This window comes from Tiliqua scincoides, chromosome 2 (assembly GCF_035046505.1).
Source record: "Tiliqua scincoides isolate rTilSci1 chromosome 2, rTilSci1.hap2, whole genome shotgun sequence".
NCBI lineage: Eukaryota > Metazoa > Chordata > Lepidosauria > Squamata > Scincidae > Tiliqua > Tiliqua scincoides.
Window position 1 is genome coordinate 58500717 of NC_089822.1, and position 144179 is coordinate 58644895.

At 43.6% G+C, this 144179-nt stretch overlaps 1 protein-coding gene and 1 pseudogene across 1 annotated transcript; one reads left to right on the forward strand and one right to left on the reverse strand.

The window, feature by feature from the left end:
* Positions 1 to 10980: 10980 nt before the first annotated feature.
* LOC136643469 (5S ribosomal RNA) lies at positions 10981 to 11098 on the reverse strand (annotated as a pseudogene).
* Positions 11099 to 27091: 15993 nt separating this feature from the next.
* Positions 27092 to 63760, forward strand: SPTLC1 (serine palmitoyltransferase long chain base subunit 1). The gene is made up of 15 exons (XM_066613968.1): positions 27092 to 27428; positions 33765 to 33872; positions 35836 to 35930; positions 39377 to 39470; positions 39931 to 40003; positions 44006 to 44138; positions 46705 to 46834; positions 47483 to 47572; positions 49994 to 50101; positions 51458 to 51553; positions 52430 to 52526; positions 54211 to 54265; positions 57348 to 57465; positions 60984 to 61057; positions 61939 to 63760. The coding sequence occupies exons 1-15, from the start codon at positions 27372 to 27374 to the stop codon at positions 62030 to 62032; spliced, it is 1422 nt and encodes a 473-aa protein (XP_066470065.1). The 5' UTR covers positions 27092 to 27371; the 3' UTR covers positions 62033 to 63760.
* The last annotated feature ends 80419 nt before the right edge of the window (positions 63761 to 144179 follow it).

Below are 144179 nucleotides of genomic sequence, written 5' to 3' on the forward strand. Positions count from 1 at the left end.
AATGACACAGACCTGCTCTAAATCAGAAAAGAAAAATGCTCTCAGGGCCCAGAAATGATCCCTTCTAGATTGCAGCCTATTTCTCATTAATGACACTATCAGCATGGAGCACTTCCCTTGCCTTTTAACAGGAAAAGAGTGAGGACGTTTCACAAGGAGGAAAGAATGACTTTGCTTTCCCATTGACAAATGTTTGATTTGCTGGGAGTCACCAACTTCCATCTCCTTTCATAATTTTTAATTCTGAGCCAAAATAAACTCAGCCATTTTTTTCTCCCCCGGAGGCCAAGTCAACAAGAAAGAGGAAGTGTTGGTGTTATGTTTTAACAGCGGTCAACGTTTAAGGATTTATGCTCATTATGCCTTGACTTTGGTAACTGTAACATTAATGGCTGGCTTCTGAAGTCAGAAATCTTCTGGGAAACATGAAGATGAGCATCTACTTTTGTTCTGGGTAGGGTGACCAAATTTTCTATGGGCAGATTGATGTTAGCGGGTAATATTAGTGCAGGCCTTGAAAAGCTTCACCTGCTGATTTCTCAACAAACTAATCTCGGAGGCACAACAGAGGCCTGGCAGGCATTAATCATTATCAGCTGGCAACAGCCCTGCTTTGATATATAGGAAAGAGAAACTGTTGAGAGCAGGTGGACGAAAAAGATGCCAGAATCCCAATGATTGTTGTGCCTATGGAGTTATTCTGAATTTACCAAGGATTTGATGCAACACCAGAATCTGTTATAATCCAGAAATCAGTGCTGAGCTATGGATTTTGGATCCAGTGTGCAAAAATGGCATGAAAACGATCTTATAAACTTGAACTGCTTCATATAAACTTTAATGGACACTTTCAAAATGATGGCACGTTTCAAAATGATAACGAATGAATGCACATTTGTGTTAATGATGAATAGTGACAGTGTTGCCAAGAAGCTTTTGTGAGAGACTGTAGTCCAGGCAGGGGCATCACTAGGACGGTGTGGGGGTGCGGGCCGCACCAGGTGACGCGCACGGGGGGGGATGCGCACTGGGGGGGTGACATCACGGTGGTTAGGCATAACCCCATCATATTATATACCATTGGATGCAGAATTTCGAGCGTAATGCAATGCAAAAACCCTGAGTGAAATATCCCCTTTCTATCAAAAGTTATGGCCAAAAAATTGGAGAACAAAAAGCAAGGATCCCTATGGAAAGTGAAAGTGAGCTGTATCACACAATTACACGTGAGTAGGTGAACGTGCCTTAGCCCGTTGGAAAGGGCAGGCTGAGAGGAATCCAACGACACCAGAATGGTCCTGATCCAATGAAGGCAGCCCTGAAAAACACCTGAGAAGGAAGTCCCTCCCTACAAGCAGATGAATGTATTGAGCCCTATGGAAAGCGAAACTAAACCTCATGGTCACGTTTACTTGCGAGTAAGCAAACGTGCCTTGGTTGGTGTAGATTCCACTCGCAATTGGTGTAGATTACTTACTCGCAAGTAAACGCAACCATGAGGCTTAGTTTTGCCCTACCAAGTGTAGAAGATCAGGTGGAGGAGAGTGCAAGGCTACCAGAATGGTCCTGATCCTATACACCTGGAGCTAAACAAGTGCTGCAGAAGGCAGCCTCCCCCCCACTAAAAAGGATCAAAATAGAGGCTTCAGCTGATAAGGTGAACTTTTTTGAGACTTGCAGAGCCAGGTGGATTCTGACAGTGATCTGGTTTAAACAGAAGTTCTTAAATTGAACTGGGCACTGGGTAGGGCTGAAAACCTTACTGGTTTGGAAGGGGCTGTTATTGCAGGCAGGTTACAGAGGAAATTCACTTGGTGGACCAGGGCTGGCTTATTTAATTATTTGTTTTACTTTAATTATTTATACTGATTTATTTTAATTTACCTGATGATTTTACTTCCACCATGACATCACTTCTCGTGAGTCTTGGACAGATTGTCATTCTAAAAAGTGGGTCCCAGTGCTAAAAGTTTGAGAACTGCTGCAATAAGGTGTTAGTAAGGAGGGGGTGTGACACCACTAGTGCCAAAATCACAGTTTGGAAGAATAATACCATCATGTTATAGTACATCAATCAATGCATAATTTTATGCAGAATGTGTTCTTTCTTTGTTCTATCAAAAGGTACAGCCAAAAAACCAGTGGGGGCGGAGTGATGGCACTACATTGGGGGGTGACATGCTGGCATCCCGCACCGGGTGACGCAAACCCTAGTGACGCCACTGAGTCCAGGGGTGTTAAACATAAGGCCCATGGGCCGAATGTAACCCCCAGAAGAAATTTATCCCTCCCATGATAATTGAGCTCACTCATATCTTGAAAATATGAACAAGATTTGCACATTTTCTCTTCTGTCATTTGTAACAAATGAGTTTCTATGGGAGAACAAAGTGCTTATTTCTGGCCAACATCTGCTTAATGATGTCATTTTCTACTTAATGATATCATTTCTGGCCTTCAGCAGGCACCATGAATGCTAACTTTGGTCCTCTGTATGAAAAGGGTTTGACACCCCTGCTATAATGAGTTGCTGAGGACATGTTTTGCATGCAGAAGGTCTAAGATGCAATCCCTGGTATCTCCGGAGAGGGTTGGAAAAGACCCTTATCTGAAACCCTGGAAAGCTGCAGACAACACTAAACTATATGAACCAATGGTCTGACTCTGTATATGGCATCCTCATATGAATGGCAAAAAAACTGTATCACAACTTGCTGATCTGTTCACCTAGTGGTGAAACAGAGTTTTCAGATAGTTTGTTCTTCAGGGGTGAAGAAAGGCAGATATTCAGAAATGTGGTGGTAGTGGTTGCCACTCATATTCACCACATTCTGGTGCACTCCAGTGTGGCAATGGATCTTGTGCTCATGTGAGTTCCTGAATGCATTGGCATTTCCAGCATTCTTTACTTGATCCACAAAACGAAGCTCTACTTCAGCGCACCATCATAGGTCAAAAACCCGTTTTATTTCAGCTCAGCAGTACTGCAGTGAATGATAGATGTTACATTTTTGTTAGGCTGTAAAAAGTCTAGCAATTTATTTTTTCAGCTGGAAGAAACCCTTTCTAAAACACTCAGAGTGGAATTCTTCTCTGTCTCATTAAGGTTCCTGCCAGACTTCTTGCACAACAGATTGTGATGAACTCAGTGTCAATAGAGGACAAAAGTAACACCGAGCTGAATGTGGAGTGTGAAGAACGGAACAGAGGACAGCAAAGTCATTGTGACAATATTTGCTGCTGCTATACAGTAGCTGAGAATTGCCATCTGCCCCAGCAGCTATTACACACACACTCTCTCTCTCTCTCTCTCTCTCTCTCTCTCTCTCTCTCTCTCTCTCTCTCTCTCTCTGTTTAGAATACAGTATTCTTTTAAAATGTTATGCTGTCATATTTTGTACTTCTACCAAATCAGGTCTACATATGCTGATTATGAAATAAATCCTATGATGTTCAATACAGCTTCTTCGCAGGTAAGTATGGATAGGATTTATGGCCTAGGACTGTAATACTCAACACACTTAAAATGTAATCCTATTTCCCCCCCCCCCCCCAAAAAAAAAACTGGCTCTTGTGCCAGCTCCAGACCATTGTGAACCTGTTGTAAAATTTGTTCATGACAATTCGGGAGGAGGCAAGGCCAGCGCATGGAGGAAGAGTGGCCTGGGAGGTGGATCAGGCCCGGGTGGGGGGTGAGACCAGCTATGGCAGTACAAGCTGGATCCTAACCCCCAGCCCAAGCAGTCTTACATGGGGTGCTTGGATCTGTGCCTGCAAAATCATGGGCGCAGATCTGAATAGGGCTACCTGGGATGCTTCTCATGGTAGCCCTCCATACTATGATTTCAGTGATTTTGGTCACTAATGGTGTACACATACCCCCTCCCCTGGGTGTCAACTTACTAACACCTTATTGCAGCAGCTCTCAAACTTTTAGCACTGGGACCCACTTTTTAGAACGACAATCTGTCCAAGACCCACCAGAAGTGATGTCATGGTGGAAGTGACATCATCAGGCAAATTAAAATAAATCAGTATAAATAATTAAAGTAAAACAAATAATTAAATAAGCAGAAGCCAGCCCTGGTCCACCAAGTGAATATCCTCTGTCGCCTGCCTGCAATAACACCTCCCCCTCCAAAATCAGTAAGGTTTTCAGCCCTACCCACTGTCCAGTTCAATTTAAGAATTTCTGTTTAAACCAGATCACTGCAGGATCCACCTGGCTTTGCAAGTCTCAAAAAAGTTCACCTGATCATCAGCTGGAGCCTCTGTTTTGATCCTTCTTAGTGGGGGGGGGGGAAAGTCTGCCTTCTGGAGTATTCGTTGAGCTCCAGTTCCATCAGATCAGGACCATTCTGGTGGCTTCACATTCCCCTTTGCCTGGCATGACCACCAGCCAAGGCACTTTTGCTTACTTATAAGTAAACACAGCTGTGAGGTTTAGTTTCGCTTTCCATAGGGCTCAGTACATTCATCTGCTTGGAGCAAGGGACTTCCTTCTCAGGTGTTTTTGGGGGCTGGCTTCATTGGATCAGGACCATTCTGGTGTTGTTGGATTCCTCTCAGCCTGCCCTTTCCGATGGACTAAGGCAAGGTCGTCTACTCATGGATAAATGCGCGATACGGCTCAGTTTCACTTTCCATAGGGCTTCATGCATTTTTTGTTCTCCAGTTTTTTGGTCCTAACTTTTGATAGAAAGGAGATATTTCACACTGGTTTTTTGCATTGCATTCGGCCGTAAATTCTGCATTCAACGGTATATAACATGATGGGGTTACACCTAACCACCGCGATTTTAGCATGTCACCCCCATTGCGCATCACCCCCCTGTGCGCATCAGCCAGTGCGGCCTGCACCCCCTAGCGACGCCACTGACTACACATCCTGGCTCTCATAATAGAGAGTTAAGAAAATAAGAGAGAAAAAGGCTCACTGAAGACAGACTTTTGAGTATACACATGCACAGGATTGCACTATAAGTCTCACATCTCCAGTGTCTCCGCAGATGCAAACAAAGAAATTTCCCAAGATTTGTGCAGTCACAGATTGCTCTTTTGAACTCAGTATCTGCTCTAATCATAATAGTTCTGAATTATCCATGGGAAGAAAAAAAAACCAACTTCTAGCTAGAACCTACATTATTTCCAAACCTCTGCACCTCCCCATCCCTATTAACTCATGTTAACTGGGCATAGAGGCACCTTTTGAACGGTGGCAATCTCATATCTTTGGAAAGCCACTGTCCATCCCAAACTAGTGTTCCTTTCAGTAGCTGTTGCTGGGGTCTCCTTTGTATTTTGTTTTAGTTTTTAAAGATTGTGAGCCCCTTTGGGAGAGGGAACCATCATTTTAATTTCCTATATTTGTAAACCACTTTGAAAACTTTTGTAGTGGTTGAAAAGCAGTATGTAAATATTCTATATAATCATCATAATACATCAGCCTATAAGGCTGATAAAACATGATACAGTCCCAACATAATCTTCTCTGTGGCATTGTGCAATAATAAACTAGCATCCCTTATTTCAAGCACATATGTGGTTTTTGGGTCAACCTTGTAGAAATTTTCTTTCCAGTGTTATGCACAAGCATTGATTTACTCCTGCTTTTGTTCCCCATAAAGCAAACTCCTGCAGCTCTTCTGGAAAATAGCTTCCATCATGCCACAAATACAAACCGCTGCGTAGCATTTGGAAAGATAAATAGCTGCAAATTTAATTTTCATTTTGAAATATATGTATTTAAAATGCCCAAGAGCATAAATAATAAGAACACTGCGGTATGACTCTAGGTTATATGTCCTTTGTGGGTGAGACATGTTGACTATAACACACTGAAGCAGAGAATGATTGCTTTGCATACTGAAAATTATTATTCCCTAGGGAAATGAATCCCATTTTCCTATAACTAAGGCAAGACTTATGACTTTCAAAAGATATATATGTTTCTAAGGGCCGGTTTGCACAATCAGCACATGGTAAGGTTTTTTGTGGGCTGTTCCACTTTGGGCTGCTGGTGGTGGAGGGCACTACATGCTCCAGTGCCTCAGAGTGCTCACACACTGAAAGGCAGCATAGGATGGGAAGCCAGGAAACAACTGGCAATTAACTGAATCAGTGGTTCCCAAACATTTTAGCGCCACGACCTACCTTGTAATCTGCAGCAGGTTGTGACACAATGCTCTCTATAGCACCACAGTGTTTTACTGGGAGTCTCCACCGGCCAATTCCAGGTCATGCCAGGACAGTGACTCACTCATTGGTCTCCACAGGCCCCAGAATGCCCTGTAGAAGTGACCAGAATTCTGGTTTGTGGACATCAGTGGATCGCAACCCACCGTTTTCTAAATTCTGAATGTGATTATTTCCTGCCTTGTGTTCTCACACATATATGCATATAAACACCATAGAAGTGGTCAGCAACAAAATTGAGACATTTTGCCTCTAGATCAGGGGTATCCAAACTTTTTGGTAGGAGGGCCACATCATCTCTCTGACACTGTCCTAGGGCCAGGAAAAAAAGAATTAATTTGCATTTCAAATTTGAATACATTTACATAAATGAATATATCAGAGATGGAACTTATATGAATGAATGAAGGCTCAATGCCAATGAAGGCTCTTGATAGCTCAGTGCCTATAAAAGGTCTTGCACAAAGCAAGGTTGGCCTTTCCTTCACTGCTGCTGCTGCATCACAGACATGAAACAGCAAGCAGTGGAGCAGCTTGCTCCACAGCTCACCCTTGTCCCACAGCTCACGCGGGAGGTCGAATAGTCGCTCTCATGCTGAGAGCAGTTGTGTCAAGCCAAAAGGGACTCCATCAAGTCTCTGGAGGGTCAGAGCAGCTTGCTCCACAGCTCACCCTTGTCCCACAGCTCACGCGGGAGGTCGAATAGTCGCTCTCAGGCTGAGAGCAGTTGTGTCAAGCCAAAATGGGCTCCATCAAGTCTCTGGAGGGTCGGATACTGGGGGCTCCCTGCCAGCTGGATTGGGAGTCTGAATGGCCCCTGGGCCGGGATTTGGGCAGCCCACTCTAGATGCCAGTCAGGCCTCCGGAGTTAGATCAGTGGCATAGAACAGAACAATGGGCCCCAAATATATTTGATTTTATATTTATCAAACATAAAATGGAATTGTGTATAACTGCAAACAATGTCCAAATCTATCACCCAACAAACAGAACCTTCTGGAATCAGTGCTGTGGCTCCCTGCCTTGATTGCCTCAAAACTGCTGAAGCTGTTTCCAGAAATTGGGGGCGGTTACACAACCCCTGATTTCCCTGAAGGGTTGAGTGCTAATGTTCCTGGCTGGAGAGTGCAAGTCAATAAAGGGAACTGTGAGCAACCCAGCACGGTCTAATGGTCTCATTGCACTCTAGGTCTCGCATTCCTGCAGAAGGAACATCTGCATGACTGAGACTTTTCTGTCCCACAACATCACCTGAGATTTTTGAAGTACGGATTTTATTTATTTTTAAATACACACCCCATATTTCTGTCCTCTAGAGATTTTTTTTAATGACGCTTGTGTAATAAAACAATAAAAAATAATTGTCTCCATTTAAAATGCATTTAAGTATTCATTTAAAAAGCAATTAAGAACAGATGAGTCTAAATTAACTGCCAGATGAAACACATTTCACTGGTTCCTAGTTCTTAAAAGCCTGGAAGAAAAGTCTTGATTTTCTAAAACTTTTTTTCTGAAAAGTGCAAATAGATTTTTACAGGCTTTTTTTTAGAGGACATTCCACAAGAGAAGAAGACACTCTGTTTTAAGCACAAGCTAGTTTTGCTACAGATGACTGTGATATGCCTGAAATAAATCATAATTTGTACAGTTGATTGTGTGAGTGGATGGTTTGGTTTGCCTCCTCCAGGGCAGGAGGTCTGGTCTAGAGGGTAGAGCCTCCATCTGCCTGAAGATAACATCCACTAGGTCGCCAGTTCGAGGCCACAGGCACTGTGCGACCTTGAAGCAGCTGACAAGCTGAAGCCAAGCTATTCCATCTGCTCTGAGCGTAGGAGGATGGAGGCCAGAATGTGAAGCCAGATCGGAATGAAACACCTGAATGTAGTGGTTCTTGAAAGAAAGAATCTTCTTTCAAATTGTAAAAATCCCTATTTAATAAGGGATTTAAATAAAGCCTGCCTATGTAAACCGCCTTGAATAAAGTCTTGAATAAAGACCAAGAAAGGCGGTATATAAATACCTGTTGTTGTTGTTGTTGTTATTAATATTGTTGTTGTTGTTGTTGTTGTTTGACCACTAGGGGGCTGGAAAGCTGAGTTTGGGTTGTGTATTACCACAGAAGGAAAAACAGGTGCCATTCTCTGGAGCAGGGGTCTCTGGAGCAGGGGTCCATTCTCTGGAGCAGGGGTCTTTAAAATCTAAAGAGCCGCATCAAATATCTGACACAGTGTCGAGGGCCAGAAAAAAAATTAAATATAAAATTTAAATAAATACATTAGAAATGGAACTTAGATGAATAAATAATTGGGCTCAGAAATGTCCAGGATTTCTCCCAGCACCAACACAGCCCAAGAAACTGTGTCCATTTAAGTACACACTTAAATGGACCCCCCCTTCCTCTACTTCACAAGCACAACTCTGGTTGTATTTGGTCAACTGGGTCAGAGGCTCTTAGGGGATCAGAGGCTGACCATGGGCTGGACAGAGGCTTGCCATGGGCCATATCTGGCCCCCGGGCCAGAGTTTAGAGACCTCTGCTCTGAAGAGTTAGAAGTCTCACCTCAGGGGAACTTGGGGTAAACACTGCCAATTCATTATTTCAGGAGACTGCAATCTTCAATAATAGAGGAGACATCAGTGGAAACTCAGATCTCAGCACCATCTTGAAGAGCTTTATCTTGAACCAACAGAAGAACTGCAAGATACCAGATTTAGGGGACACATTCGAGAACCAATCCCTAGCTTTGGACACTGAGTCTTAAGCATTTTCTATATTTGCTTTTCACGGAATCTTACTTTCAAGAAAATTAAGAGATGCTAGTTCGAAGTGCATATATATTATCTATTTATCTTTATTGCCCCCATTTACTGTTTTAGCTGAGCAGGGAATCATGAGGTGGGATCCACTGCCACTATGTTACTGAACTGATGCCATTTAATTGTGTTTTTTGAGAATCCCTCTGTGACTCCACTTGGTACTTGAGGTTAAATGTGTGTGTGACATGTGGGACGAAACATTCCTTCAGTAACTCAGACTGAGATCATGAGTGCTTTCAGGTTCAAAACCAGCAACTTGACATTTGCTTTGAAACTGTAGCATTGGTATAATACATCCCCCTATAGCTGCGGTTTTCAAACTCCCAGGGAGTTTGAAAGCTGCAGTAAGTTCTTGCAGGGGGAAGGCAGCAGCACGATCCCTAGGACTGTGCCACTCAGGGGGGCTGCAGGGGCTTGGGTACACTTACCAGAGCCTCTTGCAGCCTCCCGGGGACCGTCTGCAGAGCTCCCCAATGCTTCAAAAGTGAAAGTTGAGTGATCGCTTAACACACACCCCCCCTGCACGACTTGAAAATGGTTCCACTCCCACAGTTCAGGCAGTTGCAGCCTCATCCACAGCTTAGTCTGTAGGGGGTGCTGAGGGGATGTTCTGGTGGTGTTGGCCCAGGTCCCAGGTGGTGGCTGCCTAGCTAGATGGCCCTAATGGTAGGCTGGTTTGGGAGGCACTAGTCTAGGATGCCCCCAGGACTGAAGGGCTAATCCCTGGGAGGGCAGACTGCCTTCCCTGCCTGGCTGCCCCGGTGCTTGGAGGAACCTCAGCAGGTCCCAGCCCTGGGTTCTCCCAGGTTCAGTTCCCTCAACCCATGGTCGGGGTCCCTCGGACACCTTTCAGACCCGTTAAAGGTTGTGAAGAGACAGGGCTGCTGCCCCGGCTGGTCATCCCTCCTGTACTGCAGCTGACAAGAGAGGCACAACCTCTCCCGGTGGCTACCCAGCCGCTTATGAGGCCAGCAGTCGGGGAGGATGGCCCCACCCCTTCCACTTCCGGTGCATTCCCAAGATCTCATGAGATCTCAAGTTGACCTTCATTCCGGCTGGGCCGCACAGTGAGCAGCCACTCTTCTGTGTGGCTCTAGCTGTTTGCCCTAGTGGCATGGCTTGGCACGCTCGCTCAGGTATCCCTGGGTGGGCTAGCTGCATGCTGTCAGTCTGCTCCCCATGGCTGGCATTTGGGGGTCGGGCCTGCCGTGCACCTGCCTGTGCCATGCCTGCCCTGTTCTGGGGTGCCACAACCGCCGGTGGAGGAGCCCAGGTACGCCCCTCGTTGAGCAGGGTTCAGGTGCCCCACTACAGGTCTGCAGGCTGGATATGCCCCCCAGAAGGTCTTTATAAGCCCCTTGGGCGCTCCCAGCACTACCATCAGCTGCTCTCAGCAGCTGAACTCTGCTGATGTGTCACTGCTGAAAGGGCAGCCCACATGATAATTGGGCTCTCCCATATCTTGAAAATATGATTTGACTATTTTCTCTTCTAGCATTTGCAGGTAATAGTTTCTGAGAAAGAAAGTGCTTCTTTCTGGTCATGACTTGCTTAATGACATCTCTTCCTGCTTTACGACACCACTTCCAATCCGCAGCAGGCATCATGAATGCTATTGGGCCCGCTGTATGAAATGAGTGTGACACCCCTGAGCAAGAGCTAGTAGAAGGGGTCATTGCTTGGTAGTACAGCACATGCATTTCATTCAGAAAACCCTAGGTTCAGTCCTCAGTATCTTCAACTAGGGTTGTGAAATTCTGAAGAGCCACTGCCCATCACCATATGTAATACTGGGACAGATGGATTAACTGTCTGATTCAGGGCAAGGCAGTTTTCTAGAGTCCTATTGATTTCTGAAACAGTATATTTCTCAAAGGAAATGAGAATCAACATGTTAGTGTTTTATCAGTCACTCTCGAATGCAGTGATATGGTTGGCAACCTTCAGTCTCGAAAGACTATGGTATAAGCCTACAGCATCCAGTATTCCCAGGCGGTCTCCCATCCAAGTACTAACCAGGCCTGACCCTGCTTAGCTTCCAAGATCAGACGAGATTGGGCATGTGCAGGGTAACAGTTGCTGCATAATGCAGTGATAAAACCACGACAATGTTGGGGAGAACGGAAAACAGCTGTTGAACATGTACAGGTTCTCCTGTACAGACCAAACATCAGCATAGAGGGCAAGGTCTGCCTCTTTTTCTGTTTGATCTCATTGTGGGCAGCTTAGCCAAAACTGCTCAAAGCATCACTCATGATGAATCAATTTGGATTTCAAATTGTGTTTAATGGTGGAACATATGCGGCTTGCCCCATAATCCTCTAATATCACGCTGTGTAGCTCTGACTCATCAGCACAGCCTGAATGCAAGACTTTTTTTTTTTCCTTTTCCCTGCCAGCAACTTGATAATGTTTCATTTGCAAGTCATCGCTTTGGTAAAATAAAAATAGATTTAAAAATCTTTTCTAAAAGAAAGATTAAAAAATTCATTTACAATTTAGTGGAACACCATACAAGAAATGGTGATTTGTGCAAGAACACATCCTAACCCTGTTGATTAGGCTTTCACTGAATGCCCAGGACGTAACTTCACTACTAGCCGCCATGAGACAAGATTCAGTCTTGTCTCCCTTTAAGCAGTAATGTAGCCTAGACTCCTGCCAAATAAACATGTTTTATTTGGCTAGAGTCCCCCTTACCTAAGGAGGAAAGAGGCCCTCTCAGTTACCATACTACTAGCAGGGGGGAAAGAATGAATTTTTGTAACTCCTTTCTTAGGGAAAGCCAGAGGATACAATAAAGGTCCCAGGACCAAATCCTATCCAATTTTCCAGTGCCAGTGCAGCTGTGCCAATGGGGCATGCACTGCATCCTGTGGTGGGGAGGCAGTCACAGAGGCCTCCTCAAGGTATAGGAACATTTGTTCCCTTATCTCAGGGCTGCATTGTGGCTGCACCAGTGATGGAAAGTTGGACAGGATTGGGCCCCCAGTCTCCTATACATTGGGCAGTAACCGCACCCAACTTACTGAAAACCAGCAACAGCTGGGACTTACTAATCTCTCCATGGTTGCTCTGGATGTCTAGGTATTTAATAGCTTGACATGCTTACCCAGAAGAAAATCCTACTGGGTTCACTGAGGTGGCCTCTCAGGTAAGTGTGTATGGGCGTGCCACCCAAAATACAGCCATGTACATGTAAAAGGTCTTTATAAGGGAAAGAAAACTAGCAGACTAGCTATTTCTAAAAAAAAAATAAAAATCAATTTACCCTCATACTGACTGAACCTCTGAACTACATTCTGTTATTCTTAATAACTGTGTATGTATGCAGGTTTGCCAAATTAATCTTTCCTCAGTACCTGCAATGAAGCATGGAGTCTGGCTCCTATATATTACTTCTAAGAGTGGCCCTTATACAATGTCATGTGATGCTTGCTCCCCAATTCCCTTTGTGGTGAAAAGTTCCAGGGGCCAAGCTGACTGAATTCTGGTTTCTTTGGAGAAGAGCTCACTAGGGTTACAGTGTCTTTGAAATCCTTACTTTATTTACAAATGTATAGCGTTGTATGGGGGTAGATAGAGCATTTTTACAATCAGTACTAGGTTACATTAGTTCCTCAGAGAGCAGCCTGGTCTCCCAAGGTGTTTCAGCCCAAAGCCAAACTACACATGATGCAAAATGCATGATGTGGCCTGGAACTTTCTAGAGTTTTTCTTTAAATAATGCATAGGCATGTGCACAAAATTGGGAAAATTGTGAGGTGGGGGCAGAGTGACTTAACCCTTTATCCCTACTGTAGTTCTGATCCTAATTGTGGGGGCCCATCTGCACTATTTTAAAAGGGGGGGGGGACTTCAATTGAAACTGACAGGGACTCTTTCTATTTAAAATAGAGTACCCAGGGATTGGGACTGAAACTGTGACAGGGGTTAAGTACTAATCCCTCCATCTCCTTCTGTAGTTTTGTCCATCTTCACCACTCCCAATGCATTTATTTAAAGAAAAAATAACAATCTGGACTGTGTTACATGTTTAGTGTAATTTCTCATACACTTTAATTCATTGTGGCCTTACTTCATAGTCCACAACCAATCAAGACAAGCAGGTCTGTTCACATATTCATGTACATCACTTGCAGCACAATCCTATTGAGATTCTGGCATTGCAATGCAGAAGCACCAAAACAGCCTCTGCTGTCTCCATCACAGAAACGGAGACTGCTGGAGGTTTCCCTGAGGGAAGGGGCCATTTGTTCCCTTCTCCTTAGGTAAGCCCCAGCAGCCACCTTGGGGCTACTCAGGTTTGCACCAGCAAAATCTATAGAGCAAGTCTGAACAGCCCCATGATGGGAAATGAGGCCTGGGATGGGGGATAAGATATGGCAGTAGCCACTGCCTCAGTTCACACCCCTCTCTCAGGCCAAATCCACCCCTTCTCCCACTCTGTTACATCCCATCTTCGTTCCATTCTCCCTTGCCCCTCTGCTGGCCCAGAGCCTACCTGCTCTAGCTGGCGAGGGCCTGATTGCCACTGGCAGGCCAACAATGCTGCCTTGTGACATGTTTGTGACAGTGCACATGCTCGTTGGGCTGGCCTAGTTAGGATTGGGACGCCCATTTCTCTGCACTTGATGACGGCTGATGAATATGTGAACCGGCTCTACTGAAACACATGTTCAAGGTGCAGCATTATCCACCCACAGGTGCAGATCACCACTTCCCAGTGCAGTCATCATGGGATGCATACACAGGGTTGAACTAGCAGCAAACTAGCAGGGTTGAACTAGCAGCTGTCAAACTAGTTTACAAAGACAGCAAATAAAAATGGCCAAAGAACAAAAGTACTGCCATCAGTGTTCCATAATGTTTCTTACAAGGCTGCAATATGTGATTAATTTGTTTAAATGATTGCAGTACATTCAAAGTTTTAATTGATTAAAAAGATGCTTTCAATCAAAACAATGTTTCTAATCAGAGTTAAGGATGGCTTAAAGACAGGTGAATTTAAAGACTTCAGCGTTTGGCACTAGAGAAAAAAATTGTGGATAGGACATCGTAAGTCACCTGCAGGCAGAGCTTCTCCTTCCCTTTCCTTCCTCTCTCTCATATTCTCACTGGGATCAAAGGCCAGATTCAACATTTCTATTTGACCCCCAGTCTCAGTTTTTTCTAATCTGCACCTCAGCTTATTAAATGGTTTAACTGCACTTTGATTTCTTCCTTTGCCTCTAGTTGAACTGAACCCTCTGGGCTGGTCTTCTGTTCCTGACAGAAGATCTCTAGCCTGTTTGAAATGCTAATAGGACACTGAACAATGTGAACTGTAAGCAAAATGTGTATGAGAGCAAAATGAGCTGCATCTTTCCTTGATAGAGGCAAGGATAGAAGGGTAGCTTGGCCATCTCAGGCTGTTCTCATTCCTGTTTTTGTTAAAACAAAAAGCAAGAACTGTGACATTTACATCCGGAGGCATTGTACTTTCTGCAAGAATTGTATGAGTATCCAGTTAATCACAACAGCCAATCTAGCCAAACATCAGCATTAAAGCCTTTGCTTCTGAGGATATTTTTGTACCTTTAACATCTAGTTGGCACAACAATTTTGGGAGCTGTAGCTACCCATCTCAGCTGGCAGAACTGGCCTGGGAGATTTCATGACAAGCAGAAATTAAAAAAAAATGAAACTTTTATTAGATGGAGAGGCAGTGGTAGGATATATGTCACCAGTCATCCTCCTTCAGCCTAGCTGTTAAATGCACTAAAAGCAGAATCCTATGCATATCTACTCAGAAGTAAGTCACACTGTATTCAGTTGGGCTTACTTTCAGGAAAGTGTGTATAAAATTGCAGCCTAAGCCTTGATAGAAGGAAACTAGCAACTTTCACCCCATCATCTGGCAACTCCTGCTTTGAGGCCACTTCCAGAGTTCTAGTGGGAATGGTCATGTTCACATAACATTCTGAATATAGTGTTGGACTTCTCGGAAGGTGCTCTTTTCAAGAACAAAAGCTTAGCCCTTAATAACATTGGCTATAGGAGTTAATGAATGAATGATGGATAGTCTGAGTACAACCTAACTGACTTCCATGAATTTGGAAGATATTGCATAAAGCAGGGGTGTCCAAAGTTTTTGGCAGGAGGGCCACATCATCTCTCTGACACTGTTTCGGGGGCTGGGGGAAAATAATTAATTTACATTTAAAATTTGAATAAATTTACATAAGTTTACATAAATGACTATATTAAAGATAATCTTATATGAATGAATGAAGGTCTTGCAATAGCTCAAGGCCTATAAAAGACCTTGCACAAAGTAAGGCTGGCCTTTCCTTTACTGCCACTACTGCATCACAGATGTAAAACAACAAGCAGTGGACGGAGCCCTCATCCCACAGCTCACGCAAGAACTGTGAGAGGTGAAACAGTCACCCTCGTGCTGACAGCAGTTGTGCCGGGCCTGTGTGGGCTCCAGCAAATCTCCAGAGAGCCAGAGGCTCATTGGAGACTGGGGGGCTCCCTGAGGGCCATATTGAGAGACCTCGAGGGCTGCAAGTGGCCCCAGGGCCGGGGGTTGGGCACCCTGGCGTAAAGATAAACAATATCTTTATCAGATATGTGCACTTGAGACAGAACAAAAGGAATGACATTTCTAAATGTCAGGCATTTGCTCAATATCACTTGAATGCTATGTGTGATTGGGATGTCAGGCAGCAGTGGCGTAGCTAGAGGGGCTGTAAAGCACTAAGGGCGCAATCCTAACCCACTTTCCAGCACTGGCATAGCTGCGCTAGTGGGACATGTGCTGCATCCTGCAGTTGGGTGGCATTCATGGAGGCCTCCTCAAAGTAAGGGAATGCTTGTTCCCTTACCTCAGAGCTGCATTGCCCTTATGTCAGTGCTGGAAAATGGATTAGAATTGCAGCCTAAGTTTTTCAGGGAGTCTTACCATGGTATGCAAGAAGCCTCTCTCCTTCTGAGCCATTCTGGACAGTGGGTGCAAAACAGAGGCATGGCATGCCCCTCTGTTTTGCTCCCATAGCCCCAATGGCTCCAAGGGGGAGGGGCAGCTTGCATGCCATGGTGAGGTTCCCTGAAAAACTTAGTGCTTTGTACCCCCTCTAGCTATGCCTCTGCCAGGCAGAATGGTTAAGTAACCTTAAAATGACTGGATTTGCGATTATTGTCTCAGGTGTAGATAACCAACAGTAGTAAAAAGTTTTCGGTAGTAAGTTTTCTTACTAAGTCCATGATAAGTGAAAAAGCAAATAGAAGAAGTGACTTATTTGCTTGGATCTTGAAAAGTAGGATGTACTGACAGCCCTCCAAGTTTTGGAGGCTTCATAGTCTGCAAGTATTGTTGTTCCTAGTGCAGAACTGCTCTCTAGTGGAAAACATTCACTACTGCAATTATATTCCTGCTCAGTTGTGAGATACTGAAAACAGTGGTGTGTTTTGCCACCACAGAGTGAAATGATATCTTTTATTGGATTGATTTTCATGTTCATTCTAGGAGCTGCTGCTAGCTTTGTTGCTGATTTCTGGAATTGTGAATTGCACACCAAGGCTGGCATTTCTATGACTTTAAAGGAAGGTTAAGAGCCTAGTCAGAAGGATGCTGCAACCCTAAACACATTTACATGAGAGTAAGCCCCACTGAACATAGTGGAATGTACTTTCAAGTATATAGGACCATGCTGTTACTGCATTAATTGAGAAGCCTCTCTCAATTATTCCTTTATCATCTAATGAGTTTCCTTTAAAAAATATTATTTATATAGCGTTTTTATAGGTAATCACAAAAAAAAGCTCACAAAGCAGCTTACCCTGCTGAAAGAATGAAGGGTTTCCTGTCCCAAGGACTCACAAACAGACCAGGAAAAATTGCTATGCTGATATAGTGAGATAGACAAAAGATGTCTTGCAGCCCAATCCCGAGCTGACCAGCATGCAGGGCTGCAGTGGCACCAAAAATGGCTGCCGCTGCATCCAGTGCACCGCAGGCAGCCCCTGCCACAGCCTCTAGAGCAGGGGTCTCCAAACATTTTGGCCAGAGGGCTGCATCAAATATCTAGTGTGATGTGGAGGGCCGGGAAAAAAATTTAAATATAAAATTTAAATAAATAAATTAGAGATGGAACTTAGATGAGTGAATAAATGAACAAATGGGCTCATTTATTCAACTTCTCTGGCCCTCAGAACACCCTCCAGACACAATCAGAGCACAGTTCTGGTCATGTTCAGCTGAGTGTGCCAGAGGCTTTCAGGGGACAAGAGGTTGGCCGCGGGCCACAAAGAGGCTTGCTGTGAGCCGCATCTGGCCCCCGGGGCTGGGGTTTGGAGACCCCTGCTCTACAGAAGAGGACTTTGGTCCCCTTTCCCCAAGTAAATAGAGTAGCCCCATAATGGGGCTACTCAATTCTACGATGACCCAAGGGTAGGCGTAGAATTCAGAGCCTCTGTGTCAGGCAGACAGCCCGACTTGGAGGCTCTGGATCCAGTGGAGCAAAGCTCCACCAGTCCCACCTACCTCCTGCCCTGCTGTGCCCCAAGCACGCCTCCTCCCTGCCCTCTCCCCACCCTCCCTCCTAACCAACTTTCCAGCACAGGCATAGCTGTGCCAGTGGGGCATGTGCTGCATCCTTCAGTTGGGGGGCAGTCATGGAGGCCTCCTCAAGGTAAGGCAATGTTTGTTCCCTTGCCTTAGACTTGCATTGCCCTTATCTCGATGCTGGACAGTTGGTCAGAATTGTGGCCTTAGTGCTTTGCATCCCCTCTAGCTGCACCACTGAATTTTCATCATTTGTCTAAATGTCTTTGCATAACAGCATAAAGCCTGCTAAGAAAAGAACAATACTCTAATATTTAGCATTTGGTGAGATTTTTGTGAGAAATTCATCATATGCCTGGCAGTTAAATTTGGGTAGCTCCAACAGAAACTCCCTGTGGCCCCTGAATTTTTTCCCCATACCTCCCCTCTCCCAGGAGTATGGCCTACATTGAGAACCACTGCTTCCCACTTCCATAATACTATCTGAATGTAGTGAATGGATATCCCTTATTTATTTCTTAGCAGTGGTGTGGTAAATTTTGAAGTGCTGGAGCTTGTCTTGATGTTCTGCCATAGCCATGCCCCACTAAGATTAGACAGTAGAAATGTCTTGTGCTTTATTTAAAGATCTAGTTCTAGCTCATTGTCTCCTAAACTACTGGTGTTGGTTGAAATAGTTTAAAACAAATGTATAAAAGTAGAAAAAAAAGAATTGGAAAAAAATTCCCAATAAATATGAAGTTATACTAGAATGCTAATCTCTGCTTATTTACTCAGAAGTTTCACTGTGTTCAGTAGAACTTAAACCCAGGTGAATTTGCACAAGACTGTAGGACAGTGATTTTCAACCACTGTGCCAGGGCACATTGGTGTGCTGTGAATAGTCTGCAGGTGTGCCACAAGAGTTTGGGGGAGAGTGATTTATTAGCAAGGCCATAGTATCAGCTCTGTTCCTTGATTCTGGAAAATGAATGCAACAACCCTATTACAAACTGAAGTCTGGCAAATGTCAGATTTAAGAAGTTTATTAACATTATTGTGGGAATATAAAAAACAATGGTGTGCAAGAATGAATAACTGTAAGTCTATGACAAGGACTTTTCTAGTGATGAAGATAACGTCTTGTCTGTGCTAACCACAAGATTCTTGCCCTCCCTTTTTTCCAAAGGCAAGTGGAACAAACAGGATATTTCTTGGAGTTTACTGTAGGAAAAGGCTTCAGTCGATTAATCCTTCTGGTCTACTTTTGACCAACAGCTGACATAAACAAATGTGTGTGGCAAAACTTCTTTTCCAGTGCAAACATCTCACAGAAGCGGAACTGTAAAATGGGTAAATGTTCCATGCTGTTGGAGAATGCTGTGGGAAACATTACATGATCTTTGTGAAGAGATTGATTCATGTCTTTCTTTAGCTTTATATTTAAGGTACATTTTTGTTCATTACAGAGATTTCAAGGAGGTTGAAACTATATCGAAACCTGTAATACTAACATTTCCTGAAGCAAGTAGAGTGTGCTGGTCAAGCCACTGTCCTAATGGGAACAGTTTGCAAGCTGCTAGCTGCAGAGTAGTCCCATGAAGACAACAATCCTATGCACACTTTTCTGGAAAGAATAAAGAAGGAACATAACGGGGCTTACTTTTGAGAAGACATGCATAGGATTGTGCTGACATTCTATTAGGAAGTCTTGAAAGGGAGCAGGCTGTGAACTGTAACCTAAATGTTCTTTTTCTGTCCCAGTTCACCAAACAGTCCTTTTGTATATAGGCATGCCCTGGTGTCCTCGGAACCTCCTGTGGTTGTGAAATTGCAGATGCCAGGGAACACTGCCCGCCACCCTCCAGAGGTGAGAGAAGCATCTGCCCGCGGTTTCTGCTAGGCTCAGGATGAAGATTAGAACAACAAAAAATGCGGTTTTGGGATCATTCTGGTGGCCTTGCATTCCCCTTTGCCTGACCTTCGATAGGAGCCAAGGCATGTTTGCCCACCTACTACTGAACAAGCACATGGCGCTCCATTTCAGTTTCCATCGGTTCAATACATTTTCCGTAAAATGATCCATAAAACTGGAAGCAACGTTTTTAATGTCTTATAAAGGAGAGAAGCTCCCAGGAGTGTGTTTGGGGGCCTGCATTCATTGGATCAGGACCATTCTGAAGCACAGATGCCTACTCATGAGTAAATGCATGCTGTGGCTCAGTTTCACTTACCATAGGGCTCAATACATTTTCATTGTCAGCTATGAGCTTGTCAGTTTCAGGACCCACCAACAATCAGAGTGAGACCCACTGGTGCATCCTGACCCACAGTTTGGGAAACACTGTCATAGAACTAATGTTGTTTAGTTATGCAGATTAAAAAAAAAAAAAAGACGAAAGGAAGTGTCACTGGCATGCTGAAATTTTGGGTGGGTCTTGCTGAAATCCCCAGTGGATGTTTTTGAACTCCATACCAAGTCTGACCTAACACGTTCCACGTTCCTTACTCCTGGGGAGTTATTCCAAAAGCACTCCCATGGAAGAAAAAGGAGTGTCAGAAGAGGCTGCAGTCACACAAAAGCACCCTGTGTTGCTGTAATTTAGTGGTGCTAATTTAGCTCTAAGCACAGGACATGTCCCTTTATTGGGCAATGCACACTTTTGGATTCAAATCTGGAAGTTAGTGCTCAAGCATTGCTCAGGTTGGCTCCTGCATTACCCAAGACCAGAGAGAGGAAATTCACAATCTGTTGACTCAGTAGATTCTATTCTCTACACTGTGATGCTGTGGCTGGGAGAAGCAATCACCATGCATTTAAGCTCTTGCTGCTGCCTGGCCTACTTGAAAGATTCTGCCATCACCTTCACACATGTTTTGTCCATAAGTAGAAGGAACTTGTGTTTTCTTTCTACCTGAATCTGTAAACATGGCAATGCCCTTCTGAACCTAAGTAAACTGGGACTGGAAGGATTGACTACTTAGCATTTTCCCAAATGACAAATAGAGTTATTTAAACAGATTTTAAGGTTACCAAGGCTAGCCTGGCCTGGTGGTTTGAGCTCAAGTCTCTGGGATGGAATTCAAGTTTCTGCATATACTGGTGTTCCACCACTGTGCAAATATCTCCATGCTATCAAAAGTTATGGCCAAAAAAACCAGAAAACAAAAATGCAACTCTTTTATGTAACCAAAAATACATTTCCTTAATTCAAAAAGGACAAATGAGACTGGTTGTTCGAAGAGCCAATGAGATGTTGTTATGACACAGCGTGGAACCAATAAGGTATTAGTAAGGGACATCTCTAGTGACCAAAATCACTAAAATATTGGTTTGTGGGAATAATACCATCATGTTATATTCCCATTTGATGTGTAATTTATAGCAGAATGTAATGAAATAAACCACTTAGAATAGAGATATTTCAATCAAAAGGTATGTCCAAAAAAACCAGAGGGGATGGGGCAATGATACATTATTACAGTGGTACATTACATTTTTTGCCCCACCCCTGGCATGGGAGGAGATCCATTATGAGGCTGACGTGCTGGCATCCCGTACTGGCTGACACAAACCCCAGTGACGCTACTGGGGCTTACCCAAAATGTGAAGGCTAGTTTTCACACAATTTTTCTGAGATCCCAGGAAATTTCCAGCTTGCCTGTAGTGGCTCCCTGACCCCTTTTTGACCCCAGGCTCAGGTACGATGTGCCCCCTGTACTCCCCTCTCATGGACCCTTGTGGGATCAGAAATGTCAGATCCCAGGAAATTTCTGGGCCCCTTCCATTGGCTCCCAGACCCCCTTTTTGACCTTTTCTCTTCCCCTACTTATATGTGCTTAGCACAAAGCAGAATTGTGGGGGACAGGTTGTGTTACATCCCTAGCGGATCAGCAGCAATACTGCCACCTAGAGTATGGTAGAGTAGGTGCCCATGAAATTATGCAAAGAAAAACGTCCCATACAGCATTCACAATGAAATAACTGGAGAGGAAGACAGAAGACACATCTTCCCAGGAGCAAAAAAGCCACAGTTTGAATCAAATGTAATTGATTAAATATGACATAGGACATAAAGGTGCTATGTTAGGAAATGGAGTTTCCCATCAAAACAAGAGAATAAAATGCACATAAAATGTCATTGTCCCATGTTCCCTAATTTGGGATCAGGTCAGAAGCATTCCAAAACCTGAGGTTTCTGATGCAGAGACTGATAGTACTCCAAGACTGTCAACCACAGTGATCCTGGCCCCGATGCCACTTGGGGGTCACAACCGTGAGCAGCTGCCACTCCACCAACCAGACTGCTGCTCCACCCACCAGTCCCACCTGCTGCCTCCCTTCAGGAGGCCTTCTGAGGGCCAGAGAGGCTGTGCACATCCTCCCTGGCCCTTAGAAGGCTTTCTAACAGTATAAAAACGTCGCTTCCACTTTCTCTTAAGAAACCGGAAGTTGGGTTTTTTGGCCCTTGGAGGGCCTTGAAGACCTTCATTTGGGGAGACTGTGTGCAGCCTCTCTGGCCTGCCAAAGGCCTCTAAGAAGGAAGGCAGTGGGCAGGACCAGTGCGGAGGGGCAGCAGCCTGCCTGGTGGTGGCAGTGGGGCCAGGATCGACACTGCTGGAAACCAAGTATAAATTCTAAGAGGAACAGGAAAGGATGCATTTGCTTCTGCCCCAGCACTGCTACTTTCAAGCCAACGAGTGTGTGAAGTCTCTGAATATATATCATTTTTTTAAAATGAGAACCTCCCTTTCCAGATGGTTGCTTATATGACTAACAACTCCTGTAGGGCAAGAAAAGGAAGGGTGTTGCTATGCTGAAGCACCAGTCCTGTTTTTCTGCTTGTTTTTGCCCCTAGCCAGCAGTACTATTTCCACCCTCAGATACTTTGCTTTCCATCTGGTGTCATTATAAATGCCTGAAATTACACAGCATTTCATAAACTGCTGAATGTGTTCTGTGCATGAGAGTTGTTACGCTAGTGATTTATCACCATTGTGATATTAGTATTTTGCTCCCACACAAATGTTTCTCAAGGGAATGTTGTGCAGGTGGGTGGAGAGCATGAGAAAAGGCCACTCTTTCCAAATGATCAAGAGCCAGCAATGCTAGGTCTCAGCCATGCTGAAGGTTTTTGTTTTTTTAATTTAATTTTGCAACCCAAGGTGCAACAGCTTGTGCAAGGAAAATCAGTAACTGCCTCCAGACATGGGGAAAGTCAGCAGGATAATCATCACATTGCTTTGATTTAAATTAGGCTTACAGCCCAGTCCTAATCGGGCCTTACGCTGCTGGAACTAGTGTTCCACCGGCATAATGTCCTTTATGGTTGTCACAAAGTGCAACATTCCATTCAGCATGGCCTGGCCACTGCCACAAGCAGCGAGTGCCCAGGTGCATGTGCCAATAGACAGGGAAGGAGCCCCTTTGCCTGTCAGTCAGTGAGGGGGAACAGAAGGAAGGCAGGGAGGGGAAAGAATGGGGCAGGGAGGAAAGTGGATCGATTCCAGGAAGGGGGCAGTATCAGCAGAATACCGCTGCCAATATCCTAACTCCCTTTCCCAGTCCCAGTCCCAGTCTCAATTCATCTTCCTGGGCCCATTTGCACTTGTACCAGCCACAAAGCTGGCACAGGTCCAAGTAGACCCAGCAGGGTGACAAGGGGACAATGTTCCCTTACCTCAAAGGGGAATTCTTGGTCCAAAACTCCCCTACAGGATACATCGCAATGTGAGGAATTAAGTTGGATCGGCTATGAATTACATAAATAAATAAATAAAAACCTGGATATAAGAATCTGTACTTGGATGTAAACTCCACTTAGCGAAGTGGAATTCACTCCGTAGTAGTTGTGCTCAGGATTGCAGCCATAATCACAATAATAATAGCTATTTTTGAAAATTAATATTTGTATTTTTCAGTTTTCTAGGAAAAAAGTGTTGGGCCAAACAGTTCTAACTGGACCTAATACTAAGAGGGAGATGTGATGATTCCATATGCCTCTGTAGAGAGTTGAGCCGACCTTACTAGTCACTATGGAAAGGACGAACTGAATGAGCAATCACCTATTGCTTTTCTGGATGGAGCTGTGGAACTTGAGAAGCTAGTATTCTTTGTCAGTATTACTCCCACACAACATCCCTTCTGCATGAGACACAGCACAAGAGGTAAATTGAAATTAGCTTACAATACAACTGACACACCTTGTGCCCTTCCCTCCTTGGTGGAGCATCAACCTCACTGCAAAGTCTCTCACAATAGTACATGATTAGACAGTAAGGGTTCAATCCTATCCAACTTTTGGCACTGATGCATCTTTAACTGAGCTGTGAGGTAAGGGAATACATGTTCCCATATGTTGAGGAAGACTCCATGACTCTCCCCACCACCACAGCTTGCAGCACACACCCTGTTGGTATGGCTGCACCAATCCTGGAAAGTTCGATATGATTGGACCCTAAAGGCACAATCCTATCCTGCGCTGGAACAGGCAAGCCAGGAGGCTTGTGTTGTAACCAGCGTGAGATAGGGCTGCAAAGTTGCTCAGCAGAAGATAAGGGGAAACTCTTCTGCAGCCACTGCAGCCCCATGGATCTCTTCGGACTTGTGCCACCGCAGGAGGTGACACAAGTCTGAGGAGAGCGGAGCAACTTGAAGCCGAGCTCGACCAATGCAAGACTCACCCCACAAGCTGCCACAAAGGCTGGATTCAGCCTCCGTGTTCCAGCTCACCTCTGTGCGCTGGTGTGGCTTGCTCCCAAGGAAGGGCAAGTGTGCTTGTGACCCTCCTAGGCTGGCACATTGTGCCTGCCTAACTCATTGTTAGGATTGCGCTGCATGTTGTTGTTATTCCAAACAACATGAAACACAGTTGTATCAATTGCTCAATACACGTTAACAAGTCTCAGCCTGAGATCTAAGTATCAACTAGGTATCTGCACAGTATGTATGATGGGCCTAAAAGTGCTGGGTTTTTTGGAGTCCTGATGGTGTTATTTCAGTAAGCTGTAGTTGTTTAAAGTAATTTGTAAAACGTTTGAGATTGTTCCAAATGCCCCGATGACATTGGGGGCCACTTTGCTATGTTTTGTCCAAAGTCGTGTGATTTCAATGACCAGGTCTCAGTATTTTATCATTTTTTCCTAGTTCCTTTTCATCAACTCTGTCGTCTCTAGGAATTGCAATATCAACTAGTCAGATGTTTCAATTTTCTATTATTGTTATATCAGGTGTATTATGTTCAAGGTGTCAGTTCATTTGAATTTTAAAATCCCAAAGGATCTTGACTTGTTCATTCTCCAACACTTTCTCAACTTGATGTTCCCGAACATTTTTTGACGCTAGCAAATTACACTTTTTACACAATGCCCAGTGGATTAATTTTGTAGTTCTATCATGTCTGACTTTTTAATCTGTCTGTGTGATCTTACTACTTTCATAAATCAGATGAGACTCAGTCTTATCTTTTTCTTGGCAAAATCTGCACTTAGGGTTTTCACCTATTTTTTGGATTTTAACCATAAGATTTATTTGGAGTGCCTGTTACTGTTTGATTTTCTCGGTAAACCACTTTGTGAACTTTTAGTTGAAAAGCGGTATATAAATACTGTTGTGGTTGTTGTTGTTATAATAATAATAATAATAATAATAATGATGATGATGATGATGATGATGATGATGATGATGATGATGTTCTTGTTCCAGGACAATAATGTTCCAGGACAACACAGTCCTGGAACGTGCTGAAATCCCTAGCATGAATGCACTGCTGAAACAGAGACGCCTGCGTTGGCTCGGCAATGTCGTGAGAATGGATGATGGCCGGATCCCAAAGGATCTTCTCTATGGAGAACTCGTGCAAGGAAAGCACCCTACAGGTAGACCACAGCTGCGATACAAGGACATCTGCAAGAGGGATCTGAAGGCCTTAGGAGTGGACCTCAACAGGTGGGAAACCTTGGCCTCTGAGCGGCCCGCTTGGAGGCAGGCTGTGCAGCATGGCCTTTCCCAGTTTGAACAGACTGAGGCAAAGGGGCAAAGAAGGAAGGCCCATAGCCAGGGAGACAGACCAGGGACAGATTGCACTTGCTCCCAGTGTGGAAGGGATTGTCACTCCCGAATCAGCCTTTTCAGCCACACTAGATGCTGTTCCAGAACCACCATTCAGAGCGCGATACCATAGTCTTTCGAGACTGAAGGTTGCCAACACACAAAATGTTCTTGTGTGCCAAAAACCTTCAGTTTCTTTCTTGATGGTATGCAGTTTCAGCCATAAATATTCTCCATTTTTACGATCTTCAATAGTTTGTTATCGTTGGGGCCCTAGGTTTGTGAATTCTTTGGGACAGAGGCCTGATTTTTTGGTAAAAAATCAGTAAAGAGCCAATGTGTAGACTTCACTAGATATTTTAAAAAATACAAAAAAATAATAATAATAAAGATAATCCTGTCCAGTCAGTATCTGATTGTTCCTGTTGTGAAGCACTTTACCTAATAGAATTAATTTTAGTTGTCACATACAAACAGGACTATCACTTTATTTGGAAAGCTTATGCAACCTGAAATATTTCCCTTTCTCAACTATTTTACTGATGTTAACCTTGAACAATTGACAATGATTTTTGTTCTATCACAACAAGCTCTTTCCCAGGTTTTTGTGGGTTTGTGTGTGTGTTTGATTTTTTTTTTAACTGAACAGCCAAGCACCAGGCCCATCCAGCTCCAATGTTAGTAGACTCCCATTGCCACTAAAAGGGGGGAGGCAGTGCTAGTATCATGGAATTCCACATATTGTGAAAGACATGCTGGGAAAGCTATAAGTGAAAGAAACAAAACCCAGGAAAAATCAAGTTGGAAGAAGTAACTGATTGAAATAAAAAAAAAGGGATATGGGGAGGAGGGGCTTGATTCACGTCCGTCCGTCCCCCACAAGACACCTGAGACATCAGTCCACAGCAGCCATTTTCAACCACTGTGCCTTGGCACACTGGCGTGCCACGAGTGGTCCACAGCTGTGCCACAGGAATTTGATGGAAGGTCATTTATTAGTAGGGCCAACAGGGATGTAAGGCCCCCACTGGCAGCAGGGTGTGCCTTGGCTATTGTCAAAAACCTTCTGGTGCCTTGGCGGTTTTAGCGCCTTGCCAGTGTGCCCTGAGATGAACATCGCTGGTAGAGGCGCTCCGTCCCGCTTTGGCACTGGTCACTCCACCCACGGGGAGCTGGGACGCTTCTGCCCATTTCTTTGCGGTGTCCCCACCCTGCCTTTCAACTGAACACAAGTGTCCAGGACTGCAGCAAAGGGCACCATCCTGTATCCCGAAGGAAATCCCACCGTTCCCGCGGGGCTGCTGGGCAGGGCACTCTCGCCCAGCAGAGCCACAGCTGCCTGCTGACTCAGTGGGCAGCGCTGGCGGTGCTCCGCGGGGCTCAGGGCAAGGCCACTGGGAGGGAAGGCCCAGCCTGCTCCCGGGTCCGCGTGGACAGCAGTGCAGCCTCCGAGCCCAGCCCTCTGCGCGCCTGCTCAGAAGGAAGCCCCACTGCGGTCAAGGAGCCTGCTCCCGGGTAAGCGTGGACAGCAGCGCGGTCCTGAGCCCGCAGGACAGTCCTGTCCACGCCTACCCGGAAGTCAGGCCCGGTGATCCCAACGGGACTTGCTTCCGAGCAGGCGCGCGAGGCCGGCGCGGAGACTCAGAGCAGAGGCGGCCCGCTCGCCCGCCCGCAGCAGCCTTCACGCGCGAGCCAGTCCGGAGCCGGCGAAGTCTCGCGAGATCCCTGCCTCGGCGGCGCGGCGTGCGGCAGGTCGGGAAGCGGCTGGAGGTGGCGGCGATGGCGGGGACGGGGCAGCAGTGGGTGCTGGTGGAGATGGTGCAGGCCTTCTACGAGGTGAGTCGCGCCGCCTCCCTTCCCCTGGGCAGGCCGGGGAGGAGGCGGGCCGCTGGGCGCCGGAGAGGCGCGGGGCACCTGTCGGAGGCGCCGCGGGGGGCGGGAAGGAGGTCGCCCGCAGCCTAGCCCGTCCCAGCCCAGGCGTGTCTCCTCGGAAGCAGTGCTCGGGGGCTGCTCCCAGGAAAGGGTCCACACGCGCAACGGGCGGGCCTCGCAGGTGGAGCCCGGTGAGGCCGGCCTCTGGCTTGCCCTGGACCTCTGCTCTCCCGCACGCACAGCCACCAGCACACACACACATCAACACAACCATCAACACACACAGCCAGCAACACCCCCATCAACAGAACCATCTACACACACAGCCAGCAGCACAGCCATCAACACACACGCACACACACACCAACACAACCAGCCAGCAACACAACCACCAACACACGCGTGCGTGCACACGGTGCTCCACTGAGCCAGGAAGGGCCAGTCCCTTGCCCCCCTTCCCCACAGTGGCTCATAATCTAGATCAACCTTTTTTTTGTGCCAAGGCCCCAGTGAATTCTTATACACAGTAGGAGGCTGGGGACCCACCATCAATAACTCCACCCCTCCTGGGACCCTGCCCCCGTTACAGCCCACTCTCCACCCCATAATGTCCTTCCAGCCCTGTCCACTGTAACCCAGTGGTTCCCAACCTTTAGGAGCCGTGGACCACTGATGCAGAAACTGGAGTTGTCATGGACCACATGCAAGGCCAGCTGTGGCTGATCTGTGGGGAAGCATCTCCCAAGTGAGCACTGCCACAGGGACTACCGGAGAGGGCGGAGAATGGAACGCCCCCAGCCCAGCCAGCATTTCAGTCCATTCTCCACCCTCTCTGGTGGCCTGTGCCTGCTCAGCAAGATAGTGGAAGTGATCAAAGGTGATTTTTTTCCTTGAGACCCCAGGGACCATTTTTCAGGGACTTGCAGACCACCTGTGGTCCACAGACCACAGGTTGGGAACCAGTGTTGTAACCAAATATTCTTATTAGAGAAAACAGGAAAAGTTACCATAAAACCTGGCACTAGTAAAAGCTATTTTAGCACAATTGCTAAGAACCTGAAACACCGTCTCACACACATGCCTCCCCCTTTACCTGTTGGTGCTCTAGTCCAGTAGTCTTCAACCTTTTCCATTCGCATAAGTTGCCACAACACCACAACTGAGGCTTTGTGACCCCATTTGAGTCCCCATCCCAAGGTTGAAGAACACAGATCTAGATATTCACAGTCAACGAAGGAAGTGGCGGGAGGCAGATCAGGGAAGAGTATGTGGTTTTTGTTTTTTGTTACATAAGAACATAAGAACAGCCCCACTGGATCAGGCCACAGGCCCATCTAGTCCAGCTTCCTGTATCTCACAGTGGCCCACCAAATGCCTCAGGGAGCACACAAGACATGACCTGCATTCTGGTACCCTCACTTGCATCTGACATTCTGATGTAGCCCATTTCTAAAATCAGGCAGTTGCAAATACCCATTATGGCTTGTAACCCATAATGGATTTTTCCTCCAGAAACTTGTCCAATCCCCTTTTAAAGGCCTCTAGTCCAGATGCCATCACCACATCCTGTGGCAGTGAGTTCCACAGACCAACCACATGCTGACTCTTTTCTTTTGTCCTAACTCTCCCAACACTCAATTTTAGTGGATGTTCCCTGGTTCTGGTGTTGTGTGAAAGGGAAAAGAGCTTCTCTCTATCCACTCTGTCCGTCCCCTGCATAATTTTGTATGTCTCAATCATGTCCCCCCTCAGGCGCCTCTTTTCTAGGTTGAAGAGGCCCAAACGCCTTTCCTCATAAGGAAGGTGCCCCAGCCCAGTAATCATCTTAGAGTCCAATCCTATGCAACTTTTTAGCACTGGTGCAGCCACAGTGCAACCCCAAGGTAAAGAAACAAATGTTCCCATACCTTGAGGAGACCTCTGTGACTGCCTCCCTAACATAGGAAGCAGTGCATACCCCATTGGCACAGCAGCACCAGCACTGGAAAATTGGATAGGATTAGGCCCTTAGTCGCTCTCTTTTGCACCTTTTCCATTTCCACTATGTCCTTTTTGAGATGTGGTGATCAGAACTGGACACAATACTCCAGCTATGGCCTTACCATCAATTTGTACAATGGCATTATAATATTAGCAGTTTTGTTCTCAATAACTTTTCTAATGATCCCAAGCATAGAGTTGACCTTCTTCACTGCCGCCACACTTTCAGACGAATCCCGTTCATGTGTGGTCCCTTTGGGTCGGCACTTTCATCAAGCTGTCTATCACGACCCCAAGATCCCTCTCCTGATCTGTCACAGACAGCTCAGAATCCATCAGCCTATATGTGAAGTTTTGATTTTTTGCCCCAATGTGCTTGACTTTACACTTACTGACATTGAAACGCATCTGCCATATTGGTGCCCATTCTGCCAGTTTGGAGAGATCCTTCTAGAGCTCCTCACAATCACTTCTGGTCTTCACCACTCAGAAGTGTTTGGTGTGTCTGCAAACTTAGCCTCCTAGCTGCAAACTTAGCCTCCTAGCTGCTCAACCCTGTCTCCAGGTCATTTATGAACTGCATACCCTAAGTCTCCAAGGAGTTGAGGAATTGTTTTCTCTTCCTTGAGACAAAAATCAAGACACCATTTGCCTGTGTTTGGTCAAATTGTGGAGCTGCTGTACTTATGTTGTCCTATCAAAACTTGTCAAGCACTTGGATGAGAGCAATTTTAACTGAATTCTTATGCATTTGTGCTTTGAAGTAAGCCCTGCTAAAGACAATGGAGTTTGCATTTATAGTGCTGGGCAGTAAGTCTTGCTTGCTTTAGTAAGTCTTGCTTACTAAAGAATTATCAGCCGAATCCTTGGAAGGGTCAGGTTGGCTCTAAGATATTGTTAGGCATCCAAAGTTTTCTGAAGTTGTGACATCTTGATAAGAGGTGGTTCTAGGGCTGCATTCTAGGGCTTCAGGCTGTAATCCTACACACACTTACCCTAGTGTAAGCATAATTGAATTTAGTGGGGAATACAGCCTGAACCCTTACATGTTTATTCAGAAGTAGTTGCCCTGTAATGTAGTGGACTGATACTTGGGTAAATGTGTTTAGGATTGTTGTTAAATTAGGGTTTCTGTAATCCAGTGCTATAACACCCGTAAATCCTGCAGTGTATCTCATTTTGGTTCTAGGACCTTTTTGTGTCAGTTAAATTTAAGAGATTGGCCTGGCCTTCTGGGCTCTGTGCTGGAGCCCTTGCTATCTATACTCAAAAGTCCCAAGTTCAGTCCCAGGCAGCACATAGAAGAGTCCTATGGAGAGATATCCTGGTGTCTGGTCCCAATCAGAGCAGATGACACTGGGCTAGATGGATCCAGTGGCCAGACCCGGCACAAGGCCACATCATGCCCATATGACTTGCATCGTCTTGGTGGATGCCCTATCAACTTTAAAAAAAATGTTCAGGTCGTTTAGAGTTCTATTTGTTTTGCAACATAATCTATCTTCTGAAGGTATCTAAAACAAAACAACTTCATATTGTTAGATTAGCCTCTAAAATATAAAATTGTGTCAGACCACACATACCTATATCATAGCAGTTTGGTTTGCTGACAGGCGGTTTGTTGATAGACAGTTATTGGCTTGGGTGTAACTGTAAGGCTATTCCTGAAACATGAATGCATGACTGTGGTGTTCATCATAACCAATACACTTTTCTTTTTGGAAGAGAAACCTGACCTTTTGGTCTGTGCTTCAGAGGTAGAAGTGTGCACTTAATTTTTTTTTCAGTTCCTTAAGTGTTGACCTAGTGTTAGTTTGGTTGATCTTGCTTGAGTCCTATGAAAACTACTGGTCATCTTCTGAATTTGTACTTTTTAATTATTATTATTTTCCAAAAACAAATATAAACAGACATACATAACATAACACATCACAGTACACAAACACACCATTGAAGGGTGCAGAAAATCATACATCACTATAGCGAATAAATCATTACATATATCCGAATCCAATTCTTCTACATTAACCTCTTAATATCATTTATCTATCGTGTGTGTGTGTGTGCGTGCGCGCGCGCACACACATACACACAATATATTCATCTAAATGCCCTGTCTTATACTTCCACAACTTCATTTTCAACCAAGCATAAAATGATTTCCATTGCTCAATCCGTGCCGGTTTTGCTGTTGATCCAAGATCTCTGAAAGTCTATTTCCGCCACATTCATTATTTTCTCTATTAATTCATCTTTCATTGGGATTTTAGTGTCCTTCCAGTATCTAGCATATAAAATCCTCGCTGCAGTTAATATCATAATAAATACACATCATTTTCTTTATCTATGATATCTAAAGTAATATTGAGCAAGAATAATTAAGGTTTCAACAGTATAGTAAATCCACCTATCTCTTGTGTTAAATTCCTTACCATTCTCCAATATACTTGCATTTTTTACATGTCACCACATGTGAGAAAGCGTTCCTTCCTCACATTTACACTTCCAACAATTTTTTGATACACTCTGTTTCATTTTTGCCAGTTTTTTAGGTGTCATGTACCATCTATAAAACATTTTATATGCATGTTCTTTAAAATTTGTTGCTCTAGTAAATTTTATATTGTATTTCCAAATCTGTTCCCATTGATCTATTGTGATATTATGGCCTATATTTTGCGCCCATTTTATCATACATTCTTTTATTGTTTCTTCTTGCATCTCAAAATCCAATAAGAACATATACAGGCCTAGCCTATTTATACACGGATTTTTTATACACTGATTTGACTCAACACGAATGGCCACTGGAAATGAGAAGGAATGTGCTGATCCCTGGAGAAGGGGAAAAATGCATCCCTTTAAAATCAGTTTTAAAAACTGAACAGTCCTTTAACAATAGCCTCCTTAATATGAGAGAGAGAGGGGGGGGGCAGCTGGCTGACAGTCCATCAATCCTTCTCTCTCCAGGCGACCCCTCCCTTCCCCCTGAGCAGTGAAAGAAAGGTGATCACTTTGCATTGGTGAAGGGAGGGGCTGAGTGAAGCATTTGGAGAAGACTGATTGATGGATTGTGATCTTAATGACTCTTTTCTTACATCACAAAGGTCAGCAAGGCTGTTTTTAAATCACCAGAGCAAAGAAACTTTGTTTTCTAAATTGATTTGCTATAGTGCGTTTTTTGCCATCCATGTGAGTGCTTGGAAGGAACAAACACGAATAATGAGGCTCAACCTGTACATTCTTTTGATATATTTTTCTTTCGTTTCTAAAAATATTCTGTCAAATGGCATCTGTTCCATATAGAATCCTTCTTGTTTATCTTTCCCAAATCTTGAATCTAGTTGTAAACGAGTCCACCAGTCCATCTCCACACCTTGCCTTAACAATTCTTCTTTTGTCTTTAATTTCCCATCTTTCTTCAATAAATTTTCATATCTAAGCATATTTGTTGTGTCTAATAAATTTGGTTGGGTACGTGCTTCTAGTGCCACCACCCATTGGGAGTTTTTAATATACATCTGTCTTTGCATTTTAGCCCAGATCCATAATAAGGATTTCCTTAGTATATGGTTATTAAATCACTTATAGTCATTCGCTTTTCCATACCAGGCAAATGCATGCTATCCCCATTCAAGATCATGTCCCTCCAATTTAAGTATTCTTTGATCCTCTAATATAATCCACTCTTTAATCCATAATAGTTTAGCCGCCTTATAGTATAAAAACCAATCAGGAAGCCCTATACCTCCTCTTAGTTTCACATCTTGCAAGGCCTTCGTTTTAATTCTTGGATCTGAATTTGTGCTTTTGTATAGTTTGGCCCCAACATTTGTTCTGATGACAGGGAGAGATTACAAGTAAAGGAACTGGTGGGATGGCAACAGAACACAATGAACTGTACAAAAGCATCACGTAGATTGTGTTGTAAATTATGCCAGGTGTGCTCTAGGCATTGCTCACTTGCATTAAAGTCATCCATTGTTGGTATGCCATTCAAATACGTCACACCTTTTTAAGTTCGTTCTAGTTTGATCAAGTCCAAGTTTTAGAACTGCAGTTTTAAAACTATTGAATGCTTCTGTTTCCTTAAAGTTATGGCATAAGGTTGTATCAAGCATTTCTCCTTCAGTTGCTGTCTCATCATTTCCTGTCCTGCCCCTCTTAATATATCTTATGAAGTTTCGTGGCTCATCTCAACCATGCTGCAAGTTGAGCGTAGCAGAAAAAAGCATAGCAGAAATAATGAATATAACGTTTTTAGAATGTTGGTCATTGGGAAGTTATTAATGTGCAATCAATTGTGTTTTGAATTTATAGGCTCCAACTTACCATCTTATTTTGGAAGGTATTTTAATCCTATGGATAATCAGGCTGCTTTTCTCCAAAACATACAAGCTTCAAGAGCGATCTGACCTCACACCTAAGGTTTGATGTTTTAAAACAGTCTTTACGCATGTTATTCCTATAACATAGAACTGGGGTTTAGTACACTAGATGGTTGTAATGCCTGAAATAAAATCCTCCATGTAATTGTAGTTATGTTTGCAAGTCCCATAGATGTCAGTGGGATTTAACCATATCCTAGTGCCATAGTATAGATTACAGTTGGGACTTCGGTATTCATGGGGGTTCTGTTCTGGAACCCTCTGCAGATACTGGGGTCCTTATTTAAAGGGCTTTAAAAAGGGGGGAAAGGTGCTAAAATCACATTTCCTACCTTTGCATGGCCAAACCGTGCTGTTTCCCAGACTGTAGAGCTATTTCAGCACTCAGCGACCCACTTCTGGGTTGCAGAGTTTCCTTGCTCCTCCCAGGTTTGGCCCAGGATGCATTAAAAATAAAAAAGCCTGAAAGGAGGCACTAGCAAACAACTGCTGGGATAAAGAGGGACTAGTGCAGCATCTCCTGCCATCAACCAGCAGGCAGAGTTTTTGGGAAAGCTCATAAGTAGAGTATGAAGGTGACAAGCCCTTCTATATTTTGACCCCCTTATTTGCTTCTCAGAGTTATACTGTTTCTGAATACAAAAATTCCAGTTGCTAACAGCTATGAATAAATGCTTTCTCTAATTCATTTTTAAAAGCTATCTAAATTAGTGGCCATTACCACACTAGTATAAATTTTGTGTTAGTGTTGCAGCTTGATGAAGAAGCATTTCCTTCAGGCTGCTGGATAGCTTCCTGACTCATTCATTCATAGGAAGCTCTCTTAAACTGAATGAGACCTTTGGTTCACTTAGAGCACGATCCTAACCAACTTTCTAGCACTGGCATAGCTGTGCCAGCGGGGCATGTGCGGGGCATCCTGCAGTTGGGGGCAGTCACGGAGGCCTCCTCAAGGTATGGTAATGTTTGCTCCCTTACTCACAAGTTGCATTGCCCTTATGTTGGTGCTGGAAAGTGGGTTAGGATTGCACCCTTAGGTAAAGATTGAAATGTAGCTCTCCAGGGTTTCAGACAGGAATATTTCTTTATTCTATCTGGAGATCCCAGGGATTGAACCTGAGACATTCTGTGCATAGAGCATGTGTTCTGCTGCTGAGCTGCAGCCCTTCACTGCTGCATCTTTAACATTTTTCCTTAATCACCATCCTAAAGTATCTCTAGTTTAAAGATGAGGCTTAATGTTGAAATGGGAGGGAATACAAGTACCCAGAGGTGTAAACAAGGGCAGAGCCTGAGGGGCACCTACTCCAAGGGCGCTACACCAAGGGGGCACAATATTTTACTCCACCCCCTCTTTTGTAACTTCAGGATTTTTCAAGGGGGAGCCCCCACAAAAGAAAGATAGGGGGCAGCAGCCAGATCATGAAGTAGCAGCCGCCAGCATCTCCTCCTTTTCCAGACAAACCCAGAAGTGATGACACAGTGTGACATCATGACATCACTGCTCCGGGTGCTGGAGCCATTAGATACGCCTCTGCGTATCTAATGTACTTCAGAGGTCTAATGCTGTTGGGCCCTGGGAAACTGTAGCATACATTTCACAAATGGAAAAGCAGTTGTTTTTTTTTACTTCCCAGTAAGATGGTGGCTCTTAAGGATAATCATTTGCTGCTTTATAACTGGTTTTGTTTACCAGGTCATATCCTGAGTCTCTTTTCAGCTATGTTCATGCTCTTTTCTTTGTCCTTTGAATTCAGTGTTTTAAACACTTGTACCCAAGATAGGAAGTGACAATGAAAATTACCTGTTTGTCATGTTAAACTGGGGTGTTCTTTGATAAACAGAATTACAGTGTCTTGTCAGAATGTGTGATAGATGAGTTGAAACTTGGCCCCTAGTCTCTACTAAGACTTGAGTAAATGTACCAACAATCAAGCAGTGTTTTACTATTTTCATAATTAAAAGTTACTAGAACTTAATTTGTTGGCTTCTGTGTGCTTTAGGAAAAGGAAGAATTGATCGAAGAATGGCAGCCAGAACCTCTTGTTCCTCCAGTGTCAAAAGATCATCCAGCTCTCAACTACAATGTTGTTACAGGGTAAATACAGAATGCAGGAATGTACTATTCAGTTTATATCCCAGTCCTATACATGCTTACTTAAAATTCAATCCCATAGCTTCCAGTCATTGCTTCTTTGTATGTACAATTAGAACTGAAGTTCACTTAAAAAAATCATTATGATAATCTTCTTGCAACTTTGAGAATTGGAATGGATTAGAATTCTGTAGTTGAGTTATGAAGTACCTTGCGTAGGCACAAAGACATAAAAGGCTAAGGGTGCAAGCCTAAAACATGGGAAAGCCCTCTTTCCAGCACTGATATAAGGGTAATGCAGCTCTGAGGTAAGGGAACAAGAATTTCCTTACTTTGAGGAGGCCTCTGTGACTGCCACCCAACTGCAGGATGCAGCACATGTCTCATTGGCACAACTATGCCAGTGCTGGAAAGTTGATTAAGATTTGGGCCTAAGTTGCTTTATTTGCAATAAAACAACCTAATAGATTTCACAAACTTGTCTGGTAAAATAATAATTCACAAAAGCTATTCTGAGTTATCAGAGCTGAACTTGATAAATTGAATTAATTTCAGAAGATAGCAAACAAAAGTCAGAATGTTTTTCCTGTGTTACTATGGACTCCTGAATCCAGTAGTTAAGCCACAAAATTTTGGTGATTTCTGCCTTGTGCATACTGCAGTAGATTGCTTGTTTTTTTATTTACAAACATTAATAGAACTGTGTTCAGTGAGGAAAGATTGAAAGTCGTTCCTTGGTCTTGTCAAAAAAAAAGCAAGCAGTTTTGATCTAGGATGTGTTTTAATTACCTTCTTGTAATGATGTCCTTCATATTTCAGGAAGATTTCATTCTCTCTCTCCCTTTCCCCTGCCAAACAAATACCCCAATACACTTTAGATATCTATTATTAAATCTGAACTTATGTTTGAAAATGCACTGATACTCCATTTTAGTACATGAAGTCAAATGATGTGCATGTCACTTCTAAGTTAAGTCCCAGTGAGTTCAGGGAAACCTGATATCAAGGAAATGTATAAAGGCACCTTAAGGTTGAGGAAGAAAAATCAGTCTTGTAGTTACCCCACTTCTCTGTAAAGCTAAAACCACTGACTTGTCTGGTGTGCTTCTGAACAGCCCTTGAATTATAGAGAGTTATACTGCTCTATATACTCAGTGTACTCTATATACTCAGTATAATTCAGTTATACTGCTGTTGGAATTTATGGTTGACGTGATCTGTATTGCATTTCCACTTCCTGGGATTAGTATTTCCTGCTATGAATCATTCTCAGAGTAATTTCGTACAAGCTGATATAAGTTGTCCAGTAATTTGAATTCATTACGTTATCTCCTGGAAGGTTTGAGTAATATGACTTGAGTATAATAACTTACTAATTTATTACATTTTTGTTCTGCTTTTCCTTCAGGGAGCTTATAAAATGACTATGATATGTGGTAGACTTGTTGGCTTGTTGCAATAAATGAAAGTGATACATGTAATTATGCCCATATAGAAATCAAACTTCCCTTTTTTTTAACCAGCAAATAAAAAGAAATGTGATTTATTTTGCTTTTGCAGAATAAATAAGTACCTCTTAATATGAGAGCTAAAAGTATTTATGGAGCTTTCATATGTGTGAAATCCTGAACAGAGGTTTGTACGTGATTTGAAACGGATTATGTGGCTGACTGACTACCTGTGAGGAATTCATTGTGCTTGTCTGAGTTATTACAACGAGAACTATGTTGAATTGGCTTTAGTCCTCAGTCATGTAATAAGATAGGCTGTCTTATAGTTTGGTGTCTGGTTAAAATTGGGAAACAGGAAGTAGGAATAAATGGTCGGTTCTGGAAATGAAGGCAGCGGTAGTGTCCCTAAACCTGTACTAGGATTTGTGCTTTCCATTTTTTCATAAATCTGGAATCAGAGGTGAACAGTGTGGTAGCCAGGTTTGTAAATGATATCAGATATTCAGGATGATGAAACTGCAGGCTCTGAAGAGCTCTGAAGAGCTTCAAGCGCTTCAAAGGCATTTTTCAAATTAAATGTATAGACAACAAAATGATAAACGAGGATCAGTGTAAGTAAGTATAAAGTGACACTTAAAAAAAATCCTAACCTTGAATGCAGTGATAGGTTGCAAACTTGCAGTGAAAAAAGATATTTGGGTTGTGATGAATGTATCAGTGAAAATCCGTGTGTGATAGCAGTGAAAAAGGCTAATTATCTTATAGGAGTTATTAGGAAAGGGACTGACATGATACACTAAGTATTCTGTTGTTGATATGCATTGATGGTGCTTCCACAAGAATATCATGTACAAGATAGTGTTTATATTTTGAAATTTATGGGCTGCATTTCTTCTCTGAAAGCAGCATAATTGTAAGAACCGTTAAAAAAAATGAAAGAAATAAAAATGTCATATTTTAAGTGATGTACAACCAAGTCAGCAACGTGGTAAGAAATGGTTTGTTGCCTTCAGAATTATTTGTGAAATTCTCTGAGATCCAACTGCTATTGGTAGCAGCATCTTTGACTTAGTGAAATTCTTTTCTGGTTTTAAATAAGTTCTTGTTTGGATCTGTTTCATGAAAAGTGATCGCTAGGATTTCCTGAGGGATACTTTTAAAAAGTTGTTTACTTTTATAATTTAGTGTTTGTGCATAATATCTATAACTGTTTTATTAGACAACAGTAGGAAATACTGAAATTACATTTTTAATACAAGTTTTTTTCAAGGATAATGGAGCATTCCTTGAAAAGTACAAGGCATAACTTCATCAGCTAGGATTGCTGTTGTCTTTGACACAGAACATATGCTAGTGATATTAAGGTTGCTTTGCTAAAATGACTTACAGCCCAGTTCTGTTCAATGACCTGCATAGAGTGTCACAAATGTGCCCTAAAGCACATTTGCAGCAACCGATAAGTAAGCAGTGCCAGTGGCCTGTGCCAATCTGCCGGTGCTGAATTCAGGAGCACCTCCCGAAGGAGCAGGTAAGCTCCTGCCAAGTGGGCAGTTGCAGAAGGGTGATGGGAGGGGAGGGTGATTCAGACCTGGAAGGGGGGCAGGATCAGCTGCACCCACATACACCGTATCCTAATCCCCCTCCTGGTCCTGAAAGCCTGACGTGGGGCTTCTTAGTCTTGGGCTGGTGATTTCACTACTGCAGATCCAACTAGAACCATTACTCAGGCTGGGGCTCCACATGGGGTAAGGGAACATTGGTTCTCTTACCCTGAGGTGACCTCCAACCTGCTCAGTCCTAGTGCTGGATACGGTGTTGATCAGGTGGCCCCACTTCTCCAACTCTGGTTACGGTTGGGCTGTCCATAGTTGATATTAACAGCAGAAGTGGACAAATGCAGATCCACCCTCTTTACCCGTGGGTTCAAAACTCATGGATTTGACTTGCAGCGGCTTCCAAAACCTGCACTGGAAGTGTGTAATTGTTCATTTTTTTTAGGCCGCCAACTCATAACATTATTGTGAACGGCAAGGAATGCATTAACTTTGCATCATTTAATTTTCTTGGACTTCTGGATAATGAAAGGGTTAAGGTAAGTGAAATGTAATCCGTCAGTCTTACAATTTCACAACATTGTGGCTATGTGAATTGTCTACCCAGATTTCATTCTTTTGTGATAGTAGAGATTTATTATTTGCAACAGAAATTTCTTGTGAAGATTCCAAATAAGTTACTGGCTCCAACGACAGTGAGGCATTTTGTCGCTATAAGGCAAAATTGCTTTGGGTTTTTCTTAATTTTTGTGTTTGGATACCTAAATCTCATTCGTCCCCAACTAGAACCAACATATTTCAAGCTACTGTGAACCCTTATATACGTACCCTCACTAGTAAGATGGATACATTCACACCTTTTCCTGGGCATGATGTAACCATACTTGGTTCCCAGTAAAATTTTCCTCTTTCTGTTTGCAGAACTGGATGTTAAGATATGTCATTTGTACTGTAGTATTATGTTTTAAAACTGTTTCCTCTGCTTGTATTTCTTTAAAGAATGCAGCCCAGGCTTCTCTGGCAAAATATGGTGTCGGCACTTGCGGCCCTAGAGGATTTTATGGCACTTTTGGTAAGTATACCATGCTTCACTATTGTACTATACATTATGATAGGTACTGATACCTTAAGTTCACGTGAACAATGTGGGAAGCATATGTTCATAACTTAGGGCCCGATCAATCCCAGGCCAGCGCTGGTCTCTTTTGCACTGCCCAGGAGACAGTCATTGCAAAAGTGCCGTAAGGCACTTTGTGGTTGCCAGAAGGACAGAGGTGCCAGCACGGAGGCCAGATGCTGGCCTCTGCTATTCAGAAGAACCCAGGGGCCATCAGTGGTAAGTATCCTACCAAGCTGTGGGGAGCTGTTCCGGGCGGGCAGAGAGAAGGTGGCCTGGGGCAAACTGGGCTTGGGAAGGGCAGGAAGGAGAGCAGTTCAGGCCTGGGAAGGGGGCAAGGATGGCAAAGGAGGTTGCTGCCAGATCCTATTCCCCCTCCCACACCTGAAAGCCCCTTACTCAGATCTATTCAGTTGAATATATTTATGATTAGTTTCAGTAGAAGTGGAGGATTAAGGAATTGTACCAAAGACCACAGAAAAGGTGAGGGTGGGAATTGTTTTGGGGAGGAAGGAATAGAAGCGAGAGAGAGGCTCGATGTCATGTGTAGGGGCACAACGTCTTCTATAATTAAACGTTTCACTGTATTCTTAGTTACTGCTTCCAACTCCAGGATTCTCTATGCGAGTTCAGGCAGGCCTCACTACAGCGAAATGATTCATTGCAACACTGAAACCAGGATTGCTTGCTGCCTGTGCACTGATCTTTCAGGTGGTGGTGGTACTTCACACAGTGCTTAATTTGTCTGTGAAATTAATTGCCACACAATGTACTGGTGACCACTAGCTTGGATGGATTTAAAATGGAGTTGGACAGATCTGTGGCAGATAAGTCAGTCAGTGGCTACTAGTGATGCCTTTCATGATCCTGCCCTTCAAAGTGGACCAAGGCACAGTTGCTTATTCATGAATAAATGTGCACATGCTGCTCCTTTCGCTTTCCATTCAACACAGTAATTTTTCTTGTCAGCTATCAGCTTGCCAGTTTCGGAACCCACTGGTGGGTCCTGACACACAGTTTGGGAACGACTGGCCTAGGGGCTGCTATTTGGCCTGCCTCTTGAACTGTTTACTTGACGTGCAGTTCTGGCACGTCAGGTAAACAGTTATGGATTCCAAATGCTATTAGAAAAGGATGCCTGTGATTTAATATTTCTGGCTGTTCCTATCTACAGGAGCTCTAGTGCTCCGGTACCAGGTGTAGTGTCATGGTGAAGACAGAGCTTCACACTGTGACTTCCCTGCTTCTAAACTTATGCCTCCCAAGAGGCGATAGGCAAGCCACTCCCTCTTGCCTACAATATGAGGATAATGTTTACCTAGTTGTAAGAGTACATCATGTTAATTCATGTGAAGTGCTTTCTGTATTCCCTGAGCTGTTGGCTGTGAAGGCAGTGTTTGGAAACAGCTTCTAAACTCTTCATCTCTCATAGCTTCCCTTACCTTTCTGAAGCTCTGACTTTCTCCATTGTGCTGCTACCCATCATGCTGTCTCTGTTTAGAAAGTTGAAAATCTGTCTACGATATTTATTTAAAAGATTTTTATCCCGCCTTTCCTTTTCCGGAGCAAATGCCCGAGGCGGCAATATTATGAAATCTGGTTGCTTCAGGAAGTTCTGACTTCCTCAGTGTGCGTGCTTGGTTTTGTTTGCAGAATTTGACTTCCTTATAAGTGGGATACATGGAATCCTATCTGGGTAATGTCTTAAACTTGTTTGAAGAGTCATACTTCTCCCTCATCCTTGCCTGCAGGCTCCCAGAATTGTCTAGGACATCCAGCTAGGACATCCTGATGGAAGCATTGGTTGTAATAAAGACTAACTTTTAAAGAAGCCACCAGAGGGCAGTCTGATTTCTGGAGGAAACACTTGGAGTGCTTCTTGTCTACAGGGTTGTGTTTGCAGAGCCCCTGGCATACTCTATCTGTGCAGTAATCAAGAGGTTTGAATCCTAAGCCTCAAGCAAAGGGTTTCTGTAACACAAATCCTGCTCTGAAACTCTCGGTCTGTGTTTAATCACAGGATGTGAGGGTGTTTCACATTCCTCTTCTGTCTCTGCAGAGCGTGATGTAGACAGCAATACAGCGAACCTAAACATTTGGTTGATCTTCCTCGTGGTGTAACTTTCTGGAAGTGCTAGACTCCCTGGTGTTTTAAACCTGAGGGTTGGAAATGCTTCCAGGGGTCCATTTGGGATTGTTCAGATTTCAGAAGGAAACTGTTCATCTTATCAATGACATTTTTTGGCATTGTGAGTTGATAGCTTACAACACATAAGACTGTTTCCTCTTCTTTCGTTCCCCCTCCGCCCTTTCTCTCTTAACCATTTAGATGGGAGTAAAACTCCCTCTAATTACTGGAAGATAGGGAGTTGTGGTGAAACTCTAACCCTTACGATAATCTACATTGTTTTGCCTTGATCCCCTTTCTAGATAACAGATTTTTTCCCCCCTTCAAAGCCATATGGTTTTCAGTATGGGTGAATGAAATTTCTTCCTATGGTAGAGGATTAAATGTATATACCATCTTCTTAGCTTCTGGTATTTCCTTATGTTTTAGGCTGGTAGTAACAATGTGTGTAGAAATATCTGAAATGTAAGATCTAAGCTTTCGGTGCCTTTGTCTTTAGAATTTAATATTTAATTCCCTCAGGAATGCTAGTCATCCTGTTTTGCCTTGATAGACTTTGGCATGTTTGTTTTTTGATGGTTTAGCTGGATGGCAGATCTTTGGCTGGAGAAACTGGCAGTCCTCATTACTGCTGCACACACACAGACACAAACCCTTCCATAAGCCCCAAATATCTGCAGATGACCGGGGACTGGTTTCAGATGATGGTTTGACATGATTTTTCTAGGCTGTAAAGGAAGTGATTATTCTAATTTTGGTAGGTCAGAGAAATATTTTACATACCAAGGAAAGTATAAATGCAATCCAGGTGGGCACAGTGCCCAAATGTGAAGGAATCTACCAGGGCTCAGTAAAGCTCTGTCTCTCTCCCTGCCCTTGCTTTTGGTGGGAGAATGGGAAGGAGACATTGGAGACATGCACAGACCTCCCATTGCTGCAGGGCTGCTTCACATTATCTACCATATCCCCCCATTTGCTTGTATTGGCAGATGGATGGGGGAAACAGAACTTTGTTGAGCGTATGGTTGGTGCAGCCATGCTCAACTTTCTTGTTCCCTGTATTTCACGCTAAAATTATTGTGCACATGGATTGCAATTAGATTAGAATTGCAGCTGGTGAATGAATGAATGAATGAATGAATGAATGAAGTAATACCAAGGAAATCCTAGAAGAAATTAATGTTTCAGCTGGACAGTCTGCACAAGAGAGAAGTTCAACAAAATGGTTAGAAGGTGGAAAGGCAGGGAGGAGGGTGAATGAGGGAAAAATTGAACATTGAAAAAACAGACATGAGAGAAAGGAGCGAGTGTCTGGAGAAGAGATTTAACTCCCCTGATTGCTTTTTTTGGTTCAACTAGGTTTTAGACAGTCTGGAGAACTGCATTTGGAATGCTCTGTAAAACTCAGAACCAATAAAATTATCTAACAGCTTCTGAACAAGCCTCTGAAGCACACTATTGTTTCCCTCCATTTTAAAAGACTGAACTAGTTTTCCTCCAAAGGCCCACTTCAGTAATCTCTTTTCCTTCGTGTTTCAGTATTTCAGATAGGTATTTCAGTACAGTTGAGTTGCTATTAACATATAGCATTTAGGTCCCTTTTAAAGACAATTCAATCAGAAACTAAAGTGCTTAACATCTGGTAGAGTGATAGACTGCTGGTCAGAGCTGCCTTCCTTTTTTTCAGTTTCCTCAAATAAATTTACGGAGTAGAGTGATGTTTTACACTAATATCAAAGGCATGACTGAAACTGAATTGATTTTTGTGTTAATTATTTTTTTAAAACAAGCATTCAGTTATAAATGCATCAACTGTAATTCTCAAACAGATGTACATTTGGAACTGGAAGACCGGCTCGCCAAATTTATGAAGACAGAGGAAGCTATCATATATTCATATGGATTTGCTACAATTGCCAGTGCTATTCCTGCCTATTCAAAACGAGGAGACATTGTATTTGTGTATGTAATCTTTTGCATGTAATCTTGATATTGTAGAGGAAAAAAAATCTGGAGGATATTTTTCAGTTGTCTTTGTCACCACCCATTCACTGAAGGATGCCAATGAATGGGTGATTTTTGAAAGTTTGAGGTAAAATTTAATTTCTTTTTGAAGGCACCATCTCACAGCTTAGAACAGATAATAATCTTAGGGCCAACTTGCAGGATACTGCTGGAAAATCCCTATCCAGCATCCTAGGCTGTGTGCTTGCATGCATGGAACATATGAACCAAATAATTGTGGCTGTGCCAGTAGCAATTCTTGTGACTCCAACAACTTGAGAAAGTGCTTCTGAAATCATGACTATTCTTTCTATGACAGTGATTGCTGGTTCACATGTTCGGTGTGCAAGTACCTTCCATGTATGGTAGAATCTTGGGTGGACAGAGTGTTTTGTAAATAGCCTTTTCGTCCTCTTGAAAATCAAGAAAACACTTCTGTTAAGCCAGAGACTCTCTTCCTGCTTTGATCACATTTGCTCAAAGCCAATTCAGCCCCAAAAGTAGTTACAAAAGACATGCAGGCTTGGACTATGAATGTTCATGGGCGGGATTTCCAAAGTGGGTTAGGGTACAGTGCAAGTACTCATGGAAGTAGTGTGTCTCCCCCACTCCCAATCCTGACTACCTCTAGGTCTAGAGGAGGAATAGCCATGTGACCCGATCAGTTTGTAAAGTAAAGCATGTCACAGATTTGACAGCAATAATTTCTTCTATTGCATCAGTACTTTTCCTGGCTCCTGCAATCCTAAGAGGAGTTATCTGCTGCTAGCAATTACTATGTACAACCCACTTATTCTCTGTGTAATTTCATACTCAGGAAAGATGCTATTCAGAAAAAAAACAACAGCAGCTATTTCCATGTGTTGAACTAGAGGAATCTATTATCTGTTTTAATGAGTGTGTATCAGCTTTCAATCTTGATTTAAAAACCAATCTTATTATTAAATGTGACGGATCTATTAAGCACTGTAAAAACTCCTTGGTAGGACTTTTCTTAGAAGGAGGTGGGAACTCCTCTCCAACTGTTAAGAAAATGTACCTATACACTTTTTCCGTACTGATTTAAATCAGTGCTTCACTTAAGATCGCTTATTTGATCTTGTCAGTTTCAAAGCTGAGTCTTGATGCTGTTTTAAAATGCTTGTTAAAGTGCAGTTTTAATCACTTATGAAATGCTTTTAAAATGACTACTTGGTTTTAACTATCAATTGATGTTTCAAAATAAATTACTAACAGCTGTTCAAATGCTTTGCCAGTATCCCATAGGTTGTAGTTGGGTTAGCCAATCCAAGAAGTCCAGTTGACAAGAGTAGTTAGAATAGATTTGCGTAATGTTAGAAAGAAATCTTGTCTGGAGCAGGCTTAACTGGGCTGCTCACACTGGATGCCATCCATACTATGCTGCTGGCCCAACCAGTACCAGCATGAGGCATCTTCCCTGCCCCCTCACTGAAGTCCTATGAACAACCACTACTGAAGGTTGGAGGCCTGTTTGGAAGTCCTGGAGGCAATGGCTTGGGATGTGGTGTGGAAGGCTGCAGGGGGAGGGACAAAATATCCAGAATCGGCTTTGCTGATTCCATTTCACAGCTTCTGGATATTTTCTCCTCCTATCACATTCCATTCCATGCTTTCCTGAAGTTCCGCAGGTCCTCAGCAGTGGTAGGGAGGACTCTGAGAGGGCAGATGTCTTGTGCTGGTGTGGAGCTAGCAGTATACTATGGATGTCACTTGCTGTCTTATGGACCAGTTAAAGACTTCAGAGACCACCAATTCAGGTTTCTGCCACAGGAGTGTTGATTGAAGCAGACCATGAAGAATTTTAATTGTGGCATCAATTTCCAGTTAATTTCTGGTTCTAATTCAAAGTGCTGTGTTTGACGTTTTGACACTGTAAATAACCTAAATCCAGAAGACCTCAGGGGCTGCCTTCTCTCACATGAATGTACTCATATATCTTGTTCCCAAATTGTTAACCATGGCTCCCAGGGAGCCCTGGAAACCAGCCAGGGGAGCCACAGAATCCTCATGAAAAACCTGCTACCCTATAAATGTATAGGATTCTAGCCCTATTAGGGAGCCATGGCCAATGGCCCAGTAGGTCAAGGGAGCTGCCAGTTGAAGAAGTTGAGAACCACTGCCATATGTGAAAAATCTTTTTTGGAAGCCCTGCTGTGGGTCCATTTTGCTGTTGGGTGTGGAGGAACATCACCTAGGATAGGATCTTTTTGGCAGTGGTTGAAAGACTTTGGAACTCCCTACCTAAGAAGATTCACTCCATTCCCTCTCTTGCTTGATTTTTTGATGTCTTATGAAAGCTCTCCTTTTTCAAAAGGACATTTTGGTTCTTAAGTTTGAAGGATATTTTGTACTGTTATTGTTCACATCAGCAGCTGGGAACAAAAAAAATTATTAAACAGCCATGTATAAAGTATGCTGTGAAAGGAGATCAGCCTTTAAAAGGCATTTTAAACTATGTTCTGCTAAGCTAAGGGTGATCTAACAAAACTCTGTATATTTACAGCGATGAAGCCGCCTGCTTTGCCATTCAGAAAGGATTACAGGCATCAAGAAGTAATATTAAGTTTTTTAAACATAATGATATGGCTGACCTTGAGCATCTGCTTAAAAATCAGGAGATTGAAGATCTAAAGGTACAGTTCTTTTGAACAAATCCATGTGCAGTAGGTTGTACTTTTTAACTAGGCAGCATTTTTGGACTGTTTCATTGCTCATTATTTTTTCTTCTAAGTAGTTCTGAAAGCTGAATACTGTTTAACATTTGAAATATGTTTCAAATGACTGCTGTGTTTCATTTACGATGATTGTGTTGTTTAGAACAGGGGAAGGGAGGGAGAAAGTGATGTAATTTAACAAACAGAGGAGAAATCTACAAGGAGAATCATAGATACATAGTTCCTCTGTTTCTTCCTGTCTTAAGTGCAGTTTTCTCACAGCACGTCTGTTGACAAAATCTGTATTGGAACAGTTAAGATATTATAACTGGAGCATGTACTGTTCTCTATAGAGAAAGTTAAGATTAAAATCGCATTAAGCATTTCTACCATCTAGAAAGTTTACTAAAATGCTTAAAATGCTAAAAAATGCTTAAACCCTAAGTTTGATTGGCCCCAAAGCCCTCATTGGAAGTGCGATTGTTGCAGTTGACTTGGGTTGTGTAAATTTGAGATTTTGTTCCATGGGCCTTTGAAGGCATTTAAAAAAATAATCAAAACAAGTTGCTGTCCAACAAATGGCTGCTACCAAGTATTGACAGACTGAACTGATTTGTTTCTTTGCAGAATCCCCGGAAAGCCCGTGTTACCCGAAGGTTTATTGTGGTGGAGGGTTTGTATGTTAACACTGGAGACATATGTCCTCTTCCAGAACTGGTAAATAATTTATTTTTAAGCATCTATTTTTAATATGGACTAGGCACTGCATGCTGTGAAAGAACAATTTTTTTTTTAAAAAAAAGCCACTCTGTTGCTTACTGGTAGTGAGGCATTTTCATCTTTAGTACATAGGAATTTTGGGATCTCCTTCCCTCTGCCCCACCACCCGAGTATCCAGTGGGACAGTGAATAATGAGTCAGAAAAATAGAATGTAGCAATGTCAAGGGAGGAACTGCCATTCCCAGTGGAGTGGTTCTTATAAATTATGTATCTTGTCCTTATGTTCCGTTGTCCTACCCCTGCTGGCCAACCAGGAAGGGATTAAAAAATAACTATATTTGAATAATTTACAATGTGTGTACTAAGAGCCCAATCCTGGGCTCGGCGCCGCAGCTTCATGCCACCACGTACTGCCGTAAACGTGCCACAAGGCACGTTTGCGAGCCTCACAGCTGGGCTACCGCCTGTGCTAGCCCAGTGCCGGCCAGTGCTGGGCTAGCGCCGGACTTGTCTTATGGACCGCTGAACCGTGGCACGGTAAGCGGGAGTGGGGAGGAGGCATTCCCGGTAGAAGGGAGGCGTGGGGAGGGTGGAGAGAGGGGGGCAGGAGGCATGCCGGGAGATACGCCTTTTGGTTGGCCGTAAAGTGAGTAGCCCCATTGCAGGACAAAAGTCCCCTTCTCCCGCGGTGCCGCCTGCAGTAGCCCAAGGTGCGCAGGATCTGGCGGCAGCTGTTTTCGGTGTCGCTGAAGTTACAAATAGTTACAATAAACACTGTGAATCCTGACACTCAGCTTTTGAACTCTGTACATTTATAGACTAAGGAGTTTTTTTAAGGGACTCTGTATGTGCACCAGTGCAAAGAAGTTCCAAAATTCATAATAAGAGTCATAAGACAAATTTTTAGCACTTCTGAGCTGTTGAAGTCTTAGAAGCTTTGGTGCTGGGAGAGGGATGAGGCTGCTTTTGTTTTTCAGCAGTTGGAACACAGCACCTTGGATGCCTGCATAGCTTATTGCTCTCTTGCATGTGACAAATAAAACCAAATAAATTATGCTCTCAGATGTGATTGATCTGCACAGTTTATAGAAGTCACAGAATCTTTTGTGATTTTTGTCATAGAATTGTCCTCTCTTAGTGCAGATGCTTTCAAGTCTAGCTTTGTAGCTATGGAATGGGTGGACTGCGGAAAATGAGAAATGGATCTTGGGTAGCTCTGCATAACTTGAATTCTTCAACTTTATTTTATGGCCTGTATATTATGACTGTTTAGAACAGGGGTGCCTACTGAAGCTTGATGGCACAGACCCAGAGGAGATAACCACACTGTGATAGGTAACACCTGATGACTAGGATTCTGTGATTCACAGAATATACTTGTAAAAACCCCATTGAAAAATGGTGGTTTAGACCTCCCTACCCATGTAAACCACTTTGAATGCTGTCTAAACAACGGAGAAAGGCGGTAAATACATACATCAGGGGTGCTCAATAGGTGGATCGCGATCTACCGGTAGATCGCGAGGCAAAATGAGTAGATCGCGGAGTGCTGACCCTCCCCTTCAGGTGCCTCTGGGAGGAAACACCGGGAGTAAGGCCCATTGTACTCAATGGGGCTTACTCCCAGGTAAGTGTGGCTAGGATTGCAGCCTCACAGTCTAATCCTAGGCATGTCTACTCAGGAGTAAGTCCTGTTATACTCAGTGGGGCTCAAGGTACACCAACATACATTGTACACATAAATGTAATATGTTATGATGGCGCGAACATTGTAAAAAAACTCTGGTAGATCTCCGGGCCTTGCTGGGTTTCAAAGTAGCTCTCGAGCCAAAAAAGTGTGAGCACCCCTGGTTTAGAATGAAACCTGTGGCGTCAGTTGTTAATTGACTAAATACAGAATGTAATATAAATTTTCCAGGAATGATGACTTGGGCTGCACCAAGGGCTGCCGCAGAATCAAGTAGCCCCATTTCTGGGCCACTTCCCCTACCCAGGGGAAGGGGACGAAAATCCTCTTCCCCCGAAGAGCCGCTGTTGGCTGCCCTGTAGCATATAGGATGCTGCAACAGCTGTTTCGGCACGCACATTCATCACTCTCTCTCTCAGTCCTGATCCCAAAAGTCTTCCATGAAACAGGATTGTTAAAATGGTTCTGAAAGATAATCAGCAAGGCACCAAAGGTTGTATCTGGTTTATGATCAGTGTGAATATATGTTCTATATGTTAGCAGATATGTAAGAACTAAAATGCATAAAAGTTAAGTATCAGGATGGCGTTTACTTCCAATAGTAGGAATAGCTTGATTATTTATGCTTGAATAATAATTTATGCTTGAATTATGCTTCAATTTAGCCCTTGTTCCAAGCAGTTGATAATCTTATATTGGGTTGTCACTTGTAAATTGAATATATCTGCAGGTAAAATTGAAATACAAGTACAAAGTGAGGATATTTTTGGAAGAAAGTCTTTCCTTTGGAGTACTGGGAGAACATGGCCGTGGTGTCACAGAACACTTTGGAATCAAGGTAAGCGCATGGCTACCTTGCGTGAAAATGGTTTTTAACACCAGGAAAGTGGGGCGGGGGACGACGACACACTAAACATTTATCTTTGGTTTGTATCAATAGCCTTGCAGCCATTTAAGGATTTACAGAAATTGTGTGCTAGCAGTCTTGTATTTTATGTCATTTCTCTTGGGTAATCAATTAATGGAATGATTGGTTTTGCATAGATCCATTAATCTCACCTGTAGTTATTACCAGAAGCAATCAATAAAGCATCATCAAATAGTTGCAGTCTCTTTCCTTAAAATGATTAATTGCACCTTTCCTGTGTGTGCGCATATTTGTTACTTTTCTGAATCCAACAAGAATCAGTTTAGACTGATCAAGTATATTAAGGCTACTATACGTACTTGGGAGTCAGTATCCTTGAACTCATTGGGGCTGACTTTTGAATAGACCTGCATATGATTGCACTGTAAATGTATTTCAGAATTGTATTGAGAATAGCTTCATATATATTTTATTCATTGTTATCTATTTAGATACAAATGAGAAGCTTAAAATTATGTTGCCTGTGGTGTTGTTACGGACACAAGAAGTTTGTATTGGGTGTTGCTTGTATCTGCTATCTTGTCATTTACAGTTTGCACAGTTGCAGGGTTTTGTTTTGTGTTTTGTCTCAGTTGTGGGTATGTTGAGGGAACTAAGTTTCCAATCCTATACATGTTAACCCCAAAGTAAGTATCATTATAGTCAGTGGGGTTTAGGTAAGTGTGGATAGAATTGCCACCTAAAGTTGACTTCCTAACTTCTGTGAAATCCCCCAGGGGCAGGGGTTTTCTTGGTGGTTGTGATGGATTTTTACTGATCTCTTAATTCTGCAGCCTTCTCTACTTTGTGGCCTCTTGTTCTGGGGAGCATGACTCTCCCAGGCTGATTTACAGGGGCCCAGATGGCTACTGTATCAAAAAGGCAGTGGGAAAATTTGTTTGCATGTGCAGATCTCAGGTCACTGGCCTAAATACTTGATCTTTCCCATCTTACTTTTTGCAACTTACAACATGCAGTTTTAATACTAAACCATTGCCATTTCTTTTATTTGTTATGTCTACATTTTGGTACTTCTATAACTATTTGATACTACTTATAAATCCTGATGTTCATAACTGTAATTTTATCACATTTCATATTATTTGTCAAGTAGGCTTATGTGAGCTGCCTACTTTAAATTTGGAATAACCATTTATTTAGGTCTTTCTCTGCACTTCACAGTGAATGAGGGCTGTAACAAAATCAAATGTTTACCTTGCTGAAGCTGAGATTGTTCAATTAACCCCATATTCTTAATTCATAATTTTTTTTTAAATTGTGCGATAGATCGATGATATTGATCTGATAAGTGCCAACATGGAAAATTCACTGGCCTCTATTGGAGGATTTTGCTGTGGAAGATCTTTTGTAATTGACCATCAGGTAAAGTTTACAATCTTGCAATGCAAAAAATAATACAAGCTTATGAAGTTAAATTGAGTTTTATTATTTCTGTCTGCATTTATCGTAAGCTGTCTTGTGCTTACGTTAAAAGAGAAAGACAGGCTAAAAATGAATTAACATAAATAAATTCCCAGAGAACATTGTGATTGGTGCAGGAATCAGGGCCTTCCCACCTTCCTGGGCTCATTGATTTTGGGATAGACAGGTTCGGTTTCTCCCCATGGCAGCCAATGAGAATGGTGTTGCTTAGTGGCAGATTCAGGAGACATGGATCAGCATCTCCTGCATATAATAGAGTATTTTATGGGCCATGAGGCAAGAGGTGCTTTCTCCTGACTACACATGAGCTGTTTGGTGGATAAAGGTGTTAGTAGCTTGGGTGGCAACAGGATGGTTGTAGAGAAGGAGAGTGCGAGACCCAAGAAGAGTCAGTTCTCTTCTTCTCTCTCAACACATTGGCTAAGCCCCTTCTGAGAGGTGCTGGACTGCTGAATTGCTCTTCCTTGAACTGAGACTGCAAACAGCAGAATGGGCCTGAGAGGATTTCAAGGACCAGGCCTGGCGATGAGGTGTCCTAGTGCAATAATTATGACTGTCGCCTACAAACAATCTTACAGTAATGCAACAGAATTTTACAGCATACTTGGGCTCCAGACCAAGTGATTTGGAAACAGTTTCCATGAAATGCTGGCCTAAACACTTTTATAGCTGTTGCCAATGTATATATAAAAGCAAATTAGGTCTTGGGGCCGGGCAAGTAAAGATCAAAATAAATTCAGATTGGCTTGTCAGATTATTCATATGACTTAAGGATAGCTGGAATTTTGCGTATTCAGTGCCATTTTCCCCCACTAGAGATTATCTGGACAAGGATACTGCTTTTCAGCATCTCTGCCTCCCCTCCTAGCTGCTGCTGCTATTGAGGCCCTCAATATCATGGAAGAGAACCCTGGTAAGTCTTTGAAAACATGAGAACATTTTTTAAAGTGAAAATAGCAACCAGTGTTTTGAAAAGTCATTGAGATTTGGAGATACAGGCTCAAATCCATTCCTCTATGGACTTACTGGATTCATCGCAGCTACAATTCACATTAACTGTTTAAGTTGTCAGTCCACACTTTACATTTTTTAAATAATAAAGAGTTCTGTCTTTATGGTGATATTAAACTATACGGAGGCATTACAGTGAGGTGGCAAAGAGGATGCTAAACTGAGATAGGGAAAACTCAGGCAGACTGAGGAAATCCCTTAGAAGCTCTTCACAAAGTGGGTAACTGGATAACACGTAGAAGAAAATAATCTTTATAATTGCAGGGCAATGCATACAATATTTCAGAGAGATACTGATGCCAACAAAATCTATATTCCTAATGCTGCCATCATATTATGACACTTTTAATTTTGAAAAAGAAAACGTAATATAAAAGGAGAACATTGGTTGTGAATATCAGAAGAGAGATTAAAAATGTCAGGTATGCTGTACAAAATGCAGTTTCTGTGCTGGGAATTATTAGGCAACATTGGAAAAAGCAAGTAACATAATAGTATTCAAATTGGTGGCTGGCCATTTCTTCTTGGACTCAGCTTTCTGATCCATTAGCTAGGAGGCAGGTTCTTTAAGAAACAGTTGGCTGGAGAGTAGGCTAAGAGACACCTTCCATTTATCTCTGGTGGCAGTCTTTCTCCTACTTCCGCTGTGAACAAATCCAGTTTCACAAGCCAGCCACAAGGAGCTGACCGTTCTCAGGTGAGATGAAAGAAAGAAGAAAAGTTTAGTACCCTGCATTTTATGGATGATTAGTTCAAGTGCAGTACTGTGTCTTGACTCCTAGTGAGTTTCTAGTCCTCACAGCTACCAGAGAAGGTAAAAATGCTGTCCTGGATATGGATGACTTTTGCTATGAATCCTTATAAATAGCTCAGTGTGCCTCCTTAGCTGACTTAGGGCCCAATCCTATCCAACTTTTGAGCTCCAGTGTAATCACAATGCAACCGTGTGGTAAGGGAACACATGTTCCCATACCTTGAGAAGGCCTCACTGACTGCTTCTCCACCACAAGATGCAGCGCACGCCCCACTGGCACTGGAAAATTGGATAGGATTGGGCCCTTAGTGAAAAGACAGTATATGCTGCTCTTTTCCAGTAAATTAAAATGCTGCTGTAGAGGCCTAGATTATTTTGTAATCTTGTCTCTTTCTGCAGACATGGAGAGGTTTTGGCATGTTGCTGCAAGGTCGACTTGTCTCTATTGGTTCCTACAGTCTTTTTGCATGTCATGGTTGTCCACATGTCTCTTATGAGTGGAAAAGTCCTATTTCTTGGTTGTCATGCTTATATGTTTCTCTACCAACTTCCTTCTGTGAGAAGATCTTTCTCCCTCTTCTTCTCTGGGGTGCCTGTCATCTGTTCTCCATAGCCTTGGGCAGAATCTGTTGCTCTACATTTGTGCGGCTGTGAGCTGAGAGAGTTTATTTTCTCTGCAACTTCCCCTATGACCCCTGAAGTGGTAGATGAGCAGATTGGTGGAAGTGGCCTGGCCAAACTCCAATTCAAGTTGTAAACAGCTGTTTAAACTTAATCTGTCTCAGTTTGGGATACCAAGACTGCAAAAGTGTGTTTGTGTTTTTTGGTTTAGGCATCTTTCAGATTTTACAAGAAAAATGCAAGCGAATGCATAAGGCCTTACAAGGGTAAGTGAATACTTTGTTAACTACTTAAAACTTGCTTTGTACAGAAAATGACTTCATCTTTGTTCAGATGTTTAAAAGTGTGTGTGGTTTAAGAAACAGTATTGTAGTTCGAGCTCTTAATTCCATATTTTACTCTTCTGTCTGTATTTGTGTTGGTACATTGTTGCCTAGATTCCATTGTGCCAAATTCCCAATATTTTCCTACATTGATGATCACTTAAAGCAGTGGTTCCCAAACTTTTTACACCCCCTTGGTAGCCCATTTCCATAAATTGTACCCCTCATATTAGCAGAATGTTTGTAATTAAAGTAGTTGCTGTTATTTCAGATTTATATGTTTTCAACAACTAATCCATATCTGATAATACACAAATTGATGACCAGAAACTAGCACTTGGTGGAGCTTTCACAGCCAACTAGCTGCCTTCTTTCCTGCCTTGCCAGCCCCACAAAGCATTCTAATACCAACTTCTCTTTTCTCACCATTATTCAGTTCTTTTTCTTTTTGAAAGTTATCAACCCTAAAAGCCCTGGCAAGTACCCCGGGGGTACATGTACCCCAGGTTGGGAACCAGTGCTTTAGAAAAATGTTTGGCATCTTGACAGCCAAGTTCTCTGTAAGCACTAACAGGCTTTTTGCCTGAAAGAGCCATGTCTGACTTTTTCCTTATTGTTCCTCTTTAGCTGTATGTATCCTTGAGTCAGATGATGGCTTATTTTAAGTAACTGACAAAAGGAACTTGGATATAGCAGCCTCTAGAAATTCAGAGGTACTCTTTACTATAAAGCACAACTGTTTGGCCAAAGTCTGCAAGTTTTAAAGTTTTGAATATTGCTGTTGTTCAAAGGTTCTCACTTTAAAAGAATTTAATAATTGTTCCATTTGCACCATTTGATTGTCATCTTTTCTAAAGCTTGATAATGATCTTCCTTTAACTTAACAGGTCTTATGCACTATTCTAGGTAGCAAGAGATTTAACAGTTCTGACAGACTTTAAGTCATTTCTCTGTTTTGCATTTTGTAGCCAAAAGTTGCCTTTAAAAATTTTTCTTGAGGCTATGATCTTTTGCACACTTACTGGGGAGTATGTTTCACTGAGCAAAATAGGACTGTTTTCTGAATAGACATGCCTAGTACTCCACTCTGAAGCTTTTGTGCTTAAGAGCTTAATTGCTGGACATTTTGTGTTCTCCAGATTGAAACATTCATGCCCAGTGCATGAAACAACCATTTTGAAACTTGCCTAATGGCAGTCATCAATCAGACTAAACTGAATTTGAGGTTCCACCTTGTCAGATTGTCCGCACCTGTTTGTGATGTGCCATATTTGTTTTGAATCACATTGGTTTTAAGCCTCAATTGAATTATTTGCCCTTCAGTTAATGTGTTATGGTTGTGAATTTGTGGTGGGGCAATTTAGGTATAATAATAATAATAATAACAACAACTCGGTATTTATATACCGCCTTTCTGGTCATCGAATTACCCTCTGACTTTATTCAAGGTGGTTTACATAGGCAGGCATATCTAAATCCCTCAAGGGGATTTGTACAATTATAGAGGTTCTTTCTTTCAAGAACCAACAACATTTCAGAATGGATCTTCCTGGTTTGGTCTCACTTCTGGCCTCCAGTTCTCCCACACAAGATGACAAGCAGCTCCATCTCTCACATGGAGGGCAGCCAAGACGCTCATAAGAAGCAGTAGTAGACTAATGTAAACTAAGGAAAGATGCTTTTACTGTTCCAGCAATTGTCACTGATTTTTATCCATTTTTCATTTAGAAGTTCAGTTTAGTCACTTTTATAAGTCATCCTTAGCCATGTTATACTTGGCAGTTGAGATCAAGCAGGAGCCAAAGCTGTTCATAAAGTTCTATGTTTACCTTCTTCATACAAAATTCCACTGGCCCCCATTCTGTCATCCCTTTAGCATACTCCTCTTAAGCATACAAGCACATTTTGTTTTTCTTAAAATATTTGGCAACCAGAATAAGGACTTGTGGGGCACAGAAGACCACTTTAAGAAAACTGCACAGTCATGCTAAGACCCAGAACCACTTCCAGATGTAGTGTTATACTCACATTAGATTATCTGGAACTATATATGACTATATAAGCACATATCAAACATATGCTGCTTGCTGGTCTAATCCAGGGAATCTTTACTTGCATGATATTACTTGTTTTACCACTGCATATAGTCAAGTGCATCTGTTATCCAAAGTATTTATTTTGGGTACTGATGCACCAGTCCAAAGAGATACATAGGAAAGACTGAGTCGAGCGGGGGAAATGGGAAGCTTATTCTACAGTTGCTTCTAATCTGTAACTGGGCTGTCTGTTTAAGCAGTTTAGGGCGCAGTCCAAACTTGCGCTGTATCCATCGCGATAGGGCTCTGTAGTGGCTCAACGAAAGGTAAGGGGAAGCTCTTCCCCTGCAGCTTCTATGGATCTCCTTGGACTTGCGCCACCTCCTGAGGTGGCACAAGTCTGAGGAGAGTGGAGCGACTTCAAGCCACTCCACGCTGCTCGGGAACAGTGGGTGGGATCCGGCATAACAGCTGGATCCCAGCCACGCCTCCCACTGCCCGCCCGCCCCTGGGGCTGCCTCCCGCCTGGAACGCCTCCCTCCCGCCTCCTCCCCGCCCACCCCAGAGCCTCCCCCCGCAAGCTGCAGGTGCACTGGTGCGGCTTGCTCTAGAGGAGGTGCAAATGTGCTTTCTGGCATGTTTGCAACACTCCTAGACTGACGCAAGGCACTTGTGCCAGCCTAAGTCCTACTTAGGATTGCGCTGCACATTTAATGCATGCTGTTTGCTTTGTCTCTGTTTGCTTTTGACTCTGTGCTTTGCCAATCAGGAGTTGGTCTGTTTAGTAATTGGTTGGGAGGGTCATAATGGGTTGCATAGTTGACCCTCAGGTGGCAGTTGGACTTGATTGGATATTGTTCTTTCCTGCCTTGTGATCCAATGTGTTAAACTCAGTTCACTGTTGTAATAAAATTTAATATTTTCAATTTTGCAGTTTATTCAGTGTATTGGCGATCCTATAATGATTTTGATGTGTTGACTTTATTTAGGATCCCTGGTTTACAAGTGGTTGGACAGTCACTTTCTCCAGCATTACACCTTCAGCTGACAGAGACCAGTGGATCTCGAGAGAGTGATATGAGATTCCTGAAGGAAATCGTAGATTATGTAAGATTCCCTTTTTTCCTGCAAGTCTAGCAATTTAAAAAGTACTGGAGAAATCCAATATTTATTTAAAGCTACGTTTGGTAGCATTGTCACCTTGAATAACTCTATAAACTAGGGCTGAATTGTTTGAAAATTTACAGTTGGCTACACAGTCATTTGGGATGGTTATTTAAGTTTTTGAGGTGTGTGAAAGGCATTCTATTGTAATGAGATATTGCAAGACTTTAAGATCTGAGCTCTGTGTACTCAAAAGTGTTGTGTGGCATTACCCTCTCTGCACAGTATCATTTCAGGTTGCTGGTGTAAATCACAATGATTTGAATGAAGAGTTGCCCAGCCCTTGAATAGACTTTCAGGGGGTGCAGAGAGCTAAGAACATAAGAACAGCCCCACTGGATCAGGCCATAGGCCCATCTAGTCCAGCTTCCTGTATCTCACAGCGGCCCACCAAATGCCCCAGGGAGCACACCAGATAACAAGAGACCTCATCCTGGTGCTCTCCCCTACATCTGGCATTCTGACTTAACCCATTCCTAAAATCAGGAGGTTGCGCATACACATCATGGCTTGTACCCCATAATGGATTTTTCCTCCAGAAACTCGTCCAATCCCCTTTTAAAGGCATCTAGGCTAGACGCCAGCACCACATCCTGTGGCAAGGAGTTCCACAGACCGACCACGCGCTGAGTAAAGAAAATATTTTCTTTTGTCTGTCCTAACCCGCCCAACACTCAATTTTAGTGGATGTCCCCTGGTTCTGGTATTATGTGAGAGTGTAAAGAGCATCTCCCTATCCACTCTGTCCATCCCCTGCATAATTTTGTATGTCTCAATCATGTCCCCCCTCAAGCGTCTCTTTTCTAGGCTGAAGAGGCCCAAACGCCGTAGCCTTTCCTCATAAGGAAGGTGCCCCAGCCCCGTAATCATCTTAGTCGCTCTCTTTTGCACCTTTTCCATTTCCACTATGTCTTTTTTGAGATGCGGCGACCAGAACTGGACACAATACTCCAGGTGTGGCCTTACCATCGATTTGTACAACGGCATTATAATACTAACCGTTTTGTTCTCAATACCCTTCCTAATGATCCCAAGCATAGAATTGGCCTTCTTCACTGCCACCGCACATTGGGTCGACACTTTCATCGACCTGTCCACCACCACCCCAAGATCTCTCTCCTGATCTGTCACAGACAGCTCAGAACCCATCAGCCTATATCTAAAGTTTTGATTTTTTGCCCCAATGTGCATGACTTTACACTTACTGACATTGAAGCGCATCTGCCATTTTGCTGCCCATTCTGCCAGTCTGGAGAGATCCTTCTGGAGCTCCTCACAATCACTTCTGGTCTTTACCACTCGGAAAAGTTTGGTGTCGTCTGCAAACTTAGCCACTTCACTGCTCAACCCTGTCTCCAGGTCATTTATGAAGAGGTTGAAAAGCACCGGTCCCAGGACAGATCCTTGGGGCACACCGCTTTTCACCTCTCTCCATTGTGAAAATTGCCCATTGACACCCACTCTCTGCTTCCTGGCCTCCAACCAGTTCTCAATCCACGAGAGGACCTGTCCTCTAATTCCCTGACTGTGGAGTTTTTTCAGTAGCCTTTGGTGAGGGACCGTGTCAAACGCCTTCTGAAAGTCCAGATATATAATGTCCACGGGTTCTCCCGCATCCACATGCCTGTTGACCTTTTCAAAGAATTCTATAAGGTTCGTGAGGCAAGACTTACCCTTACAGAAGCCATGCTGACTCTCCCTCAGCAAGGCCTGTTCATCTATGTGTTTTGAGATCCTATCTTTGATGAGGCATTCCACCATCTTACCCGGTATGGATGTTAGGCTGACCGGCCTATAGTTTCCCGGGTCCCCCCTCTTTCCCTTTTTAAAAATAGGCGTGACATTTGCTATCCTCCAATCTTCTGGCACCATGGCCGTTTTGAGGGACAAGTTGCATACCTTAGTCAAGAGATCTGCAACTTCATTCTTCAATTCCTTAATAACCCTTGGGTGGATGCCATCAGGGCCCGGTGACTTATTGATCTTTAATTTATCAATGAGGTCTGAAACATCTTCTCTTTTAACCTCTATCTGACTTAACTCCTCGGTTAGGAGGGGCCGTTCGGGTAGCGGTATCTGCCCGAGGTCTTCTGCCGTGAAGACAGATGCAAAGAACTCATTTAATTTCTCTGCCATCTCTAAGTCTCCTTTTATCTCCCCTTTCCCTCCCTCACCATCCAGAGGGCCAACCGCTTCTCTGGCGGGTTTCCTGCTTCTAACATATTTGAAGAAGCTTTTATTATTCCCCTTAATGTTGCTGGCCATGCGTTCCTCATAGTCTCGCTTGGCCTCCCCTATCACCTTCTTACATTTCTTTTGCCACAGTTTATGTTCCTTTTTATTCTCTTCATTAGGGCAAGACTTCCATTTACGGAAGTAAGCTTCCTTGCCCTTCACAGCCTCTCTAACTTGGCTGGTTAGCCATGCGGGCACTCTCCTGGATTTAGTGGAACCCTTCTTTCTTTGCGGTATACACCTCTGCTGGGCCTCTATTACTGTTGTTTTAAGCAGCCTCCATGCATTCTGGAGAGACTGGACTCTTTTTACCCTCCCTTTCAACCTCCTTCTAACCAGCCTCCTCATTTGAGGGAAGTCCGCCCGTCGGAAGTCAAGGGTTTTTGTTAGAGATTTGCCTGGTATTCTTCCCCCAACGTGCACGTCAAAACGGATCGCAGCATGATCACTGTTCCCCAATGGCTCAGTAACGTTTACATCTCTAACCAGGTCCTGCGTACCGCACAAAATTAAATCCAGAGTCACCTGTCCTCTGGTGGGCTCCGTGACTAGCTGATCTAAGCCACAGTCATTCAGCACGTCAAAAAATCCGGTTTCCTTATTGTGACCAGAACACAAATTGACCCAGTCAATATGAGGATAATTGAAGTCCCCCATGATTACAACCCTGTCCTTCCTTGTCACCTCCCTGATCTGTTTCCTCATTTCAAGGTCCCCATCAGATTTCTGGTCTGGAGGACGATAGCACGCCCCCAGTATTACATAGCTAAAGTATTACATTAGCTAAAGAAGGGGCATTGGACAGAATTTTGCCTCTCGCTTGCATGAATACTAAATGGCAGGGGCAGAAGGTAGGCTGTGGATACAACCCACCAGTGGTGTCATCAGGGGCCACGGCGCCCAGGGCAGCAATGTCACACTTATGTCACTTCTGGGTTCTCCCAGAAGAGGAGGCCTTCTCTTCATATTTGGGCTCCTCTTTGTCTTCAATGAACGCAAAGAGGAGGAGCCTATCACAAAAGCTGCAGATGCTGCCATGAGTGTACACGCACTCCAGTTGCTTCCTGAGCATATGCGCTTGTGCTTTGCAGCACCCCCTTCCAGCCTGGCACTCGGAGCAGGCTGGCCCCGCTTGCTACACCACTGCGACCTACTATAGTAATTAACTTTTCAGCTTCGTATCTGATTATCCTGATTGCATAATTTTTCCGTATCTGACCCCTCAGTGTATGAACAGAGGTATTGCATTAACTCAGGCTCGCTACCTGGAGAAAGAAGAGAAATGCCTCCCACCACCCAGGTTAGTAGACGCTTATTTCCTACCAAAATAAAACTTTTCAACTCCAGTGTGTTTCATGATTGCATGCAAGACGGAGTGGGAAAGGTTATTAGCTAAAGATGTTATCTCTGGATATTAAATGTTGCTACTGTATTATAAGTAAGATGTTGGTCTTCTAAACAGGAAAACTTTCCAAAAGGTCTTGTTGATGATCATTTTACTTTAAAAAAAATTTTTTTGCAGTATGTTCTGAAGAACACCAGCTGTGGGGTTGTATTCTAAGTGGTGTGAGTGCAGTGGCATAAGTTACATGCCCTAGCAGCTGTAGGCTAGTTTCAGAGAAGTCTCCATAGGCATCTGTTGTACGACACATTTGACCAACATATCCGGATGAGAGGTTACTAGAGCATAGAACGTGGAAGCTAGGTTGCCTGTTTAGGAGAAAGAGTAGCTAGCTAGCCCACCAGCCTTAACTGGTGGAAAGTGCTACAAGCCAGGAAAGCTACTTGAACTTCCGGTGGCAACTGGATCTATCAGCATCCCCAGACTGGAAGCCTGATTTTTTTTTTTTTTTTTAGGAGCAGTGCAGGCTTGTCCAGTGCAGGTTGAACGCTGCCATTTTCAATTGCTATTACTGGAAACACTTTAAAACTCTGCTATATGAAATTTAAGATTAAGGTTGGGAAGGAGGCCACGTAGGATTAAATTGGAAGCAACTGAGCTAGTTTCACTGCCGTGATTCAAGTCAATTTTCTGACTATTGAGCCATGCCAGTTGGCATTCTAGACTTCAACCTTCATTGAGTTGACATGAATAAAAGTAGTCATTGAAATAAATGGGTAGAATAAAGTAGCAAGCCATTTAGGCACAGAACTTGACTATCTAGTTTTTGCTCTTCACAGCATCCGAGTTGTCATAACTGTAGAACAAACAGAACTGGAATTGGACAAAGCTGCCTCACTTATCAGGGAAGCTGCAGAGTCTGTACTGAATTAAGACCTGCATGCTTGGATGTCTGTTTCTCGTTCAGCATTGGAATGCCTGTTTTCTACTCTGGTGGATCGACTCATACTCCAAAGTTTCAAGTTCTTTGAATTTATCACTAAGGGAATGGAAAGCATGACATCCACTGTGTCACTCAGAACAATAATGTCACAAATATGAGAATACTAAACATACACTGTATGTACAGAACTCCGATCTATTTCTAAGTCCTGTTTTAATTGGAGATCATGGTTACACTGGTATTTTCCATTGGTTTCCCTCCTGCTCTTAAGGGGCCTTATTCCTTTCCCCAGTTCTCGAATGTGTCAGAAAACAAAACAAGCTATTTTGAGAGTTCATGTGTAATGCTACTGAGCATGAAAAGAATGCATAAACTTACTGAAACTTCTTAATTTAACTACTCTTAATAAAATGCATTGTTTAAAATAACATTTTTTCCCCCACAAAAAAAGTTCCTACTACTGTCACACTGGATAGTTAAATGGTATTATGGAATCCTGCTTTTGAATTCTGTACTTAAGTAGCTTTTATTACACTGGATATGTAGGAATTTATACACTTAAAATTTTTTATATCTTTTATTGTTTTTGTAATTTTCCGGAGAGGCAGTTTTCTAACCATTTGTCAAATTTGCATCAAGTGTCTTGTTTCATACCAATGCCTTTTAACTTTCTATTGAAATTTTCCCTGCATGGGTGGGCCTTTCCCTTGATTTGCCCAAGTATTTGACTTGTATGCTAGTGTCCCGACAAACAGTACTGTTCATTCATGGGGTTCCTGTGTGAACATAGCATTTCCTTTCATTTCAGTGGAGGTGGCCATGGCATGTGCATATAGAAATGGGTGCACAGAGCTAAACCCTCCAATGAGTGCAGGTGAGAGTGCTTGCATGTTCAAGTTCTCTGTGTCGGTATCACACTGCACACAGATGTGGCTCAGGGAGACTGCCTTCAGCTGGAAGAATAAATACTGATCCTTTACCATAATCTGGTTGGGGCATTAATTGGGTCCAATTTTCTCATTAATTTGCACATCATACAGAATGCAGTTGTAGAATTCTGGTCTGTTTCACCTTAGGCTGCAAGTGTGGGTTCATATTTTAAACGCTTTCCCATATTAAAAAAAAACACTGCCTGCAGAAAATGAGCATATAAGCAGAAAGGTTTAGCACAGACTTTTCCCTGATTTGCTGGTCTACCATATTCTACCACCACCCTCCACCTAATGTGTAGACTCGGGCTTAGTTTGGTCATGATCTCGGTTGTACATGTTCAGCAATGCCTCCGTTAAAAAAAAATCTTGAATACACTACAGAGTCCTGTACTTAGTTACAAATAGTGCACATTCTTCTGTGTGACAGGGTTGTTTCACACCCTTAGTACTGAAACTACTTAAGACCTCCATGAAGGTTCATGGCAGAGTTCCACTGGTGGGTACAGGCATAGCAATAGTAATTCACATGACAGAAGTTAAAATTGGCCAACTTTGAGAAGTGTTTCAAGAAGCATTTGAGAAAGTTGGCCCATTATAACTTGCATAAGTGAATCACAGTTTCCACTATGGAGTGGATTCTGAACTGAGGAAGAATGCTGTTTAGACTTTCTTTTCTGTCTGAGTTGCTTCTACACTTTTGTGCCTTTTTTGGTTGCTGTTACCTGGATTCCAGTGCTATATTTGAGATGTGATTTTTTTAAAAAATAAAAGCATATATTTGACCAATTTTGTGTCATGTTTGTCTTATTCCAAATACTGTAGCTCCATTATTCATTACTTCCAGTGAGCAAAGAAATAGAACTGAAGTTGTTCTAGTTCTGAATAGTAGAAGTGAACTAACACTCTTTAGGGAGCTAGACACTCCTGATTCTTACAAGCTGCAGGTCAGCTAGACTGGGGCTCCTTGAATATCTTCAAGATGGAGGAGGAAGCCTTAATCCTAACTGTGGCAAGTGGATGAAATGAACCTGTGTCTCCTTTTCTGTATTCTTTTGGAGTGTGTTTGCTTTTACTTTCTTCCTCTTATCCAGTTAGACTGTCTGCACCTTAAGTTCCTGCAAGACAGAGAATTCTCATAGTCTGTCCAACATTAGGTAGGTATCTGTGTAACAAGACGTAAGAAATCAAGCAAGAAGTGAGTGGAGAGGAGCAGTCAGTCCAAATAGCAGAGTGCATGATCTGTGGTCAAACATGATTTACTAATAAAGTTCTGTGTTTCAATTCAACATGGATTGGAAGTTGAAAAAAAACTTGCATAGTTCACTAGGTTGAATGATCTAAAATGAAACAACATCCTTTCTGCAAAAAAGGAAGAAAATGAATTGGTTAACTAGTTCTTAAATTTCTACAATTAATTGATAATCCCTCTTAAGGAAAACTATAGCTTTTAATGTGATACTTTGCATATATTTAAGATAGACCCCCTTACAGATTTGCAAAATAAAGGAGCCAAATTAGAAATGGAGAAATGGTTTGGCAGTACATGCAAACTGGGACACTCACTGCCCAATCCTAACCTACACTGGCGCAGCAGAGCTGTATTGCCTCCACTGTATCCAGTGCAGCTTAGGTGCAGGCTGGAGGGCTCCTTGGGTTAAGTTGATACTTCCCCCTTATCCTAAGTAATGCCCCAGCTTGCCAAATGGGGCTACTTGGATCTGCACCAGCTATTTAGCAGGTGCAAGTCCAAGCAGCCCCATCTAAGGTTGCCAGACCTGGTAGGGAGGATAAGATATGGCAGAGCCCTGCTGGGTTGATCCTGCCCCCTCCCAGGCCTACTCTGCCCCATTACACCCCATCCCTGACTCCAAAAAATGCCAGCCCCCTTCCCTCTCCCAGCCCTAGGTGTATTGGAATCGCAAAAGATATGGCGAATAGAAAGGATGTGGTGTCAGCAGGTGCCTTTTACTCTGGGGAACACAGGGTTAAGGCCTGGACTTTCAGCAGAGGGTATGCTGCACAGCTGCAGGCACTAGAGGCAATGAGGTCCTCAGGGATATAAGGAGCACCTGATGCAGAGAGAGTTTTGTGGGTTGTAGCTGGAGTGAGAGTAGAGGAGGGAGAGATTTGTTGGTTAAACAGACTGACTTTCTGGCTGACCTACCTGCTTGTTGGCTCATGGACTGACTCACAGTTCTGCTTATCCGACCGGTTCTCTGGCTAACTAACTTCCTGGCACACTAATTCACCGATTGACAAACAAACAGTGAACTGGCACCCTGACTGAGACGAACCATGAATTGGTACACTGACTAACGGGCTAATCCAACAGAGACTGCCGAGTATTGGAGAGCTGAGGTGGTGCTGCTGTACCCAAAAGGACTGCTGCTTGAAGGAGGACTTACAGACTGCTGCAGACTTACAGACAAGCAAGCCACCTACTAGCCTCCTTCCTGCTGGTGCTGGGTACAGTGGTAGTTTTTGCAGTCTGCTAGACCTAGCTGGGGGAACTAATTAGTTTAAAGTGGGCATAAGTTCTTTAGGCAAAGCTCAGGAGTTTGGTAGAACACTGGGTCAGCTTGGCACTTTGGCCAAGGGCTTGTATTCAGTGCTTTACTTTGGCCAGTGGGCCAGTGCAGGGCTTCCCAACGTACTGTCTACGTTAGCATAGCCACAACCATGCTTTACGGTACAATTGCAGCACTCTAGGTTGGCACAGTTAGGATTGTGCTGACAGTTGAGCAAATTTCCAGTTGGTTTTTCAAAATGATGGCTAGTGGACAATTGTTGATGTTATAGGCCAACATACCAATTGTCCAATTGCTAGATCATTTTGGCAACTGTTTTCAAACTTGGAAAAATTTGGAAGCGAGTATGTGAATGTGGAATATTGGTGCGCAAATGGATATTATGCCCATTAAAAACGTTTTAAAAGAGACAGCCTGCTGAAAGCATAGATGGAGAGGCAAGATGTGAATTTGGAATCGCACTGGCTGAAGAACTGACTTCAGGAGGGGTGAGTGATGTTTTTCCAGCCAGGAGTACAGTAGTTGTAAAATATTTTCACTGTAAAATACCATGAGATAAATACGTCTACAGCCACACTTGTTTTAATTGTGTTCTAGCAGCAAGTAGGCTGGAGAAGCAAACATTTTAAGACAAAAATGTAAAACGTGCTGGTACCAAATTTGTCCTCATACAAGTAAACTGGGTTGCCTACCAATCAACTATCACTTCTGGTTCTTTACCCTCTCAAAGGCTGACAACTAAATAAACATAAACACTTGGGAAATAATGGTGTGATTTTTAAAGCATTTCATCCTGAAATCTGCAATTCTCGGTTGATTATGTGGAGGTTAAAAGCTGACATGCACAATGAAAATGAAGGCATGGCTGAAAGGCTTTGATATGCTGTGCACTTTTTGAAATATGATCCTGGTCACTGCAAAGAATGGCAGGCTGTCTTCCACATCAGCTTTTTTTTTTTTTGTCACTCCATCTGGTCCTTATTACTTCAAAAAGGATTGCGGGGGTGTTGGCATTTGCCTATCTGTGAAGCTGCTACTGCAAACTCATCTTGCATCCTGTGATGATTCACAAAATGTACAGGAGCCATAAATGCTACTCTAGCAAAGGAAATATTTGGGGCTAACCCCAAACATTTGTATATTTAACTATTTCAGCACTCTAATAAAAGGCAATGTCTGGAGAGCGTTTTGGGGTTTGGTTAGCATTCTTTGTACTCTTGGAACAGTAGACTAAGCCTAGGCCTTAAAATGACCAGCTCGTTCGAAAATTGTTCTTCTCTGCATAAATCCATTCAAAGCATGAACAATAAAAGTAAATCTGCAATATATTTTCATAGACCAATACTCTCAGCAAGGCTGGGTTATGAGAGCCAGCTTTGGTCACACATCTTGTATTCCACGCTTGACATTTAGTCAACTGCAATTGCTGGTTGGTGACTTCTCCTCTCACCTTCCTCCATCCATTTTACACAGCTTAGGGCACAATCCTAACCAGGTCTACTCAGAAGTAAGTCCTATTTTGTCCTAAGGGGCTTACTCTCAGGAAAGTGTGGTTAAGATTGCAGCCTTATTGATTCAGTGTGGCATTGGGCAAGGAAGAAAATTAATGATTTTACTGTCTTGGGCGCCATATCATGAGGAGGCCTCAATCTTGAGGAACTCAAACAGCTATCTCAACATAACCTCACAAAACATGATATACCAATGGATCAAATTAATAACGTTGCTGGCACAAATGGAAGTGCCTACCTGAAAGTGACTCTCAATCTTCATGGAGTTAGGTTTCAAAGCAGCAGTTGGTTTCTGTTGGCAGGAGCAGGGGGTGTTGGGTTTGCCCATTTCTGGCTCAGGAGTCCCAAAAAGTGAAAGCAGAATGAACCAAAGGCACAACAAATATAACAGGAACACTTTACAGGTTGATTTACTCAAAAGGTGTTTGACTGTGGGCCCAATCCTATCCAATTTTACAACACTGGTGCAACCACAATGCAGTCCCAAGATAATGGAACAAACATTTCCTTACCTTGAGGAAGCCTCTGTGACTACCTCCTCACCACAGGAAGCAGTGCACATCCCATTGGCATGGCTGCATTGGCACTAGAAAATTAGATAGGATTGGGCCCTGTGTCCGCAATGTATCTGTCAAGGGTTCATCCCCGGGACTGCTAGATAATTTACTGGCTGAATAGTAGCAGGCCTGAAGCCTTGGCCAGACTAAGCCAGCACAGCACCCTGGGAACTAAGCTGATGCAATATCGGGTGATGTACACCAGGTGACATTCCCTGTGTGTGTGTGTGGCAGCACATGCCAAGTCAGCATGACTATGCAATATTTCTCTCATGCTGATTGGCTGATTTTCCCCTTGCCCTGGGGAAAGCCCCAGCAGCTACAATGGGGCTACTTGGGCTTGCGCCAACAAAAATAATAAATAATAATTAGATATTTATATACCGCCTTTCTGATCATTGGATTACTCCTCTGACTTTATCCAAGGTGGTTTACATAGACAGGCATTTCTAAATCCCTCAAGGGGATTTTTACAATCATAGAGGTTCTGTCTTTCAAGAACCAACAATATTTCAGAATGGATCTTCCTGTTTTGGTCTCACTTCTGGCTTCCAGTTCTCCCACGCAGGCTGACAAGCAGCTCCATCTCTCACATGGAGGGCAGCCAAGACGCTTCTTGCCCACACCAAGAGCAGGTGGAATCACTCAGCTGGGCTTGTCAGCTGCTTCAAGGTCTCGCCATTCTCAGCCTTTCAGGGAGCTGCCGGTGTCCTCGAACTGGCGACCTTCTGATGTTATCTTTGGGCTAATGGAGGCTCTACCCTCTAGACCAAACTTCCTGCCCCTTTTACAAGGCTTTTACAAGGCCTTCAGGGAATGTCTCTGGGCAAAAGGCCCTGGGTGGTGCAGGGGAGGTGGATGGCAACGTGGCTCTGCCCCAACCCAACCTGGCACCTGGGGCATTTGCCCCCTTGCCCCCCCGATACACCACTGTGTTATAGCCATCCCCGTGGCAGTGCGAGCTAGACTGGTGCTGCGACGCTGGAGGATTTGGCTGTATGTGTAAGTGCGTTTGCTCATATCTCTTCTTGATCACTTTCAATTGCTATTTATTCCTATCTGTCACTTTCTCATGTTTTTTCCCATTGTCAGATTTGAGATAGTTATCTTCTTGGGGCAGATAAATCAATATTTGGCTTTAGGTTGCAAAGCATAGTTTTCACTGATGGTGTCATACAAAGTAATAAGTAGCTCACTTACTAAATAAATTCATATAATGTAGGCTAGGGTATCAACTCTCACTCAAGATATTAAAAGTAATGATTTACATGTATTATTTTCTTTTATTTTCCATTGTACTATATCCTCATATTTATGAACTATGTATACATGTGATGCCAGGCAGCACCAGCCAAGTCAACCCTGCCTGCCCATAACAACTACAGCCTACCCTCCATTGCATCATGGACCTTTGTACTGTGGATCCGTGAACTCCAGATGGATAGTTGCACAAATGGTTGCACAAATGGGATTATCTTTTCCCGAAGTGCATGACATGAAGTGGCAAAGAGTTCAAGATGGATTTTTTTAGGCTTCACCTGAGTTTGACACCGCTTTTCCTGAAACGCAAGTTATGCCTCAAAAACTCCATCTTGAACTCTGCCACCATGTCACACACCTCGGAAAAGGAAGATAATCCTATTTTTGCAATCTCCTGTTTCCATGAAATGTAATCATGTAACCTTCCTAATGCATCTCTGGGTTGTGCAGGTCGGCCCCCATATCCACGGGGGATCCGTTCCATCCCCCCCTGGATATGGAAACAGCAAATGGGGGAACCCCGTCTCTGTCCCACCCCCTTCCCCTGTATGCACCCCCATTAACATTGTTAGATTCTTAGAAGGGCAAAAATGTTCTTGCTTTGACAGGTTGCTATAAGCATTTGAGCTTATAACAATACGCAGGCAGGCTGCTGGCAGGCTGAATGCTTGAAGAGACTCTATGGACACTAACAAGAAGCAGGAAGTTAACGTTTTCGCAAGGAACATTTATTAATAATTCCCCTGCGTCTGTTCTTTTGGTAACAAAGGAGCTTCTCAAACACAGAGGAAAAAGCTTCTTATAAGAGTTGATTGACACATTACGTTAACTGAACCATCCTGTGCAGGCATGCCCCTGTATCTGTGGGGGTTTCATTCACAGAGAAACCAGAAGTTGCATTTTTTTAACTGAAAGGCTCGGTCTGAGCCCGGCAGAGGCCGCTGATGGACATGGAGGCAAGGGGAGGTGAGCAGAGGCCTCAGAGATGAGGGGAGCAGAGCAGGGGCACATGTGGCTGGCCTCCCGCAGACTCGATCCACAGATACAGACGCCCTCCTGTTCTCAGAAGTAATTCCCACAGTGTTCAGTGGGCTTCCTGGTTACCTCCAGGAGAGTCTGCATAGGATTGTAGCCGTAGACTGCTATTAAGAGCTGGGTTTGAAACCAGGCTTTTTTTTTTAACTCAGGAAAAAGCCGTGAGAGGGGGTCCCAATGTGAATCATGACTACAGCATAAACTGGTGTTTTTTTAACGCTTTCCCCAAGCTAGGTTCTCACCAAAAATTGCCCCCCAGGAGTGGCTGTTTGCCCTGAAGTGGCTGTTTGTAGCACTATTTCTTTCATGGCACTACGCAAGTGTTTCTGTGTCCTTTTAATTTCCAAAACTAGAAGTTAATCTTACAATAGCATCAAGGGATTATACATTTATTGTAAGACAAGTGCCATCAAAAATTACAACTAAGTGCTGACATTACAATCGCAGAACATGCACTTCTAGACCCTGAACATCTATCTGTACTACGAAATTAATCTTTGAACAAAAAAAACCTATTTCCAGATATTAGTAAGGGAAATGCATTCACAGACTAGAAATTTACCTATATCATTGCAAAAAGTTGTACATTCAGATTTTCTGGATGTAATATCCTAGAAATTTATAAACTTTTCCCAATCACTTCTAAATTTGTCCATTTACCCTCCCTCAATTGTTTTAAGTGCAGTAAGTTTACACATAACTGTCATCCACTAAAATTTTCCTTCACCATTCCTCCTTGGATGTAGCTGGGGCCGAGTTCTAATATTTATCTGAACATCTTTGTGGTGGTCAACACATTTCTTATCAGACATTGGTTCATTTTTATATATTCATTCATTTTTTATATATTTTTATACTCGTATGCAGCTGTTCATAGCACTGATATTAAACTTCATTTGGAAGAGGGAACAACGACATCAATCCTTACACATTTTCAAGACGATTCAGAACTGTGCAGACAGATCACGCTGTAGAAAGAGAAATTGGTTCTGAGCTCTGGTTGCAGGAATTTTTGGATGAAGGTTTTTATCAACTAACGATGGTGCGTGTTATTGACAACAAAATACAACAGATGAAGGCAGGGAATAGTGAATTCCAAGTTGTATGAGTGAGTGGTAGATTCCAAGGAAACAGAACATTTTCTGGAACTAGTTAATGCTATACAGTGATGTCTTCAAGGCTGGAATACTAAGCATCCACTTGGACTATCTGCAGAGCTAATCTTTCTTGCATTATGGCTATTCTTATTAAAATGCTTGGGAACTACTGATGTAAGGGCTGCCTCCCATTTTCTAGATTTAGCAGGGACCTGTGGTACAATCTGTGTAGATCTGTATGCTGCTTCAGTTACATTTGTTGGTTCTTTATCTTTTCAGTTTTCCTATCCTGCATTTTGGTTCTCGTACAAAGTAACTCATCACTGGACCAATAAATTTGCCTTATATGTTCAATTGAAGTTAGTTGTGACTCACTTTCCCATTATTTCCACTGGAATGTAGCAATGAGTAAACTTAATTAGATCAGGGTCCAAATGTAGACTGGAATTGGCAGTTTGAAAATTATCTCCATACCTTTGCCAAGAAAAAATATGTTTTTTTAAAATCTATGAGCTTTTTTTAGTCTATTTTTTTTAGTCCAATGAGTCTATGTGACTCGTTAATTTGGATGAAACCCCCCCCCTTTCCCCACTGCCACCATTGTTCTGAGCTATATCAGTACAGACTATCATAGGAGTGTAAGGCAGACATGTATTTGAAATTTAATTAATTGCCAAATTGAAAATGTAACACTTTTCCCCTTCCAGGCAGGTGGTTAAGTTTTTGACCTTGTATACACCTAGCTCCTTTAATCATTTAGATATGCAGTAGATCTGAGAAGGTTCCAGATGGAAGCTGAACCTACGACCCCTTAACATAAAAACATCTCTGACACCAATTACACCATCTGTTGGTCATAAAACCACATTCTCTATCTTTTCTTGGCTCTTGTGTTATACAAAACTGAAGGCTGAGATTTGGGGCTGTTCAAGTTTATCCGGAAACTTTAATATGGAACATATTTTCACCAGGAGAGAACAAAGCACAAAAGGCCTAAACTTAAATTTACATTCTTATTCAGTGAAAACAAAACAAAACAAAAATGAAAATAAGAAACAGTTGTCTAAAACTTGTTATTTATACCCCCAAAACTGTGGCTTCAAATGTGTATATTTTCTCATGTCTATGGTTTTTTAAAAAATATATTTACGAGTATAATTAAAAAAAAAATTAAATAGCTAGAAATTCTAACTTTAAAAAAAAAATCGTAGTTTTGATTGCTGCAAAGGCAGATTAAGGCTGAAATCCTATACACCTGTCCTTCCCAAACTTTTTAGCACTGGGACCCACTTTTTAAAGTGACAATCTATCACGGCACACTAGACCACCCCCAAAAAACTGGGTTCACATGTGATCTATTTATTTATTGGATTTGTAATCTGCCTTTCTCCCTGAAGAGCGCCCATGTCGGCACTATGGTAATGTTTTTCATGATTTGTCCTCTGCTGTACCACTTCACATGTTCCATCCATTCAAAGCACCATTGGATGTAACTGACAATTACATCATCACCAGTTACTTCCGGGTAGGGAGGCCAGATGGAATGCAGCAAACACCAGTAAGAGGCTCAGGGTTGCTGGGAGGACTTTTTTGAGCACGGAAAAGCATGCTTTGGAGCTCTGCCCATTGAGTCAAGCTTCCTACCGCTGTTTGTTGCATCACACTCCTGGACTCGCTGCCGAATGGCAAGTGTCCCAGGGCTCCCATGAGTACCACCATACACCACCACTGGTAGCACTGGTAGAGAAACACTGATCTATGGCATGCCCATTACTAAAGAAAACTGGAAAATGGGACATTTTAATTTGGGGGTATGGAGAGTCGCACCACAGGTTAGCATTCCAGCTAACAGTTTTCTTTTCAAATTGTGCAAGGTGCTTGCAAAGATTTTTTTTTTTTTTATGTTTCAAAAACTTTTTCTGACCTAATCACTGGTGGGTCCTATTTGGGAACCACTGCTAAAAACAATTTTCTGGGAGTAGCCCCACTGAAAACAATAAGACTTGCCTCATATCTATTCAGATATTTATAGAATTAAGCTTGGGCAGTGCAATCCTGAGCTGCCCGGGGCGCCCAGGCTCGGCAGCAGTGAGAAGGGCTGCTACCGGATCATGTGCCTCCTGGGCTACCGCGGTAGGCACCTATGGAGAAGAGGACTTTCGCCCCCTTCTCCCAGGTAAGGTAAGCAGCCCCCAAATGGTAAAGGCACAAAATGGCAGGTGCACAGCCCTACATGAGTGCCTTGGATCCTGCAGAGCAGAGCTCCGCAGACCCGCCTCCCATCCCTCCCTCAGGCACGCCTCCAGCCCGCACCCCTCCCCGCGTCACACCTCCCCGTCACGGCTCCTCCCTGCCATTTCTCTGCCCCCCGCCGGCCTCCCCAGAATGCCTACTCCCTGGAACGCCTCCTTTCGCCCCTGTCCCCGCCCCTGCCTGCTGTGCTGCGGCTCGGCATTCCAGGAGACCGCCGAGCCGTGGAAGCTGGGCGACCGCCCCATGCTAGCCCAGCGCCGGCTGGCACTGTGCTAGCACAGGCGGGAGCCTGGCGGTGAGGCTCATAAACATGCCTTATGGCACATTTGTGACAGTGCTTGGTAGCACGGAGCCGTGCCACCAAGCACAGGGTTGGGCTCTAAGTTGGTAATCAGTATTTTTTAAAAAGACCTTAGGGCAAAGTGGCCTATTTCGTGAGACTGGGCCCTGCTCTCTGGGGGACCCACACCTGAGCAAGGGAGGCAGATCTCTCACTAGAGCAGCTAGCAACTGGCAGCCTGGGAGAGCAGCGTGGTGAGCAGAGCGTGGGCTAACTCGCCCTCCTCTATGACTGTTTGCCATGCTTGCACACAGCACCACAAGCACCTAGCTTGCCACGGCTGCAGTTGCCACAGCTGTCTGGTGAGTGGGGGGCCCAGAGCAAGTGCCCCACATTGGGTCCCACCGGCCCTGCCCACCAGAAAGCACATTCTAAGCATATTATTTAAAAGAGGTCCAGTGGTTATTTTTGATCTTTTATTGCTTGTGTAGTAGTGCGCAACTAGTGCAAAACATTTAGTTAAACTGTTGTATGATTTCCATAAGACTGACTTCTGCTGATTTAGTATATAAAGTATTGCACCCCAAGTTATTAGGCTTGCTTAGATCAGAGCAAAGTAATGCTTTTAGATTCAGTGCTGAAGGGAGTAGCTGTTCAAGAATGAAGGTGAAGAAACTCTTATGTGTGTGTGTGTTTAAATATGCTTCTATTCAACGAGATGCCAACATAAGAACAGCCCCACTGGATCAGGCCATAGGCCCATCTAGTCCAGCTTCCTGTATCTCACAGCGGTCCATCAAATGCCCCAGGGAGCACACCAGATAACAAGAGACCTCATCCTGGTGCCCTCCCTTGCATCTGGCATTCTGACATAACCCATTTCTATAATCAGGAGGTTGCACATACACATCATGGCTTGTACCCCATAATGGATTTTTCCTCCAGAAACTTGTCCAATCCCCTTTTAAAGGCGTCCAGGCCAGTCGCCATCACCACATCCTATGGCAAGGAGTTCCACAGACCAACCACACGCTGAGTAAATAAATATTTTCTTTTGTCTGTTCTAACTCTCCCAACACTCAATTTTAGTGGATGCCCCCTGGATCTGGTGTTATGTGAGAGTGTAAAGAGCATCTCCCTATCCACTCTGTCCATCCCCTGCATAATTTTGTATGTCTCAATCATGTCGCCCCTCAGGCGTCTCTTTTCTGTACTAGTCTAGTGACATGTAGCATTCCAAAGCCCTGTGCTTTGTTGGATGTCCTTCAAACCCATGAGCACAGGAACCCAGGACAGTTTCTACAAGAGCAGCTTGCATTGATGGCAGTTTGGAGAAAGGTAGTTGCAGCGGCAGAATCTGAATAAAAGGCACACCTAATCTTCCACTCTGATCCCATGCAATCTGCTGCTGATGCGACCCATATCAGCTGGCTTCATGGATGGACCAGCCCTGAATAATCCAAGAGCCTGTTAAAAAACAATCATAGCTACGAGATTAGCAGCAGATTAGCTCGTAGATTAGCAGCAGACAGAACATCAGTAGCTTTCTCTCTCAATAAGTAGTTTCATAGAATTATAGATGCTGATTTATATCCATGCAACTGTCATCCTGGCATGTTTTATCACCTAGCACCTGTGGAGGTATAGATGGAGAAGGCTTCTTGGTTGCTCTCCAAATGGTTCTAATGCCAGTGCATTTTAACATCATTATTCATTGTCTAATGCCTGAATTAGCAGCCAGATGGCATAACTTGTACAGAACAAAAATCATATTTAATTCTAAGATTCTTTGGCACACCTTCAGTAGTTTGAGGGGAAAGAGAAAAAAAAAATTTCTCCGCCACCACCCTTTTGTTCCAGCCATAAAACAGTTTCTTAAGTGGAATGCCTCCCCCTAGAGGATTCTGGGAGAGCAAGCAACTAAGTCTAAGTTTGGTTTGTTATATGCCAAACTATCTTTTTCTTTCCCAGCAAATGACTCATTTGGAAGAGAAGAGAACTGAAGGGGGCAAAGAACCAGGAGGGCAAAAGTTAGCTGAACCAGGAATGAACTGATTCCTTCAATTTTCTTGCATATGACCTGATTTAAAACCAGGAATGAACTGAGACTTGGATGACTTGGTTGCAAAAACATGTGCTTTTTGTTACTTTTATGGACTCGACTCAGGGTTTTACCCTAAAAATGAAAAAACTCAAACTCGAGTCACCCTTTGTGTTTACTTGGGACCCTGTTTTGTGTCCTGTTTTGTGTATGTGCTTGCTTGCTCTTTTCCCCACACTGCTTCTGGGGCTTGACTCATTTTTCAAAAAGACTTTGACTTGAGTCAAAATGACTTGAGAAACAGCTGTGGACAGGTCATGACAGCTGCTGTTATGACTCATGTGTGACTCAGGTCAGAGAGGTGGAGACTCGGGACTCAACTTGAATCTCGGTGCTGTGGTTTCGGCACATCCTGCTTAAAACCAAACCAAGAAGTGATTGTTGTTTGTCAGGAAATGTCTTATAATGTGATATAACAGTACATCTGAAATATACTTTTCACTGGTTTCTAATCTCTTGCTATGAATTTTGCCATAATTTTGTTTGGTTAATGTCCAGCTACTGATGTGCTTATCTGTTTCAGATATTTAGCCTGTGGTAGGTCATAATAAGCCTCAAACATGAGACCATGTTGGGAGGGATCCCAAGCTACAGACAGATAGAATCCAATGTTCCACACTGCTTTACAGTTCCTTATTTTTACCAGCAACGCTTTCCGGCAACTTGAAAGCCCTGCATCCAAATTAGGAATTCTTTGCAATCATCCCATGAAGGACAAAGGACTTTTCTTTCCTCCCCCAGGCAAGCAGTCTTGCACATGCAGGAGTTTGGAATTCAGCCATTACCTACAGCACATTTACACCTGACCATCTGCTCTCACCAGAACTTTTGCATTAAAAGTGCAGCCTGTATCTGCATACAATGGGGTAACTGAGCTAAATCCCTAGGAATGCATATGCATGACTTGGCTTCTATCATCTCATTCTACTTTTTCATTTATCTATACTTTTAAAAGCTTCCAAGAAATGAGCAATTGCATTTGATCATTTGCGCATATTTTTAAAGCTTCCAAGAAATGAGCAATTTCATCATTTGTGTATTCATGTCTGGTTTTAGAATAAGCATTGGACTGATTCACACATTTACTCTGTTAATGGGGAGACGGTGTAATCAAGAAACTCCCTCATTTTCTGCTCTAACTGCTCTTCCTGGACCAGACAAATGTGTAGGTGGCCTACCATATTTGTCTTTACAAACTATAGGAGAAACCATTCCATCTGATTGGCCACTGTTGGAAACAGGATAGTGGACTGGATGAGCTCATCCAGGGTCCCTGATCCAGCAGGGTCTTTCTTTTGTCCTTATGAGAAAGGTCTGCACATTTGGGGCAGACAACAAGACCAGATTGCATAGCAGTGGCTGAGGATAACTGAGGAGTGTGGGGTCAGGTAGGTGGGAGCACGTGCTGACTTGGCACTTTTCAGCAACACAGGTGTCTGTAATGGTTGCTGAAAAGTTGTAGACATCTTCCTTCTTTCTGAGACTAATACAGGGTATGGGGAGGGGGCTAACTGACTTCATTATGTGGGTTGTTTCTCCTATTAAGTAAAAGGTGGTTTGGTTCACCTGTCTGAGGCTGCAATCCTATCCACACTTACCTGGGAGTAAGCCCCATTGACTGTAATTGAAATTACTTCTGAATAGACAGGATTGGGCTTTGAGTCATCTGGAGCTATGTGGGGCCTTCTCCTGCGAATCTACTGGGACCTTCATCTGGTATGGGACACCACTGCATATTCAGAATTGCAGGATAAGTCTACCAATGCCTACCGGTTATGATGACTATACAGAATATGCATGTTTCTAACCAGTATACCAGAGAATTAGCTTTGCTAGGAGCAGCAGCAAGGAGAGCTACTGCCTTCTTATCCTGCAGTGGGCTGCCAAGAGGCATCTGGTTGATCATGGTGTAAAATAGAACACCAGAACAGACGAACATTTGGGTTGATCCAGCAGAACTCTTCTCATGTTCCTCAGTGGAGCTGGAGGTAGATGGTTCTGCCAATGGGTTAGGTTAGGGAGTTGGCAAAGTTGGCCTTCACCTGTCTGATTCTACAGGGACTGTTGGGTCTCACCTACTGGATTTGCAGAGCTTTACAAAATGTATAATAAAGAGAATACAGTTAAAGGAAACCTTAACTCCTATTCTCTGATATCTACTGGATGTGATTTAGGGGGATGGGGATTTCCAGAACATGATCCAGCAAAAAGTCTTCGTGACTTTCAATCCAGCACTGTGATTTAAAAAAAAAAAAAAAGGAAGAGTATAATAAAACTGACTGCAGAAGATTTTGTAATCTTAGGTTTACACAAAACCTGCCAAAAATATTTCAGTGGATAGCAATAAAATCTGGTTGAGTGAAGTAATAAAGGCTTTATGCACAATATTCTACAGTGAGCTGTTGATTCAAGGATGTACAGTTTTTCCTGTGTTGATAAGATGTGATGACTTGTACTAGCATATGCTCCATGCTAGCGTTTATTGGCTGCTATGGCAAGTTTTAAGACTGGGTCACTGGTCACTGTCATCTTGTTTTAAATGGTTACTGATAGTTCTGTCAGGTAGAAATAGTTGTTCAAAGATGCCATTTCATGTCCAAATGTCATTCATGTTCATGTCAATGGTTGTGGTGTTTTCTAAAATAGGACTACAGGTATATTGTGTGATGTAACTGGGAGTGGGAATGTATAACCTGTGTAAACAAAAACTGTCTCTCTCTCTCTCACACATGCACACACAAACACTACAGAGAGAGAGAGAGAGAGAGAGAGAGAGAGAGAGAATACACACTTGATGACATGGATACCAGTGGCGTCACTAGGGTTCGCGTCACCTGCTGCGGGATGCCAGCACGTCACCCCCCCATGCAGTGCGTGGGGCCCCAGATGGTGGGCGTGGTGATGTACCATCACTCCCCCCCCCACTGGTTTTTTGGATGTAGCTTTTGATAGAACACATTCTGCATGAAATTGCACATTGATTGATATATAACATGATGGTATTATTCCTCCAAACTGTGATTTTAGTGATTTTGGTCACTAGTGGTGTCAACTTACTAATACCTTATTGCAGCAGTTCTCAAACTTTTAGCACTGGGACCCACTTTTTAGAATGACAATCTGTCCAAGACCCACCAGAAGTGATGTCATGGTGGAAGTGACATCATCAGGCAAGTTAAAATAAATAAGTATAAATAATTAAAGTAAAACAAATAATTAAGTAAGCAGAAGCCAGTCGTGGTCTACCAAATGAATTTCCTCTGTAGCCTGCCTGTAATAACACCCCCACACACCAAAATCAGTGCCCTACCCAGTGCCCAGTTCAATTTAAGAACTTCTGTTTAAACCAGATCACTGTCAGGATCCACCTGGCTTTGCAAGTCTCAAAAAGGTTCACCTTATCAGCTGAAGCCTCTGTTTTGATCCCTTTTAGTGGGGGGGGGGGAAGCTGCCTTCTGGAGCATTTGTTGAGCTCCAGTTCATCAGATCAGGACCATTCTGGTGGCTTCACATTCCCCTTTGCCTGGCCTGACCACAAGCCAAGGCACATTTGCTTACTCATGAGTAAATATGACTGTGAGGCTTAGTTTCTCTTTCCATAGGGCTCAATACATTTGTCTGCTTGGAGGGAGGGACTTCCTTCTCAGGTGTTTTTGGGGGCTGCATTCATTGGATCAGGACCATTCTGGTGTCATTGCATTCCTCTCAGTCTGTCCTTTCTGATGGACTAAGGCTGTGGTTTTCAAACTCTCTGGGAGTTTGAAACCCGCAGTAAGTCTTTGCAGGGGGGGGAGCAGCAGGGGCAGGGGGAAGGCAGCGACGCGATCCCCAGGATCGCGTCGCTTAGGGGGCTGCAGGGACTGGGGTGCACCCTCCAGTCCCTGCAGCAGCCATCCCTGTGTGTGGGGAGCCCTGCGCGAGTGCCTGCAGGGCGCCCCAGGACAGGGAAAGGGAGAGTGGGGCAAGCGCGCTCCGCTTCCACTTTTGTGGAGGCAGAGCAGATCGCCCCACTCTCCCTTTCCCTTACCTGGGGAGCCCTGCTGAAGATTGCGCAGGGCTCCCCGCACCCTTGGGAGGCTGCAGGAGGCTTGAGCAAGTGCACCCAAGCCCCTGCAGCCCCCCTGAGTGGTGCGATCCTGCAGATTGCACTGCTGCCTTCCCCCTGTCTCCTGGCTGCCCCTGCCCCTTAAGGGGGCAGAGACCAGGACCTACAGGCTGGGGCGTCGTGACACTCCAGTTTGAATACCATTGGACTAAGGCAAGTTCACCTACTCACAAGTAAACGCACGATACCGCTCACTTTCACTTTCTGTAGGGATCCATGCATTTTTTTGTTCCCCAGTGTTTTGGCCATAACTTTTGATAGAAAGGAGATATTTCACTCAGGTTTTTTGCATTGCATTCTGCTCAAAATTCCACATAAAACGGTATATAATATGATGGGGTTACTCCTAACCACCGCAATTTTAGTGTGTCACCCCCCCAGTGCACGTCACCCCTCCTGTGCGTGTCACCTGGTGTGGCCCGCACCCCCCTAGCGATGCCACTGATGGATACACCAGATATGTGATAACCTGGTTTCTTGTTTTCCTGACCTGTTGAAAGTCAAATGCATGTCTAGATTATGGTGGTATACTGTCTCTTCAAGGCAAGCCCAGAAAACTTCAGGAAGAAAAGACCATATGAGGGAACTGGAACAATAGCTTCAGGTTTTGAGCAAAAACTTCTGTGAGTTGTCCGATCTGAATTATCTCCTCTAGGGCTCAAACACTTTTAGCCCCTGATGGACAAGAAACTAGAGACAGCTTGCAGGTAAGTTCGGCTTGTCCGTTTGCCCTCTGTCTACATTTTTATACATTGGTTTTTCACAGAAAGTTGTAGCCTAAATATTAGAAGAATCCCTCTGTGTTCTGCTGTTTTCATAAATGTTCTCGTGAGCGGTAGAACAGCTTCACAAAACCAAGTGTTTTTTTTTAGACTATCGATTAGTGTCACAGGAATGTAAGACTCAGGTAGCTAGTGAAAATACTTGTGGGCTAGTAACAGTGGTTAGCTTAATCACAAGACTGTATTAAGTAGCCTTGGCTCAAAAATTTCTCACTCCCTGCTTTAACTTCAGCTGACATTTCATATCCTGTGCACTGTGGGTTTTTTTTGGTTTTTGTTTTTCTTTCTGGTTAAACCACTCTTTAGATCACTTTGAGGAAAATCCCAGTTTCTCCTGAACTCCTCCTGGGATCCCAACAGACCTATCACAGTCCCCTGTTAGAGCAACATAGACAGGCATTTATAATAAACTTTTTATTTGCATTGCACTTCTGCAATAGGATTCTCCAGTTGACAATCTGAGCTTTGTCTCTCTAAAGACTTTGTGAAAACAAAAGCCTCTATGGGAGTTCTTACACTGAGGAAATGCTGATAGAATTACCTTGTAAATGTTAATGTGAGTGCATTCTTCTTCCGCCCAGAAAAATAAAGTTGGTAAATGAAAGCCTGATCAAAGATACATCATATAAATGGTTCTTTCATCCATGAAATTTTCCTCGTTGAAAGCGTTCAGTTGTGATCCATATTTCTATATATGGTAATTCTACAAAATATGGTAATATTAAAATGTAATCCTTTTGTTGGAAGGTATGTGTGTTTTTTGTTTATATAGAAGCGAGTTCCTTTACTTTTGTTACATATGTCTGATTAGGATTTGCCAAGAAGGCTGTAAACTTGCTCCCATGGGAACCCTCCATTTCTTTTTTTCTTCTTGCACTGGAGATTTTATTATTTCCATAAGCTTTCCATCTTATTCAGCTCTTTGTTTCAAGTCCCCCCAACAAATTCTAGTTGTTATTCTTCAAATCAACTTAATATATTGCATCAGATTTTAAAATAAATGCTGACAGCAGCAGTACTGTACCTAAATACCAGGCAGATAACAGATGGTTTGAATCACCCAAATCACCCCCACGGAGTGTGGATCAAATCAAAATCCTTGGACAGTTATTGCTTAATGCTGATTCAAATCTCTGCCTTTAAGACTTCTCCTTGATTTTTAAATACACTCTTTGGGGGGTATATTCTTCTCTGGTTGCATTTATGTAATTCCCATTGAAGCTAATGAGAGTTTCCAAGACTTCCTGGAACTGACTGATCAATTACTTGGTCAACTAAAAATTGCATTCTGTACTGGCAATTCCATCTTAAACATATGTATCAGCATGGCTGTAGGCTACACTGGAGCAAAGTCTCTGCAATCCACTCAAATCCTCATCACAGACTGGGCAATTGTATTGGCACAACCACGTATACACCCTTCTCCTATGAAGTTTTTGTCTTGTCTATTGAGACACTTCATGCCTCAACTTATGGCCCAATCTTATACAGTGGGTCCAGAACTCGCATTTAGGTGATGGAGCATGCTTAACAGTGTCACAAACATCATTCTGGAAGCACTCCTAACGATGCACTTCTCAGTTGTCTCTGCAGACTGCTGGGAGAAGCTCATGTGTGGCAGGAATGAGGAGAGGCAGGGTGGGTGCAACAGGCACAGGGGTAAGAGGATTGGGCAGATTAAGAGAGAAACATGGGTGTGTTGTAGGCAGGAGGGGTGTATCTTGATGTGAACAACTTGCTCCGAATGCTATCCCCTCCGGAACCTTCTGGCATGCCCTCTTTGTCTCCTTAAACTTGCACCAGCTAAAGAGCTGGCGCAGGTTCAAGGAGATGCATGGATAACTCAGGCCACCACCCATTTTGCTTGCTTAAACATTACACCAATTCCTGGGTATATTTGGGGTGCCGATTCCAAAAATGGCATCCATTTTGCCCTATCACGGCTAGTTTTGGAGACATGGCATAGCCTCTTTAGTGAATGGTTCAAGCAGGTTCCTCATGAGGAAGCCTACACCATGGCTTCCTTATTAGGAAGCTGCTTGAACCATTCACTAATGAGGCTATACTAGCTCCAAAACTAGACGTGACAGGGCAAAATGAATGCCATTTTTGGAATCGGCACCCCAAATTGATATCAAACCACCATAAAGTTTGGAAAAAACTTTTCTTACCCTCAAATTTGTAGGCCTGTGTAATCAAGGGGCTTATGGAGGGGTAAAGGAAATTTTTCCCTTACTTCTTCCCAAGCCTCCTGATGTCGCCCCACATAGCATGCAATGCAGCCTGTTTTGGTGTGGTAGCATGCTATGCCAGGGAAAAGGATAGGATTGGGCTGTTAATGTACTTGGAGGGAAGACTTGTGCACGTGACCACTCAGCTTATAATAGCTGGTTCTCCCTGTACTCAGGGTTACTGCCTCCTGCAAAATGGGTATGTTGGCTCATTTACCACCAAGGGTAGCATGTATTGTATTTTGGAAGAGGGATTAGTCCTCAGTAATGCCTGTGAATAACTCATGAACCATGGTTCTACATGCTGTCTATTGTTATTGTGAGTAACAAAATAATTTATGTCAGCAAAGTATGAGTCAGCGTGATGTGGTTGTTAGGTATGGATGCCAACTGGGAAGACCTGGGTTCAAATCCTCAGTCATGAAGTTCACAGGGTGATCCGGTTTCCTGCCTTTGGATTAGTCAATCAGAAAGGTAAAAACTCAACTGCCTCAAATCTGATAAATGGAGCTGGCTACGTTGATAGATTTCCTTCCAGCACTGGTAGATGCGACCTGTACATTGTTGACCATCTCTCTGGCCCCTGGAATGGAACTGCAGTGACGTCAGTGCTTTCTATACAAGGCAATATCCAGGTAGCTGTATAAAAAAGGGTGACAGACCTCTTGATACCAATGCTGTAATTATTTTGCAATATTTAAAAATAATAACCAGGACATAATTTCTCAAAACACATTGAGTTTTGCAATGAGGTCTTGACTGTAGAGCAGACCTTTAGGCTCTGCAAATAATCTAAGCCTGTAACTGAAATCCAAAATGGCGCCCTAGTTCACCACAAGCAAATCTGAAATATTGTTCCTTGCCACAAACTTCCTCAGAGGGATTGTGAGTGGAGAACTGGCATGCAGAAACGTCAGCTTGTGCTCAGGACAAGTGAGCCAGAAAACCCAGATTGACCACAAGAAGAGAACAGTTATGGCTACAGGGAGAAAATGGAACTGCTTATTAGGAATGTGGTCATGTGCATTTGCCCTTATCTTTTATTAAGTGTGCTGAAGATAACAGCCTTAGAACCAAACTGTTAGACAAAATGAAAACCAAAATCAGAAGCTGTTATCAAGCCCTGGCTGAACATGTGGTAGTATTTGTAGGAGGGTAACTTTGGAAGAAAAAAAGGGGGGGGACACTGTCACCATAATGAAGCACAAAACGGACTCAACGGCAAAAATATAATGCCAAACAGTTCTGTCTTAAACTGTTTGAAGCAGAAATAAAAAACACTCGACTATCAAGAGACATCAAATCCAGAAATTTGAGATCATATATTTTAGTCTTTCTCTCGTAAGGGGCTTCCCCATATTGACTTCTGGTTTCTTTTCTGACTTCTGGGTGATTGTGAGTAGTGATGAAAGTAAAAATAGTCCTCAGAGGGATCATTTCTGGATGTAATATTTTCCCAGAATTACAGCTAGCACATAAACCATGGAATTTAAAGGCCTTCTTTTAGAAGATCATACGATAGTGGAGAAAAGAAAAGGTGACAGACCATTATATTTCAAGACAAATTCAGACAGGGTAGAAGAAGTTACAGTCAGTTCTCTTTATAAGCGAATTCACAGATAACAAATTTGCATATCTGCAAGGGGCAGAATTGCCACCTACCTCTCTTTATCTGCAACTCTGTTCTTGTTGTCCGGTGGATGAGGTGGTGGATGAGAAAGGGTGAAACAACTTCCTCCCCACTGCTGAACTCTGAGGACTTGTTGGGTTCGCAGCCTTCAATGAGGGATAGCCAGCACAGAGAAATCACCATCGTCACAACTTTCAATGAATCAAGGCAGTGGTTTCCAGACAGGGGCATCGAGATGCCCCAGCCTGAAGGCATTGACCTCTTTCCCCTTAAGGGCCACAGGCAGGGGCAGGGGGAGGCAGGGAGGAGGCAGTGACAGGAGGGCTGCAGGGTCTGGGATGCACTCACCAGTCTCTGCAGCAGCCTGTCGGGAGTGTGGGGAGCCCTGCGCGAGCATCTGCAGGGCTCCCAGGGTCAGGGAAAGTGAATATGGAGCAAGAGAACCAGCGCTCCACTTCCACAAAACCAGAAGTGGAGCAAGATCGCTCCACTTTCACTTCTATTGAGCTGGGGAGCCCTGCGGACACTTGTGCAGGGCCCCCCCCCCCACATCCCTGACAGGCTGCTTCAGGGACTGATGAGCGCATCCCAGTCCCTGCAGCCCTCCTGAGTGGCGCGATCCTGGGGATCGTGTCACTGCCTTCCCCCCACCCCCACTGCCTCCCCCGCCCCCACAAGGAATTACAGTGGTGCAAACTCTCCAAGAGAGTTTGAAAACTGCATCAAGGAATATCCAGCATGAAGGAGGAAGCATCAGATGTTAGAGATGTTGCCATTACCTAGCCCCACAGACTTCCAGTTAAGATTCAGGTCAGTAAAGTTCATAGAGTGTATGATGAAGAGGATCCCCTGGAACCTGGCCCCATTTCCCCCATAGGCTCAATGATTCAGAATCTACTAATTACCACTAGGTTTTCCAGGAACCTAACCCTAGTGCAGTGGTTCTTAAACTCCTCAGGAGTAAAACGCTTGAGGTATGTTCTTGTGGGGGAGGGGAGAATGGAGCAGTATGATCCCCAGGATTGTGCCACTGTTGGGGGGCAGGAGCTGCCTTTTATTTATATAACAAAGCAGCAGGCTTCTGGGGGTGCAGGGAGCCCTGCGGAAGCCTCTGCGGGGCTTCCCAAGCCTTAGAAAAATGTAAAAAAAGGCTATCGCGACCCACTTCCTATTTTGCGATCGCAAACTGGAAGTGGATTGCAATTGTTATTTTTACATTTTGGGAGGCTTGGGGAGTCTGCTTCTGCCCCCGCCCTAACACATGGTAGCCCTTGCCCCCAAACTGTAACCCATATGTAAAGGCCACAGTATCAAAAGCAAAGAATCATAGGCTGCTCTGAAAGGAACGAAAAAGCTGCTTGATTTTAGTAAAACTTTTGGCTTGCAGAGGGCCCACAGTGCTTTACTAACACATAGGAAAAGAATGTAGAAGAGATAAGATAGGCCACTCGTACCAGGCCACCCTAATGAGGGATGAGTATGCCAAGATGGGTCTGAAGTCCTGCCAAGAAATATCACTTATGAAATCATGTCAGCCTTCACACCTGTCTTTAAGTATTTTGTGTTATACTACTCTCTGCTGGGTTTTGGAAACTTTGTAATTTAATACGTTTTAAGGTGAAACTCCACCTGTAACCAAACAATTGGTTGCCCACCTCTTGCCCACCTATTTCCCATCTTTAATGCAAATTGTACCTTATCTGTAACCTATTAGGTGTTTGCCCCATCTCTGATGTAAAATTTCAGCCAATGGAATGTCTAGATTTGAGACAAAGAACCAGAAATTGTATAAAATGGTCAGGACACCATTGAGATAGGCTTCCATGCTTTGGACACTAGTCCCGTGGTTTGCCATTGTATGCAATTCAAATAAAAGCCTGTAAACTTTCACCCCTGAGTACTGAGTCTCTTGAGTTGCTTTCTTTCAACCTTGCAACAGCCCCTTAAAAGTGAAAAGGCAGCGGGACTCAAGCTGAGGCATAGCAATGTCCCAGTTTGAGGACCTCTGCCCTAGTGCAGGGGTGCCCAAACCCTGGCCCTGGGGCCACTTGCGGCCCTCGAGGCCGCTCAATGTGGCCCTCAGGGAGCCCCCAGTCTCCAATGAGCCTCTGGCCCTCCGGAGATTTGTTGGAGCCCATACTGGCCCGACGCAACTGCTGTCAGCGTGAGGGCAACTGTTTGACCTCTCGTGTGAGCTGTGGGATGAGGACTCCCTTCACTGTTTGTTGTTTCACATCTGGGATGCAGTAGCAGCGGCAAAGGAAAGGCCAGCCTTGCTTTGTGCCAGGCCTTTTATAGGCCTTGAGCTATTGCAAGACCTTCATTCATTCATATAAGTTCATCTTTAATATATTCATTTATGTATTTATTCAAATTTTAAATGTAAATTAATTCTTTCCCACCCACCCACCCACCCCGGCCCCCGACACAGTGTCAGAGAGACGATGTGGCCCTCCTGCCAAAAACTTTGGGCACCCCTGCCCTAGTGGATAACAAGAACTGACTGTATCTTCCATGAGCTTGCATATGTGCATCCTTCTTTGGATGCAAGCAACTGGTTTGCAACCAAGTTACAATACCAACAAGCAGAACCCCATATCTGTGGTTATGGGGCTCACTTACACTGCAGAATTATAATTATAATATAATTCTCGGATTCTGCAGTTATATCTATAATATATCTATAAGTAGAGCTATCTATAGATCAATATCTATAGATATACTGCAATAAGAGATAGATTCCGTTTGGCATGATTCCACTACAGGCCTCAGAAAGGACACTGGATACATTGGCAGGAGGTCTGGTCTAGAGGGTAGAGCCTCCGTTTGCCTGAAGATAACATCCGAAGGTCGCCAGTTCGAGGCCACCGGCACCGTGAATGGTGAGACCTTGAAGCACCTGACAAGCCTAGCCGAGTTATTCCACCTGCTCTTTGGCTGCTGTCAACCTGTGTGGGAGGAAAATGGAGGCCAGAATGTGATACCAGATCATAAAAGATCCATCTGAAATGTTGTGGTTCTTGAAAGACAGAACCTTCTTCAATTGTAAAAATCCCTACTGGGATTTAGAACAGCCTGCCTATGTAAACCACCTTGAATTAAAGTCTGAGGAGAAATCCGACGACCAAGAAAGGCGGTATATAAATACCTGTGTTATTATTATTGTTGTTGTTGTTGGAAGGGCACTTCTGGTTTTTGCCTTTCTTTGGCCTGTAGAGGGCCTCAGAATAGCTATGGGTGCAACCGGAAGGCCCTATTGGACTGCAACCCTCAGATTTAATTATCTGCAGGTTTTAGGTATCCACTGGGGGTCTGGAAATGGATCCTTTGTGAATACCGAGGCCCAACCTGTAGTGTGTTCCCCATGCTTGTTCCCTGCACACATTAAATAAATCAAAAGCTATCCAGGAATAATGCTGAGTTAGACCATGGGTTTGTCTTTCTAGCTCAGTATTTTCAGGGCTTCAGACTGGTGTCCTTCCCAGTCCTTTCAGGAGATACCAGTTTGAACTTCTGCATTCAAAGGACATGCTATATCAATGAGTTACAGTCCTTCCCCAGGATGTGTTTTGTGTGTTGTCCTGAGTTCCTTGGAGGAAGCAAACAGTTCCCCATCTCATACTTTGGAAATTGTTCAAAACATTGTGGCTACAGTCTTCATTTGCATCCATGGAAATACATGAAAACATTCAAAACATTGATCTCTGTGTCTAAAAGAAAAAAAATAATTCTCCCAGTGGCTTCACCACATAGCCACCATGTCAAACTGGTCATGCAAATCAGCCCTAATTATCGCTGCCTCGCAAATGTTGTCATTCTGTGAATCTCCAGCTGTTGGAGTATTAATAAGTGGTGTAACTCTATGTGTACCTATTGACACTTCAGAATTGGACTGTGAAAATATATTTGTCTTGCTCTGTTTTTGTAAATGATGCTGGAATCTTCGGCATGATTCCGTTTTGTTCCTAGGGAATTAATACTGATGTGCAGGCAATGTTTATACCTTATCAATCCAGGCAATTTACAATTATCACAGTGCTTTTAAAGCAGCTGGTTACAATGTGGGAAAGTCTCTTCTGTTTGCACTTTAGGACAGAGGCAGGCCAGACCTCCAAACACTGTCAGCAGGATCTTGCATGGGTAAGGCCTTGGAAGGACAGTAGCTCCATCCTTTGCCATCTGAGTGGTAGATGGCAATCCACCTCATGCTGCTGCAACCAGCTGTCCTTCAGTGCTGGCAATCCCTAATCTCTGAGTCTGTATTTAACTGGTCCTGGCAAACTGGTGGGAGCATCTGAAGGCAGCCACACCCTGCAGCATAAGATGCTCTCTGGGCTTCAGGCTGGCAGTGGCCTCAGAGGTGACAAGGAGGTGAAACCCTGGCAACAGACATGCCATGTCCCATGACGTCGCCAGGCATTTCCAGGCAGCCTGCAAGAGAAACTATGAAGCCCTGGTTGTCCCTCACCTCAGTTGCGGAGGCTCCAGTGAGACTTGATGTTACTGTGCATGGGAGCACTGGCGTACCTGGGGGGGTCAAATGGGTCAAATGCCCAGAGCGCCAACCCTCCAGGGATGCCTCAGAGCCTCTCCCTCGCCCCGCCCCCCAGGAGGAGTGCCCAGGAGCACTTTGGAGAGGCAGCTTGCTGCCTCTCCATCAGTGCTTGGGTACCGACTGAGCCACCCCTCCCCTCCCCTCCTCTTTTATAGGAGGTTAGGAAACAGGCGCCCTAGAGAGGCACTGACGCTCTAGGGTGCCCACCTCGTCTCCTCCTATAAAGGAGGGGGGGCGGGCCAGCCGGCGCCAAGATGCTTCCTGGGAGGCAGCTTCCTGCTGCCTCCCAAGAGCGCTCCTGGGCGCCACTGCTTCGCCTCTGAGTGCGGAAGTGGCGCATGCCCCCTCCGAAGTTGGAGGGGATGTGTGCCGCTTCCCGGCCCGGGTTGCCCCTCCTGTGCTTCGGAGGGCGTCTCTCCGTGGTGCAGGGGAAGCGGCACACGCCCCCTCCGACTTCGGAGGAGATGCATGCAGCTTCCCGGCCCCCATGGAGACTTCCGCGCCGCTTGTAAGCGCTTGGGGCTGGAAGCAGCCCCAAACCGCTGCCATGGAGACCCCCGTGGCGTGGAAGGCTCCGTGGGGGCCTTGGCTGCCTTCTCCATTCCCCTTTGTTTCCAAAGGGGGAATGGAGGACGTAGCTGCGCGGAAGTTGCAGTGACGTCACTGTCACCACAATTACTTCTGGGTCAGGTGCACAGAGGGACATAAAAGGGGGCAAAATGGGGTGTGGGGGTGCAGAATCCTGGGGGTTGCCCCAGAAGCGGGGACCCCCAGGAACGCCACTGCATGGGAGTAATTTGAGCTTGGTCGGCCTGGTGAAATTGCCAGCATCTTTCTGTGTAACAGGACATTTGGCCTCACCCAGCTGAGCAAGAATGGAATGGGGGATCCTGATTGGGTGTGAGATTGAGGGAGATGGGTGGGACAGTTTATGGCGCTAGGTCAGGAACTTCCAAAGGAACAGAAATGGTCAGGACCACGATGAAAGGTTGGTCAGGCCAGGTGTTGGAGAAATCAGGGACTGAGGGCAGAGGCCTGACCTACCTTGGAAAGGGGACCAGCTCAAAGAGGGCCACAGCCAGGATCAGAGGATCATCAAGGTTGCATTAAACCTTTCTCACCCATACTGTGAGGCCACCAAGGGCATCTGTGGGGCAACTCTTTGGAGCAAGAAGGTCTTCCCCAGGAGGGCTGCAGAGGCAATAGGACTAGGGTTGAGGCAACCCCAACCCTCTTGGCAAACGGGGGTGCCACACTCAACAATACACAGGAAAACTCAATTTATAAACACCTATGGTGGAAAAAACCCACCAAACAAACAACTTATTTGTGGACCATATCTAGTTTGTAGTAGATTGTAGTTCATCTGGCCTAGCACTGTTCAGGCTTTTGAGGAGTTTGTCAGTCATTGAGACTGATGTTGGATTGATTTTTTTATGTGCAACTTATTGTTACATTACCCATGCACCCCCCCCCCAATAAAAACACATCTGTTTGGGTTAATTGGGTCACTTTATTAACTAACAATTAATACTTATTAACATGCAGCAGGGACAAAACTCCTCCCCCCAATTGTGTGGGCAACCAATGTGGGGGAACAGCATTAAGCCATCTATCTCCCCCAGGTACATCAGGCATTGCCACTTGACTCCTAGACACACCTAACTGATGGCAGGGCGAGCTCATCATCACCAACTCTAAAGGGTTGAGGCAGCTGGACTGCACAGATCGCACCGGCAAGCCACGCGGTGGTCAGTGCTTTAATCCAGTCAAAGGGGAGTTGCCAGCCAGCCTTGGTGATCTGGACAAGCATCATCCAAGCGGTCCTGACTTCCCCCCTGACATTGCTGCCTCAGAATGGTCACCAAAGCATGGTCCCTACATATCACGGCCTGCCGTGATAACTGTGATAACTGCCACATGCGACCCAAGTGATCTGCATCCATGTTTACAAAAACCTAACAACCTAGCAACCCATCATCAGTCTGGACAGGCTAAAAAACTGCCAATTGGTTTGACAGCAAAAAATTCCAGCCCTGCCCCTTAAAGAGCAACCAGCTTGTCACCAGCTTGTCGTGAGGCGGAGCCCAACTGAATGCCGGCCCACGCTCAGCACTCACATTGGAACTGCCTCCTTCCCTTTACTTGAATCAGCCAATGGCTGGCCATCCAGCAAGTTCAAGCCTTGTGCATGAGCGATGCTGCGTAAATCGTGACAGCACTTCAATGGTGCCACTGGTCTTTTCTCTGTAGAAGATGCAATTGTTGATTTTTTTGGGAAACGTGTAGTGTGCAGATTTTTCATGTACAGTATTTTATATTTCTTACAAGTGAAAATATCCCCTGGGGGCTGGGGATAAGAATAGGCGCTCGGTTTGGCTGTACTTGTCGTAAGAGGTGACTAAACAGCCACCGGGTAGATGGGACTCGTCAGCCTGGGAAGGCAGCTCATCTGAGAGAAGGAAAACTCTGATCCCAAACCTCCACTGCCTTGTGGCTACATCCAGTTATGGAAAAGGCTTCAGGAGTCAACCTGGAGGCAAAATCCGGAGCCAGAGTCCCTGCAGCAGTTCATGGCTGAACACAGTCACGTTCTGGCAACTCCTGCGATGCCGCTGGAACCAACCGTATTGGCCTCTGCCTTTCCATTGGACCATTTCAGCGACGTGGAGAGAGGGGATTTGCTGCATGGGTAACAGCCTATCCTCCATACCTACTTTACCCAGGCTTCATGCACTGGAGAGGACACTCTGTTCCAGAACCACCATTCAGAGCGTGACACCATAGTCTTCCGAGACTGAAGGATGCCAACAAGAACAAGTGAAAACAACAACAAGCATAGCTAATCTATGAACTGTCTCTAGGTTTTGTCTGTGGCTTAGCACTGCTTAGATTCCTGAGGAGATCACGCAGGTCCAGCCATTCACACATGTATATGTACATCTGTACATACTTTTGCTGCAAAACTAAAACTGCTTGCCCAGGTCTCTAACATGCCTTCTGAACCTGACTTTGCTCTTAAAGAGGCAGTACACAAAAGTTCTTTAACTGATTATTGTTTTCATTTGCATTTTCATCAGCTCATGCTTCATATATTTTGTAGCATCTTGGTCACATTCCACCATGAACAAGAAAAGGAGACAAAGCTATGTAAACGGAAGCATGAGCTCTGCAAATGAAGTGTGCTGCCAAATTCCTTCCTTGAACAAATTCTGCTCACATCACTCAGTCAGTATGAGACATGTGTTTGCGAGCAAGAATCGTGTTCACCAATGCCGTAAAATGCTTATTTAATTTTAGACGTTCTTATATTTTTTAATTCTGTAATGTAAAGTACTAGTTCCTACTTCTTTTAGGAAAAGTACCCACCATCAAAATGTTGAAAACTATTGTAGTTCTAAAATCAGGACTATAGATGACCCTTTGTGACTACAAATACCATGAGAGAAGTGGCCTAGATAAACATAGGTGATGTCAGATGAGAAAAAAATTTGCAAGTCTGTCCATAGAAAACACTCCCAAATAAGGAAAACCAACAAATTGTTCCTGATTAAGCAGTAATACCTTACAGCCTTGGTTGGTGAAGATATTTTCACTGCAATATGGGTGTCTTCTTTGATGTTTCTCTGCGGTAACTGCATTAAGTATGCACACCACATGTGCTTAGGAAGAACTGAAATTCAGCCACATGAAGCTTCTCGTGTCTGGTTTTCTCTCCAGAGGGCTGAGTTTGCCCCATGAAGTTTCTGATCATTTCCTGACTACACCCAGGAGAGTGTACGGCACACTGATGTTACATGAGTGACATTTGATGGATTTTTGATTCTTTTTCTGCTTGTATTGCTTTGGGGAAGACTATCAGATATGACAGTTTCTTTTTTTTTTTTTCCTGAAAGACATTGTCAGGAATCTGGTAATATATTAGTGCCTTATTAGATATTTCTCTGAGGACATACTCAGCAGAATTCCTGAATGCATATTTTGTTGTGGGATTTTTTTTTTTTAAGAAGAAATGCCAACATGGTTTTGCCAGCCAGTAGATATATTAGTGTTTCAAAGAGTAATTTTTGAAAACTGACAGGTCTTTCTTTTTTAATGACAGACCAGTCTGCTGTTTTGTGATACATTCCAGAGGGGAAGGATAGGAACCAGATAATGTTGCCAGGAATGGTACTCATGTGTTTTTTGCATATGCAGCATAAGTAGGAACTTGATACAAGTTTTTTAAACAATAGGCCTTTTTTGCTTAATGTGTTGTTGCCACTGGTTTGGTGATAACAGTGAATGTAAGCAAAACTAGGCATTCCGAAAGGACCATCCATTAAGAATAGGATTGCCAGGGCAGATGTGTCAAAATATCTGAGATTCCTGAGGTGGAGTGTGGTCATGTCACAAAATTGCCAACCCTTGATAAATGGAGGTAAAATATTTGGTATTGGGGTGGAGCCTGCTGTTAAGGAGCACAGTGGAAGTCTCCAAATGGCCTAAGATTAGCCTTTGCTACTTGAGAAAAATGTATAAACCTGGAGAAATAGGGTCATTTCTTTGCAAACTGACAACTTTAAAAAAAATGTTTTGCATCAAGGAATGTAAGGAAGCTATAATAAAAAGATTATTGGTAAACTGGGATTAAATGTGACAAGTAGTAGGGGAAAAGAGACTATTCAAAGACCCAATTTGTCTAATTTGCACCTCAGGCAATCATGACTCCATTTGACAGAGGATAAATTTCCATCCTGGACAGAAATATAAATCTCTGCCTTTGGCTACAGATAGAGTAACAGATATCAGTGGTGAACTTCCCCCTCCCAGCTCCCGGGGCAAAGATGCCCACGAAAGATGCCCCACAAAGCTGCCCCCTACCTTTGTAGTGTGATGGAGCCTTGTGCAACCTTAGAACCGACTGGGGAAACCTTACAAGGCTTCCCTGTGGTCTTAAACTACACCTCTGGAAAACCGGAAGTGCAGTTTCTGATCGTGTCGGGAGCCTCAGAGAGGCTTCCTGCACAGTCCTAGAAGCGCACTGCCTCAGTGCCCGGGGCATTTGCCCTATTTGCCCTACACTAGGTCTGCTGCTGACAGATATTCATTATAGCCATGCACTGAATGGATCACAAGTAGGGCCGTGTACTTCACAGTGCACCATGAAAGCCCAATACTGTGCACATAATTCAGCATACTGAGAACCTTAGCTAGAAGCATTGGGGCTGTCATTGTTGGGCAGCTGCTGTGGGCCCAGGACATGAAACCACTTTTTCTGCCCTAAGCAATTGTGTGATGATGGTGGGACAACATTCTCAAATCTTACACATGTAGGAGGGGCTCCATGGAGGGCTGTTTACTAAGTGTAACCTGAAGCCAACCTTCATCTCATCTTGCAAGGTATTTTTTTTTAAGTGGCCACTTTAGTACTTAAGGCTGTGTAGATGAACTTGAAGGGACTGTATGTAGGAGGGAGGGGAGGTCTCAAATTTTAAGCACATTTAATGAGAAGTCAAGTCAGGTGAACCAGTGGAACTTTAGTATTGCTCTTTGCCCTTCCCCAATATGAAAAGAAGCAACTAAGCTATTAACCACATGCATGCTTAATTTATATAATTAAAACAGTGTTGCTGCATTGACAGAATTACAGATCATTTCATATCATTTAAGGGCACAGAAATACACAGACTGGTCACAAATTATGAGGTGGGTGTAGCACAAAATTTTCCCATAAAGGATCAGACTTCTTTGATATGAGTTTAACAGCTAGAGATTCTCCAAGTGTTGGACTCTATGCTTGTATTATAGACAGTTGTATTATAGACAGCTTTTTCTCCATGGTACTCAAGGTGGTGGATGCAGGGTTGGTAGGTGGTCTATGGTCTAGCCCCTGATCCAGAACCAGACTCGCTTCGTTTCAGTGTGGTGACTTCAGACCAAGCTCTTAAAAAATTCCTTGGCGCCTTGACACAAAGCTGTCTAAGTTGCTTTACATACTCATGGCAACCAATAATAACATTAAAAGTTATCATTATCTTTCAGTTCTCATGGTGAGAGCAGCTAGAATACGTCAGGCTAACCTACAAATAGCTACAGGAGGAGGAAAGTCTGGCTTTGAGTCATTCCCTGAACATTTTGAAGCAATGATTACACTGTTTGCCCATTTTGAAGTATGGTCAGAACATGTTCTCAGTGCAAATGCAACATTCCATGTTTAACGTTTTAGAAACAAAAGACAGTGAGATGTTAGAATGAAACACGTCCACCCCTCCCCACCATTTTTTCAAAGTGTTTCCGGTTTTATGAGGGTCAGGGAGTTCAGACTGCAAAAATCTACTCAGGATCTCATTAATGCAGATTGCTGGGGTATGTGTGTGTGGTGGTTTATGGGTGTGAGTTCAGTTCCTTTGAACATGTCTGGATCATTCTTTTTTCAAAAATAATGTTTAAAAGTAAGTGTTGAATTTTACTTTTGTTCTTAGAAAGGGGAAATGCCAGAAATATTATAGTGTGTACCCTTGCCCACATATCACTTCTGATGACATGAAAGCTCATCAGCATCTGTCTACTGCATGCAACTGTCCAACATCTGTTCCAGTAACATGTGGTATGTTTACTGAGGCAAGGGACAGATGTTTTGTGTGTGTACTTGAAAGAGAAGGAAACCAGGAAAGAGAATGCTTTCAAAATACTTTTTAATGGTGTAGGAAATTGCTCTGGGAAGGCATACAATATCTTAAGGGTCAACATGTATTTATTATACTTAAATATTTATTGCTCTCTCTCTCTCTCTCCAGGATCCAGAGAACTACACAACTCATTCCAGGTGCCCAATGGAACTTTGACCTTGGTTTCTCAAGTAGCAGGCTCTTTTGCTATATGGCAGGGGTGCCCAAACCTCGGCCCTGGGGCCACTTGTGGCCCTCAAGGACTCCCAATGCGGCCCTCAGGGAGCCCTCAGTCTCCAATGAGCCTCTGGCCTTCTGGAGACTTGCTGGAGCCCACACTGGACCAACGCAACTGCTCTCAGTGTGAGGGTGATTGTTTGACCTCTCACGTAAGCTGTGGGGTGAGGGCTCCCTCCACTGCTTGCTGTTTCACGTCTGTGATGCTGTAGTGGCAGCAAAGGAAAGGCCAGCCTTGCTTTGTGCAAGGCCTTTTATAGGTGTTGAGCTATTGTAAGACCTTCATTCGTTCATAGAAGTTCATCTTTAATATATTCATTTATGTAAACTTATATAAATTTATTCAAATTTTAAATGTAAATTAATTCTTCCCCCCCCCGGCCCCTGACACAGTGTCAGAGAGATGATGTGGCCCTCCTGCAAAAAACTTTGGACACCCCTGCTATATGGCAAGCATCTTCTGAAATTAGGATGGCTGCACCTCAAACCTGAGGGTGAGCAGCCCTCAATGAGTCCAAGTAAGTGAAAGCACCCCCCTATTCACCTCCCTTTGGGATGCGATCCTGGGAATCGCTTCCCTGCCCATGCCCCTCACCCCAAACCATCAGGTACTAGGAGATTGTGTCCCAGTCCTGCTTAGGTTCTTAGCAATTGTGCTAAAATAGCTTTTCACTAGAGCCAGGCTTCATGGTAACTTTTTATGCTTTCTCTAGTAAGAATATAGTATTTGGCTACAGTGAACAGTGCTGGAAGGGTGTAAAGGGGTGGGGAGTGGGTGGCGATGGGAGTAGGGAGTAGGCTGATAGGGTCCCAGGAGGGGGGCTGAACCAATGGTGGGTACCAGTGTCATTATTTATTTATTTACTTACTTACTTACTTATTTATTGCAGCACAAAAAATGGTTGAAGACCATTACTTTAAAAGAAAAGAAAACACTGCTTTAGCAGCTAGACCCCATGTTGCTTCTTCCAGTGTATCCAAATGGCTTTTTGATTGCAATGTTCATGTTTCTTGAATGCCATTCAGTTTTGTGTGTCTTAAATTTTAAGAAGAATGCGTGTGATAGGGTGTGCAATTGCACCTATGTCATGACTAAAGAGGGCTTGATGATCGAGGATGAAAACATGGACTCCAGAACAGAAAGCCTTCAACACCCTACCTGTGTTCTATTTTGAGACTCTAATAAGAACCTAAGTGACCTCTGTGTCATTTCGTGGCTCTCTTTGCAGTGATTGATTTCACCTCGACTTGCCAAGTTGAAGACAGTTGTAAAAATAAGTTTCCATTTTCAGTCTCAAGAGAAGGTCACATCTTGAAAGATATTACCAGTTTTCAGTTCCCTCTCCATCTCCCCCAGTAACACAAAACAACCAGAATTGGACCTTTTCTTGTGAACTTGGGGTGTGTTTCTTCAGTATAGGAAGAGGGGGCATCTACAGCTGAGGAAACAAATCCCCTCTCAGCATTTCTGCTTATTCCTTTTATGAAACGACTGTCAACCTTGGCTGGGGAAGTTGCCTCTTGCATTTCACCAGCTGTAAGTAGGAGAGAAAGATAGGAAAGTGGCTTTTGCTTGATCGTTTGCTCTGTGAGTCTGGTTGGAATGGGGGAGGATGAAGCCCCCATCCCTTCTTTTCAGGATGACTAACAGCAGCAGCCCTCTTCGTGCTATACACTATAAAGAGGGAGGGAGTTCAGAGTACTGCATTTGCAAAGGGTGTTCTGCCATTCATGGCAAACGCTTCTTCCCTTCCTGTACCATCGCCAAGTAGGCGATAAATATAATGGGTGAAACATTTGTTAGAAGCGAAGATTCAGTGATGGGAAAGTCAGCTGTGGAGTTTCTTCCCAACCATCCTGCAGCTCTTAAAGTCATGGGATTCCTGCCATTAGAATGCTGTGCCAGATTATGAGTGACATGGATGGAAACACCATAGTCTTCCGAGACTGAAGGATGCCAATGACAGATGGAAATAGCAAGTCCTCCTGTGATAATGAAGAACACATATTGCGTGGTATCATTCAGTCCTTCATATACATTAATTGCCCCTTTGTTCACTCGATTATGGTGAGTACAGAATGGTTCAAGGGGTAGGCTCCCCACCAGGACACCCCTTTTTCCAACTGGAGTGGTGTTCTTTAAGCTACGGTAACAATTGTTAGCACTGAGTTAGTGGCTGGTCATTGTTCTTGATTCATTCATGTGAAATAAAGGAACATGATCCCAGCCCACAGATGAGTCTTTGGATGCTACCCAGTTAGAGACAATGCTGAACTGTTGCCAAGGAAGTGCGAACAGAACGCTCCCGAAGAGGGACCAATGAACCGATTCCAGCGGCGAATCTTGAGTGCAGTGGTTTCCTTTTGTTTTTGAAGCTCAGCTATTTGTTTGGTAGTGGTGGAAGGGCTGGGCTCCTCATAAACCACTGGTGTTGGTAGAAGCTTTGGAGCGCTGAGCCAAACTCAGTCTCTTAGGATTCTGGAATCAATTATGAGCCCATTGAAACATTATGAACTCAAGCCTTAGCAACCCAAGATCCCAACAGCATTTGAGAAGGAACAGTCACCATACAAGCATGTCGCAGCACATGGTTTTACAAAAAGAAATCCCGCCAAAGTTTATCAATAGATTTTTCAGCATTTGGCTACGCTCCTCAGCACACTTACTAGGAAGTAAGTTCCCCTGAACGCAGAAGCGCTTGGTTGTGACAAAACATGACTAGGATCGGGCTGTTTGTCGACTATTAGCATCATCTTTTGCTTACAGCTACCCGCATCAGGCACAGTTTTGTACCAGATGGTCATACAAGCAGATCTCTGCATAGATCTTTGTTTCCCCCATCAAATAGAAAGCAAACAGTTTGCGACCAGATGTTGAATGGCACAAGCGTACATCCTAAAAAGATGTAAAGGAATAGGGTGAGCAAAGAAGGTGCCTGCTCCTTTGTATTCACAGCCCTCTCTTCTTTTTTCAACATGGAGGAGGAATTTATATGGTGGGTGGTTTTGTTCTTTATCATAATGACTCTGCTAAGGCTTTGTGAACAGGCGGTCTTAGCTGCATGCTGCCTAAGCAGCATAGGAAGCTGCTTTCTTTCAAGTCGGACCACAGTCATTCAGCTTAAAGGCCACATTGTGCATTAATGGCCCCATCCTATCTTAAAAAATGTACTGGTGGAATGTGTGTTTATTCTGGCAATGGCTGCTGCAACGCAGCCGTAAAGTGCTTTGTGGTGGCACAAGCAGCCAGTGTGCCAGCAGTTGTTGGGAGGCCTGCCGAAGCAGGTAAGCCCAGCACAGGGAGTGGAACAGGGTGGGGGCAGGGTGAGGAGGGGATGGAATGGGGCAGAGCTGAGCATAATGGGGAGGAGATGGGGTAGCAGTGGATGGATTGGACCCAGGAGGGGAATAGAGTGCAGTGGCAGTGCATGCAGAATCCAGAGCCACTTCCTGGTCCTTATCCAACTCCAGTGGCTTACCTCAGTTTTATTGAACCAATTATCCCTAGACTCTCTGGGTGGGGTGGGCTACAAATTAAATTTTTAAAATAAGGGCAAATCCAATTGAGATTATGATCTAAGACAGGGGTGCCCAAACCCCGGCCCGGGGGCCACTTGTGGCCCTCGGGGGTTCCCAATCAGGCCCTCGGGGAGCCCCCAGTCTCCAATCAGCCTCTGGCCCTCCAGAGACTTGATGGAGCCTGTGCTGGCCCGTTGCAACTGTTCTCAGCAAGAGGACTGTTTGACCTCTCACCTGAGCTGTAGGACAAGGGCTTCTCTCCACTACTTGCTGGCAGTGAAGTAGTGGCAGCGAAGGAAAAGCTGGCCTTGCTTTGTGCAAGGCTTTTTATAGGCCTTGAGCTACTGCAAGACCTTCATTCATTCATACAAGTTCCATCTCTAATATATTCATTTATGTAAATTTATTTAAATTTTAAATGGTAAATTAATTCTTTTTTTCCCTGGCCCCCAACACAGTGTCAGAGAGATGATGTGGCCCTCCTGCCAAAATGTTTGGACACCCCTGGTCTAAGAGATATTGTGGTCTAGGAGATATTGTGGTATAGTTTTCTTCTTATTAGTTTTTATTATTTTATATATATATTGCGTAGGCTTACTTAAAATGTGAATGCTAGTCTTCACACAACATATGCAAACATTTTCTGAGATTCCAGGACATTTCTAGCTCCCCTCCTTTTGATCCCTGGTCCCCTTTTTGACCCTGGGTCTGGGTACAATTTACCCTTGCACACCCCCTCTCATGGACCCTACACTGTAGCAGACACAAACTGATTTATGTCACAAGGAAATTATCTAATCCTTTTTCCTTGTCTTAGCAATAACCAATAAGTGACAGAGATGTTTAAAGATGCATGAAAATATGATCATTACATTTTAATGTTCTCTATTATTTAGACTCTGAAAGAGAAGCCTTGTTGGTCTGTGACAGGAAAGACAACAAAGGATCCTCCTGTTGCAAATGAAAGATTGACCCATTTATTGTAGCAGAAGCTTTCATAAGGCAAAGTGTTCTTCATCAGGTGAGCCAACATCTTTGAACATACAATTTGTAGGATTTATGTGATCAGAGAAATATGTAGCATTATTTAAAAATTAATGAGTGGATTATCTAATGAACATGCTAAAGATATTTACTTGAAAACAGTTTCCTTTTGTGCCAGTAGACCTTTCTTCCAATTATCTAGCTTTTGGATACTGGTTCTCCTACACCACTTTTAAGACATTGACTTTTGATGCTATTTTCAAACTGTTTAATTCATAGCCCAATCCGAACTAAACCTTGTGTGGTGATGCAGCAGTACCGGCAGGGGCTATACTGTATCTCGCTGGAATTTTTGGCTGCTAGAGTCTCCCTGGGACAAGGGGATACTTGTCCCCTTGACCAGGGTGAGCCCCAGAAGCCATTATGGATCAACTCATACCTGCACCAGTGATATTGATGCAAGTCTGAGCTGATTCTTGCAGGAGGATCAGGCCGGGGTCAGGATTTGGCATGTACTGCTGCCGCCTAACCCACCCCTTCCCAAGCCCAATTCCCCTGCCCCATCTCCTCCCCATTCCACACTCCCCCACCCCATTTTGGCCCCTGTGCTGAGCTTACCAGCAGGCAGAGCCTCTGCCACTCCACCTGAGTGCAGACATGCTAGCTCCCTGCACTACCGCAAAGTGCTTGACAGAACTTTTGTGGCAGCCTGTGCCAGTGGATTGTACGTTGCATTGGCACAGCCCTTAGTTAGGATTGGGCTGTCAGAAATATGCACTCAACAAGTGTTTTTCCATTGAAATCCACTGGACAAGGAATGCAAAACACTCACAAGCTGGAGCTGGAACTCAGTAAAAAAAGTATATACTTTGCCTGCTGCAGGTTCCATTTCAGGTATCTCCAGTTAGAACCGTGAAATATACATGGATCATATACATGGATATTTTATGTAGTAGAAGATCTGCTCCAGCCAGTGCAGGTGATGGTGTACCAATAGTTTGATTTGATAAAGCTGCTTCCAAATTGCTGGATCTCCTCTGTGGATTTAATGGTAAGAAAAAGCAAATACAAGTATTTCGATTATGCTTGCCCTTGTTCTTATTTACATCCCCAAATCTAGGAAATTAGTGAAATTTGTTCACACTCATTACTGCATCTTTTTTCTATGCTATATGAGGGGTGGGTAAAAAAAGGTTTGAAATAAATAAATAAATAGAATAGCACTGAATTTTGAGGTAGATCAAGACATTATAATGTGTGTGTATCTGCTTCCAGCTTTAGCTTCCAAAATGGAGGACTTCTCTGAAAATTCGTCATGCAACAGAATTGGAGGCAGCTGAAGTGGGAGAAGTGTGCGAGTGGGGAGTTGAGACAACCCACTCTTACCAGTAGTGTAGCTAGGGGGGTGGTGTGGTGCCTGTTTTTCAGGCACCGCAACGTGACATGTAACTGGCCCTCCTATTGGCTGCCATCACTGCCCCAATGGCTCCAATGGTGAGTGGAAGGGGTTGGTTACAGAGTGTGTTGCAGTTATGTTACAGCCTTTCACAGACCCACAGGCTGTGAGGCTCTGGCATTCAAGAGAAGATCATTGGGCAATATAGAGAACAAGATTTGGTTTCGATGGTCACTTTGGAACTATTTTAAAGAAGTTTTGAGAACCACTGACCTTCAGAGCAAAGAATGTAGCTTTGTATCCATGCCTTCTGCCTGATGTGAAATGTATTCAGGACTGTGGTTGCCCTTAGGGAACTGATTCCCTCAATCTCAAGACCTCTCCTCTTCACATGCATACAAGACAAAAGAACTCAAATAAGCAAGACAGCATTGTGTTTGAGTTCTTGTCCAAATGACTTTGACAACTGTAATAAATCACTTTTGAAATGTTTTGCAAATTTCAAAGAAGAAACAGAAAGAATTTTCAGCCTCTTAATGGTTAAGGTTACACAATTTACTTTTAACAGTGAAATGCAATCCCCTGTGTTTTCAAGAAAGGCTCATGTTCTCCAGGACAGTCTCATCTTAGGCTGCATGCTACTCTTCTAATGACTCTGGACAGTTTGTTAGAGAGAGTAATTAGTTTTTGATCACTTTACTTGGAAGTGACAGAGGTGCTCAGGCTGCAACTCTGAACAAGAAAACAAGTCCAGGAAAAAACAGATCTGCAGCCATATTTGGCTTCCACAGATTTAAAGGATTATGAGCTCCAGTAAACATTTTCCTTCCTCCCTCCTACACAATCATATTGTAGCATTCTTTGCCACACACTGTGTGTGACAGCACTTTTCTTTATTAAAAAAAATTAGTAATTAAAAAAAAAACCCACATCCATATATAAAAATTATACATGTGCTAATGCCACTTTGCACTGAGCCCTTGGAACCTTTGCTCTGAAGGTCTCTGTGTGTGTATGAAAGAAGTACATATGTTCATCCATCAGACTCACAAAGCTTCCTCTTCCGCAGTGCAGCTAATGGTGGAGGAGCGAAAGGGAAACATTTTTCCTTTACTTCCTCAAACTCCCTGTGGCTTTCCTCCCTCCACCCTTCATCATTGTCCTCCATCATTGACTTACCTCCATCGTCATCATCATTAATGAGTGAGTGGGCAATCTGCAGGCAACCCAAATTGTCCAGGGGAGAAAGTATAGCCTATGTGAGCTCCTCCTCCTCAATTCCCCCTGGACAATCATGCTGGTATCCCACCTTCCCTTGTCCCCCCAGCCAATCATGTTTGCTTTCAAAGAATTAAGTTTGCTGGAGAGTAAGCATGATTGACCAGGGATGGAGGAAGAAGGCAATCAGGTTGCTTCCTCTGGAGAGTACCCTGGAGGGAGGTGACAATGGAGCAATGCATACAACTACCAGTAAGTATAAGCAATCAAGTAGACATTGTGGAGGAAATGTTAGAATAAAAGTATAAATTGTTCAAAGAAATACTCTTGAGAGATTTATTGATTTATTGCATTATTGTATTTATAATATTTTGGTTCTTTCTGTCCTACAAACCAATAAGGAAGCAGTTATTTAGGAGGGCTGTTTAGGAATTTTTAGTTTGTTATGGTGAGTAGTCAGGCACATCGAACTGTTTATATATGAACAGTGTTAACCAATTCACATTGATTTTTTTAAGTATCTGATTTTTTTTGTAAACATTTTTTTTAAAAATCAAGATACCCTTACAAGATCAAAAAGCGTCTTTCCGCTTGTGGACAGTCTTGTTGTTTCACAGATATTTCCAAGTTAGTGTTTCCAAGTTAGTGAAACAAGTTGCATGAGAAAAGCAACCCCAAATCCAGAGAAGTTCTTACATGTGGCTGCAGAAGCCTTTGCACAAATTCTTCTCAAAATGTTTGGTTGTGCTGTGTGGGGAGAAAGTTAGGTTTGGGCCCTAATGCTGCAATCCATACACTCATCTAAAAATAAGACCCAGTGAATTCAGTGGGACTTATTCCTGAGTAGACATGTATAGGGTTACCCTGTTATTGGACACTTTAGATAGGAGATGTAAAAATACCCCGTTTAGTTTGAATAAGAAAATCATGAAGGTTGCTGTTTGTTCTAGAGCAGTAGGTTCCAAACTATGGGCCATATCCCACATTTAGAAAAAGTTGTTCCCGCACAGTGCTTTCTGTTCCATGCTGCAGCCTCTCATCTTTCCATTCAATCTGCTCACAAACTTGCACCGGGCAATTGTGTCCACATGGGAGTTGGGGCGCAGAGCCTGCTGGGGCAACGGACAGGGGAAGCAGCTGCCCAGTGCAAGGTTGTGAGCAGATCAGATGGAAAGATAAGAGCTGTGGCACAGAACAGAAAGCGACATGCTGGTAGAGATGATTTTTTCTAAATGCAGCAGTCCGTGGTTTGGAGACTGAAGATTATATTGACCCTTTCAATAGTAGTAGTATTAACAGTATGGATCCAAGAACAGCGAGTGTAAGGAGAACATGGCTCACAGCATAATTCTATGCATATCCACTCAGAAGTGAATCCTATTGTGTTTCATGAGAATCCCAGGTAAGTGCATCTCTAGGAACCTAGCATGCTTCTGTGTCATTTCAAACATACATACAACATACAACAAACCTTTATTAGGCATATAATGTCATTTCAAATAGGGCTGGATGGAGCAAGGAGGCTGTACTCAAGGCAGCTGAAACTGAAGTTAGGGGAAAGGGACAGTGGGCTCTGCTTTCCATCTTCCAGCCTACTTAGGTACTTTCTTAAGAAGCTAGGGGTGGGAAGATAGAGAGGCAGAAGTGGCTATCATGCAGTAAGATTTCTCCCTCCATTCTTCTAGGAGGAAGAAGAGGCTGTCATTGCCTAGATCCTCTTCCTGCTCACTTTGGAACACCTCTGTTGGTGTGGGCCATAGTTAGCAGTGGGCAGATGTGAAGTGTGGGTATATGGCCCCCCCGAACCGAAATTGAGGCCTTTGCTGTATCCCTTGGAGGGGTTTTGGCTGCTGAGGGTCTCCTTGGTGTAAGGGCAAATATGTCTCCTTTCTGTAGGTCAGGGGTGTCCAAAGTTTTTGGCAGGAGGGCCACATCATTTCGCTGACACTGTGTTGGGGGCTGGGGGAAAATACATAGATTTACATAAATAAATATATTAAAGATGAACTTATATGAATGAATGAAGGTCTTGCAATAGCTCAAGGCCTATAAAGGGCCTTGCACAAAGCAAGGCTGGCCTTTTCTTTGCTACTGCTACTGCATCACAGACATGAAACAACAAGCAGTGGAGAGAGCCCTCATCCCACAGCTCACACAAGAGGTCAAACAGTTACCCTCACACTGAGAGCAGTTGCATCAGGCCAGTGTGGGCTCCAACAAATCTCCCGAGGGCCAGAGGCTCATTGGAGACTGGGGGCTCCCTGAGGGCCGCATTGAGAGGCCTCGAGGGCCACAACTGGCCCCAGGACCGGGGTTTGGGCACCCCTGCTGTAGGGTAAGCCCCAGCAGTTCCCATGGGTCATCTTAGACTTGCATGAGCAATATCGCTGGTGCAAGCCTGTGTCGATCCGTGAAGGCAGATCAGACCCAGAGAGGAGAGGGAAGATTTGGCAATTTCTACTGCCACTGAACCTATCCCCTCCCAGGCCCGATTCGCCCATCCACCACCTCCTTGTTCCATCCTCCCCCATACCTTCCTTCTCCCACACCATCTTACCTCCCTTGGAGGGTTGTCCAGGATCCCCCAGAACATGCAGAAAGTCTCTGGCCTTCCCATTGGCACTCCAGCTGCCAGAGCATATTCTGCGGCTGCTTTGCAGTAGGCAGCACCAACATGTGTTCCGCTGGCAGGGCAATTGGGCTGCCCGAGTCCTGTCATCCATGTGTATAGAATCTTTCATACACTCATGGCTTTATACTCAATTGCATTCCAAATATTCAGTGAGATACATTCAGTCTGCATCGTACGTGAAGGTTGCATTCCAGAATCAGTCTATAAAGCTGAAACCATGTATGCTCAAGAGGCAGGCAAGACCAACTGAGGAAACAGAGTTTCATTCTCCAATCACACTCTCACTTTCAGGCATTTAGTAAGTGGAATGGTGGACAGAGGTTAAACTATTTAAACAGTTTTCCCCCCATTTTTTGTTTGTTTGCCAAGTGTGTGTAGTTGAAATTGCGCGAGTGAAGTGCGCATAAGATGTGAGCCAACTATACCATCATTCCTGCATGAAATTGGCTTTTTTTTTGCCTACTGTATTTAATGTGAGAGAATTGTTCAGCATTAAACCATCCTATAATGTATGTAACCAGTCTGCTGTAAGTGTGCTTGATCTTTTCCAAAGCTAAGGGACTAACATGTGGGATGCTGTCAGCATACAAGTTGAATCAGCTTTTTACAAGAACAGAAGTTTTCCTTTTAATGTAACCCAAGAGCATTGCAAGGGATTTTAGCTCTAATGGAAAGCCAGTTATGTCTCTTATTTATTGCTAGATCACTGTCCAAAAACTTTGCTGTCCAGGGCATGACTGCCAAGCATGCATCTCATTTCTTTTTCCGCCTCATTGTTCCCAACAATTATCTGACCTTTGTTTATAAACATATTCAAAAGGCCATGATTGTTAGACTGATAGTGAACAGACAGGTGCAGGAGTCCGGATATTGTTCCACCTATTATTTGTTACGGTTTGTTTTCTCCATTTTCCCCAGAATTATTTCCCATTTGTTCATGTACAGTATTTAGTCTTAAGGTCAAAACACAAGTTACTTTGAAAGTGTGTGTTTACCCTTTTATTGGTATAAACAGTGTGCCCAGGAAGGGCACAAACAAGATCAAAACCATAGTGGGGGAGGCTAGGGTGCATTTAACACTTTGTCTGCCACACTTCTATGCTGTGGCATTGCTAGGGGTGCGGGGGGTGCAGGCCACAGGGGTGATGCACACGGGGGGGGGGTGCCACCACTATTGACCAAAATATTTTTAATGGATTTTGAATCATACCATCATGTTATATATCATTTGATGCTTAATTTCATGCAGAATTCAGTGAAACAAACTGCATTGAAATATATCTATTTTATCAAAAGTTATAACCAAAATCCAGTGGGGTGGGACAATGGTGCATCACCACTCCCACTGCCCTGGGTGTTGCCCTGCCCACTGAATGGGAGGAGGTCCATCATGGGGGTGACAGACTCTAGTGATGTCACTGCTCCTGTGTGCACTGTTTACTAAGGGAACTAGTGCTTGTGGGAGTGTGCACAGTGTGGGAGTGTTAAAGCTCCTCCATTTGCTATTTGCTATTCTGATTTCAGGGAGAGAGAGAGAGAGAGAGAGAGAGAGAGAGAGAGAGAGAGAGAGTGTCCCACCACGTGTGCTATTTGTAAAAATAAAAGGGTTAACACACACATTCAAAGCAACACTTGTGTGTTTTTTACTCTTAGGTTTCTGTATTTGTTGTAAAGGGAGATCATAGAAACAAGGTACAATTCCATTTGTCAGTTGTAGACAAACTTCCATTTCCATAAATTGTGGGTCAACTGTTAATACATATTTAATGGAAGTCCTACAACAGTAAAAAACTCAATGCATTATCATTTTACAAGAAACTGTAATTGCATTAATGTAAATAATGTTCCATTCTCACATAGATTGGCTTGTGTCTTCAAAGGAAATTTCCCTAATTCTTTATCCAAAACATATGGTATGTACTAAGAGACCACCTTGCTGTAGAAGAAGTACCCGGTTCACATTTTCATGAATTTTGGTCCTATCCTGTCCAGAAGATAAAGAGGATTTAAGGCAGTGGAATAGAGTTCTGCTGTTGTAAAATGGCTGCTGGCAACTGGCAGCAGCGAAAAAGGCCCACCACTGGACCAGAGAAGGTACATCTGATGGCAGCAGGGGTGGAACAGGTTGGGGAGGGGAAGGAACAAGGTTATTCCCAGGCAGGGCAGAGGATGGGAAGGGAGTTGAAGGGTTGGATCAGCAGCACTCGCATATGCCAATAACCTACCCCCTTCCATCTCCCTTTTGGCTGTCATCACACATCTTGGACTTATGTCTGCTAAATTGCATCTGAGAAGTCCCATGATAGCAGTGGAGGCTTTTCCCTGGGGCAAGTGCGCAAAAGTTGACAAGACTTTTCCAAATAACCCCTTCCCACAGATGCAGCATGCGCTCCATTGGTGCAGCTGCATCAGTAGGGGGAGGATTGAGGTGGGATTGGGCTGTTATTTAATTTTCATATATTTGAATGGGAACAGAGGAAGCTGCCTTGTATCGAGCCTTGTCTACACTGGACAGGTGGGCAGGAATTTTTTTCTGCTCTGCTTGGAAAAGCTGGGGACTGGGCCTGGTACCACTAAACTATAATCTCTTCCCAACATGGCCAAAATCACAATATAGTTGCCTTTTTGAGACATTGTAGTAAGTGAAAAATGTCTGGCAACTTAATAATTCATACATTTAAAAAAAACACACAAAACAAAATGTGACTTCAGTTTAGTGTGAGAGTTAAAGTGCTTACAATTTCACTTATGTTCCCAAAAAACATGGAAACTACAAGTTATGAGGGTCACCTTGACATGCACACCATGTAAGCAATCATGACTTTGTACAGTCTCAGATATTATGCTGGATTTACAATTGAGGCACTATGCACCCACACTGTGCCTTGGTCTTTCAGCTCAACATTGGGCTAAGAACAGTTGTGTCCAGGCAGAAATTCAGCATTAACCTTCCCGAATCACTTGCTAGAGATGCAACTGATGAATGTCTTCCACATACAGACAGGCCTACAGCTACTTTCCTTTCACATTTTTATACTGCCCTTCCTCCAAGGAACTCAGGGTGGTGTACATGGTTCATTCCTCCTTTTGTCCTCACAACAACCCTGTGAGGAAGGTGAGGCTGAGAGATAGCACTGACCCAAGGTCACCCTTTAAGCTTCATGGTTGAGCAGGGATTTGAACCTACCGCAGACACTCGCCCATAAGCCGACCGCACAGATAAGTCAAGGGCAAGTTTTGAACCAACGATCATGGAATTTTCTATGACCCTCGGATAAGTTGGGGGTTAAACTTAGGGGGTTGTCTGACTATAGTTTTGTCTGATTTTACCCAAGGCCAGATCCTGAAAAATAAGAACTGTAGTCTCTAATTTATTAAAAACACAGTAAAAGATCATAAGATACATTTTTATTCTTTTTTAAATTCTGGTCTTCACCATCTTTTCATAAACACTATCAGAGTAAGTGCACTGTAAACAACATACCAGTAAAACAGTGGTTCCCAACCTGGTATTCATGTACTCCCAGGGACACTCAACAGGACCTTTAGGGGTACTTGAAAAAGAATGGAATAAGAAAAAGGCAGGCCATGCTTCAGAATGCACGGCCTGGAAGGGAGGTAAGCAGTTGGCTGTGAAAGCCCCACCAATAGCTAATTTTTGGTTATCAATTCATGTATGAACCAGTGATTGAAAAATAGCACAGTAAAAAAGCTGAAACATAATATGGAAAGTGATCAATCACCCAGAATTTCTCAGCACACTTCTGGTGCAAAACAGTGCAAAGGCAGAGTCTTCAAACAGATGAAAAGAGAAAATATGTGATGAATACATGAAGTCTGGGCTTTCATATGGAGGAGATAAGGGCTTGTCTTACTAATTACAAACATTTTGCTAATAGAAAGGGTACAATTTATGGAAATGGACTGCCAAGGGATATGCAAGTGAAAAAGGTTGAATCATGAATCAAATCCACCTTTAAGGTGTCTGGTTCCAGAACCACAACACCATCCTGGCTCTCTTACAGATACAGGCCTGTTTCTCAGGAGTTGTTTGAAAGCAAAAATCTGGAAATGGACCAACCTATTTACTGGCCCTTTTTCACTGATACCAGAGCCAGATGAAAATGAGTTTTGGATAACTGATGTGAAAGGAGCAGTGAGCAGGAATTCCAGAAGAAGGGCTATTCAGCTGATTAGTAGGGAGCCCTATGGACAGGAAGCCCCCTCCTTGCAAAGAGTAACTTCACACCAGCCATTTTCCCAGCTGAGGGAACCCCTGCCTTGCCTGCTGTAAATCTCTCCCTCAAGGTTGGCTGAGACTCCATTTCCCAGGAAATTAAAATTCACTCCCTCCTTTTGCTGACCAGAACAAACTGAGGAAACTAGTCCCATGAGAACACACAAAAGATTTTTCTTCTCTCATACAGGAATGCCTCCTATATGCATCCCCTGGCCAGTTGTGGAGCCAAAACAACTTTGGTTGACTTGGCAGATGGTCTTTGCCAAGAGAGTAACTTGATCCTATTGATCCTCCTGACCTCTCAGCAGTGTGTGATACCATCGATTGTGGTATTCTTCTTGGTGCTGGGAAATTTCTGTTTGACCCCTTGACAATTACTTTGTGGAGTCCCACAAGGATCTATTTTATCCCCTTGCTGTTCAACATCTACATGAAACTGCTGGGACAGATCAGTCAAGAATGGGGGCAGGGTGGCATTGCTACCCAGTGTGCTTCCATTGTCTCCATGTGTTCAGTGAACATAGAGAGGGAAGCTTCCATGATCCACTACATCCTTTATGTGCTGGTATCTGGAGATGGTAACTTTTGCATAGGGATCTGCGTCCTGTGGGAAAGATGGGAAAACAGGGAAAGAATTGAGCCACCAAGAGCCCAATCCTATTTTCCGACAGCACTGGCACAACAGCCAGTGCTGGGTATTGTAAAAGCGCCATAAAGCATTTTTTGGCAACATGTAAGTAGTGCTGGTGGGAAAACCTGCAATGCACCACAGGTGCTGCATCTTGCCTGATAGCTACTGGGGCAGGTAACTGCAGCACCAGGTGGCTGGGAGGCAGGTGTTCCAGAGGTGGGAAGGGGGTGTTTCAGGGCAGGCGACGGTTCAGGCCCAGGAGGGAGAGCTGGCCTGGAGCAAGGCTCCAGCACATTCTAACCCCACATCTTGGGCCTGAAAGTCCTACATGAGGCCACTCAGTTCTGTGCCAGTGATTTAGGTGGCGCAGATCCAAGTAGTCCCATTGAGCATACTGGGGCTCTACACAGGGTAAGGGAATAAATGTTCCTTTACCCTGAGGAGACTTCCTACCTGCTCAGTTGCAGTGCTGCATACAGTGTGGGCCTGGCAGCCCTGTTAGTGCAGCATAGGATTGGGCTGCTTGTGAAAAGCAGCCATTTGAAAATGACATTTACAATAGTCACTGCTGGATATATAGTTTCTGGTAGTTTCCAAGTCTTACTAATGTCCCTCCAGCTACAATAACCTCTTGGTACAATCTACACCTTGGTACAATCTACCTCTTGGTAGAGGCTTCCACACCAGCACCACTTGGGCTTCAATCCCAGCCTGCCACCCTGCCTTCTCCAAACAGCAGTGTGCACTGCAGACTGAGGAGGACTAGGAGAAAGGAAGCAAATGCCCCCTGTATTCCTGGCTGGTGACCCCCCCAGGCCAGGCTACCCCTTTTCCCAGGGTGCTGCCAGGGACCCCTCCAGTTCTCCCAGGACCTTGCTAGGCAGCTGGTCCTTGTAGGCAACAGTGCTGGCCATGCTTCCATGGAAGACCCTGGCCTGAGGAAGGCATCTGGAGCTCCTTTATCACCTAGGAGCCTTGGGGGAAGGATTCAAGCCTTCAGCTGGTCACAACGGGGCAGCTGGGGGGGGGGAGCACCAGGCCAGATTCAACCCCACTGGGTAAGGAGGTGTGTCAGGGAGCAGGGCAGAGCTGGTCTTCCCTAGAGCCTAGGCTGCAATCCTCTGCACACTTTCCTGGAAGCAAGCCCCACTGACTGTAATGGCACTTACTTCTGAGTAGACCTGCATGGGCTTGGGCTCTGAGGCTGCTTTCCCGGGAGGAAGCCCACTGACTCTAAGGGGACTGACTTCTGAGTAGACACGCACAGGCTTGGGCTCTGTCCCCTCCGCCCCACTCCTCCCCCTTGGTTGGACGGGAGGAAGGAAGCCCGGCCCTCTGCAGCCAGCCAGCCAGCCAGCACCCCCGCCTCGCTTTGGGCGGGGGGTCGGTGCGCTGCAGCAGGCTGCACAGTCGCGGGCTGTGCGGGGAGAGGTGCGCGCCCAGCAAGCGGGCTCGACGGCTCCCCCTCCCGCCCTGCAGGCTGAAGCCTTTGCTGTGGCCGGCGCGGCGCGGATTGCGCTCGGGGAAGCCCGCGGAGCGCGTTCTGCGGCCGTCCGTCCACCGCGTCGCCAGGAGAAGAGGCGAGAGAGCCACAAAGGGCTCTTTGTGCGGCGGCCGCCGCGGTCCCGCTCTCTTGGCCGGCGCCAGCATGGGGACAGCCAGCGCCGCCTTCCTCGCGCCTCTGCTGCTGCTGCTGCTGCTGCTGGCGGCGTCCCCGCTTCTTCGCCTCGGCGCTGCAGGTAAGAGCGAAGGCGGCTCGACGGCGCTCCTCGGCTCCCGCTGTAGTCCTGGGCTACCTTGCTCTCGAGTAGCCCATGTGCCAGCCCTGCCACTGCTGCCGACTGGTCTGGGGCAGGAGGGCTTACTCTAGAGTAGCCCTCCAGAGGGCGGTCACGCGTGCCTTTGATGTTAGAGTAGACCTCCGAGGCCAAGCCACTGGCTCGCAAGGCGGTTTACCCGAGGGGGCCAGCCACTTGCTCTCGAGTAGTGCCGTTGGCTTTCGCTTCGGTGGGGCGCCTGGCTTCCCTGGAACGACTTGGGAGGCAGCAGCTGCGTTTACTCGGAGGGAAGCGCCTGGTGGGGCTGGCTCCCAGGACTGCAGCTTTGTAACTCGCGAGGAGTCTCATTGGGTTTAGATGAATGGCAGGGGTCTGGCGTGTGGGAGCGCAGGACAAACTCACTGGAAGGTCTTACATCCCAAGCCTAGGCGTGTCTACTCAGAAGTAAGTCCCGTTGTGTTCAATGGGACTTACTCCCTGGAAAGTGCATCGGATTGCAGTCTTAAGCCGGGCAACTGTGATGAAAAGGACCCCGAGAGTCCTAACAGTGCGAGCCTCTGCAGGTTTACTCCGCTGTTTGGGCTGGAGTTTACTCCCAGGTAACTCCAGATCCTTCCATGTGAGCAGGCTGGGAAGGGGGCCACTTCCTCCGAGCGCCACCCTTTCTCTTCCCTGCCTTCACCTCTCCCATTGTACAAGATCTCATTGCACACAACCACGACCCTTTGTAAGAAGGCAGCGAAGATGTGGAGGTGAGTGGAGCTGGACGGCGTGCTGAGAAAAGCTTGGCCAAAGTTAGGTGGCTCCAGCCAGCATTGTCTCCCTCCTCCCCCCCTCCCCTCTGTTGGAGACATCCAAGGGGATGACTGCTGTCTTTCATTCCTGGAGGGGGGATGGCAGACCTGGGGAGGAGGGGGGGAGGGAATATCCCCTTTAATTATAGAGGTATTTTTTTCTAGGTGGGAGGAGAGAATGGGATTGGGGCTGGGGAAAGAGGAAGGAGTGGGGCTGCCTCTTTGTTGGAGTTTCAGAACAGCCAAAGGTGGACAGAAAGTGCTCTCCAGAAAATGCCTCCCTTCCCCTTGGAGCGCCTGTAGTAGTGGTTTGGATCATTGAGTGTAGCCAAAGATTGTTCTGGGAGCAGAGGGTGTGTGTGTGTACACTCAGCAGTATTTGGGAAGGCTGAAATTTTCTCACTTCCCCCCCCCCCCCCGCTTTTCCTTTAGTGTTTATATTTTTGGACAGACTCATTTCCTGTGTGTACCTGGCTGACCTAACCCTGGGAGAGGAGGAGGAGGAAACCTTTGGGGATCAGGAAACATTAGGACTTGGTTCAACAAGCCTTGTGATTGTTTGGAGAGCTTGAATTCAAGCGGCCCTATTAACATCTGACCCTGTGCCTTGGTGGACTGACTGACTGCTGTTGCTGAACGGTTGCCAGTTTGCCCATCTCTCTCTCTCTCTCTCTCTCAGCCCTAACAGCAGCAAGATTTATGGCAGCGCTTGGGAAAAGGAGGAGTAGAGGCAGTGCTGAGTGAATATGAGACTCTGGTGGAACTTAACAGTCTTTGGAAAAACCATTGCCTGCTCTTGCACTGCATGCCCAGCTGTGGATTTGTGGCGCTTGCTTCTCAGGCAAACTGAGCATGGCTCACACTTCAGTTGTTTCTCCTCCTGCTCTCCCCCCCCCCCCCATGAAGCAGAGTTAGTCTGCCCTTCTTTGATCCCTGCCTAAATCATTCTGGGGCCAATCATTCCCTTCCTTTACTCTTTCCAAATAACTTTGGCTCCCTCATGCTCCAGCCCTGGCCTGATTTGCCTCCTAATGTCAGGGAGATGATAAAGGCCTCCTCCTCTTGAGCCATGTTTAAGCACTTGGCAGTGGAAGTAACTTGGCAGGTAGCCAGTGGCGCTTCCTTTTATTTTATTTTTTAAAAATTGGTGTTAACTTTGATAGCCCCAAAGAGCAATTGCAGAGAATCCATTCCAAAAGAGGAATAACAGACCAATGCTGCAGATTAGAGGAGACCTGTTAATCAGTGGCATGTTTAAAAGGACTTTTCTTCCTTTTGTTGACTGCTCTAATCCATTTACTTCTCCCCAGGAGGTGACAGATGCCAAGATTTACTATTATTCAGCTCTGGGGTCCCATGGTCTTGCCATTTGTTGCTTTATCATGGGGTGGGAGATAAGGTTTCTGAGTTTATTTTTGGGGGGACCTTATGGCTGCCTTGAGAGAAGAATCAACAAGAGCTCCAGCAGGCTGCAAGATCCCTGGTTTCCCTCCTAGGAGCTTCAGTGGCTGTTGTGGATGTGGTTTTATACTTTCCAGAATTAGGAAAACAAGATTGAAATACTGCCTCCAAGGCTGGGAGATAAATGCAGATTGATAGAGATCACATATGCAGGCTTTATAAAAAGACTGGGAGATTGCTAAAGTGATGATGGCAGTCACTCCCTGTTAACTGGAGTTTCAACCCCAAAGCGAGAGCCAACCTTCCAACCCAACCCCCCATTTTCTTTCAACAGCTGGATCTGCTTTAAGGGGGCCAGCACTGAAGGACAGAGTAAAAGGGTTTCCCCCTCACTTCTCGCTATAAGAGGGTCACCTTCCTCCTCTGACATATTTCAGGCAGTCTTAAATTCCTCTAAGTCAGTGTCATAATGGAGCCTTGTTCTTTTTAACCAGAGTTACTTTTGCTCTGATGAAGAAAGGCAAGGCTGTTATGTTCTCCTTTCTTTAGCTAATTCTCCCATCTTTCCCTGAAGTGCCTGATTTTGAGAATCTTTCTCTCCCTCTCTGTGGAAACCTGTGTGTGAGGTTCTAAAACGTGATTTCCAGGTAGTGGTCACATCCTATTTGCTAGGGAAATAACTCTGCATGGTTGACTTTTAAAACAACAACAACAAAACAAGTTCCGCACAGTTTCGAACAGAGGCAGCCTGTTTGCTTTTTTCCTTCTGGGTATTGCATAAAGTCTCTGTTGGGACATCAAACTGCAAGGAACAAAAAACGCCAGCAAAATTATTGAGTAGCATGAAAAATATCCACATGTGTTCATAGTTTGCTTGGAAAAAATAATTCTCTTGCTTTGACATGCCTCTCAGGATTTGTGTGAGAGCAGAGGTCATAAAGAAGTGTGTGTTAATAGGACCTGCCCCTAACTTATACCTCAACAGGGTGGGGGATTAGAATGGAACATGGCATGAGTGTTGGAGAAGCTGCACATTGTCCCATCCACCATGTGAATGACAACTTTTCCCTGTCAGCTGGGACTTCCACATGTACCCAAATCACATGTGATATTCTCCTTCAGTTGAGTGGGATGAGTGGTAAAAAAAGAGCATCTGCTAAATTGGTGTTTTCACTGAGGTCTTGGATCACGTGATGGGCCGTTCCTAGTGAAGTGGAGGAACTCATGCTGCTGTTTCCCAACACATGGCAGTGCTGGCCCGAAGTAAATTCATGAGCTGAGGCTATGAGACTGGACAGGGCACAAAAATGTAATATTTTATCTGTGGCCTTTATTCTAGGTCAGGGGTCTCCAAACCCCGGCCCGGGGGCCAGATGTGGCCCGCAGCAAGCCTCTTTCTGGCCCGCGGCCAACCTCTTGTCCCCTAAAAGCCTCTGGCCCACTCAACTGAACATGACCAGAACTGTGCTCTGATTGTGTCTGGAGGGTGTTCTGAAGGCCAGAGAGGTTAAATGAACGAGCCCATTCATTCATTTATTCACTCATCTAAGTTCCATCTCTAACTTATTTATTTAAATTTTATATTTACATTTTTTTGCCGGCCCTCCACACCATGCCAGATATTTGATGTGGCCCTCTGGCCAAAAAGTTTGGAGACCCCTGCTCTAAGTTAATGGAGTTTTCTACTCAAACCTTCCTTTGATCTGTAAACTTGTGCACCTTCACATTTTTATGGCAAAAAAATGTGGGCATATTAGAGAGAAAAACTGGTTGCCTAACAGACTGATCCTTAGTAGATTTGCTCAAAAATTAAATTGCATTTACTTTAGTGAGATTTATTTCCAAGTGAGCTTGTTTCAGATTGCAGCATGACACACTATAAATATTTGCTTAGACATAATACCACACCTTTGCATGCTATGTGGGTCCTCTTTTCCTTATCATGCGATCTCATGTGGCTGTAGCATGTATAGGAGTACACATGGTTCTTTCAAAATTATTGGTGTCCTTTCCTTGCAATACAGTGCTGAGCAGCTGGGAAAAGCCCACATGTTTGCAGTATTTGCATGTACTGCATCTGTCTGAGAAAGGCCACCAGCAAGCAGTTTCCTCACAGTTTAGAGCAGTGGTCTTCAAACTGGAGACTGCTGCCCACCGCAGACAGACTCCCCGGCTCTTACCCCAGAGCTTATTTTCTGTCGGGGAGACTTCCACTGTCACCACCGTTTACCTCCAATGTTTGTCCCACCCCACTGCATCTGCTAGGAAATCCTGGAGCAGAGCCTGGTAGGTTAGCAGAATTTGGAAGCAGACGGGCAGAGCTACCATGGGAGTAATCAATGGTATGACAGTGAAAGCCTCCTCCTCAGCAGTGACGTTGCTAGGGAGGTGTGGGGGGTGCAGGCTGCACTGGGTGATGCGCATGTGGGGTGATGTGCACTGGGGAGGGTGATGCGCTAAAATCACGGTGGTTAGGAGTAACCCCATCATATTATAACTGTTGGATGTGGAATTGCGAGAGGAATGCAATGCAAAACCACAGTGAAATATCTCATTTCTATCAAACATTATGGCCAAAAAACAGGAGAACAAAAAATGCATGGACCCATGTGGAAAGTGAAAGTGAGCCATATCGCACGTTTACTTGCAAGTTGGCAAACATGCCTTAGTCCATTGGAAAAGGCAGGCTGAGAGGAATCCAATGACACCAGAATGGTCCTGATCCAATGAATGCAGCCCCCCAAAAACACCTGAGAAGGAAGTCCCTCCCTCCAACAGATGAATTTATTGAGCCCTATGGAAAGCGAAACAGCCTCACGGCTGTGTTTACTCATGAGTAAGCAAACATGCCTTTGCTGATGTGGAAGATAAGATAGAGGAGCGTGCAAGGCTACCAGAATGGTCCTGATCCTATGCACCTGGAGCTAAACAAGTGCTCCAGAAGGCAGCCTTCCCCCCCCCCCATCTAAACAGGCTTCAGCTGATAAGGTGAACCTTTTTGAGACTTGCAAAGCCAGGTGGATCCTGACAGTGATCTGGTTTAAACAGAAGTTCTTAAATTGAACTGGGCACTGGGTAGGGCGGAAAATCTTACTGGTTTTGAAAGGGAGTGTTATTGCAAGCAGGCTACAGAGGAAATTCACTTGGCGGACACAAGCTGGCTTCTGCTTTTTTATTTGTTTTACTTTAATTATTTATACTTATTTTAATTTGCCTGATGATGTCACTTCCACCATGACATCATTTCTGGTGGGTCTTGGACAGATTGTCATTCTAAAAAGTGGGTCCCAGTGCTAAAAGTTTGAGAACTGCTGCAATAAGGTGTTAGTAAGTTGACATCCTGGGGGTGTGTGACACCACTAGTGACCAAAATCACTAAAATCGCAGTTTGGAGGAATAATATCATGTTATATATCAATCAATGCGTAATTTCATGCAGAATGTGTTCTATCTTTGTTCTATCAAAAGGTACAGTCAAAAAACCAGTGGGGGCGGAGTGATGGTACATCACCATGCACACCACCTGGGGTATTGCCCTGCCCACTGCAAGGGGGTGACGCGCTGACATCCTGTGACGCAAACCCTAGTGACACCACTGCTCCTCAGAATGGCATGCTTTGTTCATGCAGGGGAAGGGTTAGCAAGGGTACTACCAGATCTGGCCCATGGGCTGAAGTGTTTAGAGCCCTCATTTAGAGTGTGTGAAAAGGGCCTGAGGCTGCAATCCTATGCACATTTAAGTGGGAGTAATTCCCATGGAACTTGGTGGGGCTGGGAGAAGAAGGATCTGGGTGCACAAAGCCACCAGTGCTTCCCCCATAATAAAGTGAGCCTGGGGGAAGTCATGGAGCCCCTCAGGCTCCACCAAGTTGTACCTCTGGTCTTTTGTATGTTTACTCAAGTAGGTGCCACTGACACTCCCAACTGTGAATACAACTTCAACCTTAAGTGTAATTATTATTATTATTATTATTATTATTATTATTATTATTATTATTATTACAGTATTTATATACCGCTTTTCAACTAAAGTTCACAAAGTGGTTTACAGAGAAAAATCAAATAACTAATGGCTTCCTGTCCCAAAAGGGCTCGCAATCTAAAAAGATGCAAAAAGAACACCAGCAGACAACCACGAGAAAAGACACTGCTGGGGTGAGGTGGGCCAGTTACTCTCCCCCTGCTAAAAAGAGGAGCACCCACTTGAAAAAAGTGCCTGTTAACCAGTTAGCAGGGGTTAGCTGTTAGCATTCACTTAGCTGTGAATATCACATGTGTATTCACATTAGAAAATTAAACAACCTGGAATTGCATAAAATGGCTTCCTTTTTGTGGGACTAGGTTGACTGTTGTACAACATAGTTTTAAGACAGTAACTTCATTTTGAGGCAGATCTTACAAATTTCAGATGTTGTATCAAAGTGTGTTAGATGCAATGTACCTTGTATCTCCAAGGTACATTGGAGAAGCAGAAAAAGGTAAATGGAATATCAGAACATCTGGGCTTTGAAGGTAAATTTTCTAATGACACTGAATACTATTTTCCTTTTCTGCTTTCTTTGGTAGTGCAGCTGGACTGGCAGACAGTAATTTCAAAATGACCAGTAGTTAACTAGAGAACTAATAGCATACAGATCAGTTTAGTAACCAGTGCTGTGCATAATGAATTAATCAATACAAGAATCATGTGTTGCTAGAGATCAACCACATGCTAGGAATTGCTTAATCATCTCCAAACTATACTGTGTGTGGTTAGGAAAAGAATGTAGAACATGGTTTATGTTTTATTTATTTGAATTAATAAAAGCATATTTAGGAAAGAACAATGAATGTGATGTTTTCATGGAGTTGTGACAAGAATAAACTTTTGCAACTGTTAATTTTAATTATACAGTGTCATCAATGTACATGACACTTCACAGTTTATCCTTTTTTTTTTTTTTCAAAAAGGTCAGGCTTTCCTTCTAAGCACATTCTGTAATGTGGGGCCTTCCAACCCAGCACTGACTGTGTGTTCTTTACACACATGTAGACTGAGCTGTGTGCAAGTATCTGAAGCACTGAGGCACTGTTCCTGTACTGGCATCCCGAAAAAATGTCTCCCCCCCCCCAAGTCTAAGGCAAGGGTAGGCAAACATTTTGGCAGGAGGGCCACATAATCTCTGACACTGTGTCAGTTGTGGGAAAAAAGAATTTACATTTCAAATATATATAAACATAGATAAATTTACATAAATAAATACATTAGAGATGGAACTTATATGAATGAATGAATTTCACTGAACTTATTAATAATACACATGAGAACTATAATACAGGCATGAAGAACCACATAAGAACTGTGAACTGTTTGCCACACACTTCTTGCACAGTGAAAACATATAGAGCAAGCCAGAAACACATGGAGACATAAGTTGTTCAGAGGCAGTGGGGGGGGGGGATTTAAAATAATGCCCAGGGAAAAGCAGAAAATACATGGAGACTATAGAAGGGCTTGCTCTAACTCAGTCTCCAGCTCATGTCTGGTACTCACAGGACAGCATGGGCTCCAACAGTCTCTGATCGGCCAGAGGCTCATTGGACTGGAGGCTCCCTGTGGGCTAGATTGGGGGTCCCCAAGGGCCGCAAATGGGCCCCAGGCTGGGGTTTGCCCACCCTTGGTCTAAGGCAGGGGTGCCCAAACCCCGGCCCTGGGGCCACTTGTGGCCCTCAAGGCTTCTCAATGCGGCCCTCAGGGAGCCCCCAGTCTCTAATGAGCCTCTGGCCCTCCGGAGATTTGTTGGCGCAACTGCTCTCAGCGTGAGGGCGACTGTTTGACCTCTCGCATGAGCTGTGGGATGAGGGCTCCCTCCACTGCTTGCTGTTTCATGTCTGTGATGTAGCAGAGGAAGTAAAGGAAAGGCCAGCCTTGCTTTGTGCAAGGCCTTTTATAGGCCTTGAGCTATTGCAAGACCTTCATTCATTCATATAAGTTCATCTTTAATATATTCATTTATGTAAACTCATGTAAATTTATTCAAATATTAAATGTAAATTAATCCCCCCCCCGCCCCTGACACAGTGTCAGAGAGATGATGTGGCCCTCCTGCGAAAACTTCGGACACCCCTGGTCTAAGGGAACAACTGCATGTTACCTGGGCAAATGAGTTTTCAAATCCATTGTTGAGGTGCATGCAAGTATGGACCATACATATGTAGGGGCAGCTTTGTTGTCTGTGACCTGTTTAACCCCTTCCTACACCCACCAATTCTTCCCTGCAAATTCCCTTTCCTGGCTATGTTTCTGTCAGGTAGGCTTACTTGTGGTTTTGGAACTTGGATGGGGGTATAGTTAAAAATTGCTGGGAAGGCAGTTGTGAGGGTGAGTGGATGAAAAATGGTTAAACATTCTCCACTTGCATGCCAATTGCCTCCTGCAAATACTTCTTCCTCATGGAGATTGGTGAGAGTCTTTGAGCCCAATCCTATGCATGTCTGTTCAGAAGCAAATCCCATTGTAGTTAATGGGACTTACTCCCAGGTAAGTGTGGATAGGGTTGCAGTCTTAATGTGTTATTCTGTCACACTAGTGAACAAGGGAGGAATGACAGTTAAGCAAAGGCTTCAGAGAAAAAGTTTAAGAAAATAATTGCAATAATGCTTTGAAATGCTGTTATGTATGATTATGAAGTTGAGCATAGTAGATACTGCTTTTAAAAAGTTTGCTAAAATATTTGTTCCATCATGGCCATAAGCAGAGGGCTTCTAGGCAGTCCCTTATCCAGGCACCATCCAGATCGGCTTTCCCATATGCTCCTCGTATTATTGCCTTTGGACTATCATTTAAAATATTCTAATTCTATCAAAGACTTACTAGGTGGCATCTAGACCTTTGGCAGTGCACCATTTGTGGACTTCCATGCTGTTGGTGTATTGATCCTTTCTGCTGCTGAGGGCATGCCCTGGCATCAGAGATATGGATGTTGCCCATTTTTAATATTAAAAATTGTGAGACTTATCAAATTCAGCCTGGAAACCACTTGCTAGTTTTCAGAGCATAGTGTTTATACACACCTGGGAGCAAGTTCCATTGAAATTGGTGTGATTTATGTCTGAGTAATCTAATTAGATTGGATGTTAGATCAACTCCAGTGACATTTCTCATCCAAAAGCCACAACTTCATAACATCTGTATTGGGATGATTCAGAAGGAAACAAAGCTGTGTTGGTCCTCATAAAGGTATTGTAGGGATTGGTTTTGGTTCTAGCAACAGACACACCATTTTTTGTGTACAGTACTTCTCATCTAATTTGTAACACATTTTGCAGAGTTTCCAGCTTTCTTGCAAAGGCAGTTCTCTACAAAAACCGTTTCCTTTGTTTCCTTTAAATTAACAATGGTAGAATTTTAAGCTCCTTTTTAGGTCAAGAAGCAGATAAGGCTTCCACTGGGAAGAGGTTTCTCCTGGAGTGCCTTGATTTTGTAAAGAGCAGTTTGGCCACAAATGCTTTTCTCTACAGGCTCTTTTCTTCTGCAGGAAGCATAGAAATGCAACAGAGGGGAGGGTCATGAGGAAGAAAGGAAGATTGACAAACTTGGGGGATTAATCCTATTTAGGGAGCTTTCAGTTGTTTGCAGGAAAGCTGATCTTTCTTTTCCTTTAAATACACTTCACTTTGGCCAAGGTGTTAATAGCATTCTGCATTTGTCATTTGTATGTAAGCAATTTGATTACTGATTACAAAATGAGCATTCCAGCTCAGGGTGGCTAGGATATTGACATGCAAAAAGTTTCAGTTCCATGAGCATGACTTTAACTACTTTATTGTTCTCAAACTGTATGCCACTTCAAGTGTTTTTTAAATGGAAACACATCTTTAAAAAAAAATCCTAAAATAAACTGTATGTTTCTTTATTAAGGTTTATTAGGGTTTCTCTCATGTACTTTGAATACTGACTGCCAGCTAAAAAGTTTGGATTCAATGAAAATCATATGTTAGAAGCTTACAGCACCTGAAATGTATAATTAAATGCCAGGAGAAAGTTTAATTGGTGCTTCCCAGAGCCCTGAACCTCACAAGAAAGGCTACATTCCCATACATGTACATCATTCTTGACTATTTTATTTTTGTTCTATGAAAGAAATAGTGATTTTAGTGTTACTTATTTTGTAAAATCTTGTTAGTGTTCTTTCTAGCAAGGTTTCTTGTGTAAAGAAGGAGGTGCAATTTAAGCTTGTTTATTCTCTCTGGGGCTGTTGCTTTATAAAGGAAGCTGTCATTAAGCACAGTATGTCTGGAAAGTATGCAAGTGCCCAAGTCTTCTAATCTAGTGAGTACAAACTAGTTAGGGCTTCAAAGAAAAGGAATGACAGGTTTTTGCAGCAATGAAAGAAGAGGCATTGTTTGTTAATCCCGTTTTTTTATTGTTATTTAGACTGCTGGCTCCTGTAGCCTACCCTGTAACCATTTGGGACAAATAGCAATTTGACTTAAATGGCTGTCTTCCCTTTGTGTTTTGCTGAATCCTGTGAGAAGTTTGAAGTCAAAGGACCTTGCCAGTTTATATTGCCTTCACCACTTTGCAAGCTGTAGCCTGATTTCAAAACTTTTGGTTTCTTGTTTTTGTAAAAAAAAAAAAAATGTAAAAAATATAGTGTTCATTTTCTTCAGTACTCTCATACTAAAATGAACGTGGCATATCACTTCTTATGTTTTCAGAAAATGTGACATTATTTTATTTTGTTTATATTGCATTTTGAAGTTTGAAAATGGATGGATGGTTAGAAAGATGTCACATTTCCTGCTTTGAGAGGTTTCCTTCCATGCTCTCCAAATAAACCCATTTAGATTGCCATCCTAAGATTGGACTGGGCTGTGACAATAGGTCCCTTACACCAGCCTAGTACCGTTGCAAATGTGCTGTAAGTCACATTTTCGCCAACTTGTGAATTGACTGGGTTGGCGTACGTCCCTGTGCTGGCCTGGGGAGGCCAGATCTGGCCTCTGCACCAATGCGGAGAGGTGAGCTTGTGCTGGCCTCCCTAGGCTGGTGCGGGGGGGGGGGTTGGGAGAGGATGGGTAGTGGGACTGAGGTGTTCTGGGGTGGGAGAGGGAGGGAGGGCAGGAGGTCAGCCTGTAGGAGGACCTGTGGGGGTGCCAGAATCTGACACTTAGGCGGGATCCTAATCCCCTCCCAAGTGGTGCAACCTTACACTGGGCTGCTTGGATATGTGCCATCTTTTTAGGTAGCACAGACAGATCCAAGTAGCCCCATGGGGCAGCTGTTGCACAGTATGGGGTAAGGGGACACCCTTACTCTGAGATGAGCTGCAACCCAGGCAACCCTGCTCTGGATGCAAAGAAGGTGGCCTGCTTGCTGCAGGGCAGGTTAGGATTAGGCTGCCTATTAACCCTAAGATGCTGTGTATAATTCACTGAATGTGTGTGGAAAAAGCCCCTGATTTGCATCTCTGCGTTTGCCTGTATGAGAAATTAATATTTTTTAAAGATCAGTGTTTGTGTATGTGAACCCAACCAAATAACTGACTGTGTCTATTATATGTTCAGATGTGTTAAAATTATGCATGTGGAGATCCATATGTGGGGAAAATAGAGAATTTTTTTCTCCCTCTCTGACAACATAAGAATTTGGAGTCATCCAGTGATACCGTTTAGCAGAAGATTTAAGACGGAAACAAAAGTACAGTTGTCTGTACTTTGCATGCACTTTGCTTGTGCAATTTCAAGTATATGTGCTGCAAACAAAAAAAAAAAAAAAAAAGAGAAAAACAAGAGGTTCAATAGTGTGGTGATTCTGCTTGCCATTCCACTTACTAAATATATGCCCCGGAGTGAGCATGAGATGGGAGAATGGAGCTGCTGTTCCCTCAGTCATCTTTGTTCCTATGTGTCTCTTTTAGTGTCTCTTTTAGCTTCTTAAAGAAGCACCATGAATTTTTCAAATTTAAGGTAATTCCAACTATACAGTACAGTTGGCCCTTGGCATCCATGGGGGTTCTGTTCCCGGAACCCCTGTGGATGCTAAAACCCGCAGATAACCAGATCTGCAGGTCAGGCCCACACCTGACCTCTGGACACAATTGGAAGTGCCTTCTGATCACATCTGGGAGGTCAAGTGGGTCCCTCCACTGCAAATTTGGATCCCGTGGTTGGTCAAATTTGCAGGTTATGAACACGGAGATAAAAATGGCCCACTTGTACTTTCCTTTTATGTATTGATTTTGGAACCAGGCTCTCATGGAACACAACACTTCTTCACATGTAGTTAACTTTGGAATTCGTTATCAGAGGATGTGAGGACTACCATTAGCTTGTATGCTTTTAAAAGGAGATTGGACAAGATTATAGAGAACAGATCGTTCAAGGACTAATAGTCATGATAGCAACATGCTACTTCCAGGTTCAGAAAGTAGTGTGTGTCTGAATACCAGTAGCAGGGGATCAGTGAGATCCATGCCTTCATCTTCTGTTTGTGCTTTCCCAATACACACAGTTGCTTCCCTACCAGGTCTGGATCGTGTTGTTCAAGAGCTCTTCAAAGTTTGAAGGGAAACATTGTTCCCTGTTTCCCATTAGATGGTTTGCTTTCTGTAGGATTAGAGAGCTATTGCCAATTAATTCTAATTATCTAAATCAGTGATTCTCAAACTGTTGTTTAGGACCCACTAGGTGGGTTGTGAACCAATTTTAGGTGGGTCCCCATACATTTCAATATTTTATTTTTAATAAAATATTGGTAGACTTGATGCTACCATAGTACATGACTGCATTTGGGAAAATGTTACACATCTGGACTTTTACCAATGATAGTAAATGGGACTTACTCCTAGGTAAGTGTGGTAGGATTGCCGCCTAGTATTGTTAAACATTTTCCTGCTTGGATGATGCCACTTCCGGTCATGACATCACTTCTGGTGGGTCCTGACAGATTCTCATTCTAAAAAGTTGGTCCCGGTGCTGAAAGTTTGAGAGCCACTGTTCCAAATGATGGTGTGGAAGAGGTATCTTCTCTATTTCAGTCCTTGCATTGGAGGTTTTGTTATAGTCTGCAGCTGCTGTTCCTTGTTTAATGTGTATTTTTGTTGAAATGATGCTGCAGTGGCCTAATTAATTTGTTTGATGTTTGGGAATATTTTGTACTTGCTCCAATCCAGGGCACTGTGCTAGTCAATGATCTCTTTTTAAAAATTTTAAATACGAAGCAAAAATAGGCAGCGCACTGAGGCTGCAATCCTAACTGCACTTAATAGGAGGTAAGCCTCATTGACTCAGTGGGGCTTATTTCTGAATCAGCTTGTGTAGGAACCTGAGCATGTGCTTGTCTTTCTCCTGATGGATAAGCTAACATTAAGGAGTGGCCTTGCACTGAGTCAAGTTATTGGTCCATCTAAGTGAGTATTTTTGGTGCTGACCAGCCATGGCTCCAGGTTTAGGCAGGAGTTTTCTACCTGGAAATGTCTGGATTAACTTGTGATCTAACTGAGCAGATGTTGCTACAGGTGGTGCCTCTTTATTCGCGGATTTGGAACCCATGGTTTCCTCATCATGGGTCCCGAAGCTGCGGATCTGTCCCACCTGTTGTCCTCCAATCGCAACTGGAGCTGTTCTGCGTTTTCCAGCTGAAAATTGAAAGTGCTGATTTTCGACCTTTCGGACGCCTCAGAAGGTCTCTTGTGAATCGATCACGCACAGCCTCCCTAGCCCTCAGAAGGGACTGCAAGCTTTTGTCCATGGGGGGTCCAGGAACAGATCCCCCACAGATATCGAGGCACCACCTGTATTTGAAAGAATTTGAGTTGTAGTTCTATTCTAAGGATGGTACCTGCTACAATCACTTGCAGATCCAAAGCAAAATCTTGAGGAATCCATCAAAAGAAAGAATAGTACTGTACTCTGTTTGCTTAATATGTAGTGTGGAATCTTTTGCTCGGAGCAGCAGGAAGAGATATTCCCTTCTTCAGAATCTTGAAGTTGATTAATTAAGGAATCAAATCCCAAAAAGACTTTTTTTTATAGACATGTTATTCCTTTTGATGTCCACCTACCACTGCCTCTTGCATTTTTTCCCTTGACCAATTGTACATTTAGGTGGGCTTTTGAAGAAGGGGATGTCATTATACTTATAAGTAGCAATAAATCTTTGTTTGGACAGCTTTAGCAATAGCACATGTTGTGTGTTAAAATTGCCCATTTTCTAGCAGCCTAGCAAGTAAGTTCAGAGATGATACTGGCCCACAAAGTTTACTGCCAGCTTAGTAGGACATGTATACCTCTGCTAGTCATTTGTGGCACATAAGTACCCCAGAAAAGGGGGGGGGGAGAAAAAGCCAACTCTTTCCTATTTGTTTCCTTGTCCTTAGGCAATTCTTATATGCCTGATGGCCACGTAAGTGTTTATTGACATTCCTGATGTAGAGCCTTTGTCTTGCATGCATTGTCAAGTGCTGAAAATCAAGTGTAATAAAATTGTCAAGTTTTAGCAAAATCTGCAGGCAAGCTCTAGGATGAGCCGCAGGCACTCTCCTTAAATTTGTATTCAAGGCATTTCACAGGTCAGATGGTGGTGGTTACTAGCTGCATTTTGTTTTTCTTCAAGGGATAAGCTAGATACAAATATTGCAATATCATTTGTTGGATGGGTAAACATTGGTGGAGGAAAATGCAGAAGGCTTCAGACCCTATAGTTTCTGCCTGCTGAAGAGTTGCATGAAACTGAAAAGCTTGCACGCCCCTACCCCAGCTCCTCAAAACATCTAATAACTGTAACTTAAACATTTTCTTCTGTAGCTTTAGGCTGGTGGTGCTTGTCATACTCAAGCAGCTTTAAACCATTCAGTTACAGTTCATCTGGTAAGTATTATTTCAGAAAGAAGTGGCTGCTCTAACCGAATTTCCTTGCTTTTTCCAGTTTAATACCTAACATTACTTTTCTATACTTTTGTGTATTTTACTAGAATGACTTTGCATGCTGTGTAAAGCAAAGATAAATTTAGCCATGGGTTCTGCTGTAGAATAGGGTTGGGATTAATTGAGTGTGAAAGTTAACTTTTCAACACAGCCTTTGTAACTGTCCAATTGAATCATAAAACTATCCAAGAAAATGTTTTACTTTTTGCATTGTGGAGATCTGCATAATACTTTCAGGTTCAGAATCATTAGGATGGAAGTAGCTAATAGATATTTTTAAAAACTTGCAAGAAAAATTAAAATTATAGTTTCTTCAAGGGCATCAAGTCCTTTCTCTGGAGGTTCTCAGTGACAGCTACTCTAAGGCTGCAATCCTATCCACACCCACCTACATTGACTATACTGGGACATACTTCTAAGTAGGCATGCGTAGAATTGAGCTCTAAATGTTTGTGCAATTTGGGGGCACCTTGGAGTCCAAGTATGGGAGAGAAAAGGGGACACTTTACCCAGGTTTGGGGATTGCAGCAGTACCTGACCTGAGGGAAAATTGGAGGTTGAATTGTAAGATGCTGTGCAATAATCTTTATGGAAATTTATTTATCTGTGTGCATTTGGAGGCTGATCAGTTCTTGAGAGTTGCTGGAGCCAGTTGAAAGCAGTGTTAGAATAGAGAACGTTAGATACTGGCCCTTGTGCTGCCTGGGGCTAGGACTGCAGGGTGCCTCGCTGCCCAGTGTTGCCCCCCAGCGTCCTCAGGACTTTGGAGAGCCAGGGACGCCATGCACCGCCTCCCTGGCCCTCCGAAGGCCTTCTGAGGCCTCCGGAAGGCTGAAAATTGGTACTTCCAGTTTTCAACCTTCCAGAGGCCTCAGAAGGCCAGGGAAGCGGCAACTTGGATTATCCGGCTCTCTGGAGTAGCTCTGACAGGGTGTCACAAATCCCAGAATTTCTTGGTTCCTGCTAGAATTTCCTATACACAGGCAGGAGGAGCCTGAAGTATGTGGCATTCAGCTAGTAACAGGTGGGAAGAACAAGCACCATAATAATTGAGCAAACAGATATCCTAGGAACAGTGAGAACCCATTTTCTTAGTAGGATTAAACACGTTAGACCCCTGCTTTCCAGAGCATATTGAAGAACTGACCCTAGATCTCAAGGACAGAAAACAACATCTAAAGAACATTGCCATTCGTGTACAATTAGCATCATTTTTGTATACTGTATGTATGTATGTATATGTATGTCAGTCATGCTGCAGTGCCTGTAAATACAAATCATGCAGCCAGAAATGGAAGGTTTAACTTAAGAAGCAAAAGGTCACCCAGGTTTTTGTAAGGTTCAAGGCTTTCTGTGAGATGAAAGGGGATTCAGATTACAAAACCCAGAGAAATGGTCCGCTGCACATTGGTGCACTGGTTCATGCACACTGGGGTCCCCTGCCTATGGTGAACCCGTTGCATTTGTTTGCTTCTGTGTCTGTATACACTTTACATCACACATTGTCAGGCAATGTTTGTACACTTGCCAATGTGTATGCAATTGAACATGTGGATATAAGCACATATGGCTAACTTCCCATGGCTTGGGGAAGCACTGCATCATCATCGCTGTGCATCCAGGTCCTCAAGTGAAAAGGTTGTCTCTTTTTGCCTTGGCCAGATATGGAGAAAGTCTTTCCTTTGCTTAATTGAGTCTAAAAGAAAATTAAATGTTCAGAAAAATATGCAGTCCTGGACTTAATGTAATATGAGACCAAACGCCATTACATCTAGACTTTAGGAATCTGTTCAGCTGTCATCTTGTTGGTTATCTCTGAATAATTCTACTTGAATCCCAGCTCTGGGTTACTTTGAGTGCCGCATGGATGTTAGGCAGGTGGGCCAGAGATAAGTGTCCAAAAGAAGAAATGCAAATAACACTGAAACTGTTTCCCATGCTCTGTCTTTTTGTTCACAAGAGGAGCAGCTTAGTATCTGTGTCTGATTTGCAAATAGATATTGATCTATTTTAAAGCTGACATGAAACTCTGCCTCATTGTATTCAGTGTGTTCTTAGTAAGCTTGTGTAGGATCAGATTGAAAGAATGATTTTCATTGGAGGAATATGGGAAGGCAATTTTCTATATACTCCAGAAATATTATTCCTTTACTGTTGCTTCTTTTGGGTGAAGACAATTATATACAACTGGGGAAGGGGGTCATGTATCAGATGTTTTATATGCACAAACCCCCAGGTTCAACCCCAGCATATCCAGGTAAATAGTTGGACTGAGAAAGACTTCTGCTAGAGAGGTCAGTCAGAACAGGGCTGCCCCAGATGGACCAATGAATTGGTACAAGGCAGATTAAAAATTGTCATAGGTTGAGCTGCTTATTAGCGCACATTGGAAATAGTTGTTAACCATCTTTGAACCCACCTAACAGTGGTATAAGTGGTATATGCAGCTTACACTGTACCATTTTATCCACAAGGATATCATGGGAAACTTTGAGCCCAATCCTATGCATGCCTATACAGAAGTAAGATTCATTATAGTCAGTGGGGCTTACTCTCAGGTAAGTGTTGATTGGTTGGCAGTCTTTGTCAGATGCTTATCTGAAGTCTAAGTCCTTGGCATTCACATGGTATTCTGATTGCTCTGTCAAAGAAGAAAATGAGATTAGTCTGGTTAGTCTTGACAAGTCCATGCTTCCCTCTCGAAATCATCTTGTATTTTCTATGTTGGGGTGTCAAACTCATTAAGCAGAATATGGGCACTTTTTTCTTGCATAGAAACTCATTAGCTACAAAGAGAAAATATGCAAATCTTGATCATGTTTTCAAGATATGAGAGAACCCAATTATCACACAGGCTGCCCTTTCAGCAATGTTACTTCTGCCGCAGCATCATTTTGCAGCTCAGTAGCTGAGGGTTGGTCTGTGAAGTAACTCCTTGGCAGAAGCAGCACTGCTGAAAGGGTGGTTCACATGATAATTAGGCTCTCCCAGCAACTTGGCAAAATCTCTCTCTCTCTCTCTCTCTCTCTCTCTCTCTCTCTTTGCCCCTCTTGGACTGCCCCTCCCCCCGTAGCATTCTTTGCCTTCTTTCATCTCTCCCTCCTAGAGCCTCAGCAGATGTGATGCTGCTGAAAGGGCAGCTTTAGGAGAGTCTAATTGTAACAGGAGCCAGCTAAAAATCTTCTGGAGGCTGCATCTGGTACACAGGCCTTATGTTTGACACCCCTGTTACAAGTGCTTATAACAGGCATTATGTTACACATTATAACACATTATGTTAGTAATACACAGGCATTATGGAACCATCTATTTCAGAATCTTTCCAGGTTTTGACATCCGGCTGTCCATTCTGTAGTTTCCCAGCTCTCCACCCCCCCCCTTTTTTTAAAGGTAGGGACAATGTTTGCTCACCTCCAGGGATGCTCCTTTACCATCTTTTTACCTATCTTGAGTCATGATATTCCCCAGTTCTTCTTTAGTGCAGTTGTTAGGCTGGACCACCTTCTTCTCCACACAACAGGCCTATCACTTCCTTGACCTTTTTCTTCTTTTGAATCTAGCCAAAACAAATACCCTTTTTGCTGTTTTTGGCATCCATGGCCAACTTCATCTCATTCCATGCTTTAACTTTCCTGACATCATCCCTACAGGTGTAGACTAAACTGGTGTACTGTTCCTTTGTTAATTGACACTCCTTCCATGCTTTATACATGTTCCTCTTGCCTCTCAACTTTCTAGAAAGCTTTTTGTACAGCCATACTGGTTTCTCTAGACATCTCTCAACTTTTCTTCTTATGGAAACTGTTGTGTAATTATGCTTTCACTATCTCGCTTTTCAAAATATCTTATCCCGCTTACAGTGTTTTCTCCTTTAACAGTTATAGCCAAGGTGTATGATTTCATTATCATCTGAGCCAATTAAAATCTGTTTTCATGAAATCCTGGGTACACATCTGACTACTCTTCGCTTTCCTTACCTTTGATATAAAGAATTTCAAGATAACATGACTTTTGTCCAAAGTTCTTGCCTTTTTCACTTCCTCAATCACATCTTCTCTACTGTAAGAATTAACTCCAGGATAGCTGACCCCCTTGTCCTCCTGCCTTCTGAATGATAAAGTTGTCTGCAAAACAAGTCAATAATTTTTTGGACCTTGAATTCTTAACTGAGCTAGACTTCTAGGAGATGTCAGGATAGTTGGTTCTGTATTATCACTATGGCTTTCTCCTTGGAAAGTTTGGTAAGCCATTTTAGGAAAGGATTGTCAATTATTTCTGCTTCGCCAGGTGGTCTGTGGCAGACATTCATAATGGTGTTGTCCTTGTTCCTCTCTCCTTTTATTCTTTCCCTGAAACTTCTAACCAGGTTTTGATGTTCAGATTCCTGGATTTCTGTGCAGGTATATACATTCTTTACATATAATGCAATTCCCTCTCCCTGAATATTGTGTCTGTTCCTTTTGAACACGATACGTCCTTCCAGGCCGATATCCCAGTTCACACTGCTGTAGTCCTGGAATGTGGGCCAATTCACTTTGCTGTAGCCCTGCATAGTCAGGTATATGTGCAAACATTATAACCCTAGGGCAGCGTTATTCAAACTGTGCAGCGCGGCTCTTTAGGGAACTTAAAGGGGAGGCGCGGGATGTCCTCTCGCAGCAATGGGCAGAATACGAGCCCGTCTTCTGCCTGTTGACTGCGCTTTTTTTTAAAGCAGAAGAAACAGAAGTTGCTCAGCTGCGAGAGTGGCTGCTGCTGCCACACCCTCTTCCGAGCATGCTCAGCTTGCAGTCATTAACCCTTGCTGATCCTTGTCTGGTTGGTTCCTAGTTCCCAGCCTGGGATCGCTTCTCATCAAAGTGAAATCTCTCTTTTCAACCCCCTCCCTCTTCCACTCCCCCCTTTTGATCTCCAAAGCTTCCCACTTACCTCCCCCTCCCCAAATAAAACGCTTCCTATTTTACCAGTCACCAGGGGTCTTACAGTTGTTTCCATGCAGTTGGCAAAGGGGGGGGGGGAGAGAGAGTAGCATACACTTTACTTGGCCAGGAAAAAGGGGTACTGTTTTAAAGTGATTTACTAATCTTGTTTGACTGAAGAGGAAAGGCTGTATTTTTAAAGTGATGAATCTTGCTATTTGAAGGGAATACTTATCAGCCATTAATGAAGTGATTGCCAGCCCACACTTTCCTGGGAGTAAGCCCCATTGACTCTAATGGGACTTACTTCTGAGTAGACATGCATAGCCTTGAGCTGTGCATCTCCTAGTATAGGAGACAAATCAGCTTCCTAACCAAACCCTTATCAGCTCTGATATATTTTCATAGTCTATTTTGGTTTTCCCCACCAGCTGCTGGAAAAATTTAATTTCAATAAATTAATAAAGGGTTCAATCCTATCCAAGGAGAATGGGAGAAATGACTAGTTGGATTGGGGTCCACAGGGGTGTGTGTGTAATGTTGGTCAGACTGGTTGTTCACAAAGTTCATTTGATAAAACAATTCTATTGGTATGCTTACAAAGTTTAAAAAAATGAGTCCTCCTGGACCAGACAAAATCTGCCTACTCCAGCATCCTGTCTCCAACAGTGATCAGCAGCTGTACATAAAGCATGTATATTGCTGTGCATTAATATATTTTTAAGATCTGCATTTAATTAATGATATGATTAATATAATTAATATTAATATAGTTAATATATTTAATATTTAATATCATATTATAATATTATATTTAATATATTTAATATAGTTAATATTTCTGGCCACTTCCTGTTTAATGATGTCACTTCCAGTCCTCTGGAACATGATGGGGAGTCATGGCCAACAGCCATGGGGGTCAAGGGAAAAGTTGAATACCACTTTTCAGTCAATGCCCCCCCATAAAAGTTTGAGTACCACTGCCCTAGCGTGATTGTTAACCATACTATGATCTTTCCACATCACCTTTGTTTTTGTTTTGAATGTAGCGGCCTGTGCTGTCTGGACATTGGGACCTTTAGGTGCTAAGCGAGTCTTCTGTGCGATTAACTGAAGAAAGGGGTTGCTGGGCAACATTCAGCAGGTTCTAGATAGTAGGGTGATGGTGGGTCCATAGCTCTTGGAAAAGGAAGACATTGCTTTGATAGTGGTAAAAGGAGCCCAACGGAGGTCCTAAATAGAGAGCAGATTTGATGAATTTCCAGGTCCTGGTACTACTGGCTGCAAGTTGTGCCATTAAAGGTCCAATCCTAACCAATTTTGCAGCACTGATGCAGCCACAATGCAGCCCTGAAGTAAGGGAACAAACATTCGCTTATCTTGAGGAGGCCTCTGTGACTACACCTCCTCTGTAGGATGCAGCCCACTCCCCATTGGCATGGCTGCATCAGTGCTGGAAAATTGAACAGGATTTGGCCCTAAGTGTTGCTGAGTGGCTTCTAAACTGTGAACTGACAGAGAAGTGAAACTGAGTAACTGGGGAAGTGACACAGCTGTGGATTCAGGTGTTTTGCTGCAAGAGTCTAAGGCTGGGCCTGGGAACAGAGTCAAATGTCTGATCCATTGTTTGTTTGTTTTTCCCCCTGACAAAGCTTTGGTTCCTTGGACTGGCCTTCATGTGGAGTCCCAGAACAGTTTCCTGACTGACACTGGTCAGGCGTGTCAGCAGACACTTCTGCTTCAGTCTCTGACTGGGCTTGGATGCTGCAGGGTGAAAGGATAACAGAAATTGGAACTACTGTGTCTGTATCATACACAGTGTTCTACAATTGTTGGCTGAGCTGGCTGACTTTACTCACTGAGGCACAATCGTGATTGCCTCCCTTCCCCTCCCCATGCTTTTCTCCTGCTCTGGAGCTTGGTTGTTTGACTGTTTTTGGCTGATGTGTCCAGAGCACTTTGGTCAAGCACAGCTACAACAACCTCCTTCCTGTGCACCCTCTCCTGCTGTGGGTCAGCTGAAGAAAACATGGGGCCCATTGGTGCTTAGCAAAGGCATCTAGGGTCCCTCTGCTGAGCATAACTAAAGCTCATTGACTGCTTTTGTAAGAAGCTTGCTTGGCATGGCAAGGGTGATGACAGAAATTGTCAGTCTGACTATGCACATACATACTTGGTTCACACACTGCTTGTTGTCTGTGATGACACTCCAGTGCCATTTCATATGTTCAAAGTGTCCATCCTCAACATCTGCATTGGCTCAGTCAAACAAATATTAGCCTTGTCCATGACTTTCTTTCCTTTTGTATTGCTTTAGATCTAACTGTTTATGGTTGCCTAACAACATTTGATCATGAAGAACGTTGGTTTGTTTTAGACATTACGTTCCGCAAGGGATCTAGTCATATTCTGGCAGACTAAAAAACAATTTTATAGGCATGCTTTTATTTTACCATTGAGCCATTCCAGATTCATCGTTAACCACTTTCTTTGTAGTCTCATTTACTGTAGGCTTTCACCATGACATTTCTGATTGGAAGATAGACATGCTTGGAGAACATCTCCTATATGGACATAAGTGAATAACTAGTGCTATTTGTGGGTTGGTTTGTATGTGTTTTTGTACAAAATGCAATGTTCATTACAGCGCAGTGAGTTTTCAGTTTCATTTGGAAGCTGTTTTGTTAGGTTTCCACTTGCCGCAGTCTCTGTCTATGAAAAACCTGGGAAATACCTTCTGTTGCTCCTGGCCCAAGACCCCCTCTGTTATTGTGTGCCTCCCAGAAGTCTAACATTCCACCAAGACGTTACATTTGCATTTCTTACTTTAGTTCTATGGTATTAATAGACTTTCAAAGAGATAAAAATTGTACTACGTCTAGTGAAACCAAATAGTTCAGGCTGTGCAATAAAGCACTTTTTGGGTGGTCTGCTTGTATGATCCTGAGAGTATTTCTGGTCTGGTTTATATAATAGTAGGGGAGAGAGAAAGATGAAAGAAGAGCAGTTTTTAGTGGACTTGTATGTTTCTTTCCTACAGGTATTGGGCAAAGATGTGGCATCTCTTCTGTTGAAGGTCCTTTACGCAGCTCAAGGTCCTTTATGGCAGTGCGAAAGCCATGCTGCTTATCTCCTGCAGGCTGTCTCCCCACTTGGCTGCATGCTATAATGTGGGGGCTAGGATTGGGCACTTGGTGTTGTAAGCATACTGAAAATATTTCAATACCCAGTTTTTTTTTTTGAAGAGCCCTTCTGGGCAAGTTAATGCATGTTTTCCTACATGGATATCATTCCATATTGGAAAACTTCATATGCATGTGACAACTGCATGTGTTCTATTGATGCTTCCCACTGTTCGTGCACTTGCCTAAATAGAAATGCTTGTTTTTCTAATATAAGATGGTGTCGTATTCTGCACAGCAGCATGACTGGTGTAGAAAGTCATGTAAAGGGGCTTTAAGTGGTTCATTGACAAGCATTCTCTGGAACATAGAGCTATGCATTTGTCAACCTATACTTTATTGCAGGCTAGACCTGGAAAGATTTGAATAATTTATTATTCAAATCAGTTGACATGCAGTATTATTTTTGGAAGTTCCCATGAGTATTGTTACAATGTGATACTATCTTTGAGAGTCCCAATCTAGACATCAAGGAATGATTATAGTCTTCCTAAAGTCCCATTTGATCCCACACTGTCCTCACTCCCCAAGCACTCCCAAGAAGGTATTTCAAAGTCTTCCTGGTTTCTGAAGCACCAAGAGAAATAATAAACCAACCATGTTCCTCTTTTGCTTCCTGTTAATATAGGCTAGCATTCTGATTGATTCAGCCCATTTTCTAATGGCGATGACTGTTTTTGCCATAGCGACTTTGCCTCTCACTTCAGTAATATAAAGGGGGAAAAAAGATAGTTTTGTTCCTTTCTGTAAATCTATTTTCTGGCCAAGAGTTGACTACTTTTAATTTAATAAAACTGAACCAATGCATGCACTTTTCCACTGAATTTTTCCTGGTTCTTTAAGTACCATGTTCATCTTTAGATTTTCCAAATGCACAGATTCAGTATTTTTTTTGTTGCAGAGCAGTTATGGGAGGGCATTGACTGAAAAGATAAATGGTGCTAGGAAAGAGTAACGCTATTCTGAGGGCTGTAGGTATCCATAGATTGGAGAACACTTACTATGCTATTGCATGAGATTCAAAGGACCAGAATAATGAAGCCCACAATCCTCTGTGCATATATTTAAAAGTCCTATTTTGGATTATATACTATTTGTGCTGGCTTGATTTCAAAAGGAGCACCTGTGTCTCCAAACTTCACCTCTTCTCTACTTGTTCAAAAACATTTGGGGATTTCTCGTTTGGGCTGTTGCTACTTGATGACTCTTTCCTAGGGCTTACTTTCCATCCTATAAAGAAACCAACCACATCTCCAAGCTGTTCTCTTGCTAGTTTCAACTGCTGTCTCTTCCAACTGCAGGGGGTTCAAATCAGGTTTAACAGGCCACACTTCCTTTTGATCTTCCACTTTTCAGTAACTGTTTTGTATCTAGAAAATGTTAAAGTTGGATGGGATTCAGTGGTCTTTTTGAGTGCAACTTTCTGTCACAAGACAGGAACTCTCTTAGGGCTGGGAAAGTTTTTTTTTTTTTTTTTTTTGGTTGCTTAGGCACCAGGATTGCATTTTCAGGAATCTGGGATTGTTCCAGAAGTGGAATATTCTGTAACTAAAATAGCCCTGCCAGATGGGTTAAAAGACTGGAGGAGATTCCACAGCCTGTTGAGGCACACGGTATTCCCTTTCTCTCCTGTTGTGCTGGGACTAGAGGCTAGACCCGGGGTGTCCAAACTTTTTGGCAGGAGGGCCACATCATCTCTCTGACACATTTACAGTTCAAATATGAATAAATTTACATACATTTACATAAATGAATATGTTAGATATGGAACTTACATGAATGAATGAATGAAGATTTTGCAATTGCTCAAGGCCTACAAAAGGCTTTGCACAAAGCAAGGCCGGCCATTCTTTTGCTGCCACTACTTCAACACAAATGTGAAACAGCAAGCAGTGGAGGGAGCCCTTGTCCCACAGCTCACGCGAGAGGTCGAATAGTCGCCCTCATGTTGAGAGCAGTTGTGTTGGGCCAGCACAGGCTCCAGCAAGTCTCCGAAAGGCCAGAGGCTCATTGGAGACTGGGGGCTCCCTGCAGGCCAGATTGGGAGTCCCAGAGAGCCACAAGTGGGCTAGACCAGGGGTGTCGAAAATAAGGCCCGGGGGCCAGATGTGACCCGTGGAAGCTTTTTACCCAGCCTTCAGGCACTCATCTGCTGAGCAGTGCTGTGGTGTTACTGCTAAAAGGGCAGTCCACATGAAAATTGGGCTGTCCTATATCTTGAAATATGATCCAGATTTGCGTATTTTCTTTTCTGTCATTTGCAGCTAATGAGTTCCTGAGAAAAAGTGCTTTTTTTTGGTTATGACCTGTTTAATGACATTAATTCCTGCCTAATGACATCACTTCCGGCCCTCAGCAGGCATCATGAATGCTATTCGGCCCTCGGCATGAAACAAGTTTGACACCCCTGGGTTAGACCATCTTTCCTGAAGTTGTCCATTGGATCTTTGGCTGCCTTCTGTGAAGAGGTTAAACTATTGTTTCATGTCTTTTTTCTGGCATTACTTAAATATTTGCAAAGTCTTCATATACAATACTGTATTTCTCTTGCTACTTCACTGCCAATGATAAATTATACATGATTGAAGGTGAGATAGGGGACCGACAAGAAGTCATCCTCCTTGGCCACAAACATCTTTTCATATAAAACTGGGTCATTATTCCCATCAATAGGACAGAATTGTGAACAACAAGTATTTTTGTCTTCATCACATCTAGTCCGTCTTTTTTCTAGGTTAAGTATATCTGTTGCCTTCAGCCTTCATTTACAAATGTTCTTCATTATTGTGTTCAGAATTTTGCTGCTGTTCCTGATTACATAATTATATGTAACTGATATCCCCATATTCTCTCTGAGCCCAATCCTATCCTTCCCTCTGTTGATGCAGCTGTGCCAAAAATGACCACACTGTATCCAACTGGTGGGGGGGGGGGACTGGGAAGTTTCAGCAGGGAGAGGAGTATTTATTGTTAATAAAAGAGATATTTTTAATAAAACGAAATGCCTGTAATGTTCCCAAGTGTGTGTTTGATAACTCAAGAATCTTTGGACTTGTTGGCCAGCATACTAATTGCTTGGGACAAATTTACAAACATTTGAGCAGAATGCAGTCGTCCTATCTATGTAAATAGAAAAAAGTGCCAGGTCAGCATTTCTCAAACAAGTGGGTTGTGACCTGATCTTTGGTGGGTCATGTAGCACCATCAGGTGCCCTTCCAGAACTTCTGGGCTATACAGTCCACATGCCACTCTTTTCATGGTGAACACAAAGTGTCCCAGGGGAAAAGACAGTATGCACTTCCAGTTGTTTTGGGAAGGTGCCGCTGGAGATCCTTTTGCAGCCTGTTAAAGTTCCATGTGAATGCAGTTTAATAACTCTTTGCATTTGATTTGCCTTCCTTACCATCTGGTTTCTCTCTGTCTCTCTTCCTTTCAGGATAAAAAGTGTTTTTTCAGCTAACATTTTAAATGTCAGGCATGTCCTCTGAACATTGAACTTGCTCTAAAACGTACTAATGAAACTTGTTTTCATGGAAGGGGCCCTACATCCTCATACATGCTTCTCTCTCATTGACTGGAAGCTGTAGAGAATGGCAGGAATGTGGTGTCTGTTCTTTCAAATGCTAATATTAGTTGAAGGCACATAAAAGTAGAGTTATAGTATGGCAATTAGGATTGCTGAGATTACCTGCTCCTTTTCCTGATGTCTGCAGTTTTAACTATTAGGACAGAACTGAAGTTTAATTTTGTGATAGAAATAAGTACTGTATTAAAATTGGATGGTTATCAGTTAATTTGTGTTTAATCTCTCCATAGAAACTACATAATGTTAACATAATCTGGTTTAGTTTTATTTTTCTTTGCAAGATGTTTTACTGCCATGTCTTGTGTCAGCTCGACGCATGTGTTAAGGTACTGTCTATAAAGAATGTTTATCCTGCCCAGAGAGAGAGAGAGAGAGAGAGAGAGAGAGAGAGTACTGATAGAATTAAAGTGATTGGGAAGTGAACATGAACTAGGAAGTTCCCAGTTTCCAACTTGCTTTGTCAGGAAGTGCCTCAATGATCTTAAGCAAGTCGTTATGATCCAGTATAATTGTATCTATAATCAGAAAATTGGACATTACATCTTCCTTGGGCCCATCTCAACCTTAGCCTAAAACTGCAATATGATGTATACTCCTAGTATAGAGTTATGATTGTTGAGATAATGTATGTATAAAATACTTTGAAAACTCCTGAAGTTATATATAAAAGCTAATTCTTCTTATGCAGTTCTGAAAATTCTTGTGATTATATTGTAGTTTTAACTATTGTTTTCTTTGTATACTTGGTTGTATATCACTTTGAGCTTTTGGGAAAGTGCATAAGATTTTAATGAACAAATATATGTATATTTTCTCCTTTGTATGTACATTTTTAATTGTGGTTATTGGTCAGAATGTTGTGATGGCTTTTAATGGTTGTGGTAAATGTACTGTGTCAATAAATTGAAGTTTTTTTAAGAGATTATAAAAGATGAATTATACATTGATAAATCTGTTAATCATCAATTGATTGTGGCTGTAATCACTGGAAATTTCTCCTGTGCAAGTGTCATGGACACAACTCTCATTCTTTTCAACAGAACTTGCCCAAGAGACCTTACTGGTGGATTATAAGTAATTATAATTTTTTTTTTAATTTCATTGAAGAGTGGACTATAATAGATTATGCTATTTTTTCTCTTCCCGAAACAGTTTAGTGCTTGTGTCCAATCCACTTGCCTCCTAGACATTGAAGACAGATGTTCACATCCCCATTGGGAAATTAGTCTCCTCTCATTTTTTTGTCAGCCACGAAACTGGTCTGGGAATTGGATAAGCGCATTTAATATTCCATATGTTCAGCAAAGCAGTTGTGATAGTATCTTGCATGATGGTCAATGGAGTGTTTCCATTATGTGTAATTAATTTAATCTGTGTAATGCCAACTGGTCTTTACTTTCATGGTTAAGAGTCTCATAAATATAGGTAGGTACCTCCTGGGATGCTGAAGGTGAAGCAAGAAGACAAGTTCTAAAGTTACGGTGTTGACTGTATATATTTTTATATGTAGTCTTGAATTTCTGGCTTTCCAAATTAAAATGTAGGAAACTTCATGCATCATGGAAACAAATGCTCTGAAGAGCTATATAAGACTATTGTGTTGATATTTATTGTTGCTTTGCTAACTGGATAAGAGGCACTTTTTCAAGTGGGTGCTCCTCTTTTTAGCAGGGGGAGAATAACTGGCCCACCTCACCCCGGCAGTATTTTTTCTAGTGGCTGCCTGCTGGTGTTCTTTTGCATCTTTTTAGTTGTGAGCCCTTTTGGGACAGGGAAACATTAGTTATTTGATTTTTCTCTGTAAACCGTTTTGTGAACTTTTTGTTGAAAAGTGGTATATAAATACTGTTAATAATAAGAATAATAATTGCTGAGGGTGTCTAGATTCATGCACGTCACAATGCAAAACAGATAAATTATACAGGAAGAAGACTACATTTGCAGCTTTCTTTTGCAGAAAACATTTTTGAAAAACCTACTATTTTACGTGTTACAATATAGTTTATTTTATTGTTTGATCTGAATAAACAGAGGGCAGCAAGCAAATAATATTACAATGTGTGCTGTATGCAGTTGAGTAGCATGGCACATTCTGGACGTGTGTAGGGCCTTACGTTATTACACCAGGTGCACTAGAGACTTTAGGAAGTTGGAGTCCCTGTAACCTACAAGGGCTCCAACCAAGGCCACAAGGCCTCAGCCAGCTTGCTAGCGTGCTGGTTAAAGGTGTGCATACAGCTGGCCTACCAGGCCAGAGGGGAAGTTCCCCCAGAAAGGATCATGGCTCACTCCTTCAGGAGCACTGCCACCTTGGCGGCGTTCGACGGGTACGCATCCCTCATTGAAATCTGTAGGGAGGCAACGTGGTCTTCGGTCCACACTTTCGCCAAGCACTACCAGATAACCAAAGCCGCTTCATTTAAATTTTTACTGCTGCTGCCAAGCAGAATTTTTTTTTCCTTTTACTGAACATTATAAGCATGCAAGCTTGTATCACAATGTGCAGGCAGGCAGCTTCACTTGCAGAAGATCCTACATATGATTTGTGGCATCTCTGGATCATGCTGGAGAGGCTCCCAGAGAGCTATTGCCAGTCAGTGTCAACAACAGTGAGCTAGCTAGCCCAAAGATTTGTTCTTCAGGAAACCCCTCACTTGATCACATCTTTCTTATTCTAGAAAAGGGCTTTTTAGATTGCTGAGAATAACTCTCATGTAACTGTGAGCCTGAATAGCTCTTGCTTTAGATAGTATTTAGCACTTTCCAAATCCAAGAAAAACCTGAGCCGAGTGTGTCCTCTCTGGCCGAATCTTGTGGTAACCTTTGAAATGAAGTTTGTTACCCTTAGGAAAAGGGGAGGTTATGGAAAGAAATGAAGTGTAGTAGAGCACGACTATGTTTGCTGGGCCCAGGCCAAGTGGAAAGTGGATGCATGTCAGGACTGATTAAAGAATTCTGCATTGTCAGAGAGCAGCACCTTTTATAATGGTGATGGAATGAAGGGAGCTTAATGAGAAAAAACACAGGTTTGGATCAAGCTTTATTTTGCTTTAATCAGCTTTAAATCTGAAGGAAAAGGTTATGCTTGCATAGAGCTTAAAATAAATTAATTTGTTTTAAAACCCCATTTCCCACTCCTCACAGGTTTTTAAGGACAATATTACCATCCATAATAAATTAATATCCTCATTCCTTTTATTGCTCCTTATTTACATGCTCCTTTATTATTTGGAATTAAGTCATGTAGGAAGTGCCACTTGTCTGCTACTGTTTGTGTGAGTGAGTGAAGAGAGAAGTGGTTGCTAATAAGTTAAATACTGGAGTGTACTTTGTCAGTATATTAAAATTAATGAAGACGCACAGTAATAGCAATGTATAAGCATAAAAATTAATTTGAAGTGCTAGTTAAATAGGAAGTGATACATTTGAGTAACTTCTTCTCCTGTTAGGCCTTATTTACTTGTTTAACCTCTTAAGACCAAATAATACTCTGTCTGATCTACTTTGAAAACTGGACTCAAGATAAGTCTTTTCCAGAATCTCTTTCTGCTCTTTGTGAAACATCTGTTGGTTTGATTGAGGGTGATCTGCCTCATTCTAGTATGCTTCCCAGCATTTTCTTTAAGGCACATTCTATCCAAAATACCAGAGACTAGACTGCTTTACCCAAGATTAATTTCCTACATGGACATCATTTTTACGCAGTGATTTGTGGTGGAATTTATTGCAACCAAAATGTCCAAACTATGCCAATAACTGTGTGTTTCCACTGAGGAGAACTGTTCTTTGTTTCTTGGATGCACCTATTTTCTGGAGCTTTTTGGTGTCATTTGCATGACACTGTCTAAGTGTTCGACAGTGCACACCAGTGGTAAGCTGGTGCGCAGAGCTCAGGATTGGGCTCTTACCCTGCAATCTTTAAAAAGTAATGGCTTCAGTTCTCTTTCATCCATCCCCTACAGTCAAATGTTATAGGACACACTATCCTTTGAGAGCAGGTTGCCTCCTTTTTTTAATGTTTATTTTTTAATAAGTCCAGGAGCTGGAGAAGCCCTAGTTTACACTTCTGAAATCCCTGCACTTGAAGGCAAGAAGTGTTTTTGCTCTGTGCAAGATTTATTTTTGCAAATTGTGGTGCAAATTTATAAAATAAAAATAAATAAATTTATTTGCTCTGTGGTGAAAGGAGTGTATTTTGCTCTGAGATCGAATGTTCTTGGCTCACAACTCTGGTTACACAAGTTATTGGAATTTTACATGTTCTGTCAATAATGATCTCTTTAGGTCACTTTGTTATAACATTATCTCTTATCTTTTTATGGGAAACACCAATGTTTTCCTTGGCTCTTAATTTCAGTTATTTTTCTTAACAAGAGAAGCTAGGTTAACCCTTTAAAATCTCTATCACACCAGCCCAGTGCTGGAGTAGCTAAGCGTCAGCCAGCGCTGAGCTAGCGCTGATCTGTAGCCGATGCTCCTCCACTTGGTTGTCTCCTGGACCATCGGGCAGTGGAGAGGTGAGTGGGGGCATGGGGGGAGCTGGGGAGAAGGCATTCTGGGGTAGCGATAGGAAGGAAGTTGGTGGGGGGAGGGAGGGGGTGGGACCAATGAAGCTCAGTTCTGCCCGATTCAAAGTCCCCCAGAGGCTCTTGATTCTGCACCACCAGGCTGCCTCAGAATTGAGTAGCTCCATTGTATGGCTACTTTACTTACTTGGGCGAAGGGGACAAAAGTCCCCTTCTCCTGCCGCTGGCACCTGCCTGGGTGTGCTAAGGATCCTGTGGCAGCCATTTTGGTGATGCAGCAGTCCCGGCTCTCTGGGCAGCTTAGGATTAGGTCAGGGGTGTCCAAAGTTTTTGGCAGGAGGGCCACATCAATTCTCTGACACTGTGTCGGGGGCCGGGGAAAAAAAGAATTAATTTACATTTAAAATTTGAATAAATTTACATAAGTTTACATAAATGAATATTAAAGACGAACTTATATGAATGAAAGAAGGTCTTGCAATAGCTCAAGGCCTATAAAAGGCCTTGGACAAAGCAAGGCTGGCCTTCCCTTTGCTGCTGCTACTGCATCACAGACGTGAAACAGCAAGAAGCGGAGGGAGCCCTTATCCCACAGCTCACTTGAGCGGCCAAACAGTCGCTCTCACGCTGCGAGCAGTTGTGTCGGGCCAGTGCGGGCTCCAACAAATCTCTGGAGG

Excerpts from the sequence above, each read along its gene's own strand:
- SPTLC1 (XM_066613968.1), top strand. The coding sequence starts at position 27,372 with ATGGCGGGGACGGGGCAGCAGTGGGTGCTGGTGGAGATGGTGCAGGCC. Across the intron at positions 35,931-39,376 it reads AACTACAATGTTGTTACAGG|GCCGCCAACTCATAACATTA; the intron begins GTAAATACAGAA and ends CATTTTTTTTAG. Across the intron at positions 44,139-46,704 it reads CGAGGAGACATTGTATTTGT|CGATGAAGCCGCCTGCTTTG; the intron begins GTATGTAATCTT and ends GTATATTTACAG.